Source organism: Delphinus delphis, chromosome 12, assembly GCF_949987515.2.
Source record: "Delphinus delphis chromosome 12, mDelDel1.2, whole genome shotgun sequence".
Taxonomy (NCBI): Eukaryota; Metazoa; Chordata; class Mammalia; order Artiodactyla; family Delphinidae; genus Delphinus; species Delphinus delphis.
The window spans coordinates 30,637,080-30,781,258 of NC_082694.2; the positions used below are offsets into that span (position 1 = coordinate 30,637,080).

The 144,179-nt window shown below is 45.3% G+C and overlaps 1 protein-coding gene across 1 annotated transcript; it reads left to right on the top strand.

The window, feature by feature from the left end:
* The first annotated feature begins 15,877 nt into the window (after positions 1-15,877).
* On the top strand, positions 15,878-119,040 carry TGFA (transforming growth factor alpha). The gene is made up of 6 exons (XM_060027555.1): positions 15,878-15,949; positions 51,946-51,999; positions 100,898-101,018; positions 113,690-113,839; positions 116,654-116,763; positions 118,938-119,040. Exons 1-6 carry the CDS (start codon positions 15,910-15,912, stop codon positions 118,943-118,945), a joined length of 483 nt encoding a protein of 160 aa, XP_059883538.1. The 5' UTR covers positions 15,878-15,909; the 3' UTR covers positions 118,946-119,040.
* The last annotated feature ends 25,139 nt before the right edge of the window (positions 119,041-144,179 follow it).

The window sequence follows — 144,179 nt, forward strand, 5'->3', positions numbered from 1 at the left end:
TTTTTTTCACAAGTTTTAAAAAGAAAGGGGCGAAGCAAGCTCTCTTTTCAGAATCAAAATGCAGAACAAATGAGAAAATGATGGTATTTAACCTTCCCAAGTTTGAGACCCCAGGAATAATGCAGCCAACTTTTATATTTTCAACAGCCCTTCTACATACAATCTGTCTTCTCTGACTTGGCTCCAAGTTCTATCCTCACTTTCAATTATGCCAATTCTATTGTTATTTAAAAGGAAAAAGCCTTCTTGGTTATTGTCAGAAACTGCTGTATAGCTTACCCCCACCAGCACCCAGGAAACTACAGACAGGATGGAGTGGAAGGTGGGCAGGACAGAGTCAGAGGCGATTCACCAGGGTCACTTAGTTCTTCCGTGAATCTGGTTGTTAACATTTCTATTATATTGTAACAATGACTACTGACTGTTATTTTCTGAGAGAAATAGTAGGCGGAATTCCTTTCTTTTGAGGCAGCTAGTACATAAAACAGCGATCTCATCAGCTGAGCTGTCAGGGAGAATCCAAAGAGTCCAAGAGAGCTCTGAGATCTGAATAGTTACCATCACAGCAGGACTGTGTCTTCAGTGCCTCTTTGCCAAGGGTGCTGGTGGTGATAATGTCCTTTCTCGGAGAGATGACCCTGCAAGAGAGAAGCAATGACCTTTGTTTAGCTTGTGGCAGGTATAATGAGGGGGATGAGTGTTTACTGAGCCCACTCTGTGCCAGGCCCTGGATTTGAAGTTCGCAGGCCAGAGTTCAGATTCCTGCTCTGACGTTTCCTGGCTGTGTGACCCCAGAAGAATCATTTAATTTCTCTGAGCCTCAGCTTACACATCTGTAAAATGGGGATACATTGGTAGCTTCATCGCACACGGTTGATATAAGGATCACATGAGATAATTAATCCGTAGCTGTTTGTAAGTTGGAGCCATGAGAAGGAATTGCCGGTTGTCTTACTCAGTGTGATCCAACCACAATATCATAGAACCTGCCCCACCTGGAGGTCCAGTCTGGGGGAATTCCAAGGTCTTGCCCAACTGGAGAAGCGGGTCAACTGGCATATCCCTGTCTGGCATCCGGAGACCCATGAGAACTGGCAGGCCAGATCTCTAGTGATATGTAAGAAAAGGACCAGGCGAGAGATACTGGGGGCAGGCACATCTGCTCTTAGATCTGGGGTGCCACTTCAGGCATAGGCAAAGGCTGGGTTGTGGGCAGCAACCAGATTATGCCGAACTGTTTATTGCTGTATTTGCAAACGTGCACCTGAAGGTTTATACGATTGCTCACAGGGAAAAATAAATTAAAAAATACCAGAGGTCCAGTCATACAAGAGTAAGAAATAAAATGACAACATCAAGTATCTTTCAGACCAGGATAGAAGTCAAAGTTTTTTTGTTGCTGTTGTTAATTTAGAATTATGTGCATACTAAAAGGGAAAAAAATTAAGTGAATCGTGACTCACTGAATAAAGGCCACTAAACTCAGGGTTTTTTAATTAAAAAAAGATAAAAGGTCAACACACTCTTAAAACTAAGGGTAAAATATAAACTCTCACTCATTAAAATTAAATAAAAAATCATTTGATACCATATGATATCACTTACATATTTTTCTAAAATATGACACAAATGAACTTAATGAAACAGAAACAGACTCACAGACATAGAGAACAGACTGGTTGCCAAGGGGGTGGGGAGGTGGGGGAGGGATGGATTGGGAGTTTGGGATTAGCAGATGCCAACTATTATATACAGGATGGATAAACAACAAGGTCCTACTGTATAGCACAGGGAACTATATTCTATACCCTGTGATAAACCATAATGGAAAAGAATATGAAAAAGACTGTATATATATATATATATATATATATGTGTGTGTGTGTAACTGAATCACTTTGTGTACAGCAGAAACGAACACAACATTGTACATCAACTATACTTCCATAAAATAATTTTAAAAAGTCATTTGAATGTTCCGTATCTTATACTGCTGGTAAAGAGAAGGAAAAAATGAGAGATGGGCAGAGTAAGGAAAAGAACAGGAAAAGCTGACCGGAGAGCAAGGCAGGGTAAGTGGTCCCGGGAGGCAGCAAGTAGGGCAAGCTGAAATAGAGCCAAAGAAACTGCTCTTGTCACTTGAAGCACGGACCCCAAAGTAAGTTATTACTGACTGGTTTTCTGATTATTTCTCAGAACCTAGAAATGGCTCATCTACCTGTTTTAGGAAGAAATGCTTGTTGTGAAGGAATGGCTTAAGTTTTAGGAATTTTCTTTGTGTGATCTTAGTTGTAGCTTCAAATCTGTTGGTTTACTTTTTTTTCCTATGTTCCTGCTGGTGGTCAATAAAAGTGAGCAGAGAGAAAGAAGTGGGCGTGCCCTGCCTTACTGGACAGCTATTCCACTGCTTTGTGTCAGATTCCCAGAGATTCGACTTGGAATAGCATCCCTAGAAGATCTGACTGAAGAATCCTTAGGCTCTGAAATGTGCCAAGTACATGTCAGTTCAGGTAGCTGCCCCTGATGATGCTGGTAACAGGTTGGATTTAACAGGCCGGAGGATGATAACATGGCTATAAATTAGTGGTCTCACCTTTCTCCTTTCCATACCATTCATCTGCACACCACACCCCTGCTGGGGACATCTCTCATCACAGGCGGCCATTCTCGATCTCTCACTGCTAGAAGAGCACATCAGACTCTGAGGGCAGGTCAGACATGAAATATAAAAGCCCCTCCCCAAGGTTTCTGTGTCCACCCCCTTCACTAGTACCGATATTATGCTCGAGAACAAGCCAGCATCAGACAGAAAGTCACTGTCGCTACAAACTGTGCTTTGTCAGTCCTGCGGTTGTACCATTTTAGCCTCATCTTCCCAAATTGGGCAGACACTGCACCTGCCTATCCCCATGAGGTGACAACAGTTGCGAGTCACAGCAGTGACATCCACCGTGCACTGAATGGCTTCCATGCATCCGGCTCTGATTACACCCTTAACACGCGTCATCTAATTTAGTCTTCCTTATTGACTCTGTGTGCTGAGTGTTATGACTAGCCCCACTTTATAGGTAAGAAAATTGCCAACTGGAAAGGTTCAGAAAGTTGTCCTTGGGTCATTAGTGCCAGAGCTAGGATTTGAACTCAGAAATTTGAGAGCCCATTCCACATAGTCCCAGGCACGGTCTTTCCCTGTAGAACCACCTTGACTTTTATGATTTAAAGACTCCCTTGTATGGGGCTTCCCTGGTGGCACAGTGGTTGAGAGTCCGCCTGCCGATACAGGGGACAAGAGTTCGTGCCCCGGTCCGGGAAGATCCCACATGCCGCGGAGCGGCTGGGCCCGTGAGCCATGGCCGCTGAGCCTGCGCTTCCGGAGCCTGTGCTCCGCAACGGCAAAAAAAATAAAAAAGACTCCTTTGTATGATAAAACTTCTATCCTTTTATAGGTCTGATTTTCTAACAGGTGGGGGTTTGAATGAGTACCTGAAAGGAAAAGAGTGTTCCAGTGTGTGAGAGGTTGGGTGGAAGGGAGGGAGGACGAGGCACAGCCATGAAGACATGGGTGCTTCCAGCCTAGAATGAGTTTATTGCCAAAGGTCAGAGGTCATTTTTTCCAGCTGACCGAGGCACTGAGTATGCCCCATTTCCTGGGAAATGAATGGACAATTCGGGGCCTAGTCAGTCACTGCTACTTCTCAGCCTTTAAGCCATAAATCTAAAACAAATAATAAACAAGGGAAGCTCTTTAAGACTCCCTCAGCAATCTAGTCTGCTTGATTTTTATTCAGGGAAGATGCCAAAAAATCCCTGACTCACTACAATTTGTTTTTTTGTAAGAAACTGAAAAGAGGGAAAACTCAAATGTTTCTGCTCTCCCTCATTTGAACGTTTCGAATCCAAAGTAAACAGGGGACCTCTGTCCTTTGTGTTGGATGGTGGTAGACACAGGGCCCTTGTTCCAGGAGCAGTGTCTGCCCATCACAGGCCCCAGTGCACACTGAGGCCCTGTGTCTGGGCCAGTGGTACGGGCCCTGATTCCCCCATGCTGTGAAGCAGTGCACACAGTTGGTGTTCAAGCTTCATCTTTCCCCGACCCCCGTGATCATCTCTACCTCAATGAAAAAAGAGAAACCCTCTCATCGCTCACTCTCGGGGACACTGAAACCCATGCAACTGTGCTCACTGCTTTTCTTGCTGAGAGAAAGCAGTTTGTTTCTTATTGCAAAAGTGAAACAAATTCATTGTGGAATATTTAAATCAGAAGACGAAGAGAGAAGAATAGACAAAGAATCACTCAACTTAAATGCCCAGACATAAGTGCTAACCATTTTGGTGTATCTATAGCCTTTATCTGTTTCCTGACGCATGTATAGTAACATATTTATGGGGGGAGGAGCAACATTTGGATCATACTGTACATTGCTTAGGGATGTATTGTAAATCATCACCCAAAAAAATGTCAATTGGAATAAAGAATTAATTGTAAAAGGTGGTGGAATAAACACAGATGAATATTTATTTCAGTTGTTAACCTGGGGCCCATGCATAAGCTTCAGAGAGTCTATAAATGCATGTAATCATATGCACAATTTGGTACACAAATATAGATAAAGATAAGGACATAGATAAAGACTTAGCTATACGGGGGCAGCAGGGAAGATAGTTCATAGTTTTCACCAGATTCTCCAAGATATATGTGACTCCAAAAACCAATGACTTATATTAACTTGGCTTGGGGGAAAATTCCCAATGTAGGAGACCACCTACCACACAGCTGGTAGGAACGTGAATTGGTTAAAACATTTCTGTAGGGCAATTTGGGTAATCCTCTGTGTGTGTGTGTGTGTGTGTGTGTGTGTGTGTGTGTGTGTGTGTATGATTTAAAATATCCATAAGAACATATTATGAAGTTAAAATAGTGCAAAGTAGTGTAAATTGGAGAGCAGAGATAGACAAATTATTAATACAGAATACAAAGCTTGGGGGATGGGCAGGATCAAGAATATAACAGATCTGTGGTATGATAGAGGTATTATTTCAGATCAGTAGGGAAAGAATGGATAAAGTTAATGGGTATCAAAAACCTTAAGATTCTTCACCAAATCAAATTGTATGGAGAATGTTATAGAATAGTGGTTAGATTAGCATCCTTGTTTGGTTCCTGCCTCTAATGTTTTCACATGAAGAATTTTACACATGCTGATTTGATGTAGGTATTTCTAATGTTAATGAGGTAGTCTATAGCTAAGATATTTTTCCTGTAACTATAGGGATAATTACATTTTATCTTTGATGCTAAAATGTAAAAAAAAAGAATTTGTAACTATGTGTAGAATGGATGTTAACTAGATTTATTGAGGTGATAATTCAAAATATATGCAAATATCTGATCATTATGTTGTACACCAGCAACTAATATAATGTCAATTATATGTCAATTGTTAAATGTAATTATTTATTAATAAAATATTACCTGAATTACCAGAACAAACTCTACTTGGTCCTAGTATATTGCTTTTAGTGACATTTTGGATTTGATTTGCTAGCATTTTATTTACTTTTTTTCATCTTTCCTCTTAAGTCAGATTGGTCGTTACAGCTTTTTTTTTCTTTTTTGTTTGTTTTTGCTACTTCTGTTAGTTTGGTATATCAGGGTTGCTTTAGTTTGAAAAACTGAACTGTGACACTTTCCAGCCTCTTTTATGTTCTGGAACACTTACTTAAACAGCAAAGACATTAAATTCCTTGAAGGCTAAAAGAAATATACTTTATAACTCTGTGGAAACAGCATCTTTTATGGAGTAATTTTTTTAACAACTTTTCCATTTCTTTTCTGATTATTAGTTGTTTCTAGTTTCTACTTCTTCTTGAGTTGATATGGCAATTATATTTTTCCTAAAAAATTTATTTATTTTAATGAAATTATTCAAATTCATTAACATTGAGTTATACATTACTATTTTCTTATAATTAAAAAATCTTTTCTACATATGTTCTATTTCACATCTCATTCCCAACACTATAATTTTGTATTTTCTCTTCACTCATGATTAATCTTGCCATGCTTTTATTATTTTGCCTTTTTTTTTTTTTTTTGGCTGTGCCAGGTGGATCATAGTTCCCCGACCAGAGATTGAACCCGGGCAACAGCAGTGAAAGCATCAAGTCCTAACCACTGGACCGCCAAGGAACTCCTTGATTTTTGCCTTTTCTAATTCACTAATTTTTGCTTTAATTGTGACCCCACATTTCGGTTTTCCTTAGATTTATTTTATTTTCTATTTCAGTAAAGTTGTTACTTCATTTAGTTTAATTATTTTTTTATAATAAAAGAAAATCTGTGGCTACAAATTTCAGCTTTAGCCGAATCCCAAATATTTTGACTTTGTTCTCATCACTATTTTGAAGTACAATTTTAATTTTCTCTTAGATCCAATAGTAATTTAGGAAAAAATGTTTTTATTGTATGTTTAAGTTGTCCTTTGTTATTAAATTCTAATCTAATTGAATTATATAGTTAATGACTGTAGCCTAAGAAAGAAGTTTTTTCTTCCTGAAATTTAAGGTTTCATTTGAAGGTCAGCATATGTTCATTTCTTAAAAATCTTTAAGGATTTTTGAAAGGAATGTATGTATATTTGTAGAATACAAAATCTTAATTTGTACATATTAAATTAATTACATTAGATAAATTATCCAAATTCATTGTAAATTTACTAAGTTTCTTTTTCCTTTTGAGGTGCCACAGAGATGCTCCAGTTTCAAAAAGGGTATCCCTTATCTATTGTTGCATAACAAACCACCCCAAAATTTAGTGGTTTAAAACAGCGACATTTTATTATTTCTCAGGATTCTGAGTGGGCTGGGTTCACTCTTACAGCTGAATCCAACTGGTGGATCAGACAGGGGCTGTGTTCAGGACTGGTGGCTTGTCTCTGCTCCACATGGCCTGTCATCCTCCAGTAGACCAGACTGAGCTTCTGCACGTGGTGGTGGAACCATTCTAAGACAGCAAGCTCTAATGCACAGGAGTTTTTCAAGTCTCTGCTTGTATCCTCCCATTAACTGAAGTCCCATTGAACTAAGAAAGACACATGGTCAAACCCAGACTCAGCGTGGGAGGGGGCAATCCAAGAGCATGGGTATCGGGGAAGTATGCGTCATTGGGAACCATCGACGTGAAGTATGCGTCATCGGGGACCATCGATGTGAGAGTCTAGCACACAAAAGGATGAAAATTTGTTCCTGTGGTTCTCCTTGCATTTCTAATAGTTTTGACCAAAATAATCTTGTTTATATATGAATTCATTTTTGTGCTACAAATTTTAGTTTTCTCATGATTATGTTACCCTACCGCATTCCTTCTGGTTTGTATTTACAGTTTTTGATTTTATATCACCGACAGGTGAGTTTTTTTAAAAGCCTCTAGTTGGATTTTGTATTTTAAAAGGGGAATTAAAACGATTCATGTTTAATTGGAATACAGATACATTTGTGCTTACTTCTACCATCTGATCATATGTATAATTTTTTACATTTCTTGGACTTTTTCCTCATTCCCTTTTCCCGCTAACTCAATATATCTCTCTCTGCTCCCTTTTTTCCTCTAGAAATTTGGATGTTAAATGTTGTATTATGTTAAATGTTGTATTATTCTATTACTAGTGACCTTTAAATCTTTGAATGAATTTATATATCTATCAAAGAAAATAATTTTATAGTAGTTATTAATTCTCTTCAGTGAGTGATAACAAAATAAGCACATTTTTATTTTCCCTTCTATGCCACCCTGTCCCTCCAGTTTCTATAACGATAGTCTGGGCCTTTAGATTTAGATTATTACTATGATTGAATCCTGACTACTAATCCATGTATATATGTTTTCTTTCAAGAATTATCTTCAATAGTTTTATTAAATTTCCAACCATACCTTCAGCTTCACCTAACAGTGGCTCAGACATTAAGGACATTTAATTACACCACATAGAAAGGAGAGTGAATGGAAGCAGGTCTGTGGTTGGTTCAGCAGGTCTATGTTTCGTTCAGCAGCTCTAAAATGCCAAGGTGCTCTCAGATTCTCTTGGCCTTTTCCTCATGGTCACAGGATGGATGTCACACTCCAGATACTTCATCCTTAGACAACCATCTTCAAGACAGGAAGAAAGATCAGGCTACCTCATTGCCTGGCTTCAAAAAGAAAATTCCTAATAAACTTAACCAAGGAGGTGAAAGACCTATACTCTGAAAACTATACAACACTGATGAAGGAAATTGAAGCTGATACAAAGAAATGGAAAGATATCCCATGTTCTCGGATTAGAAGAATTAATACTGTTAAAATGGCCATACTACCCAAAGCGATCCACAGATTTAATGCAATCCCTATCAAAACATCCATGACATTTTTCACAGAACTAGAACAAATAATCTTAAAACTCATATGGAACCACAAAAGGCCCCAAATTGCCCAAGAAATCTTGACAAAAAGAGCAAAGTCTGGAGGTTATACCTCCCAGACTTCAGACGCTACTAAGTCTGAAAGCTACAACAAATGACATACAAGGGAACTCTCATAAGGCTATCCTTGTACTCTGTTGGTTGAAATGTAAATTTGTGCAGCCATTATGAAAAACAGTATGGAGGTTCCCAGAAAACTAAAATGATCCAGCAATTTCAGTCCTGGGTATATATCTGCAAAAAAACTAAAACACTAATTTGAAAAGATAATCTGCACCCCAATGTTCAAATTGGGTTAAGAAGATGTGGGGGGTGTGTGTGTATACAAGATGTGGTATACATACACACACACAAAATCTGTAATATTATTCATCTATAAAAAGAACAAAATTCTGTTTGCAGCAACATGGATGGACCTAGAGAATATTATACTTAGTGAAAAAAGTCAGACAGAGAAAGACAAATACTGTGTGATATCACTTATATGTGGAATCTTGAAAAAATACAAATGAATGTATACGCAAAACAGAAATAGATTCACAGATACAGAAACAAACGTGGTTACCAAAGGGGAGAGGGAAGGGGGAGGGACAAATTAGGGGTATGAGATTAACAAATACAAACTACTATGTATAAAATAGACAAGCAACGAGGATATACTGTACAGCACAGGGAATTATAGCCTTTATCTTGTAATAACCTATAGTGGAGTATAATCTGCAAAAATACTGAATCACTATGCTGTACACCTGAAACTAATATAATATTATAAATCAACTATACTTCAATTAAAAGGAAAAAGAAGAAGAAGAAGCAAATTTCTACCCAAGAAGCCTAACAGGAGACTTTCCTGACATTTTATTGGCCAGAACTTAGTCACATGTCCAGCCCTAAGCCAATCATCAACAATGGGCAAGGAATCCTCTTGCTTCGTCCCCTGGGTCAGCGCATGCTGTCAATCACACAAAACTGGGATTCTGTTAGCAGGAAGAAAAGGAAAATGTCCACTCTATTGGCATCCAACAGTGAGTGCCACAATATATTAAAAATCGGGAGTAAGGCTCAACAGTGTTACTGCTTTATCATTCACTGCCATTTCCGTTACACTATTTCTTTTACATTGCTGAGTTTATTTGCTTGGCTGGAATATTTGCGGTGGAGTCTTTTTATTTATTTATTTTTCCATTGGGGTGGTACATGAATGATTTACATTTTTTATAGCTGCTTGTCTGAAATAGCTTGGTTAAGAAACAGAATTTTGTGTTACAATCATTTCCCCCCAAAATGCATTTTCCATACATATTGCTTTGTTGGTTTTGGCATTTATGCAGCAAACATGAAGATGATGTGTTTCCTTCAGAGGTTACCTGATTCTTCTGCCTGTGTGGCTTCACAAAGAAGAGAGCACTTTACTTGTCCATTGTTGAATCCCTAGTGCCTGGAACATAACAGGCTTGTCATGGACATGTGTGGAATGAATGGATGAAAGAAAAAAGAGCCAGGTGTCTGTGGGAGACTCCCGAAAGAGCCCCTGCATTTCACCTGCACGTTGAAGAGTTTCTCTCCCCTGCACGTGTAACCACATAACGCTAGCTGGGAGCCAGTGCGGCTGCCCTCACCACGGCCTCCTCGGCAATGTGCTCTCTGTGCCAGGCATCAAACGTGAGAGCCCCCTCCAAGGGATCCCTGCCCTGTGTGCACCCCAGTACCTGGACACTCCCTGGATTCTTCAAGAGGATGGAGATTTGCCCCTCCTCCCTTTTCTGTGGTTCATTTCTGCCTACAGCCTTTGTTACAACCAACCTCAGGAGCATTGCTGGGTTCTGATGGGGGTGGCTCCCTAGAGATACCTTTCTTTTCTGTGAGGTAAATTGAAGGTTGTCAAAGCCTTCTCTCAAACTGGTCTCATCTGCGTTGTCTTAGAGAAATTCCTTAAAATGTCTGTTATGTGGGTGGAATCCTTTTTCAGTTTTGAACAATGGCAGATTTCCCCCCGTCATTATTTTCCTTTGCCTGTTGCAATGGGAGTTTGAAAGAGAGGCAGGAGGAGAAGTTCAATGTGATGGTTTAAATGTATGTCACAGAATAGAAGTCTGTCCTTGCACTTTTTATTATCTCAAAATCCCCTCCCCCTTATAGATCTGTGGGATGTATATCCCCCTCCCCTTATTGAGGACCCCTCCTGTCTTGGGACACAAGAACAGTTTCTCCTCTATCAGCAATATGCTCCCTTTTTGGCTCTCTGTTAAAAATATTTTGGATATCCTGGCTTTGTCCTTCTCTGTCTCATATATTTAAATTTTATTTATTTATTTATTTGGCTGTGTCCAGTCTTAGCTGCGGCACGTGGTCTTCTCTAGTTGCAGCATGTGGGTTTCTCTCTAGTTGTGGCGCATGGCTCTAGGGCGCACCAGCTCACTAGTTGTGGTGTGCAGGCTTAGTTGCCCCGTGGTATGTGGGATCTTAGTTGCCTGACCAGGGATAGAACCCATGTCCCCTGCATTGGAAGGTGGCTTCTTAACCAGTGGTCCACCAGGGAAGTCCCTCTGTCTCATATCTTATCTCTCATAATTTTTTTCCTTTTCCTCTGAGTTTGGGGAGAATTTTTTGAGCTTATCAGGCAGATTGACGCATCACTAAAAAATATTTAAGTCCATTTTGCAGCTCTCTATCTTTCTTTGATTTTTCCTTCCTCAATTCTTTATATATTTTTTCCTGTCTCTCTTTTGCTTCTCTTGATCATCACTCCTCTTTCCCATCAATACCATTAGTTTCACCTGCGTAAGGATAGCTAGGCATTTGATTTAGGACTTTCCCCCGGCACTCCTGAGAATTTGGAGGGCAATCTTCCCAGTCTCCAGAAAGCTTTGGCTGTACGGCTGAGGCTGCAGGAGGTCGGGGGACAGCAGCAAGGACAGAATTGAATGCATAGCTCTTCTGTCTCCAAGTGTGCTTAATGGAATGGTTTGGCATCAGCTGTGCTGAATCTCTGGGTACCTCTCCTGCATGCTGGTCAACTAGGCAGTTCACGAGCTATATGAGAAGATAAGGATTTTAGTTGTAGCAGCCGCCTGGTAACTCTGAGTCTTAGAGACTCTGACTAATACCTTGACATCTTGGAGCCGCTTGGACCACCTGTGGAACCATCAACCTCCAGACTTCAATACTGGGCTTTAGAGCCATCCTGCAATATCCCTTGCGAAGGAAGGATTCAAGCTGAATACACAACTTGAATGTGCATTCCCAAAGTAGACCTGAGAGCTGGGAGATAGATGGAAGATGTTAGCAGAAGGTCAGACCAGTCTTCCGACAATACTGGCATGAAAACCACCTAGGTAGCTGAGGACAAAGCAAACGCCTCTGATGGCTTCTTACCTCACCCATTATGCTGGTGATGAAAACTGTAAAAGTGGACTCCGCATAAGGTTTCCTACTTTTTCTTTTGGCTAGAGATAAGGAATACACTAATAGCTGAGGCTTTGCAGGGGGCTGATACTCGAACAATACCTTACTTTGGATTAGATTTCTTTTCCTAAATCCCTTAACACATTAAAACCTCACTCTGCCTGAACACAGTTCTCCAGAGTCCTTTATAAAACCTCTCTCTCGGGCTTCCCTGGTGGCGCAGTGGTTGAGAGTCTGCCTGCCGATGCAGGGGACACAGGTTCGTGCCCCGGTCCGGGAAGATCCCACATGCCACGGAGCGGCTGGGCCCGTGAGCCATGGCCGCTGAGCCTGGGCGTCCGGAGCCTGTGCTCTGCAACAGGAGAGGCCACAATAGTGAGAGGCCCGCGTACCTCAAAAAACAAACAAACAAACAACAAAAAAAAAACTCTCTCTCTCTCTCTCTCTCATACACAGATGACATCTGACCTTTGACATCCTACTGAGTCAGGCACCCTTTCCTGTTTTTCCTCTGAGTCCCCCTGTCTACTGCTGCCATCGAGGAAGGTCCTGCAGCCACCAGAAGACTTCTCTGCTCACTGCCCTCCAAGGCTTGTCTGCAGGAATTGTAATTCCTTCAATGCAGTGGCCCATGGCAGTGCTTCCTCCCTAAGAATGTCTGGGCTGTTTACTCACTAATATCTGGGTTAATTGCCGATCTAAACAGCGAATTCTGCTGGCCTGAATCATTCAGGGAAGACTCTGAGGCTAGTGGTCCCACAATCACTTCCACAAATGAATCAGGAAGGAGGGGGCGGCTGATTACAGTGAAGAAGGAGACTCTTTAAACATACACTCTGTGATAAGTATGTGGAAGAAAGGAAAGGGAAAACTGACAGTGGGACTTTGCTGGCCTCTGAGCAGAAGATAGAGCAGTTCTCCTGTTTGCACGGGGAGAAAAGGCTGTGCTTGGCTTTACAGAAGGTATTATCCTTGAGCTCAAGGCCAGCTGAATCAAGCATGTGCAGCAGTAGCCCAGGCATATTCTTAGGAGGAAGGCCACACGCTGGTCAGTCTCCACGCACACAGAAACAGGACTTTCAGTGGCCACGCGAGACAGCTACTGTGTCTGTAGGTAAAGGAATGCAGTGGCGTTCTCTATGCAGCATCCAGGGGCTACAGCTGGAATTTCACTCAGCTTGGGGTGCCATTATTCCATACTGCTAAAATACAAAAACATCACAGCTTCCTCTAGGAAAAATGATTTCTTCCCTCTAAATCGCATTCTGTCATTTTTTTTCTCATACTTCTTATACCACAGGCTGAGAAACAAATTCATAGCTCCTGACTTACCTGTGAAACTATCCCCCGTAGGAAGGTGTACACATGCACAAGCAAAGAACTGATATGGAAATTATAATTTTAAAAAAAAAGACACTGGTAGGAAATTGAGAGTGGGAAATTTATGTCCACTGAGAGAGTTTTTCTTTAAGCAATAGTTATATTTGTTGATATTAAATAATGTGCTAAGCATACAAATAAATTCTTCCATTTAGTCCTCACGTCAACCCAGTGAGTTCAGTATTATCCTTATGAAAACCATGGGAACTGAGGCAGCATGGTATAGAAGCCAATACAGAGGCTTTCGAACCGGCTCATTTTGCTTTCAAAATCGGGCTCTGCCAATTGCAGGCTTTGTTTCTCTGGGTAAGTTACTAAATTCTCTAGGTCTCGATTGTTTTCATATAAAAGGAGGATGGAGTCTACCTCATAGGGTTGTTGTGAGGATTCAATCAGATATACAAGATGCCAGAGTCAGAGTGTTAACATTTTAGGATATTGGGTTTCCTCCTAGTTCTATAAATGTCCAAAAATTATTTTTCAGTTTACAAAAAAATGTTGTAGATGTTTAGAAAAAAACTTCAACGCCTGGCTGTCTCTTTGACTTGAATGATTTGGAAGGTTGATAAAACTACAGATGTGGACTGGCTATTGACAATTTGAGGGAAGAATTAATGATTTCCAAGCATTAGAATGTCCTTTGATGTGAGTACTCTTTAGCCTGCAAGATATCAAATTATATTCTGATTACAAAGATTTTACAACGCTGAAGGGGACAAGCTCGTTGTCTTGATTCTGCTGCTACTTCCCTCCACCCAAGACTTTGTGTGCAGGCAGGGGGCAGAGGAGGGGAAACTGCTGAACCTGACTCTTGCCAGTTTGGACAGTCAGCCCTCAGCCACAGTGAACTTGATGTGTGTGTCCCAGCAGGAAACAAGCTGACAGGTCAATTCTCCACTCTTAGCTGGGGGTCCTGGAGAATAGGAGAAGGGTGTGGAGAACTCCTGATTTCTTTCCTCCTATCCAAAAGGCAGGCTAGTCTAGGAAGGAGACAGAAGAGCCACTGGAACAGGTCAAGACCAGTCTGAAGGATGAAGACACAGATGCTGAAGGGAGTCAGGGACCACTCACTAAAGAGAGTGTGTGTGTGCTCTGTACATGCATACGTGTGGACTTAGGAAAAGATGTACCCAAGGACTTATCATGAAACCCTCACCACCAATCATTAACGGTTGAAAGAGCAGCAAAATATCCTCTGACAAATGTATTGCAAAGAATGGTTTCTCAGAGTAAATTTACACTGTTTTCAAAATCCCTTTCTACACGGTGTTTCCTGCTCAAATGTTGAGGCCAGTGGCCTGGTGCTTCCTTTTTGAAACTCAGCTCCTATGAAATAAACTTAACAAACATCAACTCTGAGAGTCTGAGCATTGCACCAAGGAAACAGAAAGAGATTTTGCTCCCTGCCCCTTCAAGGAGAGTGGGTCTACCCTGAGCAGGTAGGCTAGAGGGACCAGGAGAAGACTTAATCCTTGAGCTCGGGGCATCTGGAGAATACACCAGTCACAGCCTCTCAAGGGCACACTGTCCCCTATGGATGGCCCCTAGGGAACATATAATTCTTCCATTCTCTGTCCAGAATGTCTTCCCTCTGTCCCCTCTACTTCCCCAAATTCCAGCACCAGGGGCCGGCTCAAGGCTACAAATCCTTGAAAGAACCACTCAGGTAGCTCCTGCCCATACACATCCTCTCTCAGGGACATATGGCTGCATGCTACCTTGTTCTCGGCCTCAACGGCCTGTGGCGGGATGGGGTGGAGTGGTCTGGGGGTACTGGTGGTGATAGATAACCAGGTGCCCCACAGCAAAGACCCATCTTCACTGTCAGCATCAGACCAGATGCACGAAAGCCCGCTGATCTTAACAACGTGCCGCCTGAGAACGTGGGGTGGCTGTGCTCCCGCGGCAGGCGTCCCGACAATCCAGCGTTCTCTCGGATGGGGGCGCAGGTGGGAAATCTGGTTGAACAAATTCTTCGCTCGATTCTGGGGAGCACTTTCCTTGGGCCAAGTCTTGACAGGGGCAGGTGAAGCTCGCAGGTCCCGTTCCGGGTCGAGTCTCAGTGCCTTGCCCGGGAGAGCCCCCGGCAGCTGCCGTTGGCGCAAGTGACAGACGCCAGGGCCGCTCCGCTCCCCTGCCTGGCTAGAAGCGGCCACTGCGCCCGGCCGCTCGGGCTCCGCACTGAGCTGCTAGTCTGAGGGTGGTGTCTGAAATCAGGCGCTTCCTGCCTTTCCCTCGGCCTGGGTGCCCGGCCCGCGCCGCGGACTCGGAGATTCCCGGGTCGCGCCGCGCCGCGCCGCCCCGCCCCGCCCGGCCCGGCATGGCACGGTGCGCGCAGTCTCCCCGCCCCTGCTCCAACCCCACCCCCGCTCCACCCCCACCCCCCTGCCCCTAGAGGGGCTCCCCCAACCGGGGCGCGAAGGTGGTCCGCCAGGCCCAGTAGCCGAGTGGCGGAGGTGACGGTAACCGTCTTCCCGTTTCCGCCCGGCCGCCGGCGCGGCGGGGCGAGTGCCAGCAGAGGCGCGCGGTCCTCCCTCCGCCCGCCCGCGCCGGGGGCTGGCCCTGCCTAGCCGGCGCCTTTTTCCCCCGCACCGCGGCGCCGCTTCGCCACTTGGGCACCTCAGGTAGGGCAGGAGGCTGGAGTGCCTGCCGCCCGCCGCCCGTAAAATGGTTACCTCGGCTGGACAGCTCGCCCTCTTCGTGCTGGGTACGTACGCTGCCTACTGCGCGCCCGGTGGCACCTGCCCTCCGCGACACCCCGCTTTCCCCTGTCCCCTCCACTTCTCTCTCCCGGGGGTGTTCTGCGCCCGCCTAAGAGGAGAGGGCGGCGAATTCTTTTCGAGGCTTGAAGGCTGGGAGGCAAGGGGAGCTACTCGGGCTTACTAGGAATTGGGGGACCCTATTCCAAAGAGGGGGACCGTCGAGCGCTCAGGCTTTCCCCGGTAAGTGGCCGCCGGGCGGTGCGTGAGAACACCCGCCGGGGAAGGAGGAGCGGTGGGTGAACGGGCTTGAGCTTTAATCCGCCTTCTCTGTGTGCTCGTACACTTGCCCACACCTACCTGCTTACCTGGCTGCCTCCAAGCCAGTCTTCACCGGCGTCGGTAGCGCGTAGACTCGCGGAGGGTGGCCAGCGTCCGACCCTCCGGCCGGACCTTGGCTGCTTCCCTTTCATACCCGCCGCCTACCCGTGAGCCCCAGCGACCGGCAGATGTTCACCATCAGCAGCGGCGCCTCAGTCTTCTAACTTTGAGAGTTCTCGAGCTTTGGGGGTGGATTTTTGTGCGGATTAATTGTTGTTTTAATTAACTTCCCTTGGAGAAGTGGTTTAAGTGTCAGCCGAGGGCAGGAGTGAAACCCTAGACGAAGCGCTGCTGATTTCCTTTGAGTTTATTCTTGGAAGAGAACGAGGGATGGGGGAAGGGAGGGGAAGTTAAACCCGGCAAACCCGAGTCGGGTCTGGGGAGCCGGTGAGATTTTCGACGGTGAAGGTCACTGCCCGGCCGGCTCTTGCCCCTCGCGGCGCCGGGTCTCGTGTTGAGATAGCAGATTGACAGCCCGGGTGTCCTGGTTACTGCCGTAGCTTCCGTGAAATGAATTGTTCAGTCCCTATCTCCTGTGTTTAACCCTGTAAAGCAAGTTGCTCCCTACAAGATCATTTATTAGAGCGTGAGAAAAGCTATAGAACCCTTGCCTGCAAAATGCCCAGAGCCGCAGCCCCACCCAGTTCCGTGTACAGTTTCAGGGGGTTCACGGACCCGCCCGTAATCCTGCCCATGAAACGCTGATTAAGAACCGCAGCAGAAGTGGAGGCATCATATAAGGGAAATACAGAGCAGCCGTGGAACGGGATTCCACAGCTGCTCCGAGGTGTACCCTCACCTGAAACTCCCCAACAGGTGGCATGACTCTGAGTGGCTTTTTTTTTCTTTTCCCAAGACCATTTTATATTTTTGTATTGATGGTTCTAATTTTAGATTTTTTGTTAAAGCAGTAAAACATTACCAATACAGTAGAAGCCTCCTGTATTTGGGTCCCTATGTAATGTTTTTTGCAAATGCTAATAGTAATAATATTAATAGCTAACACTCTTTGAGCACTTACTCTGTACCAGATACTGTTCTAAGTGCTGTGCATGTATTAACTCATTTAATTTTCACACCAACCTGATGAAGAAAGTATTATTGTCCCCATTTTATGGAGGAGGAAAGTGAAGCACATGGTCCCACAGTTAGTAGGTAGTTGGGCCAGAATTACGAGAGTGTGGAAGGAATGTGGATATTAAAAGTCACCTAACTGTGGTCACTGTAGTTCCATCTCCTAGGTTTGGGACTTTTCCTCGAGTCGAGATGGGTGGAATACCCTGGAGATTGTTTTAATTGGGTTTTCTTTTGGACACTCAGGATCTCAAGGCGGTCTTAGGTTATTCAGTGAAAATCAGAGGCAAGAAACAATGAAGGTAAGCAAATTTGAGGAAGCTTTGTAAAGTTGCCCCTGCCTCCCCCCCCCACCCCCCCGCCATCATACTATACTTGCCCATGAAGACTGCATTCATTCATCATGGAATTTTTCTCTTCTGCCTGAGTTCAACTTGATCTTTGTTTCCTCCCTTAAGAAAAAGATGTATAAATTTGCAGAGGTTGATCAATATGTGAAATCTGGCTCATACAGGTCCAAACTATGAGCAGTTGAAAAAAGTAGAGGAAAAGAAGGCAGGAGGAACTTACACCAGTGAGGATTCCTTTTTATTTATATTGCTTTAAAAAAAAAAGCCATTGAACTTGGCCAAAAGTAGCCAATGTCGTTCTGTACATTGACGACCGCTTCTGCCTCCCACCTCCCTTTCTGCTAGATTACTAAATACCTGTCAGTGCCATGTGCATCTTTATTCTGCACATTTCCTCCAGAGCTGCTTTCCTCGCTAATTTTTCTTAAATTAGTTAAAGGCAGTTCCAGGCAAATCAGCCAGTGTTCCATCAGTAATCAAGATCTAGAAAACTGGGATCTTTTCCCTCCTTCCCCACCTCCATGGGAACAGTCTGAGGAGGAACTGTTAGGAGTCTCAGCTGATTCTTCTGATTACTTGATTGATGTTTTGGTCAAGAGAATGTGGAGACTGTTGCTTAAGTGGCAACATTGGGAACATAATCTAGGTTCCTGTGCTGGCTGCGCTCCCATGTCAGGTTTCCGTCCTTGGCGGAGCAAACCTCACAGGGGCTTGGCTTCTCCGGTCCCAGGTCCTCCCTGTGTCAAGGGAGCAAGATGTGTAATCTTGGGCAAGTTACTTAGCTTCCTTGTGCCTTGTTTTCCTCATCTGTAAAATGGTGATATTAATAGGATCACTGAATATAGTTAATGAACCTAGAATGGTGCCTAGCACGTAGTAAGAGTTTAATCAATCATCGTCATTGTCACTTTGAACCTCATAGAATTCCAGGTATCATTGCAGGTTATGTCCATTCTGTAACTGAGAGTTTGTCTTACTTATCTCATTTTCCATCTCCCCACCCTTCCTAAGACAGAAAATACCACCTAAACTAAAAACCTACTCAGAGATTTTAGCGAATATCGTTTGGCAGATGACAACTTCAAGAAAGTTTGGGAGTTCTTTTGGACCTTGTGAATTCTTTAATTTTTGATGCAGAACATTTGTATTTCCTCCTTACTGTTCAGTGGTCAGTTGTTTATTGAAGTCAGCACTAAGTGCCAGTTTTCTTATCTATAAAGTGAGAATAATAAAACTACCCACTTCACAGGTTGTTATGAGAATAAAATGAGATGGTAAATGTGGAAGCTATTTATAAACTTTAAAAATAAATAAAAATAAATCTTAACACTACACACAAAATGACATTGATTTTATAATGGGTCTTATCATCCAGAAAAAAAGCATTATTATTTTTATGGCAGCTCCCAGAAGTAGGACTAAATGTAGGCTAAAGAAGGATGTCCTAGGACACGAAATGTCATGAAGGATGGGTAGAAAGGAAACAGGTCAGCTTCCCTGTGGATTCGGGGCTGAGGGACCAGCAGGGGGCATGAAGTAAGACAGTTCTCTTCTCCATTACTTGGTAATGTTGTCTTTCAGAGTGAACAGTGGAGGTTTGCCCAGGACACATGTTTTCATTATTGGGCAGCTGAAATTAGGGAAAGTTCACTTTGAACAAGGGCTGTAAAGGTGTATATGGAAGGCTTAGAGCCTGAGTTTCCTGTATTTACTTTTCCAAAATCTGATTTCCTAGGATAAAGTGATCTTTCTGTAAATACTCAGTGTCCCCTGCAAAGGAGACCTTTCTTATAGGAGTAAATGATGCTTCATGTTCCTGTGGTAACATACGAAAAATAGATGGTTTTTCCATTAGACCTATCTCTAAAGGCCTTTTGAAAGTATGTTTTGAACAAGGCCCTGCTCTTTGGGCTGCCCACTAAAAGGGACAGGGGATGGGAAGTGGAGGTTGGGTCAAACAAAATGGAACTGGCCTGGCACACTGAATTGGGCATCTTGTGCCTGGTTTCACACTCACAACCTCTGTAGTGTGTTCCACAGCAGTATCCTCAAATTACAACCACTTGGAGAGCTTGGTAAACCAGATGGCTGGGCAGGAGGTGGGAGAGTTTGCCTGTGTAAAGAGTTCCCCAGTGTGGCTTGTGCTGCTGGTGGGGAGGAGAGTAAAGGGACACTCTGAGACCCATCGCTCTACAGTTGGTGCTGTTAGGGAAGCTTCCAGCTTAATGAGTTGCATTTTGTCTAACGAGTTGCATTTGGCGTTTGATGTTTTAAATGCTGCCGTGGGTTTCTGAGCATTATTAAAGGCACTTCTATGGCCTGTCTTGTTTACCAGAGCAGAGTTAGAAGTCGTGCTGAGAACTCTTACCTGTTCTAAATGTTCTTGTACTCTACCTATGGAAAATGTAATAATCCCATGTTATTAAACTCCAGCTGACCAAAGCTAATCATGTCACGCTTTCTTTTGTGTGGATCACCAAAAATTGACTGCTGTGTTGCTGTCATTTCAAATATTTTTCATCCCCTCGTTTTAAAGTATGAACTTAATTCAATGCTCAAGCTAGTATGTGTTAGATGGCATCTAGATAGAGGATTGGGGCACTTTTATGGTGACTTTTGTTTTGTTTGTTTTTTTTTTCCTGTGAAATGTCAAGTATAAAAGTCTTTTGTAGTATCAGGAAAGCCAGAAATCTAGGCTACCAGAACCATCTCTTAGGAGCTCTTCATTTTAAGCACAAGGCACATTCCCTTTAGACCCTCTCTAAAAATTGGGGTAAATTCTTTTGAGGCATTAGGAATTCGTTGTATTAAATATGACTTGAATAGTTGTTACTTGGGCTTAGAAAAAGTAGGAAGTTTATTGAAATGGAATTTTATGTATTTTGCTAGTATTTTTCTTTCTCTTTTAAGTCAGAGGAAACAAAATTTTCTTTCACTTCCCTAGTCTAGTGTATTATATGCCCAGTAGTTTTGTCCTTAATATTCTGCTGTCCTCTTACCTTGAAAAGCTTTTAGTTTTCCCCACCTTAGAGATTATACTTCTCAAGTACTTGCAGATGGTTAGGGCTTCCTCTAGGAGAGATTTGACAAATAACTCCCTTCTATAACAAGCTTGTATAACTTTGTATAACTCCAGCCTGCTGTTGCCTTTCCTCTTTTGGTTTTAATTTTTGAATGTGTTAACTTTTCTGGCTGGGAACCTCAACAGCGTGTCCTGACCCCTCCAAGTCCTGCCTTCAACTAACATTGGCTGGTACTTGCCCCCTCTTCCCTTCTAGTTTGAGGGCTTCTTGAGGGCAGAGCCCCTTGGTCTTCATCTTTGCCTTTGGCACCCTGAGCACAGGCCGACCTTCAGGGGAGACCAGTGAGCACTTGATGACTCCTTGGGGTGCCCCATACTGAATACTCCAAGTGTGGACTCAGTTGGCAAACACTTGGCTGGGTAGGTAACATTTATGCTGAAAAACTCTTCATTATGATAATCAAGAGTGGTTGCATATAAATTCTTCTATACAACTAGTTTTCAGAGAGTGTTTTATTGTTTTTTAAAAATAGATTATGATTTGTTTTGATTGCAAAAACATATTTTTTTTCTCTAGAACATAGAAAATTCAGGAAAGCATAAGAGAAAAGTTATTTTAGTGGCCTGTAATTCCACCACCCAAAGATAACTATGATTAACATTCCATTGCACAGCCCGATGGATTAATGAATAGGTCAATAGATATTCTTTAAAAACTTGTATGAATTCCAAGAGGCTCACACTGTTTAACTTATTTTTGTAACTTAACCATCTTTCATGATAAACATTTTTATATCATTTAACATTCATCCATAACATCATTCTTAGTGGCTGGGAAATAATCCCTTGATTATGTTTACTATAATTTTGAAGCCCTTTGGACATACAGATTTTTCTTATTTCTCACTGTTATGAATAATCCACACAGTGTTGTTGGGAATATAAATTGATACAACTTCTCTCGGAAGTCAACGTGACAATAGCTATCAATTTTACGTGGGTATAATTTGGGTCATCAGTTTCACTTTTTGATATATATGCTACAAAAATACTTGTCTAAAAGTGTGAAGAAAAATGTAAAGGGTGATGATTGTTGACTTGTTTATAATAGTAAACAAGTTGCCAGTAAACAAGTTGCCAGTACCACACTGTTATAGTTTATTTTTTATTTATTTATTTTTTTTGCGGTATGCGGGCCTCTCACTGTTGTGACCTCTCCCTTTGCGGAGCAGAGGCTCCGGACGCGCAGGCTCAGCGGCCATGGCTCACGGGCCCAGCCGCTCCGCGGCACGTGGGATCTTCCCGGACCGGGGCACGAACCCGTGTTCCCTGCATCGGCAGGCGGACTCTCAACCACTGCGCCACCAGAGAAGCCCTGATTAGTCTTTTATAGTAAGCATATATTAAATTTATAATGCTAAAGTCAAGGAACATAAATGACACAACAGACATTCTTGTATATAAATGTTTGGCTCATCTTTGATTACTTAGGATAAGTTTCTAGAAATTGGCTTTTTCTCCCACCAGCAGTATATGAATGCTTACTTTCTAGATTCTTCTATAACCAAAAGTTAGTTTTAACATTTACCAAGTTGATTGGAGAAAAGAAATCTTAGCCCAATTTCATATTTAATATTTGTTAGGGTGAGTAAGTTTGTGCGTCATTTATCATCTTGTTATTTGCATCTTAACCTTTCAAAATTTCTTCTTACTGACGGATCATCCTTTTCTTAGAACTTTATAACACACTTTATGTAAAAAGGTTGTTAATACTTGGCAAGTGTTCATTTATTGTTTGTCTTTTACTGTTTTGTTTATGATATTTTTGACACGCCTAAGGTTTTTGTTTTTATGTAAGAGAAACTGTAAATCTTTCCCCTTAAGCTTTCTACCTTTGCTTGTATAATTAGGGAAACCTTCCCTGTCCTAAGTTGAGGCAAACATTTACTTATTTTTTTTTTCTAATTCTTTAGTGGTCTCATTATATTGAACTAATCTACCTGTAATTTATTCTAATGTATGGTGTGAGGTATCAATACAACTCACGTTTCATTTTTTTTTAAAACAGCCAACCAGTTAATATTGTCAATTGTCACTTGTGGAATAATCTATCCTTCCTACTGTGGTTTGAAATTCCATTTTTTTATCGTATGCTAAATTCTTCTAAACTTGAATCTGTTCGTGGGATTTCAGTTTGGTTCTTTTATTTTGTATTTTTGCCCTTGTTGTGAACTTGTTCATTCAGGTAGTCTACAAATATTTATTGAGCACCTATTCTGTGCTGCAACTGCTTCTAGGTGCTAGGGAATCAGCCAAGACTGATCCCTGTTCTCATGGATCTTGTATTCTAGTGGGTGAGACCTTTTCCGCTGCTTTGTATTCTAATTGGTTATTGATATCTAAAAGCTTTTTTTAAAAATTATTTATTTGTTTTTAACATCTTTATTGGAGTATAATTGCTTTACAATGGTGTGTTAGTTTCTGCTTTATAACAAAGTGAATCTGCTATACATATATCCCCATATCTCTTCCCTCTTGCGTCTCCCACCCTCCCTATCCCACCCCTCTAGGTGGTCGCAAAGCACCAAGCGGATCTTCCTGTGCTATGCGGCTGCTTCCCACTAGCTATCTATTTTACGTTTGGTAGTGTATATATGTCCATGCCACTCTCTCACTTTGTCCCAGCTTACCCTCCCCCCTCCCCATGTCCTCAAGTCCATTCTCTAGTAGGTCTGCGTCTTTATTCCCATTCTGCCCCTAGGTTCTTCATAACCATTTTTTTTTTTTTTTTTTAGATTCCGTATATATGTGTTAGCATACAGTATTTTTCTCTTTCTGACTTACTTCACTCTGTATGACAGACTCTGGGTCCATCTACCTCACTACAAATAACTCAATTTCGTTTCTTTTTATGGCTGAGTAATATTCCATTGTATATATGTGCCACATCTTCTTTATCCATTCATCTGTCGATGGACCCTTAGGTTGCTTCCATGTCTTGGCTATTGTAAATAGAGCTGCAGTGAACGTTGTGATACGTGACTCTTTTTGAATTATGGTTTTCTCAGGGTATATGCCCAGCAGTGGGATTGCTGGGTCGTATGGTAGTTCTATTTTTAGTTTTTTAAGGAACCTCCATACTGTTCTCCATAGTGGTGTCAGTTTACATTCCCACCAACAGTGCAGGAGGGTTCCCTTTTCTCCACACCCTCTCCAGCATTTATTGTTTGTAGATTTTTTTTTTTTTTTTTTTTTTTTTTGGTGGTACGCGGGCCTCTCACCGTTGTGGCCTCTCGCACTGCGGAGCACAGGCTCCGGACGCGCAGGCTCAGCGGCCATGGCTCACGGGCCCAGCCGCTCCGCGGCATGCGGGATCCTCCCAGACCGGGGCACGAACCCGCGTCCCCTGCATCGGCAGGGGGACTCTCAACCACTGCGCCACGAGGGAAGCCCCTGTTTGTAGATTTTTTGATGATGGCCATTCTGACTCGTGTGAGGTGATACCTCATTGTAGTTTTGATTTGCATTTCTCTATTTAAAAGCTTTTTAAGAATATTTACAGTTGACCCCTGAACAACACAAGGATTAGGGGGCCAACCCTCCAAAAATACACCTTTAATTTATGGTCGGCCCTCACATCACCGGTTTCTCCATTTCCAAGGTTCCCCATGGGCAGACTCAATTACCTGGATCGTGTAGTAGTGTAGTATTTACTATCAAAACAAAACCTCACATATAAATGGACCCACACAGTTCAAACCTCTGTTGTTCAAGGATCAACTGTATTTTGTGATGGGTTTTGTTAATTTTAATAGTCTTTCAGTTGATTCAGGTTTCTTATGTAGATGATCATGTAATTTTGAATAGTGATAACTTTGCCTCTTTCCTTTTATATTTTCATCTCATTACTTTTTCTTATCATGCTGACTAGAACTTTAAGAACAACATTTTTTTAAAGGCAGTAGATATCCTTGTATTTTTCTTGATGTACTGCTAATGTTTGTAACATTTAACTAAGTCACACAAGAGGCTGACTTTTCAGTTATTTATATATAATATACATATATATGTGACTGTATATTTGTGTATTTATATATATGCATATAAACTTTATCATGTTAGTAAAATATACTTCTCTTCATAACTTACTAAAAGATTTGGTGTTTTGCTTTGTTTTTTGAAGCAGGGGAGATAATGTGTTGTTGTTTTTCCAAATGTTTTGAGGATATTTATTGACTCAGTTAAATTAAAGCCATTCTTGGGGCTTCCCTGGTGGCGCAGTGGTTGAGAGTCCGCCTGCCGATGCAGGGGACACGGGTTCGTGCCCCAGTCCGGGAAGATCCCGCATGCTGTGGGGCCGCTGGGCCCGTGAGCCATGGCCGCTGAGCCTGCGCGTCTGGAGCCTGTGCTCCGCGATGGAAGAGGCCACAGCAGTGAGAGGCCCGCGTACCGCAACAAAAAAAAAAAAATTAAAGCCATTCTTAAATTCCTGGAATGAACCTTCTTGGTTGTGTGGTATTATCCTCTGTATCTACTGCTAGATTTGATCTGTTCTGAAGTATTTGGGGCCTTTTTTCTTTTTCTGGTTTTGATATCAGTGTTATGTCAGCTTTCTAAAATAAATATTAAAATGTTCCATCTGCTTTACACTCTGGAGTAGCTGAAATATCATGGAAATCAAATGGTTCTGTGTCAGCTTGAAAGAAATTGCTTATGAAACTTCTGAGCTTGGTCCCTTTTTAGTGATCAGTTCAAGTTTTCTACTTCTTGAGGTGTTTTTGGTAATTATTTATTTTCCTCACAATCTATTCAATTCAGATTTCTAAAGCTTTAGCACAGATTTATAAATGATCTCCTTTTAATTAAAAATTTTTCTTTTGCACCCGCAACCTCAGTTAATATGACTTTACCAAATATGAAGCAAAGCAAACACTTAGGCCCCCCCAAATAAAATATGTTTTTAATTTGTTTTTCTTGATAATGATATTTTGAAGAAAAACCTCTTTTTAATCATCAACCAAATTCAAGTCAAAGCTTCATATTTGATGGTCTGTTTGCATAAATGCATGTGCCAGAGTCATCATAATAATGCCATTTCTGATGTGGATGACGCATGGCACTGTGATTTCTAGCAGAGGCTGCTAAGTAGCTTCCTAATGGTTTCTTAAGCTTTCAAAAGTTTAAAAACCTCCAGATACACTATTGTGTCCATTAGATGTTACTGTAGTGTTTGGAGCAAATGGGGCATTTCTGTTGTTTGTTCATTTGCTTTTTGTTTATTTTTTTCATTTGTTTTTAAGATCAGTACTTCTAGGTAAAAAAATGTTGGGTTCTGACAAAGAGACCATGTCTTCCTCTTGGATTTTAGGCCTCTAATCTGAGTTTGAATGAGGTTAGTAAACAATTCTCCTGGGTGCTTAGAGAATAGATATACCTTGATGGCTCTTCCGTCCTCTCTTTCCAGGGCTGAGGCACTCTCTGGGTAACTACTATACTTCCAAGAGGTACGGGAGATTAACTGGCTAAATGGTACACGTAAAGTGGTGACAGAAAAGCAGCCAAAGCTGATAAACGAGCGGTTTGCAATTACACACTCTGCTCCCCTCCCTCTGCCAGGCCTTGGCAGCAGGGAAAACACAAACTTAGGAGACTTTTCTTGGTTGAAAGAAAGCACGTAAGACTTGTAACTTTCACCGTGGCGGTGGCTTTGAGGAATTGGCATGTGAGCTGCCGAGGGACATAACCTGGTCACTTTATTTGTCACTGAGCTCAGCTGGAAACTCTGGGCTTGGGCACTTCTCACCTTGGACTGGTTTCTGGGTTACCACTTTGGCATTGAAGGAGCACATCAACAGGCTGGTTTGCATGCCGTACACACTCTCTGCTAGCACATTTGAACAATGACAGATGTTTTTGCACATAGCAGACCTTGGGTGTTATAATTAGAGTTTCAGGGGATGAATCATAGGTCCCTGAGCTAGAATGAAAGCAAGCCCGGGGCCTGAGCATTTTTTTAGGGAGGTGAGGTAAACTCATAGATCACATTGATGGGGAATCCTTCTGGATCTGGACTCTCCTTAAACCTCATCAAAGACTCCCAAGGCCCCCCCGACCCCCACAAAACAAACAAACAAACAAACACATCTTTTGTACTGGCCCCAGTGCGGGCCACTTAGTGTTACCAGAACACACACCCTGTGGTCGCCACCTCCCATGTGGGCCACTCGGTACCCTCCTTTTCTGCCAGCCTCGCTAAATCCTAATCATTGTTTTTCCACAGCGAAATAGAAATCAGAATCTACAAACAAAAGTATCTAGAAAACACCCGCACATTCAGCTCATCAGAGACATCTGCTTAATGAGGTTGAACTGTCAGGGATCTCACCAGATCCGTTTCTGTGTGTGGTTACAGATATATTTGTATATTCACTCTTCTTCCTTCAAAAATGGCACTTGGTATTTTTAAATCTGCTTTTCACTTACAGTGTATGGAGAAAATATTTCTGTGGCAAAGATACAAATGTATCTATCAATCTATTCTTAATGACTAACGCATTCCGTTACACAGCTCTGTCATTATTCATTTATCCACCCCTTATTGATAGAGTTGTAGGTTGTTTCAAACTTTTAAATATTCAAACCTGAAATGAAAATGTTTACAGCTAAACGTTACCAGCATCTTTGAATTATCTTCTATGGTCAAATCCCCAGAAATGGATTACTAGGTCAAAAGGTACACACTCTTTCACCCCTCAGTGTGTTTTGACTATCTGCCTTCCAGAAAAGGTAGACAAATTTATACTTCTGTCCTATGTGTGACTGCCTGTTTATCAGCAGCAGACTTACCTAGGATGAATATTATCATTTTCTAGACTTTGCTAATGACGTTGGCCAAATTGTATCTCCTTGTTTTAATTTGTGTTTCTTTGGCTAAAACCAAAGTTTGCTGCAATTGAGTGCTTTTTCATGTTTGTGTATTTGAATTTCTTTTCTTGGGACTTACCCATTTCTGTCCTCAGGTCACGTTTTGGGTGGGTGAATTATCTTCTCATTGATTTGTAAACAGTTTTATAAAAGATATATTAAATATTTTCTTTATTTTGTCATTTAAATTTACGTGTATGTGTATGTTTGGGTTTACAGAAGTATGGTTTTGTTTTTGTTTTTAACTTTTAAGGACTTAAAATCTGTTCATTATTTCTTTGTGATTTCTACTTTTGTTTTGTGGTAGGAAGGGATTTGCTATGACTCTCTGATCGCTCATTTCCCCTTGTATTTTTATGTTGTTACTTTTTTGGACTTAAATTTCACTTTTTGGTGTAAGATGTGAGACAAAACTCTAACTTGCCTTTTTGTCAAAATGATCCAGTTCCTCAAACACCATTTGTTGGATTTATTCTCTACTCACTGATTTCGAATCCCACTTTTGTCACTTGAGACTTTCTTAGGCGTACTCGAGTCTTTTTGGAGTTTCTGTTCTGTTCCATTAATCTGAGGCTCACCCTTTAATGAACCATTCTTTGGGGCTGGTAATGTGTTATTGCCCCAGGAAGCTGGGGCAGAAAAATCTTGAGAAGTAGGCAGGCATTGAGGGGGCATTGAGTCTCACTGTCCTGAAAGGCATGGTGAACCTGCCTCTGCCCTCCTATCTTTTCTGGAACTTTGTGCCTTGCAGGAGTTGGGGGACATGAGGCAGGCCTGCAGTCCTCACTCCATGTGACATTCTGGTTAACTGACACTGTATATTTTCATGTCGCCTTCTCAAGTGGGAGGACGGTGGAGTCTGCCATGGCATACCTGGAGCCACAGACCAAACCTGGCACATCTCCCAGGATATAGTAAAGGAAAGGATATAGTAAAGGAAAGGAACTTCACTGGAAAGTCATAACATTGTTTTATATACTAAAACAAACTCAGATATATTAGCAAATAGAATGCAAGATTGAAATGTCATAATTAATTTTTCGGATACAAGACTCAAATAAATTATGATTTTTTTTTCACTTCGATTGTTTCAGGCTGTGCCCCCAGACTCTAGAGGAGCGGGTATGGGTTCCTTCTCTTTGCCATTTTGGGGGTTTTAATGGAAAAGTTTGAGAAGTACTGTCCCATGTGGATGACTAATTTTCAGATACTTAGAGCAGAATAGTAACTAAAATGAATATCTTCATCATTCTTCTGCTTCCTTTGGATATAATTTGCCTTTTTCTAAGTTTTCCTAAGGCAAAAAGTTAATTATTGATTTTAGATTTTTCTTCTTTTCCAATATATTCATTCAGTGCTATAAATTTCCCTCTAGACACTGCTTTCACTTCATTCCACAAATTCTGATGAGTTGTGTTTCCATTTTTATTTACTTCAAAATACTTTTTGACTTCTCTTGAGATTTCTTCTTTGACCCATGTGTTATTTAGATTAATCTTCAGTATGTGGGGATTTTCTGGCTATATTTCTGTTATCAATTTCTAGTTTAACTCCTTTATTGTCTGAGAGCAGACATTGTATGATTTCTCTTCTTTTAAATGTGTCAAGATGTGTTTTATAGCCCAGAATGTGGTCTGTCTCAGTGGATGTTCATGTGAACTTGAGAAGAATGCATATTCTGCTGTCGTTGGGTGAAGGAGTCTATAGGTATCCATTATATCCAGTTGGTTGATGGTGTCGTTGAGTTCAACTGTGTTCTTGTTTTCTGCCTGCTGGATTTGTCCATTTCTGAAAGAGGGGTGTTGAAATCTTCAGCTGTAATTGTGGTTTCATCTATCTCTCCTTGTAGTTCTATTCATTTTTGCCTCATGTATTGTGATGTTTTATTGTTAGGTGCATACAGGTTAAAAATTGTTATGTAATTTCATCATTCTTTAATGATTCAGGGTCTCCCAGTGCCTGAAGATCATCACTAGTAAATCCTTTATCCACACGTGGTACCTGTGGTTAATGCAAAACTTCCGTTACTACCTGCGAACGAGGAGAGCTTTCTTCCTTAGTTAAGCAGAACTCTATTTTAACTTTCCTTGTGGAGAGAGAAAAATATATAAAAGGCATTACTCCAGGTTCCTGGACTAGTGCTCTGTTAGGATCAAGGTGGTGGGACCTTCATACCTTCATTGACTGAAGCCATCCTTTCAAATCAGTTCTTATTTTGAACCCTCTGTAGGTTGTAGAAGGTTTTGGTGAATGGATTATGCCCCAGTGAATCACTTGAGAGAGATTTACGCTTAGAAAAACATCAACTCACCATGTAGTATTGATTTACTTTCTTGTGAAGTGCCCTTTTCCCCTACTGTGGAACAGAGGGAAAAATAAAAAGTCCTTTCAACTAAATTGGATTTTTTTGGATTTCAGATAAAAGGGAGGACATTTTTCTCTTAACAGTAATAACAGAAGCATTTGGAGTATCTCAGCTGTCATCCCATGTAGAATAGATCCAAGTGATGAAACAGTGGTTGTGATTTTTGTGAACTGGGCCTAACCCTTTATTCTTAATTCACCCAAGCTAGCTACTTTATTCACTTCTAGAGCCCAAGGGATGAATAACAAAACTAAGATCTGTCAGCTCAAAGTGAGGGATGCTGTTTGTTTGTTTGTTTAGGTTATTTTATACATGGATTGTTCACTTCAGCAAACACTTAACTGTGTATCAGACCGTCTGCTGGGTTTGATGACACTAAAGCAAAGAGAGCCATGACCTAGCCCTTGCCCCCAGCCCCTGAACTCTTTGTAGATTGTAGCAGAAGAAAACACACAGTTTTTCGCAGTATGACATGAGGTACACATTGAATACCTTGGGCTCAAGAGGAGGGTCCTTGAGGGAATTCCCTGGTGGTCCAGTGTTTAGGACTCTGCACTCTCACTGCTGAGGACCCGGGCTGGGGAACTAAAATCCCACAAGCTTTGTGGCGCGGCCAAAATGATAAAAGAAAAGATGAGCGTTCTTGGTATGACGGGGCAAGGCACTCTTTGAGGAGATAATGGCCAGTACTTAGAACAGTGCCTGGCACATGGTAATTTCTTTAAGTGCCTTACATATCGCACACATTCCTTTAACCCATCTAGCAATCCTGTGACATACGGTGATGAGCCGCATTTTATAGGTGAGGAAACTGACGCACAAAAATGTCAAGTAACTTGCCGAAGTTCCTACAGCCAGCAAGTGGCAGAACAAGGATTTGAACCCAGGACCCTTTCCTGCTGTCCTAGCCTTGCCACTGTTCTGCTTCTCCAGGTCATCCATGGAAGGCTGTGGATACTGAAGTTCCTGGCATCAGTCATGTGTGAGAGTGCCGTTTTGGAGTAGACATTAAGTGTAATCAGGCTTTCAGACTGCTGCTCCCCTAAATAATATTTACCATATTGAGAGTAATTGCCATGAAGGTAATTGTCATGCTGGCTAAAAAGAAATATTACTACTTCACAATGCCATGAAATGTAAAGAAACAAGAGTGGTAGAGGTTTTATCCCCCCTTCTTCAATCAAAAGTTCAGATGTTCAGAAGACAGATAATCACATGAGGTGTGTGTGACTTAAAACATATTCTGTTGTGACCAGGGAGCCTCTAATAATAAATTTGAGACTTGATAGAATCTCGGGTCAGAACAGAAAGAGCATTTACTGTTTCACTTGTGTGTAGGAACTTCATTCATTCAGCAGGCAGCATTTTTGATGGCCTTTGTACCTCTGAATAGACAGTTGAGTATCGGATGCCCAGGTGTTAGGACAGTGCCGCAGCGTGGACAGTCGACAAAGGTTGATTCAAGGTGATTTTTTTCCCCTGTAGGTAAAGGTAATGGGGTCAGATGCACTGGCAATCAGTGTGTTACTCACACACAAAGCAGCCAGTGGGACAGACCTCTTTTGCAGTGAGTGAGCTTCTGAAAAAAAATGTGGGATTTAAAAAAATCTGTATCTTGTTTAAAGGACCTTATTTGATAATCCTTTTCTAGAACAATCTCTCCTTAATTGGTTTGTAAATCTAGAGCATTCACATCTCTGGTTTGCCTGAAGTAGGTTGCCTCTACTGTGGCGACTCCTCTCAAGAAAAGGTTAACTAGTTGGGAACTGTGGTAGAGCCCATCCAGTTGGCCATGGGGGAGAAGAAGTTGATGTTTTAAGGGAGCCAAGAACCTAAACTCTCCCCCGAGAGTTACCCACACAGATAGTAGCTGCTTATGAAACTCCTGATATTCTCAGAGCAGAGGGCCTGCTTGCGTTTTCCACGGTCTTCTCCACACTGGGCTGCAGGCTTCCTTGATCTTTGTTTGCATCTTCTAATGTCTTAGTGACCCGCTCTCTAACGTTTCTTCCTCTGATTGATGCTCTTTAGTTGTGACACTCAACAGGAGAGAAAAAAAGAAAGGTTTAACATTTTGGAACAGAGTAATCCTCTGGGGACACAATGTCTTCATCTTTTCAGCTTGTGCCTCAGAACCCAAGGAACCCAAATTGCACAGGGCTGGTGTGTGATAATGAGGAAAAGACTAGGGAAATAAGCCTAGCTGTTTTCCAGCAGGAAGAAAATAAACGTGCTTCAGCATTCACTCATGTGTTTTACCTACTAATCAGGGAACAACGCCTTCCGGCCATTTTCTGTGCTCCTGTGGGAAGAACCATGTGAAGCAGGGAGAGGGTTCTGCTCCAGTGGGTGACTGTTCACGGGCCAGGGATGGAGAGGCAGCCCCCACTGCTGAGAGCCTCACAAGCCCGCCCTGCGGATGGAGAGCTTATCTGAGTTCTCAGCCTTGCAAAGTGAACCACAGGGCTATGGGGGGGGGGTATGTTTTTTATCCTAAAGAAATAGGATATGATATGCACCTTCCCTTAAAAATACTTCCTTAAACAAGGCAGGTACCAGCCTGCAAGGTGAGACCCCCTTCTAGGTGTGTGGTCTTCATCCCTGAGCGTGCTGTGACCCCAGAAGCCGGTCCTGGCCCAGCCAAGAATGTTCTCTGGGGACTGTGATGTCGTCTGATTTTACTGTAAGCAGAGCCAAAGTGGGCACATGGCCTCACTGTTTGGCCTTGAAGATAAAGTCATCACCTTTTGTGAATGAGCATGTTTAGGTTCCCAGTAAGTTAATTAGAAAGCATTAAAGAAATCTGCATCGTTCTAACTACCTATCTCTGTGCTGCTCTGGGTCGTTTCCACTTTAGCCTCTTTTATCATCGGTTCAGTCATTGTTTTCACCTGGGCTGTTTATCACCTGAGATATTTTCAGAGGCTACACAGGCAGAAATTTTCTGAAAATCTAGGGCCTTGATGTATATAAAAACCTTTTGCTTTGAGGAGGTGGACAAATTGGTGTGAAGAGTTATTGGTATTCTCTGGTACTGCCTCCCTTATCCTGGCGGAGAAAAGAAGAATCCACTTTCATTTGTAGCCATACCAACAGATGGCATCTTGCTCCATTGACAATAGTTGTGTGCAAGGGTGTGGGAATGTGTGCATGTGTTTCATCTAGAGGTTTCGTTTCCTACTTCATGGGCTTTTTATTTCAGATTTCCTCTTGCCCCCATCCTCAACTTCTGCAGTGCTTCACACAATACCTAACATTTAATGATTGATCCTTATGTTTTTATTGATGACAAATAATTTACCCACAGAGTCTCTCTTCACTTCTCTTTTCTTTCCTTCCTCTCCCCACCTCTAACTTTCAAAACATCACTAACATAGCAGCAGGTATTTTTTGAGCAGAAGTGGGAAATAGTTCCATTTTCTAGGCCAACTTTGATTCCTTGGAAATGGCTGTTTCTAAGGATTTGGAGGCTGCATCTGAGTTCAGTGGGAGATAATGCTGTGATCAATTAGTGATGTCTGTTGTGGACCCAGTGTGGAGGTGGTGTCACATATACTTGCATTCCTGCTTGAGATGGTGGGCCATTTTTCTTAAGAATGAGAAAAAGTCATATGTTTCTCCAAGGAATTATTTGAAGTTGTTCCCACTGGTGTTGCTTACATTTCCTGCCTTTTAAAAAATACAGTACTCTAATTTTTAAAATGTGTTCCATAAACCTAATACCGTAACCATGTATAAGTGCCACTGAGTTCTGCTAGGCAGGGTTAGCATCCAGCAAGGCAGAGAGCCTGTGAGGGTATGGACTGGTACATCCTGTCGCCGTTCAGGACACGGGGGTGTTTGCCTACCTTCAAAGTAAGAAGCAGAAAACCACAGGTAACGCTGGATGACAAAGCTCTGTGTTGATGTTCATGTCTGCCGATCTTGGGCCCTCATTGGGTTATTAGCAGGAGTGTTCTGACTTGCCTGCTAGTCAGAAGGGAACACTGATATCTCACTTTCTTACAGGGAGGGACTCCTTTCCCTAGAGGATATGTAGCGTGTCGTGGCACTCCCGCCCCAGCAGTCATCAACATCCTTACACCCGCATCAGTGGGGGTGACCATCCCTGTTTAATCGTCCCGCACAGGCACTGTGAGGGGATAAGAAAGAAAGTAGAGAGAAGGGCTGTGTCCACATGGGGCATAGAGGTTGCGGCAGAGGCAGGACTTGTAGGGCAGAGAAACCCGGAGCAGAGAATGGTGTCTGGGTCTGTACGTTTGCAGCTGCTTGTGCTCTGGTCACAGGTTGGCTCGGAGCCTGTGCGCTTTGCTCCTCGTGGGCCCTTCACTTCTGAGTCTGGGTTGCTTCAGCACCCCAGGGGTGGTAGCAGAGGGGTGTATGGTGAGCAGGGTTAGATACTGTGTGAGCCTCCAGAAAGCCTTGGGCACAGCCATTGTTGTCTGGACCCTAACGTATCCTGGATGTTGAATGTGAGTCTCACAGGTAAGCCTGGGCTGCCCTTGGACTGAGATTCCTAGCACCTGTCTGGGGATGAGCAGGGCCAGAGCCTTCATTCCAACTTGTAGCATCCTGGAGGATCTTGGGGGTAGTGGACAGACCCTGGCTGGGCCCTGTTAATGAACACTCTTTAGAGAACTGTGAGAACATCAGGACCAAGAAGAGATTGACTTCTGTGGCTTTGGTGCTTGTTGGCACTTGCGAATGGGTTTCTTCAGACCTGTGTCCCTGTTGACTCATTTGCTTGCTATTTTAATTTTTTGAGGGAGAGGGGGTCCTCCATCTGAGGTGGTCAGGAAAGGTTTCTGAAGACATTGATGTTTGAGCTGGTCTTGAAGGCAAGGAAATAGTAGAGGTAGAGATGGGGTGAGGAGAGGAGGTCCCACGCTCAGCCCTCCCGAGTTCCCGCGTCCTGCTGGCTCTGATTCTGTTCTATACCCGACCACTCCTCATGTCCTCCCAGATGCCCCTCTCATCTTCCGCCTGGACTGCCGTAGCCTCATCCGTTCCTCTGGTTTCCAGTCTTGCCTCTATAAGGCCTCTTCTGTTCTCATCCATCTAATCGGATGCTGTGGCTTGTCTTCTCAAAACCTTCCAGTGGCTGCCCAGCTTGGAAAAGTTCGGAGTCCTACTGCTCCCTGTGACAGACACCTGCCTGGCATCCTTCCACCCTCATTTCCCACCACTGTCCTCCAGCTGCACCAGCCTTCCTGCTCTTTCTTGAACATGCTAAGTTCATTCCCACCTCAGGACCTTTGCACCTGCTGTTCCTTCAGTTTTGACTGCTCTTCTTCCACATTTTTGCAGGACTGCTTCCCTCATTTTATTCAGGTCTTTGTTAAATGTCACCTGTTCAGAAAGGACATCTGTGATGACTTTATCTATCTATGCACACACCCGTGATGAAGAAAATGCTCCAGTGTCTGCATTATTTCTTGGAGAACTGTCATCACAGAAAAGTTTTAATGGTGTCTTCTTATTCCAGAAGGAAAGAACCTATATTCCACAAAGTCTGTATAAAAGGCTCCTGCTCAAATAGGAGTTTAAGTGTCACCTTCTTTAGTTCACACTTCCTAGACATCTCTGTGGAACTGTCTCCCAGGTTTGGCTTTAAAAGGAACTGAATTCATTCAGGAGGTATTTGTTCAGAGCTGTCGATGCGTCAGGCGCTGTTCCCTAGAGGGTGTCCCCCACTTGGTGCCAAGGAGACAGAAAATAAACAAATAAACCTACAATAAAATGTCAGGTTTTGACAGTGCTGGGGATGGGGATGAGCCACTAGCTTCATTACCTTGCAAATCGGTCTTCACAGAAGGATACTTTTGGGCAGTTGAAAGCCATCTAGTTCTCTCTCTTCTTTTTTTTAATATTCTTTTTTTAAAAAACTGTTGATTTTATTGATAAAGGTAATTGGTAAAGAATGCAAGTCAAAGGTACACATCTGAAAATATCAACTTTAAATCTGATTTACTCAGTATTAATTTTAGGTGATAGATTAAGTAAAATTAATGATACAAGCCAAATGATGCCTGCATCACATTCAATGTGCGTAATGCTCTTGACAGCATCAAAGGAATTAAATGTTTGAGGAAAACCAGCGATTACGTTTATCAAACATCTGTCACTGATGCTAAACAAATTGCAGAATCTCGTGATTTTGACACCGATTTCTGTTCCTTTCCTACCTGAAGTGTAAGAAAGGACAGGAAGAGGAGGGTGGAAGAGTTCTCTGTAACGGTAGCTGCATTTTGTTATGCCAAAGGCTGTGCTTGTTACCCGCATAGGAGCCCCCCTCTTAGATATAGCAGGAGGGTCCAGAAGCAGGATGAAACCATCCTTCTAGCAACTCTTGAATTCTGCTCCCTCGGTCTCAGAGGTGACAGCTGGCTGGCTACAGATTGAAAATTGTATTGATCACTTGTCCTCAGCTGAGGGAACATCTAGGATACATCATCTGTTTTACGTCAGAAACCACAGAAGCAAGGCCAGTTGCCTGAAACCAGGGCACTGGATTTCCTTGGCTGTTGCAAAAGCTGCTCAGATTCCCGGTGGTGCCTATCAGCCTCTCTACAGGAAGACTTCTCTGGGAGACCCCTCACCCATTGTTCCTCCCTTTCCTCCCCTCCAGGCTCCCGCCTGCCTTATCCGGGGCCCATGTCCAGAGGGTTCTCCTCGGCTTCCTCGCATTCTGACACACTCCCAGTTTGAGAGTGAGGCTCAGGGTCCATGGTGGCTCAGTCCAGTCAGATCAGCCACTGATCAAAGCTTCTCCCTGGCAGCCACCATCAGTATACAGTTGTCTGTAATAGACTGTAGTTTTTTGTTTGTTTTTATTGGGCTATAATTGCTTTACAATGTTGTGTTAGTTTCTGCTGTACAAAAGAGTGAATCAGCTATATGTATACATATATCTCCTCCCTCTTGGACCTCCCTGGCACCCCTTACTCCCATCCCACCCATCTAGATCACCACAGAACACCGAGCTGAGCTCCCCGCGCTATACAGCAAGCTCCCACCAGCTACACATGGCAGTGCACATACGTCAATCTCAATCTCCCAGTTCATCCCCCCGCCCCCGCGTCCACACGTCCGTTCTCTACGTCTGCGTCTTTATTCCTGCCCTGCACATAGGTTCATCTGTACCATTTTTCTAGATTCCACATATATGCGTTAATATACGGTATTTGTTTTTCTCATTCTGATTTACTTCACTCTGTATGACAGACTCTGGGTCCATCCACGTCTCTACAAATGACCCAATTTCGTTCCTTTTTTATGGCTGAGTAATATTCCATTGTATATAGGTACCACATCTTCTTTATCCATCTGTCTGTCAATGGACATTTAGGTTGCTTCCATAACAGTGCCTCCTCTGGCCACGAGGGTCCAGGTGGGCTGAGCACTGCCCTCCTCTAGACTGTAGGTTTTTTTTGTTTTCTTTTTTTGCGGTACACGGGCCTCTCACTGTTGTGGCCTATCCCGTTGCGGAGCACAGGCTCCGGACGCGCAGGCTCAGCGGCCATGGCTCACGGGTCCAGCCGCTCCGCGGCATGTGGGATCTTCCCGGACCGGGGCACGAACCCGTGTCCCCTGCATCGGCAGGTGGACTCTCAACCACTGCGCCACCAGGGAAGCCCTAGACTGTAGTTTTTTTAGAGCAGTTTCAGGCTTATAGAAAAATTGAGCAGAAAGTACAGAGAGTTCCCATATGCTTCCCCTGTTATTAACATCTTGCTTTAGTGTGGTACATTCACTCTAATTGATGAGCCAATATTGGTACATTATTATTAATGAAAGTTAATGATTTTTAACTAAGGTTAAATGTAAACAAAAGTCCCTAGTTTACATTAGGGCTTATTCTTTGTGCATTCCATGAATTTTGACAAACGTGTGATGACATGTGTCCACCATTGTAGTATCACACAGAATAGTTTCACTGCCCTAAAAATGCTCTTTGCTTCCCCTGTTCATCCCTCTCTCCATGGTCCCAACCCCCTGGCAACCAGTGATCTTTTCACTGTCTCCATAGTTTAGCCTTTTCCAGAATGTCATATAGTCGGAATCACATAGTCACAGTACATAGCCTTTTCCAATTGGCTTCTTTCACTTAGGAACATGCATTTAAGTTTCCTTCGTGTCTTTTTGTGGCTTGAGAGCTCGTTTTTTATTGCTGCGTAATATTCCATTGTCTGAACGTCCCACAGCTTATCCGTTCACCTGCTGAAGGATGTCTTGGTTACTTCCGAGTTTGGGTAATTGTGAATAAAGCTGCTCTAAGCATTTGTATGCAGCTTTCTGTGCGTGTGTGTGGACATACGTTTTCAATCATTCGGGTAAATACCAAGATGCTCGATTGCTGGACCCTATGGTAAGACTATGTCTGGTTTTGTAAGAAACCGCCAAACTGTCCTCCAGAGTGGCTGTACCATTTCATCGGCTTGTTCTGGTTCCTGCACCACTTTCTTTTAGAGGAGGCTGATTTTCCTGGGCAGTGCTTCAGAAATACGCCGAATGTTCCAGGGATGCCGCACACATTCTTCTTTCCGTCATCTTCCTCTTGCGCGAGCTAAACCATCCTAGCAGAAAACGTCCTCTTCCCTCCCTCTTTTCTTTTGCTTCGCACCTCTACCCTCCCTGCCAAAAGTCAATGAGGGGAGTAGGGGAAGGGCAGAAGCAGGGTTGGTAGGGGAGAATTACCGTGCTTCCCCAGGGTTTTTGTGTCTTCCTTTAAAATGATTTAAGTTGATACTACTAAAAGGTACGTGTTGCTCTTCACCCAAAACTGTGGGGTCAGGTGTACCTTATTCCTCACTGGTTTGTCTCCAGTCAGTACGTGAGACTCTTCCCATACGACTAAGTGCTTTGGGGGCATTCGCTGAACAGCTTTGCCATCTGTGGCCAGAAGAACATACACTGGCCAAAGGGAAATACGTCAGGGGCCCTAAAATCAGTGCACCAAGAGACAGTTGCCTGCCTCACCCCTCCTGCAGTTCCCTCCCACTCCGGGCTCCCAGGGGTCTGCTTGGAGCCCCATGACTACAAATCCCCGGGAGCAGGTTTGCTGATGGCTTGTCGATCTTGTTACTTTATAGGTAGGCTTCCTATTGTGCAACCCAGATGCTTCAGGTTATTATAGAGAGGCGGACAGATGAACAGAGAATGGAGGGAATCGCTGAATGGGGAAGGGAGCTTCCCAGTTTCCTGAGGGCAGGCTGACCCCACAGTCCTGCTCTCCTGAGCCACCCTGTCCATTCCTGTGACTGCCGGCTTGTTCCATCTCCCCTGAGTTTAGGGTGCTTCTGCCCGCGTGCCTTTGGAGGCTGAATGACCTGTGGCTGAAGGGACTTTCCCTGCTGGGGTCTGGAATTTCTCAACAAGGTGCACTGTTAGCGTCTTAGGCAGGACAAAGCCCTGTGCATCGCAGCAGTTTAGCCTCCCTGCTCTCACCCATTAAATACCAAGAGAGCCCCTCACGTCATTGTGACAATCAAAGCTACCCCACCTGTTACCATATGCCCCCAGGAGGCCCTGCCAGCAATGAGAACCCCTGGGCTAGGGGTGGTTTGGTCAGGGTCTCCTAGTTAAAAGGGGTCACTCTCAGTGCCTCTTGCCCACTCCTCATCCGGGCCCTTCTCAGCAGCTGGTACCTGCTGTTTTCACCCACACCCTTTTTCATCTACTCTCCCCTCTTCCTCCTCCTGCCCTCACTTCCAGGGCCCAAGGAGAAGAACGTAGACATTTTTCCAGCCTGCAGTGTGATGTGGGGTTTCAAGAACTTCAGGGTGTTTTCCCTTAACTCTTGAAAATCTGGGCTTCTGAGGATTTGTTTTCTCCATTTGAACCCTGCTTCTCACTCAGTGGTCCTCACGCAGTCAAGTGAGTTCTCCTAAGGGGTGTTCTGTGGTCAGCCCCGAGAACACAGAACATGATGGAAGCCTGACGGTGGCGATTAGCATTGGCGCGGCGCTGTCCCCTCCGTCCAACCCTCCTCCAGCCCCCAAGGCTGACGCTGCATTGATCTGAAATTCGGCCAAGTCATACTGGTATTTATCTTGGCTCAAACCCCACGCCTCGTCATGCCTTCTACAGAGGGGTCCCAGGGAAGGGATGAGTTTGTCATCACCCAGCTATTCACATGGAGGAAATGGGGCAGAGTTCAAGGATTGCTTATTTTTTTTTACCTCCCCGCTCGTAGCCTACTTCCAAGCCACTAGCGGTGAGTGATGTGTACATAGGGCCTTGACAGAGCTGAGGGATGGGCCTGGCTTTGCTGGGGCTGCCAAGAGGCTAACTCTGCTGGGCTGAGGTCCACACAGGCAGAGCCACTGCTGACCCTGGGCCCGGAGGGTGGTAATTATGGGGACACCACAAGGCCAGGGGGAGCTGGCATGGGGCCAGTGGGCCTCCACGAAGCGGGAGGGGGCTTGGTGTTTGATTTCTGCAATTCCCGGCAGCCGAGGAGCCCGGGCCCTGCAGGTGGTGTCCTTGCATCTACCACTTGATCCCGGCCCGTCTCAGGTCCACTCTCCCGCCCCTCCTTTCCTCTGGGACTCTGGGAAAGTTGAGCGTGGCCCTCGGCGCTGACACCTTTACTCCTCAAGTCAGTGTCAGTCGGCTGCAACGGGGTCGCGAGCACCTCCGCACAGCTTCCTGTGGCCTCGGAGCTCAGCCCTGGTAGAGCCTGTTGGTGATTCAGCAGCCGGGAAACTCCAGGAGGGCTCGGCGATACTCGCCCTGCTGCCCTGCAATGCCTGGCGGGGGCCCTCGGCCAGCCAGCATGGGAGCGGGGCCTGTAGAAGAGGAAGTTTGACTCAGTCGCCAGCCCTGGTCCAGATCTCTGATAAACCCTCAGCTCTGCTTCCTCCTAACGAGAAAGGGCGGGGCACAGATGGGAGCGAGCACAGGGCCCGCCTCGCCCAGAGGAGATGCTTTGTGCATCCTGGTTAACTTACTGTTTGGCAAAGATATTTTGCTCCTGTGTGCTGTTTGCTTTGTAGGAGGGGGTCCGCTCAGACCACCGGATCAGTAGGCAGCACTGTTCTGTAAGGCTTGGACGTGGGTGGGTGCTGGGGAGAGCAGAGAGGAAGATATGTACGTAGCAGTGTGAGGGGTTGCATCACACCTGCCAGGCCTCAGAAACAAAGGTTTCTCAACAGGGCAGCACCCACCCCCTCCTGCAAGGGTCTCTGTGGATTTTTTATTTAGTCATTTCTTTTTTGCATGTTTTCCAGAAGTCAGGATGAGCGTGCCACCTCCTTTTATAGCTGCATTGCTTCTCTGATGCCTGTGCATGTGGTTTAAGTCTTGGGCATTTATTAGGGCCTGGACTCTCAAGAGCCCAAAGCAGTTTGCAAATCTTCTCATTTGGCCTTTGAAGTGTGGAAAGCAAGATAGTCATCTGTTCTCCTAAGTCAGAGATGGTGGGAAAAGAGGTCTGGGCCTGGGGGCTGCAAAGAAGTGAGGTCAGGGCAGCCTGAGGGTTTTCCAGGCAGGAGAGAGCGAGTGAGAATATTTAAGAGGCCTGGGCCAGGTGGACACATTTGGGTGGAGCAAAGGACTTGAATAGCGAGCGTGGGAGAGGCTCCCAGGACACAGGTGAGTGTGTTTGCTTCAACCGTATCTTCTTGCTTTCTCATAAAGATTTCAGGAAAAACTGACAAAATAAGTTAAGGGTGTAAAACATTTCGGGGGTCATCTCATCAGGTGACCAAACGACTCAGGATCATCTTGGCATGATCTTGGTTCAGCAGACTTACTCCAGGCCCAGGAGAAGGGCGATGCCTCCCCATCCTGCGTGGTCTTCTCTATATTCTAGTGAGACTCGTTAACTAGGATTGAAAGAGAAGAGGCACCTTAACTCAGCACCCGACTGAATGATGGTGCAGCCTGACTTCTATAATGGAGTTCGGTGTGATCGTTTCTAAGGGTTGGAAGAATTATTCCTCCCAAGACGAGTACATTGCAGAGGTTGTGAGAGAGGGGCCTTTGAGTCCCTCCCCTATCTCTGCAACCTCTAGAGCAGTCTCTGCCACGTAGTGGGTGCTCAGTAAACACTGTTGAATGAGTGAATGCCAGGTTTCCGTGTTCTCCAACTCCACTGAAATCAGAAAAAGAACCGACACTGAGAGAGGTGTAGCTGGGGGAGAAGTGAGGGGGGAATTCCGGGGGGTCGGTGGGTTTTCCCACTCCCCACCTGTACACGGTCAGTACTCACCCCCCTCCAACTCTGTTTTCAAGCTGGTGACCTCTTAGAGAAATCCAGTTCAACATACATGTATCTAAACCCTAAGTAGGTGCCAGGCATTGCACCAGGTGTGAGGGTAGAGATGAGCAGGACACGGCTGCCGACCTCGCTGGCGGGGAGGGGTGAGACGTGAGAACTTCTTAACTACAAGGTGGGATGTAATAAGGACGGCACTGAGGAAGAAATGATTGGTTCTGACACTTGAGCGAGGCTTTCAGAGGCAAATTTGTTTACAGGTAGAGGAAGGGGCTGGCTGACTCAGAGAGCAGCATCGAAATGGACGCTCTCGGTCATAGCAGCGACCACATGTTGCATGGTTGTGACGGGCCACTCCATGTATTACACGTTTCTCCTGAGTCCCCTCACTCAGTCTTTACGGTAACCCTGTAAAGTGGGAGACCACTACCGTTACCTCTTTTTCATAGCGGAGGAATCCGAGACTCAGGCAACTAAGCAAAGGTCACACAGCTGCAAGGACTCGAGTCAGGACCCTAGTGGCGTGAGCCCCAAGGCACCAAGCTGAGTGAAGACAGGTCGTGTGCAGGGAAGGGGGACAGTGCCAGGAGGCTGGTGCCTAACAGGAGCGGGTGGGAGGAGCCAGATGGAAATGGGGTTGGGGACCGGGTTATGCCCCTGAAATCTCTGCTTGGGACTTCGTGACTGGGGGAGGGGGCTCTGTGAGCGGGGTTTAGAGGGAAGGAGTCTGATGGCCCAGAAGTGCTCTGGAAGCTCACTTCTGGCAGCAGGAGCAAAGGTGAAAAAACTGTTGTCAGGAAAACCAGTCAGGCAACTCTTGTGATAGCCCAGGAGAGATGACGAGGCTGAACTGGGGCAGTGGGGATGCAGGGGGATGGCTGAGGTGGAGGCAGGACGTGTAGGAGACCTTGGCTTGGATACCGGGTAAAGGAGAGGCAGGGCTCGATGACAGCTGTCGGGTCTTCAGCCCCACCTAGAACGAAGGAGGAGGAGTGGAACGGTCAGGAGACAGGTGAGCTTACTTTGGAACACGACATTTGAGGCGCACGCCTCTGGAGAGGGGTCCGGATCGGAGGTGGTGCGTGGGACCAGGAAGTGGGCGGGTGTCTATGGGAACATGGGGTTTCTGTGTTGGCTTCCGCAGCCCATACTCATCTGCCTTCGATGTAGTATGGAAGAGTCCATTTTCCTCCGACTCTGCGTACACCATTTTATTTTATTTAGTCCTTGCAGTAGTCACGTGAGGAAGTGTTATCCTTATTTATGGATGAGGACACAGAGGCTCAGCGAGGTTCGATAACTTAGCCAAGGTCCCACAGCTGAGTGGCAGAGCCGGGATCTGAACAAAGGCCTGACGGCAAGGCTCCTTTCTGCTCTGCCATAATAGACCCTGAGTCAGGAATAGAAAGTGGTACAGGCTTGCAATGCAGGCACCCATCCGCCTGACTCTTTCACCTCCCCATCCTGCAGGTTCATTCTGAATACTTGAGGTTTTCCCATCCACAATACCCATGAGCATTCAGGTAACACTGGCTTATTTTCCACAATGTCATAGTTATGAGGTATTGCCTTAGACGCATCAAGTTGGGCTTTGCTGCTTGTGGCCACCCAGGGGTCATTAGGAAGGGTCCCAAGCTCACTGACCCAAGAACATTCCTCATGGACTATAAACTCGGAATATATTATCAAGCCAGTGTCAAGACTGCACTGAAGGGCTTCCCTGGTGGCGCAGTGGTTAAGAATCCACCTGAATGCTGGAGACACGGGTTCGAGCCCTGGTCCGGGAGGATCCCACATGCCACGGAGCAACTAAGCCCGTGCACCACAACTACTGAGCCTGCGCTCTAGAGCCCGCGAGCCACAACTACTGAAGCCCACATACCTGGAGCCCGTGTTCCGCGACAAGAGAAGCCACCACAATGAGAAGCCTGCACACCGCATCAAGGAGTAGCCCCCGCTCTCTGCAACTAGAGAAAGCCCACGCACAACAACAAAGACCCAACGCAGCCAAAAATAAATAAAAAAAAAAAAAAAGAGAAAAGACTGCATTGAAAATGTAGAAATGAAAAGTGCCCTTTTAGGTTGCGGTTTTCGGATCTCTCCCATCTTCTGATATTTGATGGAAGTGCCAAGCTAAATGGAAAGACAAAATTACTGTAAACCGAGCACATCACTGAGATAAGCACACGCAGCCTGCATCTTGCCTGATCCTTCTTCAAGGCGAGGGATCCACCTACAAAGCATTGGAATGAGGCCAAGTATGTCCCCACCCCCCTTCCCCAGATAGCTGGTTGAAGAAGATGCACAGCCCCATATTGTCCCAGAAGTTAAGGACTGGGCTGATCTTCTGGCCCAGCTCTGTCATTTAAACGTAAGGAGCCCAAGATTGAGAGGTGAAGGGACTTGCTAAAGGTGACACCATTCACGAATGACCCTAGTCCCTGGACCCCTTGGTAGCCTGCATATCCCAGTACATCTGGCTTAGATCCAGAAGAGGAGGAGGTGGACTTTTCTAGCATGTCTGTGTTCTTTGGCTGTACTTCATAGGGTAAGGGGAAGCAAAGGGGGGCCAGCTGGGCCCTGTAACATGAGCCTGCAGTGTCTGTCACTCACAAGCTGGATGACCTTGGGCAGGTGACTTCATCTCGTGTACCTCCACTTTCTCACCTCTGAAATGGGAGCACAAATAGTACCTACTTCCTAGGACTGGCTTTGAGTATTGAATGAGATGATGCAGGGCATGTCATAAGTGCTCAAATGTTGCTGCTATTATTGTTAATAACGCTGTCAGCCACAATAATAATTATGGCTGGACGGTGTGAGGAGGGAGCTCAGAAGACCAATCAGGCGCTGGTGGTCTTCCCTCTACCACCCGCCACTGACATACAAGTGTCTTCTTAGTTCATGTATCCAATGTGGGGCTGTTTGGGCACAGGGTCAGAACCTCACTTGGGTGGGTTTGTAACTGAGAGCTGCCCTCTCCCTGCAGAGTTGGTTTCTTTGCTCTGTGTGTCTGGACTCGCCACCTGAAACACAGCACTAACCATTTCAAATAATTTCTCGATAAGATTCTCCTTGGGTAGCAGAATCCAATCTGTGTTTTGAAAGCAGAGTTCCAGATGCTGGGATGGTGAAAGAAAGAGCCCTCTGTCCCATGAGCCCATTGGCCTAAGGTGATTCATTCCCGTGTCACATATTTCTAAACCCTCCTTGCCTTCCCCTGAGCTGTCCTAATCCCGTCTGGCCAGTTCCTCCACAAATTCCTCTGCTGCTTTGCCTGCCATCCTCTGAAGCCAGTGTAACTGGTGTCTCTGTAAGTAGGAGCACTTGTGAACTGCCAGCTCTTCCTTGGAGAGAAATGCTGCACTGGGGCGATGGGGATGCCTCGTGGCTGCTTTCGACCATGGCATTTATGGATATTCTCGAAGGCAGGGCAGGCCCGGGTGTCCTGGTCCTACCAGCTTCCCTCCTTGTCCCTGCCTGCAGTGTGTTCCCTTTTTCTTTCTTCCAAATCAGTTCTGACCCTGAAGCCAGCATCTTCACTTGGCTATCAAACCTCTTGCATTTACTTTTATTTATTTATTTATTTATTTGCAGTATGTGGGCCTTTCACTGTTGTGGCCTCTCCCGTTGCGGAGCACAGGCTCCAGAGGCGCAGGCTCAGCGGCCATGGCTCACGGGCCCAGCCGCTCCGCCGCATGTGGGATCTTCCCGGACCGGGGCACGAACCCGTGTCCCCTGCATCGGCAGGCGGACTCTCAACCACTGCGCCACCAGGGAAGCCCTAAACCTCTTGCATTTAAAAATACTGATAAAGTCACAAATATTGCAGTTTTTGCTATGCAGTTAAAAATCCTGCCATGTTTGCAGATGAAATTCAGATGTTGGAGTATAATTCATAAGAAAAGATACCTTAGAACCTGGTACCAGAAGATACCAGCAGGCCCTGGGTTCCCCGTGACCCATTTCCATATACTTTTGTGCCCTATATGGCTGTCCATGAGTGTCACCTGAAGACCTCATGCTGAGATGCAGGATTCTCACCTTCTAGGCACCACCCTCACTTCCTGAGCTCCTGTTCTGTCCCTTATGACCCTGCGACCCCAAGCATGGCAGGAGAGGAAGGGGGGATCCTGGCTACCCTCCAAACACCCACACTCCCTTCTGCCTCTCTCACCTGATTCCTGCCCCTCTCGTCTGCATTAGCGCTTTCTCCATAGGCCTTTGCTCACCATCTCTAAATCCAAGGCATCCTTTTTTTTTTTAACATCTTTATTGGAGTATAATTGCTTTACAATGGTGTGTTAGTTTCTGCTTTATAACAAAGTGAATCGGGTATGCATACACATATATCCTCATATCTCTTCCCTCTTGCGTCTCCCTCCCTCCCACTCTCCCTATCCCACCCCTCTAGGTGGTCACAAAGCACTGAGCTGATCTCCCTGTGCTCTGCGGCTGCTTCCCTAGCTATCTGTTTTACGTTTGGTAGTGTATATATGTCCATGCCACTCTCTCACTTCGTCCCAGCTTACCCTTCCCCCTCCCCGTGCCCTCAAGTCCATTCTCTAGTAGGTCTGTGTCTTTATTCCCATTCTGCCCCTAGGTTCTTCATGACCATTTTTTTTTTTAGATTCCATATATATGTGTTAGCATACAGTATTTGTTTTTCACTTTCTGACTTACTTCACTCCGTAAGACAGACTCTAGGTCCATCCACCTCACTACAAATAACTCAATTTCGTTTCTTTTTATGGCTGAGTAATATTCCATTGTATATATGTGCCACATCTTCTTTATCCATTCATCTGTCGATGGACACTTAAGTTGCTTCCATGTCTTGGCTATTGTAAATAGAGCTGCAATGAACATTGGGGTACATGTCTCTTTTTGAATTATGAATTTTTGAATTATGGTTTTGAATTATGAATTTTTGAATTATGGTTTTCTCAGGGTGTGCCCGAATGGAGATTGCAGAGAGAGCCCAGGGCACTGGGTCGTATGGTAGTTCTATTTGTAGTTTTTTAAGGAACCTCCATACTGTCCTCCATAGTGGCTGTATCAGTTTACATTCCCACCAACAGTGCAAGAGCGTTCCCTCTTCTCCACACCCTCTCCAGCATTTATTGTTTGTAGACATTTTCATGATGGCCATTCTGACTGGTATGAGGTGATACCTCATTGTGATTTTGATTTGCATTTCTCTAATGATTAGGATTAAAGACGTAAATGTAAGGCCAGACACTATAAAACTCTTAGAGGAAAACATAGGCAGAATACTTTATGACATAAATCACAGCAAGATCCTTTTTGACCCACCTCCTAGAGAAATGAAAATAAAAACAAAAATAAACAAATGGGACCTAATGAAACTTAAAAGCTTTTGCACAGCAAAGGAAACCATAAACAAGATGAAAAGACAACCCTCAGAATGGGAGGAAATATTTGCAAATGAAGCAACTGACAAAGGATTAATCTCCAAAATTTACAAGCAGCTCATGCAGCTCAATATCAAAAAAACAAACAACCCAATCCAAAAATGGGCAGAAGACCTAAACAGACATTTCTCCAAAGAAGATATACAGATTGCCAACAAACACATGAAAGAATCCTCAGCATCATTAATCATTAGAGAAATGCAAATCAAAACTACAATGAGGTATCACCTCACACCAGTCAGAATGGCTATCACCAGAACAGCTGATTTATACAGTGGAGTAGGTAGGAGCAAATGCTGGCTGTAGCAGAGGCCAGAGCAGGGAGGGCATGGTCAGCTCTGCTGGGGTGACTGGGGCCCTGAGGATGCTTCTTCCAGGCTGGGGCCCTAGAGCTGAATGTCCACAGAGGAGGCGAGGCAGTCAGTAGGCCAACAGGTGATGGGTGGAGGGTGTCCCGTGCTGAAGGTGCAGCCGGGTCCCAGTCCCGTGCCTGAGTGAAGGCGTGCATGGAGGGGGCACCCTGCTCTGTGGCCTGGGGGTGAGGAGTGCCCAGCGTCCATCAGCAGCTGTTCCCATTGGCCCAGAGGTGGGTGGGCTTCACAATGGCCCGGTCCTGTGAGCTTACCAGATAAGTAGGCTAGCCTTTCTCTTGACATTCTTCCTGTTGAAAACGTCTGTCTGCATTCCAAACAGCTGAATTATAAGCACTGCAGCCCTTGTCCTTCCTGGAGGGCAGCCTGGGTTCCCACTCTACCTCAAGGAGCGGGATCCGCCTTTCATAAGGTCTTTATTCCGTTGCATGTGGTTTTCCCCTCACCACCACCCCCTTTCCTTTTTAAAGTTCACGATGCAGGGATTCCCCTCTTTGGAGCTATTTAAACAGAAACAGGGTGCTGGCAGGAGCAGCCCAGAAACGATTCCTGGCCCAGAGGGAGGCTGGCTGGGTGGCCCTGCGGCAGGCGAGGTCCGGCTTTGAACCTCAGGCGAGAGACACCTGTGGCTGCCAAGCCTCCGTCTGGAGTGTGTGTCGTCTCCCCGGAGCTGCTGACTGTGGCGCTGTCCCCGGGCCTGTACTGTCCCCATCCAGGTGCTCCAGGGAAGGATTTCCTGTCCTTCTGATGAGCCTCGGAGCCTGCCAAGTCCACATGTTTCTGGAAGGCCTGTGCACAGCCCGGGGGTGGGGGCTGGCAGTCTGGGCAGCTGGGCTTACGAATACTAGGCTACAGGGAGTCTGGACAGTCACACCCTTGACCCTTCTCGGCAGACCTCACTCGTAGTGGGGGAATTGGAGGCAGTGGGAGTATCCCAAGAGGTAACTGATGTAGCTTCTGGAAAAGATGGATCAACCTGGAGGCTAAGCCTGCTGAATCTGTTGTCTGGACTCATTTGGGGGTTGTCACTGGTAAACACACACCTTCCAGTGTGTCATGACAGACTGTGGTCAGAAGGACTGGTGTTTGGGGTGGTAATTAAACACTGTCTTGGGCACAGGAGTTGAACAGACTTGAATTTGAATTTGGCTGCAGGAGCTTGGGCAAACTTCTCGACCTCTCCAAGCTTCAGTTTCCTCATCTGTAAAACCGGATGTTTCCATGGGCTGGACCAGACGGCAGGGAGGCCAGGAGGTGCCCTGTATCATGGGTTATCGTGAGGACTAAGTAAGATAATGCATGTAAAAGCCGAGTGGTGGGCCTGAGAGTGGCACCTGTCCAATAAGGGGTATCCGCCCACGTGAGAACTGAAAGAGGCCTGACCCTGTCGTTTTGGTCTGGGACCCTCTAGTGAAGGGAAAGCAGAGGCCTCGCCTCCCATCCCAGGGCCTCAACTGCAGTTGTGCCCGAATGGAGACTGCAGAGAGAGCCCAGGGCGCTAAAACGTTTTTCCATGGGAACGTGAGGGTATAGAAAGGAACGATTCTTCTCCTATTGCTCAAATTATGAATAAAAACCCAGTGTCTTTCATCTGTGGGACATGGTGGTTTTGTAAACTCTAATTAGTTCCCAAGACATCTTTGCAAGTTGGCAGCTGCGGACTCCCAGTGAGGAGCAGAGGGGGCAAGGGGACTCACCCCGAGTCTGCGGGAGCCCCCCTCCACACACCCTGCTGACTGGTAAGCATCTCTGTCCCGGCTGGAGTTGGACAGTATTCGCTTTCTTGTTCTGGTTTTGCTGAAGCAGAGGTCACCGTGGAGCCCAGGAACTATACTGACTGACAGGATATAGGGCCGGGGAGGGAGATGGGAAGGTCATTCACTCGTTCAGGGACCGTTTGTGACAGGCCATGGGCACTTTCTGTCGAGAGGTGTGCAAAGCATCCCCGAGTCGTTCCTTTTGGTACCACAGGTCACGGGCCACCTTTGGCCCAGAGTGGTTTGCGGTGGTCAGCAAAATCAGATGGTGACAGGTCCGCAGCTGACAGTGAGAAACCTCTAAGACTTCTTCTGGCTTTGGTAGGAAAGCCTCGTTTTGACGCTTGGTGTGCGGATTACAAACTGGGCTTTTTAGATGTGTCCAGGGGAACCCTAAGACCATGCTTCCAAAGTTAGTGTCTGTTGAGCAGCAAGAAAGAATTGCACGGGGCAGATGTGTGATTTTACTAACTTTCTCTCCTTGTCGCCCACTGTCAACTGGTCTCCCCCAACCCAACTCCAGCACAAACGTCTGGTTCAACACTCTGTAGGAGTATTTGGGAAATCCATGCCAAGCCTGCAGTAAAAGCGGTCTGAAGTTTTTGAGATGTTTCTCATGTCAAAGGCCTCAAGGAAAGTCGTGAGCAGATTGCCATATCTGTTCCAAGCGTGTTTCTCCCTTGAGAGTCAAGGGCTGGTGCGTCGACACTCTGAGGGATAGGAGAAAGGAGCCCTCACAGCCTGCACGGCGGGGGGCGAGCTGGTCCTGAGCATTGGGGTAGGGGTCACAGCGCAGAAGTGTTTGCCTGTTTTCTCTGCCGCCTCTGGGCTAACCTGCAGGCGGCCCAGCCTGTTAGCATGGCCACCACGGCGTCTTTTTGCAGTTTGGTTTTAGGAAGTCATTCTAACTTAATTCATGCTGATTGCACAACTCAGAGAGGTTCCTTTTTCATCAGAATTTTGCTGCTCTGTTTCCTGAAACCTCTGGTACTGTAACATGCTGGCATATAAGGTCATCTGCTGGCAGGGGCAGTTTCACAGGTGGTCACAGGATCTCCTGCTCAGGTGGGCCCTGGGCTTGGGGGGCTAACGCCGCTGCCGCTGTGCAGCTGCAGTCTTGAAATTCTTAACAGTTTTCTCTTTGCATTTGTATCTTGTAAATGAAGTTCAATGGGGCCTTGGGGTGTGCACCGGGGAGGACTTGGGCCTTTTGCCTCCTGTGGTCCCACCTACCGTCACCTCCCTGCCTCCCCTGGGTGGGTTCTCACCCCTGCCACCTGGGGCCTGGACACAAGAAAGGCTGGGGTGAGGTGTGCACACCCCACGGCATCCTGAGCAGGGCATGCTGGTAGCTGCCCCATCCTGGGCTGGCAGCCCCACTGCGTTTCTGTGGATGACTGACTCCCCTCCCCCCATCCAGGTTGCCAGGGTGGATATTGCAACACCTTCGCGGGTCACCTGCCCACCTTGGGTTGGGGCGACTGGTTTCTGGGAAGAAGAAACCCCTGACTAGGCTCCCCTGCCCCCAGCTGGGTTGCACACATCCATCCCGCCGCTGGGGGAGGGGAAACGCGGCAGACCGGGGTCACGTGCGCACCTGTGCACTGTCGCAGGGGCCCAGGGTGCCTCTGAGGAGCTGTGCTCACCCTGCAAGTCTCCAAGACCAGAAAGAGCAAATAAAAAACATCACGACATGCTCAACAGTGTGTCAGTACTTAAAGCCACCGAACTGTACACTTAAAGACGGTTAAGATAGTAACTTCTGTGTATGTTTGACCACAAGAAAAATATTTATAAGGTGTTTTTAAAAAGACAGAAACAAGAAACATCATGACAAGTGTTGACAGAGAGACCAGGAAAGGAAGGGAAAAGCTTGATATTTTAGTAACTTAGAGTGCCCATTAGATAGGCACTTTTTTCCCTGCATTTTGGACAGAGGGTCCCACGTCTTCACTTTGCACTGAGCTCCCCGAAGTATGTCACCAAGCCTGCCGTTGGCCACCTTGTGAAACTACCAACTCTCCCTTGTGAGGGCCCACTCTCGAAGCCTGAGTTCATGGGCCGCTGGCCAGACTCTCACCTGTCCTCTCTTCTTCCCCTCACAGGTCTTCTGTTGGCTGTGTGCCAGGCCCTGGCGAACAGTACGTCCGCTCTGAGTGGTGAGTCCCATCCCCTTGGTGTGGGGTGGTGTGCAGAGCATTGCATGGCGGCAGACCCTGGCTGCCTTGTGTAGCCTGAGCTCTAAGCTTCCTCCCGGGGCTCCTGGCCGCTGAGCTCCTGCACAGCTGTCCCTTGCACCCTCTCTGTCCTCTGTGCCAGGGGCCCAGGGAGTGCCCCTGGGAGGTCTTAACTGCTGGCCTCAGGGCTTGCCCTCTCCCTTCTCTGATCAGACAATCACTGTGGGCAGGGGTGCCGGAAAGCAGAGCCCGCACGACCCATAAGCTGGGAACCGTCACGTTATAAACCATCTAAAGAAGAACCCAGATTCCTAAACCCTTTTGTCTCCTTCTGCCTGGTGATTTTGTTCAGTTTTTTTTCCAGTTTATCTTTTGACATTTGTAGTCATATTTCCCTGGTTTCGTTTGCAAGATCCTCGATCAACAGATTGGAAAGTTGGGAAACGTGGGAGGAAAACCATTCACGGGCAGAGGATCACAGAAAGCATCGGCTTCTAGCATTTGTCCATGTGCGCTAATATTTTTATCCAGTTAGTTGGGAAACGTGGGAGGCAAACCCTCCACGGGCAGAGGATCACAGAAAGCATCGGCCTTTAGCATTTGTCCATGTGCGCTAATATTTTTATACAGTTAGTCATGATGAGGAAACTATTTGGATTCCTGCTTTTTAAATTCAAGATTTGGCGTTGTGCGTTTTTCCATGTTGCTAGAAAGTCTTGAAATTTATCCTTTTAAAATGTCATGATGTTCCATGAAAACGGACCTATGTGGTTTAATTAGGCATTTCCCATGGGATATTTTTGTTGCCTCCAGTTTAAATTATAGTGCTACATCTTGATGCCTAGAAGGTGTTTCCTTCTTTTGGATTCTTTCCTTAGGACGTATCTCCAGGAGCAAGGATAAATATATTTATGAACCTTTTAACAAATTGCCAGATAGCTTTCCAAGTGAATTGAGCTGATCTCTATGCCAGCAATGCATGATTCTGCCAGTTTCACTGTTCCCTCGTTGACATGGAGTATGCTCCCATCTGTTGTTGCAGTGGCCCCTGCTGTGTTTCCCTAGTTATCTCAGGGAGGTGCCTGGGCAGGAAGTGGTCCTATGCATTCATAAATTCTCTAACCAACCACACAGTGTCCCTGGTACTTGGCTGTTCTCTTCTTCCAGACCTTTCCATCCAAACACAGTGGAGGTGATGCTGCCACTCCCACTGAGTACCAGTCTCCTCTTGGAGCTGTTATTCTTGATGCACTTGAACCATTAAGGTGTCCAAGCCACTTGGTGGCCCATGTTGCCACAGATGCCTTTCTTCCTCTGTGGTATTCTTTTCTGGGACTCGGGGTAGAAGGATCTGTCCCTCCCAAAGCGGTGCTTTTAGAGTCCAGGGTCTGCCAGAGTTTCCATGAAGTAGTTCTTTCACTTTTTAATTACTTCCCCCGTCACAAAGGGCTCAGATATGGTATATAGGGAGGGGGAGATAGCTTTGTGACTCCCCCATGCTGTTTTCAGAACTGCCCCACCCCCCCTTCTGGGATGCATGTACCCCCCAGGTGCATCTCCAGCCTCTCCTGGTGCTCACTGTAGGACCTGGCGGGCCAAGAGCCGGGGTCTCCTCTAAGTCACTTGCAGGTGACAGTTTGTGGTGATGGCAAATGTTGATGCTACCTCCATGGGGACGGGTACTCCTGGTTATTTTATCCCCTCCTCCCATTGCATCCATTTGTACAAGAAAGGCCTAGGGGATGTCGTACCTCAGCCAATCCCCTCAGGGGCCTGGCGTGGCTCCTGCTGAGGCCCTTTGTGGTTTCACAGGCTCTTCCGGGTAGCAATGGGAAAACCTGGGACATTTATCCAGAGAATGACTGTCCTTGCTGCAGTAGTGACCAACCTCTCTTCCATCTTTCCTTTCTGGACTTGCTTCTGTGAGATAGTCTCAGGTCCTTGTTGATATCAGAGACATACTCTCCCTCATGATGATGTATGTTCAGAAAACAGTAGTTGTGTCCTGCCCTTTTGCACATGACCCTGTAACTGGCTGAGTGCCCCTCTGTAGCCCAGTGTGGTGGGTGAGAGCAGAGGCGGTGCCACGCCTTCTAGTGTCCAGGGGGCCTTGAGATCTTGGAGTTGGTTGGCGATATGTGGAGAAGGGAGGTGGGCTGCCCATCTGGCCTCTGCATTGCTCTCTGTTTGATGGGTTACTTAGCTATGGGACTTGTGCCCCGGAGAGGTTAATGGACTAGTTCTTTCCATGTTTGCTTACTCTCTACCCTACTCCATTGGACCGAGCCATGAGTCCAGAGAGGGCTGGGCTAGTTAGTAGACAAGTCCAAATGGTGATGGCCGTGTCATAGCCACCCCTCCAAGGGCTAGGACTTTGTGACTAAATCAGCCTTGTCTGCTCAACTTCCTCTTCCTTTAGGGTGACCTTCCTATCTCCTAGAAGACTCCCCAGGCCCTGGTAGGCCTTGACCATCCCATGCCACCCCGACGCTGTCCTCTCCAGACATGGCTAAAATCCTGCTGTGGGTGCAGCTCAAACTGGGGACAACCCCTGCCAGCCATACTCACTACCCCAGCACTGGGGTATGTGTGTATTTAATTCTTGACTAATTCAGGAAGTAAAACTATTTGCTACTGTTTATAATAGAAATCTTCATACATAGAAAAGAAGAAATAATAGTGAAATCAATCCCCATATACCCAGCTTCAGCAATTAGGACACTCTGCAATTTTTTCTTTCATATGTTCTCTCACCTTTTTGAGTTTTATCTTTGTTGGGATAGTTTAAAACAAAGTCCATTTCACTTGTGAACACTGCTTATATCTAACAGGTAGGAACTTTAAAAACAAAACCCTAGTTCAGTTACACCCACAAAAGCAACGAGAATTCCTTTTTTGTTAGATCCTTAAATATGGAGGGTGGATGATGCCGACTTCAAATCCGTGGGCTTCCTTTAATTTGCATTCCCTTTGTCACACGATGAGACGTTTTAGATTTGTTGTTGTTGTTCTAGATTTTTTTTTTTCCTCACGTGTTATGCAGGATCTTAGTTCCGCAATCAGGGATCGAACCCGTGCCCCCCCACAGTGGAACCGAGGAATCTTAACCACTGGAACGCCAGGGAGGTCCCCAATTTTCATTCCCTTTGATGTTTTCATAGTTTTCTTTCTACTTATATTTCCTTTCAGGTCAACAGTGCTTTTGGAAAATGTGCTCGTGTATATACTGGGTGACTGACTTCCACATCTGAGTCCCTCCTACAACCCTCATGCTCTGGTTGTTGGTGGGCTCATTTACTAAATCGTCAAACTGTCCATTTAGGTGTGAAGATGGGTTGTTTTAGGACAGAAGCTATGAGAGCTTCACCCATGGCATAAATATGCAGGTCTCTCCACTCTCAGAGTTGATTGGAATGAGAAGCAGTAATGGACATAAGAAGGTTTCGGTACATCCCTGATCGATGGCGCTGGAGCAAAGGAGTGCAGGCACACTCAGAATTCAGCTCTAACGTTTTGATGGAGAAGCACAGAGAGAACATTGCAAACTCCGTGTGCCAATCAGGAGTAGAATATGAGCTTGAAGGAACAGGGGCTGATCCCACGTGGCTTTCTTGTGCTTTTCCCCCAGAAAAGTTCCATGTTCTCATGACTTCATGGTTGCTCCTGACTTTCTTGTTGAGGTTTCATTGGTTTCTTCCGATCTTCCTTTTTATAAAGCCCCATATGTGGAGGGTAGATGATGCCAGAGGCATGGGAAACTGGCATTATTGTCATCAGTAGATGCTTCTCAGACATCTGCTTTGGGTGGGCCATTGGAGGGATACATGCCTTAGGCTGAAGTTTAGGCATCCTGGGCATTGGGCCCATCTGGTCTGAGTTTTGCCGAGTTCCTGGGCAAGTTATGCATCTGGTTCCTGTTTGGATCGTAGTTTCCTCCTCTGTTGGCCTTGAATCAGAAATCACCTGTGACGTTTTTCACGTGATCACTCTGATGGATAGATAGAGACTACCTGGAAAGCTTTGCTGAGGATTATATGGCTGCCTTCAGACTGTCGGGAAATATGGCAGTGGTCAACTGGCGGTGCCTGCCACAGGCCTCAGATAGGCTGGTGGTAGTGTGACCGCCACGTATCTCATTCTCTTGGGGCTAGGTGCTATTGTACATTCAGGTTCTAACATTATAGTTACTGGACAACTTCTGTGTCCTCGTCCACACTACACAGGTGAACCCGTAATGAGAGCCTCATAGTGACAGAAGGCAACCACAGCTGACTGCTTAGTGTATGATTTAGAAAATAATTGCTACAAAAGTGAAGTCAGTCGTCTGGGAGTCAGGACAGAAAATCTGTCTCCGGTTGGTTGTCAATGTGTAAAGCGTGCAGAGAAACATTAGCTGGAGGCAAGGTGAGGGTGGCAGGCAGCACCTACAGCTTAGAGCTTCGCATCCTTCACAAAGAGTTACAGCCTATCTTCAACGGCACCTTTTCATGCCCCTGACAAGGGACAGAATGCATCCTGGGTAAGTTGTTGGGTGGCTGCTTGCTTAACCCTCGGAAATGTTGCGTAGTTCCCAGGCTGCCCATGAGGTTCTCGTGTTTTCGTGAGACTTGCTGTAGTGACCGAGGGGTGTGGTGAGGGCCTTGCTCGGGCACCTGGCTGTCTTCCTTGCACGATCTGGGTCCTCGGGTGGCTCTTTAAACCTCTGAATTCGGCTCCTTCCTCTAGCCTGTGTGTAGTGACCCCCACCGGGAACCGGGCAGTGTTGGAAGCCTTACCTAATTCAGCATCTGGGAGACTTCAGGGGCGATGATAAAAGACCATGGAAAATCCACAGTGCTGTTATTCATGGGGAAGGTCACTCTTATCGACTAGCTTGGGGAGATGGTGGTCAGATTTTGGTGGGGACTTTGGGCTTAACTCTGTTGAGAAGGGCAAGTTTGGGCTGGGAGTGCAGAGGGAGGGCAAATCTGATTATAGGGAGCAGTCTTTGAAGGCGTTACTTGTTTGGAAAACAGGTAGAACATGGGTCAGCCAGCAAGCAAGGGATCTGTTTATTGCTCATCTCACCTAACAAAAGCTTTTCAGAACTGCAAACCACTTCCCCGTTCCATTGTCTGGAGTTTTCCCACGTGGAGCTGAAGTCATTCTAAAATTAGAAAGCTCACGTGTTCTACCCAGGTACGTGGTTCACTGTTCCAAATATGTGTCTGGAGCACAAGAGACTTGGTATGACTTTGTTAGGGGCTAAAGGCACAGACAGCCATAGGTGCTGGGACTAGCTCACTTCAGAGGACACTTAGTGGACCGTGGAGCCTCAGGAGAGAGAGAGGGACTCTTTCTCCTTTCCTCATTTTACCTTTGACTTTCTGCAGAGGAAACTGTGCTGGATCAGAGGGATGTTTGCTTGGGGTAGTAGACAGGCCACAGGATGTGGAATCCAGGATTGTAATTCTGACTCACTAGCTGTGTGACATCTGTAGTGCTCTTAAATCTCCCTGAACCCCAGCTGCCCCTCATAAAATTAAGGAGTTGGATGAAGGCAGTCTTTTCAAACTGTGAGTCACAAAATCACTTTAGTGGGTCACAACCAACATGTTTTAAAAGGAGATCGAATAGTTTAGACTAGAGAATTTCAGACGGCATTACATGAAGGAAAGTCAGGTAATGTTTCATGATACTGTTGTTGGGGTTATCCATGGATTTATATATTGGCATTCTGCATTCGTTTACTTGTGTAAGCTGCACCCTTACTGCATCCTCTGTAATTTCCATATTTGATTTCTTCCGCGTAAGAACTTAGACGCTTGCAAAGTAAGGGCTGTAAATCTTTGTAGATTTACGTATACTTTTCCCCCCGTACACCTAGTCCTTTTTAGTTGTCTTGTTCACCCCTAATTTGACAGCAGTTCTTTTTTTTTTTAACATCTTTATTGGAGTAAAATTGCTTTACAATTGTGTGTGAGTTTCTGCTTTATAACAAAGTGAATCAGCTATACATACACGTATATCCCCATATCTCCTCCCTCTTGCGTCTCCCTCCCACCCTCCCTACCCACCCCTCTAGGTGGTCACAAAGCACCGAGCTGATCTCCCTGTGCTATGCGGCTGCTTCCCACTAGCTATCTATTTTACATTTGGTAGTGTGTATATGACAGCAGTTCTTTTTATCTACTCACCTTTATCAAGTCTTTCCAGAACACTCCACTTACGATAGAAACAACAGCTCTTTCCTTATGCATAGATATGTCATTAGTTTATGTAATATGTAATTAAATTATGTAAATACAATAAAGAGTGCAACTGACATAAATAGGTTTGGGAACAAACACACATGTCCTCTTGGTAAATATATAGCTTCACTGGTAAAAACAGAAACGGGCTGGTAAGCTAGAGTAGCCAACTAATTGAGCTTTTGCACTCTGAGGACATTGGTCTAGTTGTTTTAACAAAGGAGTGGAGAGGATGGATTGGGAAATCAAGGCCCTGGTTTAAGTTGAGCTCAGATAAGAGAGCATCTACCAGCTTTGAAAAAAGCAAAGCAAGTGACACAACTCCTGGATTTCTAAAAATCAAGGCCTATAGAAGCCTACTGTTCTCCCACTTTTTAGTTTTCAACTTTTACTTAGCACACACTTATTAGGTACTACCTTATGCCAGGCGTTGTGCTAGGCCCTGGAGATACACATGAGAAGTCACTATGAGCCCTGGCATCAGAGAGCATAGGGTCAGGCAGATGATGATGATGATTTTTACATCTCAAAGTAAATCATAAACATAGACCATGTGATCTACCATATGGATTTCTTTGAAGAAAACACCTGCTTCCACTATATGCAGACTTCCCTTTTTTTTTTTTTTTTTTTAATGCAGTACGCAGGCCTCTCACTGCTGTGGCCTCTCCCGTTGCGGAGCACAGCCTCCGGACGCGCAGGCCCAGCGGCCATGGCTCACGGGCCCAGCCGCTCCGCGGCACGTGGGATCCTCCCGGACCGGGGCACAAACCCGTGCCCTCTGCATCGGCAGGCGGACTCTCAACCACTGCGCCACCAGGGAAGCCCCCCGTTTTTAATCCAAGTGCCAAACTGTATACTTTTTATTTTCTTTGATAAATTGCTTCGTGCTCAGTTTGGCCCGTGGTGCCGAGCTGGTTTTCCATCTGATTGATCACCCGTCTGGGCTGTGGTTGGCATCTGTGGAGCCGGCAAAATCCCAGAATTGCTGAGCAGTGAGGCCCCACAGATTGTGGCCTTTTACTCTGTACCTACCGTGAAGATCATTCTAATACCAGTTCATTCCATCTCTGCGCCACTTAGCTCAGAGTCTCAAGAGAGAGAATTGGATCGGTTTGCCCCCTTTGGTCAAGTGGTAACCCAACAGCTGTGGCAGGACTGGGAAGGGGAAGCTGCAGGTAACAAGGTGCCAAAGATCAACAAAGATTTATTGAGCACTTATTATGTACCAGGCCCTGATCAAAATAAAGTCTATGTTTTTAAGAACCTTATACTCTGCTGGGAAAGATAGACATACTATTAAATTTTTATCTATCAAATCGGCGCATTTTTGAGAATGGCAACACTGAGTGCTGGTGTGTGTGAGGTGAGACAGCTACAGATATTGCTTATGGATGTGCATATTGACTTTCTAGGAAAGAGCTTAGTATTAATGGGGAACTTGCTTCCTTAGTATTAGTAAGAACCTTAAAATTGTCCATGCCCTGTGACTGAACAGTTACACTTTTAGCCATCTATGTTACAAAAATAACCAGCGATGTTGGGTTATTCTCCATTATAGTAAAATATAGCCAAGTTAAATGTCAGCAAGAGGGAAATAGTGATGGGTGGATAGATTTTAAATGAAAGCCCTTTAAAATCATGCTGAAGAATATTTAACAATATGGGAGAATGCACGTGTAAATAAACAGAAAAAGTAGTATATAAAATTGAATATAATATATCAAAATTGTACAGAGAGATGCAAAAATAAAGGGCAAACATCATACGGTATTAACATTAATTATCTCTGGCTAATGGGAATGTAGGTGATTTTCATTTCCTTTGTACTTTCCTGTCTTTCTACCCTGTCTACAGCAAGCATGTTTTAATACTATAGTCAGAAATAAAAGGAGCTACATTTTTTGAAATAAATTTACTTATTTATTTGGCTGCGTTGGGTCTTCGTTGCTGCACGCGGGCTTTCTCTAGTTGTGGCAGCGGGGGCTACTCTTCGTTGTGGTGCGTGGGCTTCTCACTGCGGTGGCTTCTCTTGTTGCAGAGCCCGGGCTCTAGGTGCGCGGGCTTCAGTAGTTGTGGCTCACGGGCTCTAGAGCGCAGGCTCAGTAGCTGTGGCACACGGGCTTAGCTGCTCCGTGGCATATGGGATCTTCCCAGACCAGGGCTGCCGATCTCCTGCATTGGCAGGCAGATTCTTAACCACTGCGCCACCAGGGAAGCCCCTGATCCAGTTTTATCTCTGGTTTTCAACAGAGAGGCTGGGCTTTTCCAGGCCCCCAGCCCTAGAGTCAGTCTCTAGAATGTGAAAACTCTGGAACTGGACAGAGTTCAGATTCTCCCTCTGCCTCTTACTAGCTGTGGGACCTTAAGCAAATCACCTAACCTCTCTGTACCTCAGCTTCCTTATCTACGAAATAGGAGTAATAGGACCTGCTCTTAGGGTTGTTGTGAGGGTGCAAAGATTACACGTGAAACACTTGGAGCTGTGTGCACACACACGTAGGTACTCTGCTGCTACGCCTCTTACTGTATTATTGGTGATGCACAGTCATGACGCCAGACCTGTATCTTTATGGGTGCTTTTATCCCCTGCAGTTCAGTTCTAAGGCAGTGGTTCTCGTGTTTCAATGTGCAGAATAGTCATCCCGCTGACTGTGTTAAAATGCAGATTTCTGGGCCCCCGTCATCATGTGGCCCAGATCAGCACTTCTGGTCCTCAACCACATTTCGCTAAGGCCCGATGGGAAGAAGTTGAGTGGTACACACCCTTGTAGGCTGAGGGGTTTTCTCCGTAAGACAACAGCCCCTCCCCGTCCCTGGAGTTCTTGCTTCTTCGCTGGACAGAGCCGGTTTCTGGGAGTCTGTGAAATTGTTGGTGTTCCAGGACTGACTTTCTAGCATTCACCTGGAAGCTTGGTAAAGACAACCCAAAACCTCAGAACTTGGGCCATCACCTCAAAACATCCTCTTTCTTGTTAGCCTTGCTATGACGAAATGATGAACACGGAAGCTTTTGGGTAAGGCATCAGCTTTGTTTTCTGAGAGCCTGACCCAAACCTCCTGCCTCTGAGTTTGGGGAACAGCCTGGGTGTCTGGTTATTTACTAATGAAGGGACCTTTAGCTGTTTTGACGGGGCCGGGTTCAGATGTCCTCCTAGCAGCCTCAGTAACTTTGACTTACAGTTTCATTCTGAATCTCTCTTCTTCGTTTCCTGTCTAGAAAGTTATTGTGCAACTTTCTTATCAGAATGTGTAACAGAAGGTGATTTCATATGTTTGACCATTTAATCACTAGGCTGCACTGGCTAAAATGTTTCTGAAATACCAAAACATGCTAGCACTAAACAAGGGGGAAAATGGGTAAGATGAAATAGAAGGGAGGGCTCAGTTTGACTCGTGCCATGGAGCTAGGTTCAGAAGAAGGCTGCTTTTCTTCTCAGTGGTCGTTTAGCAGCCTGCCTAGGAAGCTCTCTTTCTGGCCCTTTTTGCCCTGACTGTTGGGGGCTTGGGATATAATAAACATCTCTCCCTGCCTTACACAGTAGGTCTAGGAAGGCATTTTTTGAATCTTGAAAGTGAAAAATGTTAGCTCTTACTAGGAAATCTGGCACTAATGAATCTTCCTGGTGCTCTGGGGCCTGACAAATGGAAATACAATCATGAATCATGTAGCCACCCACAGGAGCCTCTATAAAAGTCTGGGTCTAGCAGGCTTTCCACCTGATATCCTGTTAAATAACCACAGCCCAGCACAGCGAAAGGTTCTAGAAACCTAGATGCACATCTAACCAGATGATAACCACATCGTAGTTGTCGTTGTAGGCAATTTCCTAAGGATTTAACCCTAGGTCGGTGCTTCCCAACCTTTTTCAGAATAAAAACCTAATTTGAACGTCAAAAGTATGTGACACTTCATAGTTAGTAGTTGTGCCTTTTTTTTTTTGCGGTACGCGGGCCTTTCACTGTTGTGGCCTCTCCCGTTGCGGAGCACAGGCTCCGGACGCGCAGGCTCAGCGGCCATGGCTCACGGGCCCAGCCGCTCCGTGGCATGTGGGATCTTCCCGGACCAAGGCATGAACCCGTGTCCCCTGCATCGGCAGGCGGACTCTCAACCGCTGCGCCACCAGGGAAGCCCAGTTGTGCCTTTAATATTAAATTAATTAATATATGAAAGTTGCAGTGAGAACTCAGGAACACTTCGAAGTAAATTTGTATTTTATCGGTCACAACAGAGTTCACGTAGTAATGTGACCTAACACTTATAGAACTCTCACTGTATGCTGGATACTTTTCTATATATCCGCATTTAATTCCTAGAACTCTAGGAAGAAGGTACTATTATTAGCCCCATTTTACAGTTGGCAAAACTGAGGCACAGAGAAGTTAAGTAACTTGCCCAAGATCACATAGAAAGCGGCAGAACTGGGCTTTGAACCCAGGTAACAGCATTGTTGGAAGCACTTCATCACTAGGCTTGAGAAATACACACACACAGATACACGTGTATCTCATTCAAACCACAGATATTACTTGAGGGAAGATTTACCAACACCTAGCATTAAATAACTCTAATTCTCTTTTTTTCTACCTTCCACAAGACAAATTAGGACCAACTTTCTTGGGTTTTTAATCCTCTTTTCCACTAAAAATTAGACCTACATCTTAAAGCAAAGCATGGGCATGTATATGTATATAAATGCATGTGCACATGTGAGTGCTCATGTGTAAGCATGTATGTATACGTATATAAGCTTCTGTTTAATTTTATATTCTTCTTAACACAAAACTGTGGAATCTTCCTTTGTACACTTATTCTTCCATTCAGCGAAGACTGACTCAATCCTAGGATATGCTGAGTCCCAGGGGAACAACTAAGACATCGTTCCTGCCCTTGAGAATCTCAGCATCTCAGGGCAGAACTGTCTGGCTAACAGATAATCACACCCGCGGGTGGCACACGTGCTGTTGGGTGGCTGCACAAGGTGCCGAGGGAGAGAGGGAACCTGAAGTTGTTCTTTGGGAGGCATCAGGGAAGGCGTCTCACAGGAAGTGACTTTTGAACTGAGTTTTGGAGGCTGAGATGGAGTTAGGCAGGCAGACTTTTGGGGAGAGGACGTGCTTGCAGGTGTATGGAGGTGAGGCTGGCAGAAAGCGGTAGCCAGCTGAGGAAGACCGTGCGTGGACTTTGTTCTGAGGTGTACAGATTATTATCATTGTGAATGTTTGCATAGATCTAGTCACAGAAAGGTGCTTCCTGAGGGAACCTTTTCCTAGATTTACCTAAGGTGGTTGTAACTCGGCTTTTGAAACACAAGGGGTTAAATCTAGAGAACTCCAAGGTCACAAAGTCCATGTGGGTGATAACACAGCCCTCCCACTCTTTAGCTTTGTCATGTGTGATGGCCCCATTTGCTAGCTGCCTTGGGTGTATATCCAGTGGAAGTAGTTAGAAATTCTCAGTTATTCTTAGAGCTTCAGTTTCACTTGATTTCAGCTTCTCATTAGCAGGTGAGGGAATTATGCCTTTTCACCTACTTAAGTGTGGCTTGATGAAAAGGTGCCTAAAAATAAAAATCATAAGGCTGATAGCACAGTAGTTACAGTAGAATCTAGAGTCAGCCTGGATTCAGGTCTTAACTGTGCCCTTTGGGGACTGTGATCCCGGGCAAGTTAACTTTTCTGTGCCTCAGTTTCCCCATCTGTAAAGTAGAGGTAACAACAGAGTGTCCTTCATAGGGTCATTGTGAGGTTTAAAGAGATGACCTTGTAAAGTGCTCAAACAGGGCAAGGTGCAGAGTAAGATCTGTGTATTGGTCACATAAATCTTTTCAAAGATAGTGAAAGTAGTGATATACATGTGAGAAATGGTATTCGAAATACGGAGATGGCCTGAAGCAGTTGGTAGCCAGGACACGAGTTGAGTTTAAAGTTGTAAAGGACTGAGCCGGGGTAAGCCATATAACTCCACGCTCAGGGGCTTGCCCTTGAAACTTAAAGGAAAGGTCAGAGGAAGCCCCACTCAGCCTGTTGGGAAGTGGTGTTATAGAACCTGCCACTTAGAAGATCCCAAAATTAAGCTCTCCTTTTAGAACTGTGGTACCCAACGTAGAGGAAACACAGCCTGGCCCTTCGGTGGCAGTGATGGGAGACGTGGGATGTTGTGCTCTATTCTGAGTAGTGAGATTTAGGAGGGACGTAGAGAAGCTGGAGAAACTGAACCACCATGAGAAGCCAAGGCACCGGAGGGCAGACGAGCAAGGCGAAGGTCTCAGCTCCCTGTACGGGGTACTTGGCACAGGCCGCACAGTCACATGCTTGAGGGATTCACAGTCCCGCTACATGGAAGGCCTTTGACACCGTTGTTTAAAATAAAGTGCAAATGGGTTGCTCTCCCTCCTGTGAAGGCTTCAGGGAGAGGCTGGTGATCCTGTGTGAGGACTATTTATAGCTATTAGAAGAGAAGAGTTCAGTCCTAATTCCCCTTTTGATTCTAATGATTTCAGAATCTAAGTGGAAGCACAGGTTAGAAATGTATAAAGATGGAGAAATAATTAGCTAGTGAAACTGAGAACATACCTTATTGAGGATTGTGAGCTATTGGGATTAAATAGCTTTTAGCTTGAGAAAGAGGATATTATACTGAAGGGATCTTTGGCCGAATTTGACTTGACTTTCTTTTTTAAACATTTAAAAAAAATATTCATATGACTGTGAGGGCTTACTACAGACAGCTGTGCTGGGCATCAGAGATGGGATGGGACAAGTCCCCACGCTCAGGGCCCTTTAACTGGGAAAAGTGAGGAGTAAAACTTCGAACCTTACTTGAGTTAAATGCCCACCAAACTCTGTAATAACCTAAATGGGAAAAGAATTTGAAAAAGAATAGATACATGTATATGTATAGCTAAATCACTTTGCTGTACACTGAAACTAACACAACACTGTTAATCAACTCTACTCCAATATAAAATTTTTCAAAAATTTGTAAATGACTGCCCACCGGAATTATAAATAAATCCTTGTCAGGAAGGGCCAGGTGCAGGCCGTCCTCTGCCCGAGGGCCTGAAGAAGGCTCCTTAGAGAAGTGAATTCTGTGAATAATCTGTGTTCTGCTCCAGGGACAGTCTTCTCAGCTTGAAATCAGCTTCAGCAACAATAGGAGGCTTGAAAACGGGTGTTTGGAGGATCCTGAGTGGTTCAGGGTCCAGGATCTCTCATCTGTGAACCACGGAAAAGGATACGGCCTCCGGAGCATTTTCAACAAATGAAATGTCATATTTGTTGAGGATTCTGAAACAAGGGGAAGTCTAGGCCCCCCGTTCCCCGTGTACACCTTGGTGTGCCTTGTGCCACTCATGCCCTCAGTTGGCTCCTCTAGAAGGACAAGGGGCACCTGTGATTAGGGCACAGCGGGGGAGGCACAGACAGCCCGTTTTCACTGTGCTTGAGGGAAGGAGGTCCACTGAGCGGGCCTTGCTTCCTACTGGTCACATTTCAAGTGAAAATGATCAACCTTGGTAGAGTGTTGGTATTACAGAGCTATGCAAATAGTCATTCTTGTAAAAACTCCTGTTGGCTAATTAAGTCAAAGTAATTCTTCAGAGGTATGTTTTTGCCCATTAATGCTGCAGGCTGACTTTTTTTTTTTAACTTGGCTTAAATAGTATAGCTTTATGAGTAAATAGAATCCCCTGAACCAGGATGTTGTTTGGGGAGAGGCTTTGACAATGTCAATATTTTTAAATATCAGTATATTTGTATTGGTCTCCAAAGGCTTATATAATTAAAAATCTGGAGCATGCTCAGTTCATGGTTTGCCTTTAAGAGGATGAGCGCTCAATGCTCAGTGTATCCTCCTTGAAGAGAGGATGTCTTTAGAAACCTCTGGCAGCTGTCTAGAACTGCGCTGTCCGATACAGCAGCCGCCAGTGGCTACGGAGCCAGTTGACATACGTTAAAATATACAATAAACACCAGGTTTTGAAGACTTCTTATTCTTTTTATGTACTATCTTATTAATATCTGTTAATACTTGTCATCTGTTGAAATGACACCAAATTGACCATATTGGGTTAAATAAAATATTCAAATCCATTTCACTTTTTTTCCCGAAAGGTGACCTTCAGAAAATGCCAAGTCACCCAAGCAGCTGAGGTTAATTGCTACTAGACAACACAGCCCCAGGGCCTTGCAGCACATCTGTTCCCATTCACATCACTTCCCTCCATCCTGGGTCTTCCCCTAAAAGCCAGCCCCTTGGTTCCTCTCTCATCAGCCTTATCCCAGTATCTTGCTCCAACGCATGTGTCTAGTGCTTTCTCGTGTACCTGTACCTGTAACAACGTTCTGCTTAGGGAATGTGGACTTGGCCTTTAAGATCTAAAGTCATACATCTATTCCTTTAGAAAGCTTCTCTGACCATCTTTGGGCAAGATTAATTCGTCCCTCCTCTGTCGCATCCTCTTGTTTTGAAATATTGGAAATATTTGGTTTTTCCCCCCTGCTGCCTTCTCTCCTGTGGTAATGCTTGAGGACGAGGGAGTGTCTTGTTCTTCTCTATATAAGGTGAATGCTTAACTCCACGCCTGACACAGCGGGCGCACAGTAAAAGTTGAATGAGTAAATGAACACTAGCTCTCTGTAACACCAAGTTCTGTATAAAGACATGAAATACAGCAAGTTAACATAGCATCGGGTTTACTTCTAAAAGTGGAGGCCACAGGCTGCTAGCATAACAATCAGCTGGAAGCTTATAAAAATTACTATTCCCAGGCTTCACTCTAGACTAACAGGTTCAGTCAGGAGAAGTTAAGTCATGCTGTAGTGACAAAATTTCATTGCCTTAACAGCAGAATTTTCTCACCCATTTAAAGTCTTGTGGGAGACTTCCCTGGTGGTCCAGTGGTTGCAGTGCAGGGGACACCGGTTCGATCCCTGGTCGGGGAACTAAGATCCCACGTGCCACGGGGCAACTAATCCCGTGCACCACAACTAGAGAGCGCACGTGCCACAACTACAGAGCCCACGTGCTATGGAGCCTGCACGCCACAACTAGAGAGAAGCCTGTGCACCGAAACAAAGAGCCCGCGCACTGCAACTAAGACCTGACACAGCCAAATAAATAAATAAAAAGTTCACCGTGGGCCCTGGGTGACTCTGCAGGGAAACGGATGGTTCAGGTTAAACCTCCTGTGGGATGTAAGGTCAAGTGTCCACGGCTGAACGTTCTACCAAGTTATGGGTCACTTTTCAGTGCTCACATTTCGTTGCCTGAAGTAACGCCTATGGCCGTACCTATACAATGGCCTGAGGAGACCAAGCCTGTGTGCCTAGAAGTCGAGGGATGCATGTATTGATACACAAGCCAAACGCGAATCTTTGAGGTGGAGCTGGGGAATCCACATTTTTAACTCCTTGCTGGTCCATATTCACACTAACATTTGGGGCCCATTGGCTGCACATTAGAATTACCTGGGGAGTTTTAATGACACTGATGTCCTGGCCCTATCCCCCATAGACCCTAATTCACAGAGGCTGAGGGTGAGGTCCAAGCATTAGTATTTGTTCAGTCTTCCCAGGAGATTCTAGTATAAGGCCAGAGTAGAAAACCACAGGTGCCGGAAAAAGAGCGAGGGCCTTTGAATCCTGACTCCAATACAGACTAAACCTTGGTTTGCATACCTGTCGGTAGCAGTGAAGATCAAACACATGTGAAAGTATTTGTCAGCTACAATATTGAACAAATATTGGCTATAATTATACACTGGCAGGTGTGGACTTTTTATAAACTGGACTCATGTACATTCTTATATGCACACATGCCAGTCCTCTCCCTCCCCCACCCAAAGCCAGGAGGGGAAGCAAAGCATCCTCCCCACCTTTGCGTCTGCCTCCTTTTTACAGTCAGTTAATTGGGGGTGGTGGGGTCCCTCCTCCCTCCCCTCTGCTTATCTTCATGATAAAAGGAAGCGAAAGAGGGGGAAAAAAACCCTTCCCCACTTCTATTTTCCTCTCCCTCATCTGTTCCAGAACCCTTAGCCTAGGGCTCTCATTGTGCCGTCTCCTTTCCCAGGCCCCTCCCTTCACTCTGAGACCTGTGCCTTATAGCTCTAAGCCCCTACAACCATGTTGCCAACCTCTCCCTAAAGCTCATTTCCCACTGACACCCCAGTCCCATGCCAGGGCAGACAGCAAGCACCCTGGCCCTGGAGGAGGCCCCTTCCTGCTTTCTGATGGGTTTGAGCAGCATAGGAAATCCATATTCTCAGAAAATTGGAATCCAAGGCGTTGTCCCATAGCAGTATCATTAGGACTGGCAGACTCCGCAGAACTGGAGAGATGAGTTGTGCAATAGGTAAGGCCAGCTGGTTTAGCACTCTTACCCACTCTTTATAATATCTTGTTTCCTGTGGTTTAATATTTTATTTCAGGTTAGATCCTGAGATCTAACCAACTGATTTGCAACAACTTCTTGAAATGCTGCCGTTCTATAACCTGGGAACGGCCTCCGAAGTCAGTTGTCTTCAGTTTTAACAATACCACATTGGCTTTCTTCCATTGACAGAGCTGAGAGTTTATGCTGGAATAAGCTGTTTTTAATTATTTTTCCTCTCATGTCTAACAATTTCCAAGGCAGAACAATGCAAGGGTACCTCTCAGGAAATAAATGCAGTACCACTTATGAAAATAACCCATTTTGTGCATTTGATGCGAACTGTTGACTTTGTAGAAGGATCAAAAGCATCCAGCAGCCTAGACAGCTGTGATACAGATCCTCTGAAATGCTTCTTACCGGTCCAGCTAATACGGCTGAGGACCTTGTCAGTGGAGGTTGTATGTCAAGCATCAGATTACAGGCCACACTGACCTTTCCAAAGCTGGAGCCCACTTCCTTCCTGCCCATCAGCCAGAACGTCCTCTCCACCTGAGCTCTTTCTCAGAAGTCAGCAGGGCTGAAGTGCCATGTGCCCAAAGGAAAAGAGCTCCAGGGCTCAGCTCCTTGTCTGCAGGGACGGCAGGTGCAGCTTTTCCTTATTTCCAGTGCCTCCCACATGGCAGGTGCAATTGATGTTTTTCCTTTATTTGTGCATGGTGTCAGGTCTCGTACAGACATCAGAGATTCGTTGAATTAAACAGAAATGCTTAGCAATCTGAAAATGAGCCTGCTTAGGCCAGATCTCCTTGGTATGCTTTCTTGCAAATGAAGATAGTTGAATACGTATTTGAGCTCTGGTTTGAACCTCAGCCCAATGCAGCATCTCCCACGTCACCATCGGCTATAAGAACTGGCCACCGCAGTAGCAGCAGCCAGAGACCCAAGGCGCTCCTGCCCCACGAGGCCCCGCCGCGTGCAGCTCCAACCTCCCTCTTCAGCAAACGCCTCTTTCCTCTTTCCTCTCCGTGCTCCAAGTCTCTGGCCTCCTTTGTTTTCCTCAGAGGTGTGAGACCCTTCTCCATCTCGGGGCTTTTGCACTTGCTCTCCCTTCTGCCTGGGATGCTCTCTCAGCAGTTTTTCCATAACTGACTTGTCTGTGTCCTGAGGGTCTCAGATCTGCTTCCCCTTCTCAGAGCGCTCTTCCCTGGATGGTGACCTCCGACGGCAGCTCTCCATCACACCTCTCTTCCTTTCCTTCGTAGCACTCTCTGCTGTCTGTAATGATTTCATGTGTTTATTGACTTATCATCTGCCTGCCTTCCCCAGTCGCCCTAAGTTCCTTGAGTGCAGGGATGTTGTCTGGCTAGTTCAGTAACGGCTCCCTGTGCCCAGCGCAATGCTGGCCACGTAGAAGGCACTTGATATTTGTGTGAGCGAATGGAGAAATGAATGAATTTGTGCTTTACGTTACCCCTGCATCTTTACAACACTCACTATGGACACATGGGGAAACTGAGGCCCAGAGGGTTTCAGGGACTCGCCCAAGTTCAGAATTAGCAACAAAGGGCTAAGATTTGATCTCAGTCTGCCCGTCTGCAAACATTTGTACCAGAGTCAGGTCTGAGGTTAGGGTTCAGATTTTTGCCTTATTCTGTACCTTCATGGATTTGTTAATAGCAAGTATTTGGTTTATTCCTGTGACTCAAAAATTCTTGTCCGTGGCCCTTGCAACAGGTCATTTCCCACAGTTTTGTGCAAAAGAACCTGGTGGAAACAAGGAAATGTTCCAGCAGAAGCATATTTTGGAGGGAGCTATAGACGTTTGCTTGAGCCTGAGGGTTATGGATGATTCGAGAAGTAATGCATGTCTTAAAGTCTAGGTTTTGGAAAATAAAAATAATTATGGCAGCAAATGGAAAGCAGGGCTAAGCTCCAGGCAACACTGATGATGCTTGGTAACAACACTTCCCCAGCAGCGGGAGCTTCTGAGGTTCCTGTGTGGTGTAGCAGCAGCACTGAGATCTGTCAGAGCCAGGCCTCTTAGACTAGAAGACTGACAGAGGGTGCCCAGTAAACTGGTTGGAAAGGAGATAAATTGCTGTCTTTAAAAACTATATTGTCATATACCTGGAAAACACACAAATCACCAGAATGCCTGTTAGAAATATTAAGAGTATCTAGTAGGGTGCAAGTAAGAAAATAATCAGTGGTTTCCTAAAAATCAATTAAAAGTGTGCTGGGGAAGGTCACCTTCAAAATAGTTATGAAACATAGACTATAGACTCCGTAGGGATAAACTTTAAAAGATGTGCTCAGCATCTGTTTGAAGGATACCATAAAGTTTTCCTTTTGAGGTAACTGATTTGACTAAATAAAGAGAGCCATGCCTCCGGAGCAAAGCACGATGATATGAACTGTTAGTCCTGCCTATTATTCCTTTATAAACCCAAGGCAGTCCTAGATAGTCTTTACACAGGATCAGAATGGGGAAGGGGCAACTTGACTAAATGATTCTAAAGTTTACCTTTAAGAATAAGGCACAAGAAAATGTTGATTTAAAAGGTGGAGGGATTTGTGCCATCAAGTATTAACAATTAATATAAAGCTGCACTAATTAAAACATTATGACACTGACACAAGAATAGATACATTCGGGACTTCCCTGGTGGTCCAGTGGTAAAGAATCCACCTTCCAGTGCAGAGGATGCAGGTTCAATCCCTTGTCAGGGAACTAAGATCCCACATGCCGTGGGGCAACTAAGCCCGTGCGCCACAACTGCTGAGCTCCCACGCCTCAACTAGAGAGCCTGCATGCCTCAAACTACAGAGCCCATGTGCTCTGGAACGCACATGCCACAACTACAGAGCCCACGTGCCCTGGAGCCTGCGCACCACAGCTAGAGAAGAGAAACCCCGCATGCCACAACTAGAGAGAAGCTCATGCACCCCCACAAAAGATCTTGCATGCCTCAACGAAGATCCCACGGACCACAATAAGACCCGACGCAGCCAAAAATAAAAATAAAATAAACAAATAATTTTTTAAAGGCATTAGATTTTTTTTTTTTAAAAAAAGAATAGATATATTCATGAGCCAGTGTGGAAGGTTCCAGAAGAGAGCCAATTACATGTAACAGGTTGACATAATACAAAGTGGCATTTCACATCCCTAGGGAAAGAGGGGATGATGTCATAAATGATTCTGGGGTCACAGGCTAAACATTGAAAAAGAGACAAAGATAGGAAAACCTAATGACATTCTAAAATAAGTTCTAGCTGACTAGAGTAATTGTTTAAATGGAAGCAAAAAGTTTATCTAAGAAAATATAGGTGAATATTATATGACTTACACAAAAGGAGAACTAATCAGAACACTGAAGACAGAAACCATAAAGGAAAATAGATATATAGAAATCGTAATTTTCTGAATATCACAGAAAGAACACTATAAAGAAAAGTCATAGATAATATTTGCCAATCGTTAAAACATAAAGTACCCTTACAAACCAATAACAAAAATTTTAATATACCAGTAAGAGAACAAGCAAATTATTTGGATAAGTCACAAGATAGTAAGTACCTGTGGGCAATAAACATAGAAAAGATACCCAGCCTTGCTAGTCATCAAAGAAATGCAGATTAACTCAAGATATCATTTTCATTGATCAAATTAGCTAAGGTAAAAATTGGTGTACAAAATAGGTAAGGTTGGAGACTCATACCGTTGAGTGTGTAAGTTGTAAGTCTCACGTGTATGAGAGCAATTTCATAATGCTCATCGTAAGTCTTTAAAATGCCCTGCTTACCCAATGACCCAGAAATAACACTTCTAAGAATTTATCCTAAGGAAATAAGCGTGGGTAGATTTGTATGACTTAGCTACGATGATGTTCATGGCAGCAAGATATTTTTCAGGAAAGCTCCAAGTATTGAGATGGTAAGAGGTGCTGGGGAAGGTTTAGGATTGCTCTGGTGGGCAGAGCCTGTGTCCATATTACTGGACCACACAGAACCTTTAGCGCTCAGGTCACCATCTGAGGGGCCAAAGAAGTGTACAAGTAAATGGCATGATGCATTTGATGGCCTGTTTTTAGGGCTTTGTTTTTTCATTTTGATGGAAGTTTTTCAGGTTTGTGTCTTTCAGGTTACTATGAATTGGGGTCCACATTTCTCATTTATAGTTTTGAACTATTGAACACTTGCTTAGGTTTGTATAGTACCTGTGGACATAGTCATTTGATTGAACTTATAACTGTGTTGGCCCTCGGATTATAATTGTACAAGCAAAAAAGGTAGGTTTGGACTTCCCTGGTGGCGCAGTGGTTAAGAATCTGCCTGCCAATGCAGGGGACACGGGTTCGAGCCCTTGTCTGGGAAGACCCCACATGCTGCGGAGCAACTAAGCGTGTGCACCACAACTACTGAGCCTGCCCTCTGGAGCCCACGAGCCACAACTGCTGAGCCCGCGTGCCACAACTGCTGAAGCCCATGCGCCTAGAACCCATGCTCTGCAACAAGAGAAGCCATCTCAATGAGAAGCCTGCACACGGCAATGAAGAGTAGCCCCTGCTCTCTGCAACTAGAGAAAGCCCGCATGCAGCAACGAAGACCCAACGCAGCCATAAATAAATTTTTAAAAATTTATTAAGAAAAAATATATATATGTATAGGTTTCCTTTTCCTCCCACTCTACCAATTTTTGCATTTTAGAAGGGCCATCAAACTTGCAAATATTTTTCTGCAGACAACAGATTACTGGACAAATAGAATTATTTTTGTTAGGTATGGTAGCTAAATAATGGTCCCCCAAGGATGTCCACATCCTGAGCCCCAGAACTTGTGCATATGTGACCTTGCATGGAAAAAGGAACTTTGCAGGTTGATTAAATTAAGGGCCTTGAAATGGGGAGCTTGTCTTGGATTATCTGGGCAGACCCAATGTAATCAAAAGGGCCCTTATAAGAGGAAGGCATGAGGCCCAAAGTCAGAACAGGAGAAGAGATGCGGGAAGCAGAGATTGAAGTGATGCTGCGTCTAGTCAAAGACTAGTTCTGGCTGATTCTAGAGGCTGGGAAAGGCAAGGAAACGATTCCCCCCAGAGTCTTTAGAAGGAACCAGCCCTGATGACACCTTGATTTTAGCCCCATAAGACTCATTTCAGACTTCGGACCTCCAGAACAATAAAATGATAAATTTGTGTTTTTTAAAAGTCACTAGGTTTGTGGTAATTTGGCATAGCGCAATAGAAAACAAATACATTTGGAAAAGGAGGAAAAATCAAACTTATACTTGAGCCGTAGTTATACATTAGTTGGTCCCGGATGAGAAGTTCAGAGACCTAGATTCTGGTCATGACTTTGGGAAGTCACCTCTCTAGATCTCATTGTCTTCATCCTTAAGGTTCACTTCTTGCTATAAAGCTCTGGTCTTCCTCAGCATTTGTTTACCGTCGTTAAATACATCATTATGGTGACACTGATAAGTGTGTGAGGCTGGTGAATGAATTTTAGTTGATTTGTTTTGGAAGCTGACTACAGTATTGTTAGCATTATCCTTTTTGGGGTGTGTGGTGTGTCCTCATACGGAGGATCTTGGAATATCACAGTGAGTGCTGTGGAGTCAAGTGAAGGCACACACAGAGGTCAGAAGCCGTTAGAACTACAACAAATGGATTACAAAGTGACCTGAGATTGGGCATGCAAGCCTAACAGACTCTCCCATGGTGATCCGAGATCTTTCTAGGAGGATTTTCTAGATCTCGCCTACTCAGACCCCTACTCCAAATCACTGCAGAGTTTTGCAGATGCAGAGTGAGAACTTTGAGACTATAATGTCACACCACGGCCCTGCCGTGGAGCAGCTCAGGTGTCCATAGTCACTTGCCCAGCAGACCCACAGGACCTGCCCAGGAGAGAGAGTGGGCCTTATTCATCTTCTCTCCTCACATGTGGTCTGCTCTCTGGCTCACAGAAGGAGCACAGAAGGAGCACAGTAAACATTGCTGAAGAAAACTGTTCAGAACATTAGCAGTGAGAGTTGTCACTTGATACTAGAGTGTATGCATGTTTAATTGGTACACGGGCATTTCGTGGTTTTATCACGTACATTCTTTCCTCTGCATATAAGCACAAGAACCACAATCAGTATCCATTACTGTTTGAGTTTGACTATATTAAAGATAAATACATACACGTAGTTTTCAAACTGAAGTTTGTTCCTATGAGGGATCCAAGCTACATTTTAAAATGAGAATGAATTCGTCTTCTCACCATTGGGAATGAACTACTGTAGAATTTAGCATGCACGCCAAAAGTAAAGCTGTGTTTATCAGGGAATAACTTGATAGACATCTTTGTTTTTCAGAGCAATTGGAAGCACAGTTGGTGATTGAGAACCATGCCGGGGGGGGTGCCGTTCTAACTTGTTATCCCAACACGTGGAAACGTTGTGAAATGGAACTGGGGTTTTAAAGTTAAACATGGGATATCATTTCAGTCATCAAAAGGGATATCAAGGAACATGAAGGTGACCAAAACAGGCTAGCACAGTAAAAAAAAAAAGGGGGAAAAAATCCCAGGCTTGATTAACCAGTCATGGCTGTGCTGCCAACCAGCAGAGCGACCTTGAGCAAATCACTTAACCTCTTGAGTCTGTTTCGTTGTCTATTAAGTGGGAAAAAAATACCTTCTTGTCTGGTGGTGGTGAGAAATACGGGTGATGGCTGACACCTGCAGCCCCTCATCTTGTCCATGATGACTGACCTCAACAGATGCACAGCCCAGCTGACAAGATGCCAGCTCAGTGCTCAACTGACCACGATCCTAGATGGAGCTCATTCATTACTGCTCTAGAATCCTCTCCCCTCTCCCCACCTTGGCCAGGTGTGGAGAAGGAAGTGCCACATTCCAGTACCTGTCATGGCCCATGGTGGCTGTGGAAGGCTCCCATCAGTAGGAGACAAGCTCTGTTGCCCTTCTTCCCCTTCTCTATCCCTTATTGTGTTGAGACCCAGGTTTTGTCTGTAGTCTTGCCTCCTTTCCTCTCATCCCTCTAGATACCTTTGTTTTTCTCTCCTTTGTATCACCACAAACTGGAGTGTGAGTAGTAACCTCACCCGAATATAAGATCCTTGAAGGTAGGGCGTGACTTGCTTGTGGTTTTTCTCTTCCGTACTAAGTTTTCCTGTACAGGTAAAGAGCTCAGTTAATATTTGCTTTTAAAAAATTGTAGAATCGAAGATCTCACCTCCGAGACACTGGAGATGTACCTTGTGCAACTCATTTCCTGGGCTGTGTGAACTCGTAGTCCGTGCTGTGCGGACTGGCGCCCTGGGAGTTCCCAAGGGATGAGGGTAGGAAACTGACAGAGTCGTGGTCTCTTCCACATGGCGCAGAAGATGTATACGAGCCTTTTCTTAGGGGGTCAGAGGAGAGCAAAGAAACCCTTTCACTCATCAGAGCGGAGCGCTTCTGAGAAGAAAAGTGGTACCAACAGTAATGGGCATAAGACCTTGTTAGGCCACTGTCTTCAGGAAGGGGGCCTGGCTGGCTTGGGGCAGGGTGAGAGGGAGACCTCTCACAGTATACACTTGTGTTCCTTGTGAATTCTCAAGAAGATGAAGGGAATGAATGTCTTTAAAAACCAGCTTTCATAAAGGCCATTTCGCAGGCCGAGGAAACTCCCAGAAGCACAGGCGGGCTTTGGCGGGGCCCTCTAGGCTGGAGCAGTTCTCCTCTGCACATGCGTGGTGGAGTGACTTCTAGATCGTGCCACACTGGAAAGTTTGGTCTGGTCTGGAAGGTTGTGGGTCCCCTGAACACTGTAAGCTGCTGGTCCTGGCCAACCTCCTGACACCTAATTGTCACCTTCCTCAACATGGGTTTGTCCTGGGGGACCCTGTTCCAGCACCGTTGCTGACACTGCACACCTGGGGCTGAATAGCCTGAGGGAAGCACCAGCCAGCAGCTCAGGTCCTGGTCCTCAGCCCGGCTCTCAGAGAACGTGCTGGGTTTCTGGTGGGGCATGGGAGCTAACAGTGCCTTCTTTAGGAGTTAAAAGTGGGTGGGTGGGGCTTCCCTGGTGGCGCAGTGGTTGGAAGTCCGCCTGTTGTTGCAGGGGACGCGGGTTCGTGCCCCGGTCCAGGAGGATCCCACATGCCGCGGAGCGGCTGGGCCCGTGAGCCATGGCCGCTGAGCCTGCGTGTCCGGAGCCTGTGCTCCACAACGGGAGAGGCCACAACAGTGAGAGGCCCGCGTACTGCAAAAAAAATTTTAAAAAGTGCGTGGGTAGGTGGGTGAACTCTGTGCTGCCCCTGGGCTTGAAATACTGACCGTTTTTTCCACTGTCAGTTCCCACTGAATATGGTCATGTTGTATGTCAAACCTGATGTGATTTGGGAAACCCAAGCCAGGAGTCGCTTTATATTTTCCTGAGTCACTTTTATGAATGGCTTGAATTGAAAGGAAAGACGCTGAGTGGTCCACAGATATGTCTACACCTTGTTGTGCTGGCTCCAGGGCCAGATAAATGTGCAAAGTGCAGGAAGCCCTGTAAGCCGAGACTTGGCTTTGGGGCTGATGTCCTTCCTGCCTAGGTGGCTGGAACACGAGGGCAGATGTCTTTTCATAGCTCACCTATGAGTTTAAAGCAAAATAAGGCAGGAAGTCAGAGAGAGACCAATTCATACCCCCTTGATTATTTACCCAACATGATGCTGAAAGACATTTGTGTTTTTTGGAAGTTCTGTTCCCTGGCAATGAAATAAAACCTCCTTTCTAGGCTAGAAAGATTGATGTCCAACTACATTAAAGGAGTATGTGAGTAAAAGGATACTCTGTATTCTGCCAGTGAACACAAGAACTTCCACTGTGCTTATGGGACCGTAGTGCAGAGTGCGTTATCAGACCCGAAATTTGCAACGCAGAAGTAAAAATGTTCTAATAAGACAGGAGCATAAAAATATTCCCACTTGCCATGGTTTGGAAATTGTTGTATGAGGAGGGTTTTCTTTTATTAGTCAGAAGATGGGAGAGAGGAAGTGTTACCTTTTAACCTCACCAAAGAATATGATTCAACCTTGTTTTTATTTTTCTCTTTCTTAAGGACATCGTTTATTGACACCATATAGCAAAGGCCCATCACATCAGTGGTTATATGTCCAGTTTCTTCTCAGTGAGTTTTGCTTAGCTGTTTGCAAAGTTTTCTGTGGTTCTGTTTATAGTCCAGGAATTCCAGAAGGAATTTCTTAGTTTTCTTCTTTTAATATATTTATGTATACTAGACCAGTGGTTCCCAAAGTTTACTGCATATTAGAATCACTTGGGGAATCTTAAAAAAAATCCCATTGTCCCAGCTGCACCCTAGAACAATTAAGTTGTCATCTCTGGGGCTGGACCCAGGCTTAGGTACTTTTGCAAGGTGGTTCCAATGTGTGGCCAAGATTGAGAAGTGCTGGACCAAAGCAGCACTTAGCAAACTGCAGTGTGTACACAGCCCTCTGTGGGGGACGGGGAGGTCGGGTTAAAATGCAGATTCTGATTCGGCAGCTCCGGGGTGGGGCCTGACACTCTGCATTCTGACAAGCCCCTGGGTGGTGTCGGTGCTGCTGGTCTGTGGACCAACCACACTGAGCAGTGAGATCCTAGACTACAGAAGAGAACTTACAGCTAGATGCCACATGGCAGACACAGTGATGATAATATGCTGCTCAGGTTCCCGCGTGTCCCCTGACTGCTGTCCCCTGCTGTGTAAACAGACAGCAAAGCCACCAGAGTTCATCTTCCTTTTCCTATGAGGTTTTTAAAATTATTATTTGCAAACCCCAAAGGAAAAACCCCTCCTTCTCAGACCTCACTTGACGGTGTGTCCTTGAGAACATGAGTCACCCCCGAGGTGGAGATTGGGGTCTGTCACCCGTGAGTGGGTGGCTGGGTATTGCAGTCGATAGGGTGGCGACCTGTGCTCTGTGCTCTGGCGGCTCGCCTGGTTGAGGGAACGTGCCCCGGGAACGCTGGTCTCGTGCTTCGTCTGGTGGGGATGAGAGACCTCGGTAAACACTGCGTGGGAAAAGGAGTGAAATGGGCTGAGAATGAGGTTAAGGAATGGGTGTGTGAAACACCAGGTTGAGCGATGCCAGGGTGCCTGGAAGCAGCATTCCAACGCCCGCCTCTCCAGCAGCTCACCTGTCCAGAGAGGCCGGCGGTGCCGAGCACAGGACGCAGGTGCCCTGGCAGAGCTCTGGGGCACGGCCTGTCTGAGCCTCGCTCTGGGGCCTGGGTGTGGACTGGAGGGGCAGCTCCTGCCCACGCCTCCCCGTCTGGGGACCCCACAAACGATCTCCAGGCCCCGTCCTGTCCCCCAAGCTGGGAAAGATCATCTCGCTCTGTGTTCCCCACGCCCTCTCAATGCCTGGAAAGGTCTGATTCAAGGCCAAGACCCCTAACTTAATTTACCTGGATTCTTTGACCATCTTTGGACCAAGGAAGTCTTAGGACCGGGCTGGACTTTCTGGACTAGGCCCCTCTATGTAGAGAGTGGGTGAATTCTGTAGAACGGCCACCCAAGACTGAGCTAAAAGAAACAGACGTATGAAACCTTGCTCAAATTCTGGCCACTGTGGTTTCGCTCCCCAGACCCACCCGAGCAGATTGAATGTGCCTCCCCCACCCGCTCGCCTGCCTCTCGCCTCTGCGCCTCTGCACATGTGTTCTGCATCAGGGGACTGATTGCACATATTTGCTCTGCCCTTCTGAAGATCCCACGTTCAAGCTCACTTTCTCCAGCAAGCTTCCTCAGACCAAACTAGCTGCATTTAAATAATCACCTTTTCTTCCTTACTCTTTCAGCATCTAAGCATACCATTATTAACAGACATTACCTTTTCATTTCTGTGAGACTCCATCCTCCTCAAAGGGCTCTCTCATCCACCATCTCACTTTTGATAGAATCAGAATTTTAACATGAAGGGAACCTTGGGAACCGATTTTACAGAGGAATAAACTGAGACCCAGGGAAGGGAGTGACTTGGCCAAAGTCATGAAGAGTGGGTGTCCAAGCCACCACTAGGACCCAGGCTGCCACCTCAGTGTTTCATGATGCCATCCTTCCAGCCTTGGCGCACCCTTGCATCTTCCTGCGCACAGGGCTACAGCAGGCCAGCGAGGCTGGAGGCCTTTGCAGATCCTATCAGGGACGGTTCACACCAAGCCAAGGGCATTACACAGCAGCGGTGGTTGTTGTGTGCAGAGTTCCATAGAACTAGACTGCAAGACACACAAAGGAGATTTGAATAAATGGAAAAGCATAGTATGTTTGTGACTAGGAAAACGTCATATTATCCAGTTATCTCTAAGTTAATTTCTAATGTCAGTCTCCAAAATATTTGGGTATCAGGGAGGGAACTTGACAATGATTCTAAAGTTCAACTGGAAAAAATAATCAGATGAGAATATCTAACAGTTTTCTTTTTTAATAATGTGTCATGGGGGCAAGGGAGAACAACAAATTTGTACTGCCAGGTATGAAACCATGTTACGGGGTTACAGTAAATAAGGTGGTTTGGTACTGATATAGAAATAGAATCTCAGTGGAACTAAACAGAAAGACCAAAAAATAAGTATAGTTATGATAGAGATAACATTTCAAATCAATAGGGAAATGATGAGCTATTCAATAAATGGTGTTGGGAAAATTGGTTGGCTGTTTAGAAAACAATAAAGTACACACTATAAATAAATGTAAAATAAATGATGGATTGTTTGGGGTTAAATGTAGACGATGAAATAGTAGAAGGAAATATAGGTAAATATTTGCATAATCTTAAGGAAGGGAAGGCCTCTAATCATAACACTGAGGTGATTTCTGCACAAGCAAAATGAAGACGCAAACCACAGATTATTGTCTATACATATATATATATATATATATATATATATATGTATATAACAGGATACCAAGTTATCATTCCTATCATTTTAAGGAGCTCTTACAAACAAACAGGAAAGAACATATCAGTACAAAAATGGACAAAAGATATAAGCAGCTAATTCACCAAAGCTGAAACACAAATGCTAATAATAATATGAAAAAAACATTCAACATCATATGTAATCAAGGAAATGCAAATTTATATGAGAGGTTTCCATAAGCCTCCATGAAATTGGCAAGGAGGGAAAGGGAAGGTAATATCCAGTGTTGGGAAGGTTAGGAGCGTTCATCTCCTCACTGGAGCATAAATTGTTACAAATGTCCTGGAATGCAGATTGACAATATGCCTCAGAAGTCTTAGAAATGAGCATTCCTTTGTCACACCAATTCTGCTCCCAGGAAAATAATCATAAATGTGCTTGAACAAAGGTCTGTGTAGAAGAGTCTTCAGTTCTGTATTATTTACAGTAGTGAGTTACTGGGAAGCTATCAGTGTCCAACAAGAGGAGGTTGGTTAAAGAAAATGTGTATCAGTGGAAAACTTCAGCCATTGAAGATTACCTTGTACTATAATGTTACCGAGTTGGGGAAGTGTTCATGATAGCATCATTTATTCCTGTTGGGGACAGAGTGGGGGCCCAGAATAAAGACAAAGGTTATACTCCGAAGTGCTTATACTGGTGATCCCTGAGTGATGGGCCAGCAGTGGTTATCTATAAGTGGTGGGCTTGCAAGTGACTTAGTTTTTTTTTTCTTTCTTTGTGCTTTTCTATTCTCTCAAGTTTTCTGCCTTGAACATATGTTGCTTTTGGAAATTTCAAAAGTTATTAAAACAAGGAAGACAAAAGAAAGGCAGGAGGTGTAGTTGTAAGAATCTGGGTGGGATTTGCTCAGCTGTCTTTGAGAGACTATATAAGTGGCTTGTGGTCGGGGCCTGGTACCACTAGGAGGAGTGCACCCTAGAGGTGCCCAAACCAGGATCAAAGGAGGTAAAACACCCTGCCCTGTTCCCCAGGCCCTCCTTCCCATAAGGAGCAATAGATCAGAGTGTTCGTGGTTTCACTGTCTAGGTCTACAGAGGACATTTCTGCTGCGTTGCCCAGAGGCAAATATAGACCTTCCCCATTCACAAAAAGCATCTCACAAGTGGGTACATGCAGGACGGCTACACTCCAGTGGGTAGTAGAAAGCAATGACTTCTGACTTGGAAGGCTAGGAAAAATATATTCAGGACAGGTTAATTAAGAGACTAGTTATGTGAGCTTTTGCCTTTCAAATAGCATCACCGTGATACCACCTGAAGAGTAGAAGACCCTAAGAGTCCTCAGTTCCAGGAGGAAGCAACACAGTTGTGAACTGTTACATCCTGTTGAAGGGTACAGTGTTGATCCTGGTGTAGCTAATTAGCAGGTGTCTGGTCTTTCTCATATATACTTGTGTGTGTGTGTGTGTGTGTGTGTGTGTGTGTGTGTGTGTGTGTGTGTGTGTGTATATGTGTATATATATATATATGACCATCGCCTATAAAGATTTCATCAAGAGATGGACTATAGCACGTGTAAACAGGGGAGTAAGCACGTGTTTGGCAAAAGAGCCCCCCAGCTAATCAGTATGTCCTTAAACAGAAATTTGGGGGTGAGAAAGATAAAGATTCCAGTAAAAATATAAAGCCAGATGCTGCGGAGAGGGTGGCAAGTGTAGTTTGAAAATTAAGCAGCACTAAGCCCCTTTGAGCTGATTTTTAATTCTCAGTTACAATATTGAATTTATTTTTAAATTTCTCAAAACCTTAAAGGAGGCCATGAAGTTATAACAATTTAGGAAGGGAGAGCTTAGCAAAGAACAAGAATAATGCAGAATACAGCATTACTATCAACAATACTTAAAACTTCTGGTAACTGTAGTCTCAGAGCTCTCTTTGGGGGCAACGAATAAATTCAACTTGAAATTTTAATCTGGTTTATGCCATGTGGGCTTGTTAGGGAACTGTTTCTGAAAAACAAATAAATGGATGAGTCTGGTGAATTGAATGGGTGATTCCATGATGCTGTGGGCATTGGAGACTTGGTGGGAAGAACGTCATTGGAATAAGTGATTGGAGAATATGCCTTGTCCTGGAGTATATCAGCTAGGCTTTTGGGGTTGCAGCAATCAATTCTGGCTACCTTAAACAAAAGCAGCCTTGTTGGAAGGCTGTTGACAGCCCACAAAATCTGCAAGAAAGCTAGAGAATCATGCTTGGAAAGGTGCCTCCAGGGAGCCAGGCATCTCAGGACAGAACTGTGTTCAACACACTGCCATTGTAATGCATGAACTCCACCCTCATTATCTCTGTGTCTTCTCAAGGTTCAAATTCTGTGAGGGACGGTAGGTGTCTGACTGTGGCCATAAACCAGTATAAACCCATGGTGGAAAAAGTAATTCCCCAAAATAAAATCTGGGTGCTGTTTGGAAGTGGAGAAATATTTGCCACGCAGCCCTAAATTGTTGAGCATGAGCTCAACAGAGACATGGATGTTTAATTCAAGGTTAAAAAAAAAGGGAATACCAGGCTTCCCTGGTGGTACAGTGATTGAGAGTCCGCCTGCCGATGCAGGGGACACGGGTTCGTGCCCCGGTCCGGGAAGATCCCACATGCCGTGGAGCGGCTGGGCCCGTGTGCCATGGCCGCTGAGCCTGCGCGTCCCGAGCCTGTGCTCCGCAACGGGAGAGGCCAAAACAGTGAGAGGCCCGCGTACCGCAAAAAAAAAAAAGGGAATACCAAAAGTAATATCATCATGGGTCAATTCTATGGGTAGATGGTTTATCCAAGTAATTAACACTGCATGGATCCTGATTCCAAAGTAGTCATAAGGATAGAATGTGGTTTAACAGCAAATGTCAGATTGGTACATTTTCTGGAAGTCTCAATGTGCCACAGATTGGACAGCTGAAAATTTCTTTACACACCTGTTGGCTGTCATATCACTCAGAAAGTAGAGAAGACAGGGACACCTGCTTCTTTGAATGCAGCCTTGACCAGAAAGGATAACAGGCTGGTGTGTCTCTGTGTCATTTTAAAGTTTCTAACATGAAAGAAGGAAACACTAGGCATAGTTCAACTTCAGAAAAGCAGAGTCTCCAAAAATTCAGAGGAAAACCAAATGTGACCCCATGAGTAGGATTCTAAAAAGGAATATGGCCTGGGGAAGTTGGAAGGCTCATAATGGTTCCGAGTTTATAGTCAGAGGGTGCATGATAAAGACGAAGAGTAAACATTTGAAGAAGACCCGAGTGCATCTGCAGAGGGAGGTCTCTGCAGTACCATTTAATAAGTGGTGCAGAGAAGATCAAAAGAGAGACATGCCCCAAGAGATGCAAAGAACAGTACTGAATGACACTTTGTTAAGTGAACAAGCACGTTGGTGCCTTCTGGGTGCCAGGTGTTACTCTGGGCACTGGCAGGTGTTCACGAGAATGTCAGGAAAACTGAAGGACATGAGAAACAGAGGCTTGCCCACATGGCTATTGGCCACACAAGAAAATGACTTTTTAACCCTATACTTGGGAACAGACAGGTAAAGAAGGAAGAAATATGTCCGTTCCTTGGGGCAGCTGGAATGAGGTTAGTGCAGAACCAAGAAAAGACTACTGCTGGCTAAAATTTTAACTGTAGAAGATAAAACATAGCAAATAAGAAATAGAAAGGCAAATGAGGATCCTAGTAAGACCACCTAAGGCCATAAATGAATTTATTTTCAGGGGTACAGATGAATTACACTTCTCTATACTGAGGACTCTTGTAGCAAAAATCTTTCCATCCCTGTTGGGAATTTTTAAGAAGTAGTAGGAAATGTAAAAATTGCTCAGTGAAAGAAAAAAGACAAAGATGTTTCTGACTTTAAATAAGTAAACACCTTAAGATTCTTTAGACTATAGATGGGAAAACTTGATGATACTCTCAGAAAAACTCCAGATCTAACTATTACAGGGGATAGAGAATGAATTCTTGGGCCTCTCAATGAATCCATCAAAAATGAGTTATAGCAGACTAACTTTATTTCCTTTTTAGTGTTATAGATTGATGAGGAAAATGCAGCTAGGACAATGTTATCAAGGTAACGCAGTTTCATTTCAGCAAGGCACAGGACCAGATCAAAGTATTCAGTAGTACAAAATGGAGAAACGGGAGTTAAAAAGGTGGCTGATCGGGCTTCCCTGGTGGCGCAGTGGTTGAGAGTCCGCCTGCCGATGCAGGGGACATGGGTTCATGCCCCGGTCCAGGAGGATCCCACATGCCACGGAGCGGCTTGGCCCGTGAGCCATGACCACTGGGCCTGCGCGTCCGGAGCCTGTGCTCCACAACGGGGGAGCCCACAGCAGTGAGAGGCCCGCGTACCGCAAAAAAAAAAAAAAAAAAAAGGTGGCTGATCAATAAGATGGAACAATGGTAGAGACCCCCTTAAATGAGTGAATCCCCAGGCATACCCTACACAGATTCACCAGTGAACTTTTGGGAAGGACAGGAAGTTTGTAATCAGAACATCCCCCAAAAGTGGTCGCTGATGTATTCATATGACCTGGGAGGGGGCCTCAAGGGTTTGCCAGCAAGATTTGTCCACCTTTTCTGTTGAGATTTTTATGAGCAACTTGAAAAAAGACATATAAGTCAAATTTATCAACTTTAGAGGTGACAAAAGCCCAGAAGGATAGCTGAAGCGTTGGATGATAGAATAAAGACTCAAAAGGGGGAAAAAAAGAAGTATTGAGCTAGAACAATGGATCAAAGCCAACCAACCAGGTTAAATTGAACAGTGACACATTTAACAGTATCTAGGTTAAGAATAACTATTTAATTAGGAAGGATATGAGGCCAATTCTGACAATCATATATGTGGAGAAAAGCTAGAGGCTTTAGTTGACCACAAGCTTATATAAGCTCTAGAACTGCTAGCAAATGGATGGAGAATTGAGTTATATTATTGTAGAAATCAGATCATAGGAGATTGATTCCTGCTGTCCTCTGTCCCCATAGCCCAGAGCTTTAGGGTGTGGGCTCTGGGGTCACACCACCTGTTTTTGGATTTCCCCTCTGCCCATTCCTAGTTCTGTGCCTTTGGGCAAGGCCCTAACCCTTTCTAAACCTGTATTCCTCATCTGTAAAATGGTTAGAGTCACAGAGCTATGTCACAGAGCTTTTATAAGAATTAACTTAGATGATGCATGTAAACCTAAAGCATTTGGTAAATGTCTTTGCAATAGTTGTTGTTGTCAGTGTTACCCTGTAGTGGACAATTATAAGAATGGCACTAAAAAAAATGTCAGACAAAAAGTCAACAGACTTTCTCACTTAAAGAACATTTATAGGAATTGGAGTGTATATTAGTTATCTCTTGCTGTGTAACAACTTACCCCAAAATTTAGCAGCTTAAAGCAGTAAACATTTTTTTTTTTTTTAAAGCAGTAAACATTTATCTCACACAGGTTCTGAGAGTCAGGAATTCCAAAGCAGCTTAGCTGGGAGGTTTTGGTTCAGGGTCTCTTATAGAGGTTGCTGTCAGGATATCAACTAAGGCTGCACTGTCATCTGAAGGCTTGACTGGGGGCTGGATAAGGGCTCACTCACATAATTCTTGTCTGGAGACCTCAAGTTTCTTGCCACATGGACCTCTCCTGATGACCTGGCAACTAGCTTCCCCCCCAGGGTAAATGATGAGAGTAGAAGAAAGCAGAAGTTACAGTGCCTTTTGTGACCTAGCCTCTGAAGTCTCATACCACCTACATTCCGTCAGTCACACAGGCCAATCCTGAGACAGTGGGAGGCGAATTCACAAGGCCATGGGTACCAGGAGCTGGGGATCGTTACGAGCCATCTTGGAGGAGCCATCTTTGGGTTTATCACCACAAAGTCTCAGAGATTTGGAAACCGACTGCAGATACATGAAAGGACTGTTGTCTAGAAGAGGGAGACTTATTCTGTGTGGCTTCCAACAGTCAAGCCAATAAACAGAGGGGTTTCAGGCAGGCATATGTCAACTTGGTTTAAGGAGGGACCTCCTTGCAATAAACTGCTCCAAAGAGAGCTGGCCGTGTGGAGTTGCCTTAGGTAGTAGTGAGCCCTGTGTATAAGAAAAGTCAAGGGCTTCCCTGGTGGCGCAGTGGTTGAGAGTCCGCCTGCCGATGCGGGGAACACGGGTTTGTGCCCCGGTCCGGGAAGATCCCACGTGCCGCGGAGCGGCTGGGCCCGTGAGCCATGGCCGCTGAGCCTGCACGTCCGGAGCCTGTGCTCCGCAACGGGAGAGGCCACAACAGTGAGAGGCCCGCGTACCGCAAAAAAAAAAAGAAAAGTCAAGCACAGGTGGGGTGCCCCCCTCAGGGACACCATATGGAAGGATGGTCTCTGGGCTAGCTAGAAAGTTAGATTTGAGCACCTCCATCTCTGTAATATTTCATTCCTTGGTTAGGGAGGAATCTGGGGAGATGGGACCCTATAGGGCTTTTTTCTCTTTTTTATTTTACTTTCGATAGAAAAGAAATGTTTCATCAAAATATAAGATCTTTGTTTCTGAACCAGTGTGGCTTGGAGAAGCTATTAAGAGGTAAAATGACCGTGGTGTTTCTGGAATCCCCTTACATTTCTCCTTTTAAGAACAGAGTTCTGATGTCGTTGGTTTACATCTAGCCTGTGGAGTTAAAACCAGGAATTCCCAACTTTTTATGAGACAAAGCCTTTAAAATCATGGAAGGGACAGGAACACTGGCACTGAGTTTTCTCTTTGGGAATCCCAGCAGACCTTGGAGAGAGGGTTGAGTATGCAGTTCTGGGGCATACTGGCTAGGTAAGGCTCAGACATCTACCGGGGGAAACCAGTCCACTCTGAGCATGCAAAGGTACTTGCTGACACTTCACTGGGGATTCCATAGGGAGAACTGAGAATGCAGTTCCTGGAGAAACTTAAGGGCGTTGGTGGGGGGTGGTGAGGGAGTGTTACACAGGTCACCCGTAATGTAGAAAATGTCAATAGGAAAATGAAGGGAGACGTGCGCATACCACTTTCACTCCTCCTTTCTCCCATCTGCCCGTGGTTGCTCATTGAGATGAGTGATCAGTGGAACATGAAACTATTTCTAAACTTGTATCAGTACTAGAGGCTCTGAAGAATTTCTGCCAGTGAATGTTCAGATGGGACCCATCCCCCCAGAACAGCATCCACCCCTCCAGGAGGTGAGGGGATTGTCAGCAGCAGAATCACACCTTGGAAGGCCAGGGTATGTAGGTGAGAGCTGGCCATGTGGCAGTAGGGTTAGGGAAGGTCCATCAGGATCCTGTCCACACCTCAAGAAAGGACACCAGTCAGGGCCACACTGAATGATGAACTCCGTCAGCTCTTACTCCTGGCATGGCATGGGTGCCTCGCAAACAAGGGAAGAAAAGAAAAAGCTTCTGTCCCAGAGATAAAACCCTTTGCTGTACTTGCTCTGTCTCCGGCTTCTACCGAACAGATTCCTCAGATATTTAAAGCCAATATTTAAACTTTACCCTTTCTATCTTTATCTGGGCCAAAAATATTGAACAGGGCCACACGGTCTCTGACGGAGCCTATCTTAACTCTCCATCATACTCTACAAAGTAGATCTTCATCTGTAAAGATGATGATGCAAGAAATTACTGGCCACATGAAAGATCTATTGGGTTGGCCAAAAAGTTAGTTCGGGGTTTTCTGTAAGATGTTACAGAAAAACCGGAATGAACTTTTTGGCCAACCCAATATCATATGAGAAGAATATTTGTGAGGAATTTCAATGACTGTCTCTACTTCTAAGAAATGGGAGAAGATGTAGAATTATCTCTAATTCGTGTCTTTGAGACTGAAGCTGACATTGCATCTGTGAAACCACATCAGGGCATCAGGGAGCTATTAGTAAAAAAACAACTGCAAGGACATGAAAAATATGGCGCCTAATTTTGAATTCGTAATGGACCAATGAGTAACAGATTAGATGTAACAGTAAGTCAAATCAGTGATTTTTTTTTTTAATGACCTGGGAAATATCTCGTAGAGCTCAAAAGGACGCAAAGATAAAAATACAGAGGAGAAAAATCTGAAAAACAGAATTAAGTGGTCCAATACACAGATAATAATAATTGCAAAAGAAGAAAGCAGACTAAGGTTGACGCAGTCATCGATGAAGTAATTCAAGAGAACTTTCTGAAGCTGAAAAAATATGTGTCCTTAAGATTGAAAGCATTAACTTCCAACGTGACTTGACAAGTTTTCATTGCAAAGAAAAAAACCTCATAAGCATCCAGGTGAAAACAAAAAACAGGTTTCTTACAAAAGAATACAAAGCTAACCTTGGGCTTCTCATCAACTACAAGCCACAAGTCAGTGGTAGGAGGCCTTACGGGGTCTACAGATTATGACCCAAGTTGTCATTCACATGCAAAGCCATGAATGTGGACGAGAACATAGAAAGATATTCTCAGACACGTAATAGTTCATGATGTAGACATACCCCTCGCATGCCCTTCCTGGAAAAATGTCCAAAGATCCTACACAGCTAGATAGCAGCTGTATTAAGGTCAAAAGCCCCAAAAATGGGAAAGATATGGTGTAGAAAAAACAGTGATGATGTGTGTCCAAGTAACTGTTGTTGATTTAGTTATATTTAGTACAAGTGTCAAAATTAATTAGTAAAATAAAAGTTACATATAGAAATAATGCAAAAGGGATATGAAATCAGGCTGTAGTAACTGGTAACTGGGGACAAGAGGAAGGAGGAAGTAAAAGTACACTGAATTCCATATCGAATGGAACATCCAATTTCATTCTTTTTTTTTGGTGTGTGTTTGGTACATGGGCCTCTCACTGTTGTGGCCTCTCCCATTGCGGAGCACAGGCTCCAGACGCGCAGGCTCAGCGGCCATGGCTCACGGGCCCAGCTGCTCCACGGCATGTGGGATCTTCCCGGACCAGGGCACGAACCCACGTCCCCTGCATCGGCAGGCGGACTCTCAACCACTGCGCCACCAGGGAAGCCCTTTCATTCTTAATATTGATAATTAGAGAAAATAAGTTAAATATTTTTAATTTAAAGATAACCATAAATAGATATATCTAAATCATTACAAGGGGAAAGAAGTCAAAGAAACATAGTCCCTTATGCAAAGGACAACAACAAAAAAGGGAAAACAACTAGAAATCATAAGCACTTATAAAATGTTCTGTGAAAGCAGTGGTTATTTCTCAGCAATGGCAAGTAATTTTCTTAGGATTTTTCTATTTTCTAAAATTTCTACAATGAAAATGTATTATGTTTTAAATAACAAATTATAAAACTCTTTCTGGGGCTGTTATAAAAAGTTGTTTTATATGTAACACACCACCAGTAAAAACTAAAGCCTGGATGGAAAGCCCCCAGTGATATTGATGAGATATTATCAAGATACTCTGAGGCAGATGATTTAAGATTTTGTAACTGGTGAGATACAAGTTGTGGCAATTTGGAGAAATTATAGGGCACCACCTTCTGTATCAGGAAGACTGAAGATGTGGTAGACACGTTGCTATCCTGCCTTGGTGAATTTTTTGTCTAGAGAGTTTTGATAATCTAGTAAACTCACATCAGCTGTGTCATTTCAAACAAGACAGCTGGACCCTGCCTGCTCTCAGTTGTGGCCACAGTGCTTTATATTTTGTTGTGTTCTCAGACTTACACTTGAAGAGGTAGCCTTTGCTCAGTTACAAATGCTGGTCGCATAAACATTGAGCAAGGACAAGTCACTCCTGGCCCGCAAAAGATTATTACCAACCCTGTAGAGGTAGGTGAGGGTTGACCTGACCAGAGAGTGGACAGGACATACCATAAGCTGAGGAGCAAGGGTTTCAAACTGGAGGCTTCCAGTAAGGGTCAAATGGACTTGAGATTCTAAGTGTAAGACATGTTGGTATTTTGGGTGAGTTTCCCAGAAGGGACTATGGGAGAAGAGGAGAAAAGGAAATGATTTATTAAGAGGATTTCTCCCTCATCAGAAATTCACTAACCCCCAAACACTGTCCAGACTTAGCACTTGAGTAACACTCCCTGCTGTAATAGACAAGCCCTGAATGCTGTTTATTTCCTGCATATTTCAAAGTCAGTGCAGGTGTTCCTGGCCTTACAGACTTCTTTCCTTGCAGTTATCCAAGGACCCAGGCTCCTTCCATCTTGTGTCTCCTCCCTCCTCCATGCCTTTGGAGGAGTTCTCTCCATTTAGCCAGCAGCTAGGGAAAGAAAAAGGGAGATCTCACTGGAGAGGTTTATATGGACCAAAGTCGTGCATATAACTTATGCTCACATCCATTGGCCATAACCTGGTCACATGGTCACACTTACCTGCAAGGGAGTCTGGGAAATGTAGTCTGTGTGTCCAGGAGGGAAAATATCAGAGGTTTAGAGGAACTCATGGGAGTTTCTGCCCCAGACTTTTTCCTTCTTCTCATTCCCTGCCTCCTTCACAGAATGGTTTCCCAAATGTCCTCTTTCAGTTAAAAAACAAAACAAAACAAACAAACAAACAAAGACATGAGTATAGGAGTTGGAAGTAGAGTGGATCACACAGGCCATGTTCTTTCTGGGGTTCATTGTTGTTTATAGTGGGAGCATGTGAGGTTTCTGCACCTAGAGGCCAAGCCTGAGGGCAGCTTTTACTAAACATCTTTCATCTTAGCATCCTCTATCTTCTCTAAACATTTATTTTGTGTATCCCTCCTCCTCATGGCCCCTTTAATGATAAAACACAAGGCAGTAACATGATTTATGTTATGCAGATTCAAATCTAGATTCATAAAGGCCAGTTTCTATAAAACTACAGTTTCATCTGTGAGTAAAACAATGAAAAATAAAAATGGTTTAAACTTTATCTTTTTAACGTTGTACAGTTTTAATTTTAAATAATGTTTATTTTCAAACTCTAAATGTTCATTTTATAAAATTGGGAAAATTATGAAAGGGAAAATGATTGCCCATAATCCCACCACCCTCTCAACGTCTCGGTGTTTTCCTTTTGGAATATAATCTTAATTAAAGGGCTTTTATCTAAGGTCAACCAAAAATCATCAGTATAACTGCCAGGTTGAAAAGGAAGAGGCCACGTATTTGTCAGGGGACAAAGTCCCAGCTGCAAAAATCACATCTATGATTTTAAGGCTGTTGAGCTTTGCCTAAAATTTACCTCCGGATGCCTCCATTTCCTCACTTTAAAATGAGGAGTGTCCTTCATCTACCCAGACCGCATCTGCAGACTGTAAATGAACAAGGCATCTGTCAAAAAGTTCTGAGGGCATAGAGTGTTCTAGAGAAACAGTTGTCCTAGTAGTATTTACATGTACTCAGTGTGGAGGGTTTGAAGGGATTATGGTTCAAAGACTCAACAGGAGGAAGCATTTTTTTCCTAAGGGTGGATTGAGGGTTTCCTGCCAACCACTTTACCTAACAATTTTGATATTAACAAAGAGGAGAACAGAGACACACAGCGACTGCAAACCTAGGTGGCCCCAGGCTCCAGCGGGGCTGTTCTTCCAACAAAGCCAAAAGAGAATTCCCTGTCCAGCAGGACTCAGCTCCAGTTCCCAGAGCCGTTCACATTTTGATTCAAAGCTGGCTGATGAGAGCCAAACGAAGATATCCTTGTTTACTTTGTAAGTGGAAATTTGAAATGAAGTATTTTCAAAATGCTGGTTGACACCCAAGAGGATGTAATTAGAATAAGGGGCTTTCTGGTTTGATGATGTGAAAGAAAGAGATGATCTGTCTCTTTGAAATCAAATTATTAAATTGTAAGAGAGAGGGGAGGTTTGACTTGCAGTCTTCAAAGCAAAATCACGACTGGCAATTTTCTTAATTGGTTTTTTGCTTTAAATCACTAAGGCCAAGGTAGAGAGAGAAGGGGCAGCCAGGGGGCTGGAGAGCAGGGTGGTGAGGAGAAGAAGGAAGAGCTGTGGGGGGGCGGGTAATCTTCCATGTGTGGTGCATTTCCCTTCTATTTCCATCTCATTTTAATCCTTCACGGACTTAAAATGCAGTTTGGGGGCTACTCGGGGCATCTCAGGCATGCCTCTCCCTTCCTCATGCGCTTTGGGGGAGGAGGTGGTGTTACTGGTGAAAGCTGGACGCAGGTAAGAGGCCAAGTTGAAATCTGTATTCTGAGCATCTTTAGATGAGTACGCCCAGAGTCTGGTTTTAGCCCATACTTCACATGATGTCACTGAGATTTTATTTTCGATTCCTAAAGCCTCTTTGCTAATTAAAACCATTTTGCCTTGGGACTTTTAGCTGGTTTAATTCTAAAAACAGCCCTGAGAATTTCACGGTAATTCCTGATTTGTTTACTCTTCAAATGAAAGAGTTGTCTTAACTGCCTAAAGGTGCCCATAAGGATTTAACCCTCAACTCATTCTTTCTCTCTTTCACCCTCTCCCCACTCTCTTTCGCCCTCTCCCCACTCTCTTTCTCTCCACGCGGCCCCCCCCCCCCCACACACACCCTGAAGCGACAGTGGGGCATATTAGGAAGAGCAGGAACTTTAGAGACTGCCAGCCATGAGTTCTGGTTTCAGCTCTGCCATTTGCAAACTTAGCAACATTGAACATCCTTAACCTCCCCCGGCTTTACTTTCCTCATCTGTAGTCTGGGGTAGTAATGAGTACCTCTCAGGACTTTTGTGAGGATTAAACAGAATTCTCTGTATAAAATGCTGGGCATAGTGTTTGCACTTAGTAGACAATGTATTAATGGGAGCTACTATTCATAATAATGGTCGTCATCATCATCGTTCGCATCATCGTAGTCCAACCGCAGAAAATCCACACTGGGTTAAAAACTCTAAGCCCAGTTAAAATCTCTAAGCCCACTTTAGGTGGGATATGAACCTAGCAAATTGTTTTTATGTTCATGCTATGTGATTCTGTTCTTCTCTTGGATTAGAAAAGGATACCAAAAGTGATGCAAATTCTGCCTTTGCCTTAGAAATAAGCACAAGCAGGATGAACCCCATTGGAGTCAAATACCACTGGTGACTTTCTCTCTGAATGTGTGTCTGTTTTCCTCTCTCTCTCTCTCCGCCCACCCCACCACACACACACACACACACACACACACACATACATGAGCGCGCGCACACACACACACACACAGGTGTTGTGTTATTAAAAACAGTATCTTTGTAGGAAAATAGGAAGTATGTTGTCTATGGTGTCTGCTTCTTCACCGATACCTTTCTTTGAATTTGGTTCCATCACGTCTGATTCCCCTTGGGTTTTACCCAAAGAGAGAAATGCTCAGAGGGAATTAAATTAGCTCAGATGCTCCCTTAGGTTCCCCCAGCATCTTGTTTAAAGCTGTAAAAGCAATTCAGAGTCCATTTTAGCTGTGCTCTAAGCCAGAAGCTCCCGATTTCTAGGGCATGAGCACCATGTAGCCCAGAGATTGGGGCTCTGGGGAGAGCATGCTTTGTGAGACCACTTAGTACCATCCTATGGACCAGCCCCCCGCCCTACTTCCAGCTACTCCTCAGTTAAGCATCATCTGTGGACAGATAGAAATCTCTTTTGCATCTTTGTTTTTCAGCTACTACTCCCTTGTGGGAATAATAAGTCCCATATGTATAGTTCCCCACTCCTCCCCCAGATAAAGTAATACTTCCCGTTGCTTCTCCTAAAAGTGTGCCTTTCTGATTACTAGAAAGTAATCTAGTTTCCTAACTACCTAACAAGCTGAGAATTCCCCTTCCTCATTGCCACCTGATTTGTAGATTTTGATTATGTGCCTTCCCAGCATTTGTCTTCTTGGACTTGAATAGTGTCCTAATTTTCTACAGCTCTTTACTCTCTTAGAATCAGAGAGACCCGAGATAAAATCCCAACTCTAGTACTTTCTAGCTACGTGTCCACTGGCAAGTTTATCTAATCTTTAGTCTCCTGTTCTCATCTGAAAAACAGAGAATAGTAATGCTTACCCCACAGGGTGGTTTGAGGTTTTAGGAGATAAAATGGTATCCGTGTTCTTAAGTGGGGATGAAGGTATGGGTAGGGTCTAAAGTCAGTTTAAGATCAGGGAAAATGTGAAGATCAAATAGGGTCAAAAGTAGCCGGTGTTGGAAAAGATTGCTTAAAAAGTAGTAAATCTGTAGTCAGAGATCATGTAATAGGAAAAATATATATATTTGAAGTATAAGATTTACTCTCAGGAAATTGAGCATCTTGCGGTGGGGGATGGTAGTAAAAACAATAGTGCTACACTCCCCCATCCATGGAATGGCAAGAGGAATTGCAGGGCTACTTATTTTTCTCTCATCACTTAACTGAAACAAATGACCGCTCCCTCTTAAATGATGGTACTGTGGGGCTTCCCTGGTGGCGCAGTGGTTGGGAGTCCGCCTGCCAATGCAGGGGACACAGGTTCAGCCCCGATCCAGGAAGATCCCACATGCCGCGGAGCGCCTGGGTCCGTGAGCCATGGCCGCTGAGCCTGCGCGTCCGGAGCCTGTGCTCCGCAATGGGAGAGGCCACAAGAGTGAGAGGCCCGTGTACTGCAAAAAAAAAAAAAAAAATGATGGTACTGTGAAGCCAAACTGCTTTCAAATCGCTTTATATCTATTATTTTTAAAGTATCCACTGTCCTTACTTTTAATAGTGAATGAGTTGAGTGATTGTATTTATGTCATACCACCGCCACACACATCCCAAATACAGCAAAATCGAATTCCCCTTGATTGGCCAGTAGGCCTTAAGAATAACATGTGTTTTCCTACTTCTGTGAATGTAGCTGGGCTTACTCTTCCGTACTCTGCTGACTTCCACTGCTCGCTTGAAATTGCCCCCTTGTTCATCTGCCCCCCTCACACAGCCTCAGGAAATGCCCTTATTAATTGTCTTCCTTTGTGGGATGTTCCTCTCTGCGGTAAAGGTCAGCAGTGTTGCCATGCTTGATCCTGACAATGCTCTTCCTCCTTGGGATCATTTATAAAACTTCTAATAGTTCTTTTTCTCACTCCCCAAATGCCCAGAGAGACCAGGGTCCCTGCCTACCAGTCCCTGCCTGTGCTCTGTACCATCCATTTCTCTAAGCCCTGGCTTAGCACTTCCGCCACCCAGGTGTGAAGGCTCTGTACTAGCCTTTCCTTCACACGCTGGCTAATTTTGCAGGTTCATGCATTGCCTCATGTAAGCCTAGAATTCCATCCCTGTAAACTGGGCCCACTGACAGCCTAAAGCGAGCCTTCTCCATCCCAGAACTGAGCCCAGACGACTTTGTGACTCTAGCCTGGCCCTGGGGGCATCAGCGTGTGGGTCTCAGATGCACTCAGGTCCATATGCTCCCCTAGCCTCACCGGGGCTGCTGACCAGTTCCCATCTTCCTTAAATTCATCTACTGCCTTTTCTCTTAGACATTCCAGAAGCATTAGCTGGCTTTCCCACTATAGCATCTGAAGAGAAAATACTTCATCCCAGGTCAAAAACGTGGCTGAAAGTTCCTGCTAAAAAGCCAGGTGTCACTCTTAAATTGTCAGAAAGTTAGCGATGACATTTGAGGAAGTAATGAAACGGCTATAAATGATGTAAGCTTTTCAACAGGCAAACGTGTTTGCAACTTCTAACACCTGGAGAAGAGAGTGAGGTATCCGCTCCCAGCGACCAGCCCAGCAGAAAGTCCAATTAGGGCCGCTTTTAAAGGGGGTGATCACCTCAGCGGTGTGGGCGCCGCTCCCAGGGGAGCAGGGCTGTCAGAAGGCGCTGTCCAGATGGCTGCCTCCCAGCCCTTCTGAACTGGAGAGACCCCTGCTGTGAATCGAATCTGTGGCTTCCGTGCCCCTCGATTGCTATTCCAGACCCTCTTCCTGTGAGTGGGGCCGGGGCTCCAGGCCCTATGAGTGGGTCTGTGGTCTCTGGGCAAAGCTTTCACAGCTTCTCGGGAGAACAGGGGTGTCTGCGAGACATGCGTTTAGTTAACAAGCCCGAGAGGCCTCTCGTAAATTTCAGAGCAACAGGAACTGAGCGGCTTTGAAACTCCCGCGGCAGATGGGCTTGGTATGTCTGTTCCTCAAACCAGAGCATTTGATTTTCCAGTCAGCCTGCGTGCTAATCAGACCTGGTGCCTGGAGGAGAGGAGGGCAGGGTCCTGGGCCCGGGGGAAGGGGCAGCCCTATCCTCCCTTGCCTGGACTTCCGCCCCGCCCCCCCTTGGAGTTTCCCTGTTGGCCTTTACTGCCTTCCTTTTCTAAGTGAGGTGGGTTTTTTCCATTTTAAGTGTCTAGGCCTCTCCTTCCTTCACTTTGATATTTCCTTGAGTTTTCAGAAAGGAGAGAAAGAAAAATTAGAAGGGGAAGAAAGTAGAGGAGGGTAAAGGAAGAATAGGGAGAGGGAGAGGGAGAGGAAAGGAGAGAGACAGAGAGAGGCTTCGAGACTCATTCTCTGGGAAGATGCTGGAAGTTCTGGATGTGGCCCACCTGCGGACTGTATTTGGTTCCCTCCTCCCCGTCCACTTCCCCAGTGCAAACCACATCCCCCCAAAGCCGCTGAATGTGCTGTTGGAAACAGGACCCCCCCTCACTATGCACGATGAACCGCTCGGGGTTACGGATCACGATGGCTCCCAATGCAGTCTTGAACTAAATGCTCACTTTTAAGATGTTTGGGATTATATTAGGAGGACAAGCTTGTGTAACGGAATAGAAACAGGAAGTTTACGTGAGTGCGTATGTGCGTGCGTGCGTGCGTGCAGGGACACAGGCAGCGTGTAGTTACGTAGTTCTCCCTAAATGGTGGATTGAAGATGGGTTTTATTCCCTAAGATTTTTTTTTATTCTACATTGGCATTTATAAAAGGTTTCCACAGTGATGTATCACTTTTGTAATCAGGAAAAAGGTGTTTAAAATAAATAGCCTTTTAGTCATCATGATCATTGACTAGCATCAAGCTCCCTTGGTCCCCTCAGCACCTGGGCTTGAGTGGGAACGGTGGGATTGTGGAGGAGTGGGACCCCAAGCTCTAAGCATCAGACTCCCCTCCTTACCCTGGTCTCTGACCGGAGGGAGCAAATCCAGCAGGCATTTACTGCCTTCACTGTGACCAGGGCAGGGAGTTTCCTCATTGCCTGGGCTCTTCGGCTCTTAGTGAGCTGTTGAACGACAGACGGTTTACGTTGGCAGATGCCTCTCTGTTGTCTTCGTGGAGGATGTCGTCCACCATAACACGTGAAGTCCCTTTCAAAAGCAGCTGCAGAAGAGAAGTTGCTCTCTGACCTTACACTTGGGCAAAGCCGAGTCTGTCCTGCAAATGCAAAATAGGTGCATTTCTACTTAATGGACTGTGAACACCCTCGCTTAGGTGGCAAGGAGACATGGCGCTTCAGCACATGCGCGGGACTGTCTGACGCGTGTCTTCATATGTAACCTGATACCTGAGCTCTTTGCTCTTTTCAACCCCTGCCCTTATAGTCCTTTGCTCTGCTCTGTCCTTCCCTTTCTCACTGCCTCTCTGTTTCTTCCTCTCTGCCCCACTCCCCTTCTCTGGCCCTTTCTCTCCATCTCTGTCTCTCCCTCCTTCCCTCTTTCCCTTCCTGTCTGTGTGTCTCCTCTGCCTCCTCCCCCCACCTAATTCTCCCTCCGTCCCTTCCTCTCTGTTCTCTCTCTCTCTCTCTCTCTCTCTCTCTCTCTCTCTCTCTCTCTCTCTCACACACACACACACACACACACACACACGTCTTTCCCATTTGTGTCTCCTTTTTATGGTACCTATTTTTATAAAGCCTCCTCAAGTCGTTTATGAGATGAGGCCAAATAGCCGTAAATACAGGTTAAACGAGATCGCGGCATTGAGTCTGCCCCTCCCCTGTCAGTTCCCAAAGACAGATCCTGAGTTTTCCTTTTAATGTATTTCTATTGACCTGACGCTTGACCACGGAGAACCTCAGCAGATTCCAGGCTTCAGTATCACACAGGAGTTTGAAGAGCTGGAAGGTGATCAGTTCCAACAAGGATCCCTTTCAGGATCCCTGTCATTTTACTTCTCTGAGAGGCCTTTTGTCTCTATCCTTTGTTTCCTCTGATACAAGCCTGTCTCTCAAACATTCGTGCACGTCAGAATCCCCTGCAGGGCAAATGGTACTGTATATCAATTCTACCTCAGTAAACCCAACTTCTAAAAAAACCACCTGGAGAGTTTGTCACACGGATTACTGGGCCCCACCCCACGGACCCTAATTCCATAGTGTGAGGTGGGGTCCATGAACTTGGCCTTCTGACAGGTTCTCGGGGGTGTGAAGCTGCTGGTCCCTAGACCACATGTTAAGAAGCCCGGCTCTAAGCCCTGACAGGGGACTCCCACTAGCCCCTTGGAGGTGGTTGTCTAAATGGCCTTTTGTAGAGCTTATCAAAAGCCTTTTTTAATGTCTGAATCAAATTAGATCCGAATTAGATCCAAATTAATCTCCAGCCACTTCATCTCTCCATATTTGCCCCTTGATGAGTTTAGTCAGCACAGAGACACCAGTTATATGATCTTACCGCAGACCCTTCCAGCTTCAACTTACCATCCCAGTGTCCGCTGTCAGCAAGTGGCCAAGTCACTCATCGGCCACCTGGGCCTGGGACTCACAGGTGGCTGTTACCAGCCAAGGCAGTCGGAACCCGTGTCCCAGAGGCCCCTGTTGGACAGGGATGTGCTGCCGTCAAGAGCAGGGCCGTCCAACAGCCCTGCGTCGCCATCTGCACCTGGCTCTGGGCTTCCCAGCTTGTCCTCACATGTGAAAGTCACTGTCTTAGTAGCTGAAGGGCCCACCTTGACTTTTAGTTATGCTGCACTGAACTTATGGAGGGAGGGGGAGATTATATACTAGAGTGGTCTTGTCACGTGTGGGGACTCATTAGCATAGTGGGATTGTCAGCTATGATAACAGAAGAGCTAACGGCTGAGCGATACGTACCAGACAATTTGCTGAGCACAGTATTTAACCCGCTTGGCCTCGCTCAGCCTCAGAGCCACGTTGAGGCAGTGGACTCCCCATCTCACAGGGGCGGAAGCTCAGCACCACATCCAGGCAGCAGAGGCAGGACCCAGACCCGTGTCTCTCTGCCTCCTAAGCCCACACTCATAACCTCTGAGTGCCCTCTCGCCTTCTGCATCACGGACTCTGCTATATTTTTAGCCTCTGCTTTTTCCACTGGAATTATGAGGTTTCCAAAATTATGATTCTTCTGGAAGTAATAGACAGCAACATGAGTTTACTATTTCGTGGTGGTCAAAAATCCCACAGTATGAAATTGGGGCTTAATTCACTCAAAGAGCAAGAACTCCAAGCACATATTTTTTTCCCCAAAAAATACTTGAGAAAGACCCACTCCCCGAATGCCTGAAACACAAAATATAAGAGGGCCCCCTGAAAGACGCAACAGAAACATGTATCATGCCATCTTGAAATTGCTATCTACTATGTCTCAAGGGTTATTTGGACAAAACAAGGCTATTGGAGTCTAACAAAATAAATCCAAAGTGACACCCTTTGGGCTGGCCATTAGGTCATGTGTGGTTCCTTACCGTGCTTCCAGCTGGCCTGAGAGGTTTGGTGATGCCCCAAACCCTTGAGAGTTACAGGTGCCAGGGCTCCGAGTGGACCCAACTCTGCTGCCTCTCCCTCCGCATCAAGCCTTTCCCAGTACTGCCTGTGCCGCTCCTGGGTGGACTTCTATGCATTAAGTCATCTTCATGGCACGATCACGCCTAATCCTACCACCCCAGAAAGGCCCTACCACCATGTTCATGTAAATCCTTCCCAGACTTCCTCACATCTAAATTTCTGTTTGTTTGTTTGTTTAAATAGAATCATACTATACAGACCACATTGGAAATGCACTAGTTCACTTACAGTCATATGTCATGAACATCTTTTTGCATCATTATTCTTCCTCAGCATCAATTTAATGGCTTTCGAGTACTCTTTTGTGCCTTTCTTCGGTTTCCTACCTTTAAAACAGATTTTTATGAAGGCTCTCTTTTAAAAAATCATCACTATCACCTTGCAAAAGTAAAATTAGGTCATTCTTGGGGAACAGGCTTTAAAAGTAAAATTGCTCTGGTGTCTCTGAATTACACTGAGTCTTTTGGAAAGATTGTTTTGTTTTCTACAAAGTTAAGTAAATAAGTAAAGCCCCACTGGAAGGCTCACACTGCAGGCATCTCTGGTCCTGTACTGGCTGTTAGAAAGTTAGAGCTGAAGAGGAGGTACTGGTAGAGACCAGAAAACCCAGCCATCCAGGCTCCCTCTCCGGTGGGGTGGACCCATGGGATGTCTGGCTATGCCTTGGATCTGAGCCGAATGTCTTTTCTCTCCCCAGCAGACCCACCCGTGGCCGCAGCTGTGGTGTCCCATTTTAATGACTGCCCTGCTTCCCACAGTCAGTTCTGCTTCCATGGAACCTGCAGGTTTTTGGTGCAGGAGGACAAGCCAGCATGTGTGTAAGTGTCCCCTGGGGTTCTGGGGTGCTGGGGCTGCCCACGCGCCAGCAACCCACTAAAAGAGCACTTCTCTCCAGAAGCCATGCCTGAGGCCCCTGAGAGCCTTGCAGCCGACGTGTTAGAGAATCAGAACAGCGGGCTGAGGGACACCTGCTTCAAACCCAGTTGGTGAAAAATCCAGGTTCCAGAGCCCTGGCCCAGAGCCACTGAGGCAGAACTCCTAGAGTTTAGAGCCCGGGGATCTGCATTTTTAACAAGCACCTTGGGTGACTCCTGGGTTCAACAAAGTCTGAAAATATCTGGATTCACTTTTTTTTCTTTTTTTTTTAATTGAAGTATAGCTGATTTACAATGTTGTGCTAGTTTCACGTGTACAGCAAAGCGATTCAGTTATTCCTATATATTTTTTTATATAAAGAATATATTCTTTTTCAGATCCTTTTACATTATAGGTTATGACCAGATAGTGAATATAGTTCCCTGTGCTCTACAGTAGGACCTTGTTGTTTATTTTTTATATAGTAGTGCATATCTGTTAATCCCAAACTCCTAATTTTGGTTCAAGTTGAATTCACTACTTAGAATTTCTGGAGGGCAAGGCACTTGTTTGGATCCCTTTGAACAGCTGGAGTCTCTTAAGATGAGGTCTCTGCCCTCATCCAGCTAATAAAATAAGCCAGAAGTGCACACAGAGGGTTGGTGTGCATGAGTGGTAACAGAGCAAAGCAATTTGGAAATAAAGATGCAGGCCAGGGCGTGGCATTTGCCACTGCAGGCTGAGCATGGGCCCCCGGGGGCTGCTTCTGAAAACATAGCTGAGCCCCACCCCAGTCCCCGGAATCAGAATCTCCAGGAATGGGACCCAGGAGTCACTTTAGTTAGGAGCCACCAGTGATTGCCATGGTCAGCCCGACTGGGCAAGGAAGGCCCATAAGGAAAGCTTCCCGGAGCAGGTGTCGGGGATTGGCTGGTGTGGAGAGCAGAGAGGTTGCTCCAGGCCTGGAGTGTTGGGTGACCTGCCGTTACAGTCAGTGAGGCCACAGTAGGGAGGAGACAAGATTGGAGATGAATTGGAAGCCAGAGCCTGTTGGAAGTGAGCCTTTATTCTCTAGGCAGTGGGAGCCGTGCCACTCGTGGCAAGGGGTGTTTTAGGGAAGTAAATCTGTGCGTGGTGGAGTACGGTTAGGTGGCCCTATAGTCAGCCTTGGCACTGTTGACTTTTGGGGCTGGGTAACCCCTTGCTGTGAGAGCTCGCCTGTGCACTGAAGGGTGTTAGCAACCCTGGCCTCTACCCACTACGTGCCAGTAGCACCACCTCCCCCCAACAGTCGTGACAACCAAAAATGTCTCCAGACATTGCCAGATGTCCCCCAGGATGGGGGTGGGGGGGTTGGGGGCAGAGGAAGAATTGCCCTCTACCCCCATTAAGAACCACCCATGTCTATGAAGTTGCCATTTTTGTAGGTCAAAAACGGTTAAAAGTCAGCAATTTCATATGATCCAAACTAATAATACCAGTAAATAATTCTAGATGTTAATAAAAGCCAGCATTTATTGGGCTTTGCTTCATGCCAGACATCGTTCTAAGCATGATCCATGTGTTAATTCATGTAACCGTCAGAATGATCCCGCGAGGTGGGCCCAGAGAAGCTGTGCCCAGATCGCATAGCAGAGCTCACATCCAGACCCAGCCTGTCTGGCTCCTAAAACTGCATTCTTAACCGTGATGCTTAAGGGTATCGGATGAGTAGCCCAGGAGAGACTGGGGACCGGGAAAGCCTGCCACAGTAAGTGGTGGTGGGTAGGGCTTTCCTCTTCCTGACGTGCAGCTGTGTGAGCCTGGGCGGGCCCCTCGGGGTGCCTCTGAAGCCTGGAGAGGCACGCTGGCCACCTTCCTCCTGGGAAGCCTGGGTGAGGTCCCCAGGCCACGTCTGCAGAGCCAAGAGCCCTCCCCACCCCTAAATACAAAGCACGATGATGACAATAGTCTTCGTCACTCATGATGATCATTCTTATTAAAATACACATAGGAGCCTCTGGGAGGCGATGGGATTATTTTTGATCGTAGGCTGGTCATTATGGAAAAACACTGGCCCTGAAGGAAGGGTGGCTCCTTGGCCTAGATCTCAGGAAGCCTACCAGTGCAGCAGGCGGAAGGCCCTCTCCCCTCCAGCGGTGCCCGGTGCCGGGACCTCAGGCTGCCCCGGGCTGTATGATGGGAGAGAGAGAGGGGAGTTCTGATCAAAAGTGTGTCAGAAGTGCAGTTTTTCCACCAGATCAGGGACTGTTGTAAACTCTGAGAGCTGGCAGCCTTGAGCCTGGGTCGGCAGGTAACCTTGCCTGTGGCCAAGCCCCCTTCGGCTGGCGGAAGCCTTCTGAGAGCAGGGGGTGGTGGCTCCCTTGTTCTGTTCGGTCCAGATCCCAAGCCCCGCTCGTGGCTCAGGGAGATCACTGTCCCTCACATTTACACACCATTACGTGCTGGTGGTCAGGAAGACCGGCTGTCTCTCTCCCCACTCACTCTGTAACTATGACTGTTAATAATAATAGTAAGCTCTCTGTGAAAGCTGTAACTGTGTGCCGGGCCGGCTCCCAGCACTCCACATACAGTGACTCATGGAGTCCTCCCATTCTCCCAGCTTCCCTCTCAAGCAGAGATTCTTGCCCTTATTGTATAAATGAGAAAACAGAGGCTCAGAGAAGTTAGGCAACTTGCCCGGAGACCCAGAGCCCATAAATGGTGGAGCTGGGGTTCAGTCCCATCAATTCCAACCCCGAAACCCATGTTCTCAGCTGTTGCCCCTGAGAGCACTCTGTCTCAGCCTCACAGAGTTCCCCTCAAATAGCTCTTATTTCCAGGAAAGGTGTTGGCACCTTCCCCCTGCAGGTAAACCTTCCTCCAGAGGAAGGTCAGGGTCATTCCTACACTCGTTACCCTCAGCACAGACTCTCAATGAATCCTTCCTGTGGGCCGAGGGCAGGGTCTACAGAATCAGCGGAGCCCCTGCTGCAGTGTGGGAAAGCTGACCGTCTGTGGGGAGGCGTGGCCACGTGAACCTTTACCGCCTCTTTACCTCAGTTTCCCCGCTGGATCTTGGCGGCCCAGGGGTGGTATTCAGCCCACAGACGTGTTTCATACCACGGTAGATGAGTCTGCCTCGTGCTTTGGTGGTTGTAATTAGCTGTCCACATTTTGGAAGTCAGTTTTACATCTCCAGGCAGACGCCCAGCTTCTCTGGAACACAGCCTGCCTCCCCCCACAAGTTCCCCAGTTTCCACCTCTTCCTGCTGGTCCCCAACACTGAAGCCAAAGTCGGTCCCCAGTCATTCCTGTTGCCCGCTCTGTTCCGCTCACGCCAGCCTGCTTTGCTCACTTCTGCCGCCACATGAGCTTGTAAGCTCAGTGAGGGCAGGACCACGCCTTATACCTTTTTGTATTTACAGTACGTAGAAGAATGTTCTAATTCATTAATTCCCACCAGACCAAAAACTGTGAGTCCACGCAGAGAAAGCAAAACCTGCTGTCCCCGCTCTTAGAACTACCCCAGCTTTAGGGAGCTGACACACTCGTCCTTGTCAATAAAACTGACATACCTTGAAGTTAAGGCCGTGTCAGTCATGGCCTTACAGGAAAACCCACAGGGGCCCAAGATTATAGTCCGAAAAGAGGGAGCTCTTTCTAAACTACTGTCATTCTTAAGCTTTGTTTTCCATAAGAACAATAGTCCTTAGGTTTCCAGAGAACTAAAATGACATCTCACACTAAAATATGAGATAAGGAAAAAAAGTTACAACAAATAACTAGTCAGAAATCACCCAAGGTAGTGAACATTATCCTGAAACATTTATGCTTCAGATGAACCCTAGATTGTATCTTTGGTCTCCCTTTAATAAATCCCTTCTGGGAGCCAACCACTTCAGAAAACAAATAGGGAAAGAATTTCCAAAGATAGTAAGTAAAACCGTAGAAATGCAAGGTTAGGACTCAAACACGGTTTTTTTCCCTGAGGCAGATTCTGCAAACCGTTGGTCTGCTGCCTGCAGAAACCTTCAAACAAAGGAAAACAGTTGAAGGAAGCCACCCGGGTGACAGGTTTTCAGGGTTCCAGTGTTGGCAGCCAGTGACAACTCATCGAAGTGTCTCACCTATCCAAAAAATGCCCCTCGGTGACTAAACACCCTGACTTTCCCACAGCAAAGTGTGAAAGCACATTACTGTCAGCCAAGGAAAACATTCCACCTGGCTCTGGCCACAGCACATTCCAGTGGGATCTGAACAGAGTCAAACACCTAGAGCGGGGTGACCACCTTCAGTGCGCAAGCAGACTGCCTGTGTGACCAAGATCACGCCATCAGGATTGGGAGTGGTTTTCTTGTTGGTGCGTGAGCCACTTTATGTAGATCTACTGTCATCTCAATAACCAGCAGGTGGTGGGGTGTAGGGCTAAGACGTTAAGACATCACCCACCCACAGGTCTGGAGAAAGTGCACGCCCTCTCTCTACCCCCAGCGGAAGCAGGTACTGAGGGTCACGCACCAGGCAGGATAACGCAGCAGTTAAAGGCATGGATTTGGACATCAGACAGATCTGAGTGACTTAGCCCCGTTAAGCCTCAGTTTCTTTGTGTATAAAATGGAGAGATTAGTACTTCTCAGGATGGTAATGAGGACCCAGGGACCATAATGCAAGCAGAGCTTTTGCTGTCCAAGATAGGAGCCACTAGCCACGTGTGGCTATTTAATTTATTTAATTAATTAAAATTTAGTTTTTCACAGAAATAGAGCCACGGATGTAGGAAACACACTTATGGTTACCAGGGGATACGGGGAAGAGGGATACATTGGTAGCTTGGGATTGACATATACGCACTACTCGATATATAAGATAGATAACTGATAAGAACCTGCTGTATAGCACAGGGAACTCTACTCAATACTCTGTAATGGCCTATATGGGAAAAGAACCTAAAAAAAGAGTGGATATGTGTATATGTGTAACTGATTCACTTTGCTGTACACCTGAAACGAACACATCATTGTAAATCAACGATACTCCAATAAAATTTGTTTTTCAGTCTCACCAGCCACATTTCAAGTACTCAGTACCTCTAGGCAGCTAGCGGCTACGGTATTAGACAGCACACATACAGACACTCTTTCCATCATCACAGAAGGTCCTTCTTAAATGTATTTTTTTATCGAAGTGTAGTTGGTTTACAATGTTGTGTTCATTTCTGCTGTACAGCAAGGTGACTCAGTTCTACATATATATACATTCTTTTTTATATTCTTTCCCATTATGGTTTATCCCCAGATACTGACTATAGTTCCCTGTGCTATACAGTAGGACTTTGTTGTTTATTCTCTGTGTGATAGTTTGCATCTACTAACCCCAAACTCCCAATCCATCTGTCCCCCACTCCCCCTCCCCCTTGGCAATAGACAAATCTGTTCTCTATGTCTGTGAGTCTGTTTCTGTTTCATAGCTAGGTTCATTCGTGCCATATTTTAGATTCCACATATAAGTGATATCATATGATATTGCCTTCTCTTTCTAACTTACTTCACTTGGTGTGATAATCTCTAGTTGCATCCACGTTGCTGCAAATGGCTTCTTTCGTTCTTTTTTATGGCTGAGTAGTATCCCATTGTATATATGTACCACATCTTTATCCATTCATCTGTCGAATCATCATGGAAAGTTCTATTAGCACATTAGAGAATATTGAAGCCCAGTTCCTAGCAGAGCATAAGAACAGCCGTCATCAGCACGATCACCATCGTGAACAGCACATTGTTGCCATCACCACAGCTGAAGGATCCAAGTCCTGCTGAAGAAGCAGTGAAAGTTGGGTAGACCATGGAACCCAGGGCTGTACAATGAGGAAGCCCCTACTCCCTCCAGCCCACTCCTCCCGAGCGCCCCAAGCAGAGAGGTTCTAGGACTTGGTAAATCCAGTTCTTGAAGCCAAAAATGGGCAAACCCAGTACAGGTGTCCTGCGACTCATGTCCCCACTCCCACCACGGCCCTATGGATTTTCTCCATGTTAAAGGCAAGTTGGTATAAACGTTTTTCTAAAACCATGGTCCCTGGCCCTTGGTCACCTTGGTTCTTGGCCCCCATGTTAAAAACTTTATCTCGGAGCCTGTGCCAAAAGGCGTGGCTACAAATCAGAGCACTCGCCTCCTGCCAGAGGGTACGCCATTGTTTATGAAGACAGTGTCTCTCAAGAGCCTGGAAAATGCTCCCATTCTTTTATTTACATTTTTGGCACTCGTACAGCCCTTCCTTTGTGTCAGGCACTTCACAAGATGTTAACTCATTTAATGCTCATAACTCTATGAGGTAAGTTTTATTACTATCATGTTTTAAGGACGCAGAATGAGTGCCACAGAGAGGTGGAGTAACTGGCTCAAGATCACACAGGCATTACGCGGGGAATGGGATTCAAACGAATGACAGTTTGGCTCCAAAGTCTGTACCACGTTGTGCCCACTTGCGGGATCCTGTCCCGAGGAAGTAATCTCAAATGCAAACAAAATGTGTACACAGAGATAATCCCCTGGCATTGTTTATGATATCAAAATTGGATACAGCCTAAACGGTAAGGGTTCAGTGAAGCAAATCGTGTATAATTTACTTTACAACCATTTTAAACAACTTCTGCAGTTTCCTAATGACATAGTAAAATGGTGAAGAGATGTTAACTGAGAAATTGATGCAAAATCGTATTTTTTAAAAATCTTAACTATGTTAAAAACTACATAGAAGTAGTCCAGAAGAACTCCTTGTCAATCAGACTGCCATTTAAGGTGGTAGGGTGGATTTTTCTTTGTCTTTCTGTTCTATTATATTGTGATGTATGTTCTTTCCAATTTGCTTAGAAACATTCTTTCTCTAGTTGGAGAACATTTTCCTTAAGGAAAAAAAACAAACAAACACACTTATAAGAGCACAGCTCTACATGCATTATCCTATTTCTTTAAAATTTTAAAAGGCACTGTGAACCAGGTACAAAAGGGACTTAGGGGAAACACTGAGCAACTGGACAGGACTAGAAGGTCTGAAAACCCTCAGCAGAGGAGAAAGAAAGGCATATCATTGATCATGTAATTCTTATTAAAATGAGGAGGCCTAAGCCACAAAGTCTGCTCCTAAGAAAAGCACCAAAGCAACCTCCAAACTGAATCAGTAACAAAAATGAGAAGGTCTCAGGGACTCGCCTGGCTGGAGCCCGTTGCCTTTCGTCTTCAGCCACGGTGGCCCCTGCAGCTCAGACAAGCTCCTTGCCCCTCCTGTGCTACACTCTTTCCTTTCTTTCTTATGTACTTCTTTTTTATTCTTATCTGGGGGAAACAGCCTACATGTGATTCCAGAGCCTCATTTTCAGAATTATGAAGACAGAATCAGCATTCCAGAGTCTTGTGTTTGACGACATCCACTCTCGACAGATAAAATTGAATGGTCAAATGTTATAAGAAAATGTTCAGCCTTACACATGTGCCATTCCCCTTCGTGACAGAAAAATTCCTATTTTGCTCAGATTCCTTTCTCTTTTTTTTTTTGCGGTACGCGAGCCTCTCACTGTTGTGGCCTCTCCCGTTGCGGAGCACAGGCTCCGGACGTGCAGGCTCAGCGGCCATGGCTCACGGGCCCAGCAGCTACGCGGCATGTGGGATCTTCCCGGACCGGGACACGAACCTGTGTCCCCTGCATCGGCAGGCGGACTCTCAACCACTGTGCCACCAGGGAAGCCCTCAGATTCCTTTCTTAAACAGAGGTGCTGCATCTCCCATTTCTCCTGCACCTGAATGAGAGGGCCCACTGTACAGCTCCCAACCTGGGGAAATGCCCAGGGAGAGACGGGGGAAGAGAGGAAGGAGAAGGGAGAGGGGCAGATTTTGAATTGTTGGGTCTTGATTCTGTGTCCTTAAATGACCTTCTACCTCAGTGGTTCTCAGGCCTCAACATTAGAGTCACTTGGGTGCCCAGACCAATTGGATGGGCATCTCCAAGGGTATGACCATGGCTCTGGCATTCTCCAGAGCTTCCAAGGTGATTCCAATGTACAGCCAGGTGGGAAGCAGTGCCTACCTGAGGTAGAGACAGCAGCGTGATTCATTTGTGACCAGGTGAGGTGACTTTTCCCCTCATTGTGTGACTTATGCTAAAATAATTGCGTAATTAAGTCTAATATTAGTAGAAGCTTGGGAAACTTTTTTTTAAATGTATGTCACCAAACCTTTTCTTGCTCCCCCGCTAGTAAAGAGCAACTGAGAAGCATCCGTGTATTACAGTCGACTGGGGAGAAGAAAGGACCTCCCTCCACCCCAAGGCCAGAAAGTCTAAATTGTGTTCTCAACTTTGGCTGCCCATTGGAATCATCTGGGAGCTCTAAAAATGCTGATGCCCAGGCCTTACTCCCAGGGATTCTGATTTAGTTGGTCTGGGCTGTGGCCTGGACCTCAGGATTTTTTCAAGCTCCCCAGGCCATTCCAATGGCCAGCCAGAGTTGATTTCACTGGTAAACCTTCACGGTGGCTTTCAACTCAGGCTTCATCAGAATACCCTCGGCCTTTTCTTTAAGACACCCGGGCCCCATTTTCAGAGAGATTTTGACCTGGGAGGTCCTGGGAGAAGCTCAAGTATCTGGACCACTGGCTGTTCTGCCTCCCAGCTGCAGCTGGGCTGCTTGGTGCTAAGACTTGCTCTTCTTGGAGCTCACCTGGGCCATGACCTGGAGTCTCATGTATTAGGCAGCAACTCAGGTGCTCCCCATGCCTCACTGGGGAAGTTTTCATTCAGAAGCAAGCTGAGCTCCCTAACTCAATGAGACTGGGGTTTGAATGTTTACTGCTGTGACACTAAGTGGACAGAGGCATTCTTTTTGGCATGAAGACTTTCCTAATGGGAAAGACCTCTGCCCGGGGCAGTACTGAGGCCAGGTTGGTTGGAAAGGGCCCAGCACACACATGGCAGGAAGAGGATGGAAAGTCAGCAAAATGTGACCCAGCCTAGAGGGTTATCTTCCCTAGTGAGTTAAGACGGCACTGTTTGGGGGCATCTTTGCAACTTGCTACACCCACAGCAGGAAGACCTCTTTATGGGGCAATCAGCCACCCCTCTTCCTTTTTGCTGTGCAGTTTGTGAGTTTGCCATTGAATCACTATCCCAGAGTAGTATCTTCTGGATTAATTTGCATTACCCCAGAAAGGTCTCCTTCACAGTTGAGATCCTTAGGTTTTTAACTCCCGAATCTGCCCGCCCCATCTGTAAAACAAGGTAAACAGCAGCCCAGACCTCCCATGCAGTAGTCATTGTTGGGATTAACAGAGATAGTTCATGTAGGAGTTTAGCGTAGCCTTCGTTGATAAGATAATGTAATTAGCACTAAGCTCCCACTATTTTATTTAAACGGGATTTCTTAGAGTCCCCAGCATTGATTTGTTAATTCATAGGGTTTCCAGAACCAAGCAGTTGAGGAGGTGTTAGAATCCTCCTCTCCCAGGGCCTGCAGGTTAGAGTAGGAACGTCTCTAGCTGGGTGAAATTGCCTCCTGAGGTGCTCTTCCTATAGCCTGGACCTTTCACGAATAGCTGTGCAAACCCTCATCACACTACCCTTCCCTCGGAGGACGCAGACTGACACCCAGCTACAGAGAAGTCTCACTGGCTTGACTGCAACTCCTGGTTAGACATCTAACTATCCATCCCAAAGCCCAGGCTCCCCAACCCTCTTCTGCTCTGTGGTTCACCAGAGTTTTTGTAGAGCTAGGTCTTGCCTGCGGGAGCCTGGAGGCTGGCCTAAAGTGAGGCTGGTGGGAGAGGCAGCCAGAGAGGTGGGCATAGTCCTAAGGGCCTTCAGAGAAGGAGAGGCTATAGGGAGATCCATAGAAAGAGCTATGGAAAATGGATGGATGGATGACTGGGCGAATGAATGAGTGAGTCTTTAAATTATATCTTCTTGGCGAATGTGGTCTTTGAGATGGAGTTTGAGGAAGAAAGTGAGGAATAATATTCCAGGCAGAGAAGGTGGCAGGAGCTGAGATGGGCAAGGGGAAGGTAGTCATTCATTCATTCATTCATTCATTCATTCACAGGCCGACGTGTCCTGAGTGCCTATGTGCTGGGCACTAGTTTAGTTGACATTAGGGGTGGGGGGACTTCTTGGGTTGGCTGAAACCTAGGTGACTGGAGATAAAGTAGAGGGGGTGGGTTAGGGTCCTGCAGATAAGGGGTGTTGGATACCAAATGGAGGAAGCCCACAACCCAGGTGGGAGCCATCTGGGTGCAGGGTGAATATTCAGGATGGGTTGGAGGAGGGACCCTTTGCAGGATTCGCTATAGACACCCACAGCTTCAATTTGTGCATCACCTGTGCCTGTTGCATATCGCCTCTCAGTCTCAAGTTCAGTCCACCGTCAGCTTTCCCCTACGGGGAAGGGGCCAGCGCCTTGTTTTCTCCCCAGCCTACAGGGTGAGCTGTTTCTGAATTTGCCCTCAAAATGATTTTGTTATTAAGACCAAACAAAAGCAAACTTGCCCCTGTTTCCTAGCCCCCAGTCTTCGCCGTCCTAGCCAAAGTCTGTGAGAGTCTGTGTTCTTATTCACACTTCTGTGGTCCAGATCCTTTTTCAGACAAGGTCTTCTTGCCAGAGCTCCTGCATCTTCTTCCTCTCTGGAGCCTCTCTCTCCTCCTCGGGTCTGTAGATGGCATTTTCCATCCCGGTTGGCCCTCCCCAGCTTCCTTACTAACTGAAGACTGCAAACCCTTTGCACCCTTGTTGAACCTAAAAGCTCAAATCTCCTTTACACTTTCAAGATTGGAGGCTAAACCAAAAGCCAGATTTAATCAAGAGCTGAATCTGCGGCATTCTCATCGCAATCCCCAGATAGCGTGCAGGGGCAGCAGCCCTGCTGAGTGGGCGAGAACCCAGACCCTGTGGTCAGCAGACCTGGAAATGGATTTCTCTCTCTTCCCTGGCAGGGTGGGCACAGGCAAGTGACTTGACTTTTCTGTGCAAAGACTAAGTGAGAAAACGTGTCAAATGTAAACTAACCTCTAACAGAAAAGCAAGTTCAGACAAAAGAATTCAAACTAAAGAATACCTTTAAAGGAGGTACATAATAGTTGGGCTTTGGGATAAACAGCACCAGTGAGAGACTTTTCCATTAAGCAGCGTTAAAGACAGAAGCTACATGTTCTGGTATCCCAGGTTGTAGCCTTAAGCAGCCATTTTTGCAGTATCTCCTGTTTGCCATAACCTTAAACCCATACAGTATCTGAAAATGATTCAATTTGTGCTAGCATTGAGCAAAACCTGTACTCCAGGAAAATGCACTATATTTGTCCTGTGACTCCTTCTGGCATGTGGGGTCTGGCAGCCCGGGAGCCCAGGTTTAAGGGAATCACACATGCAACGCCCCTGGGGCTGGTCCTGCACAAGAGCAGGCGTACCAGGATCCTTAATCCCCCTTCATTTTCCTTGCCCTTCCAAAGCCTTTTAATCTAAAAGTGAAGGTGACAGTCTGGCTATTTCATCAAAAGGTAGACTCTTAAAAAAAAAAAAAATTTAACTATCATTGTCGTGTCCGAAGGGCGGTGGGGAGGGACAAAAACCTTTAAATCCAGTGTGATGTTTGGTGCAAGACTGCCCCTCAAGGAAGTCCCCTGTGGGAAGGAAGCTATCCCACCTGAGAAGGCAGTGGTGATCAAACATTTTCATTACCATAAAAAAGTCACCCCAGACAAAGGGACCTGTGTGTAAGCTAAGTATCTTCTACTGAGAAGAATCATATGCTTGGTAGAAAAAAAAAGGGCTTGCATCAGAAAATGACCATCGCTTCCTTATGCCTAGAACATGACCTGAGGAATCACCATGCACGCACGAACCCCTTGTGGCCCCAGCCAGAATCTGGGTGGGGGGAGTTTAGCATAGGTGAGGGCTACGTGGAAGAAGCAGCTTCAGCCCTCAGCTCTTAGGAGGAGGCTGCTACTGAAATGATTGATGCCAAAGAGTCTCTGAATAGTAGCAATACAAGCAATACTATCACCTTGCATTGGTATTGCCCTTTACAGGCTACATGCATGGTCATCAACATGCAGCGTTTTGTGCCGTTACTAATCCTCTAGCGGAGAGAGCCCAGCTGTTATTACCAGATAGTGGTGCTGGCCTCTAGTCCAGTACACGCCCCACCTGGTAGATGTCTGCAGAACTAATTAAACTTGATGAAGAAGATAAAAAAGCAAACCACAGTCTTTGTCTTCTGCTGGTTTAGCATATTGTCTTTCTCTCATCACTAGGAATTCTGAATACACACACTTAGTTTAAAAATAACCTGGATTTTTATGAACTGCCAAAATGAGCTCCGTGTCTTGGACACACTTGCCGCCCTCCTCACTCCCCCGGGACCTGGCACGGTTACCGTAATAACGAAGTGCCTCAGCAGCACCTTCCCCTCAGATGATAAGCTGGTGAGTTATCCCTTGTTCTCCAAACAAGAGGAGCCTGTGCAGGGGAGTAGGAGAAATTTTGCTGATGCCTTTGCCTCCAATAGCAAAGGCTGGAGGGGCCCTTTTGGGCTTTTCCCCTCCGGCCCAGCCTTCCTGGGGAGTGGGGAGAATGAGACTTCTGCCTGGAGAGCACACTGATGTTCCTGTCTTCCTCAGCTGCCACTCTGGGTACGTCGGTGCACGCTGTGAGCACGCGGACCTCCTGGCCGTGGTGGCCGCCAGCCAGAAGAAGCAGGCCATTACTGCCTTGGTGGTGGTCTCCATCGTGGCCCTGACTATCCTCATCATCACGTGTGTGCTGATACAGTGAGTCTTTGCTACCCCCGAGGCCGGGACCCCCACCTGCAGGCCCTCCCGGGGCCATAACAGGGCCACCACGACAGCTTACTGCTGTGATGTCTGATGAGTGTTAGCAAAGCAAAGAGGAACTTTGGTGACAGCCACGTTGTGTGAAAGGCACGCATCCTGGCGGGTCTGCAGCACACATCCTGGGAGGGGCCCCATTGGAAGCAGAGCCAAAGGTGCTCTCTCTCTGCCGTGGGCTTGGAGCCCTCACCATTGTCATGGGGATGTGCAGGGGTTCCAGAGGGAACTAGACACGGCTCCCAGCCTCCCGTGGGCAGTAGCGGCCTCGCTTCCTCTCCACAGAAGGCACTTGGCGAATCCTAAAGCCGCTGTCGCTGTTATGACAGGCCTCCCTCTTTCTCTACTTCTCTGCCCTATTCCTCCTCCTCCAGAACCCAGCCTCTGCCTGACATCTTCCAGGAAACCTTCCTGAGCCCTAGACCAACTGAGCCCTTTTCCCGGTGTTTCTTAGCCTCTTTCGCTTGCCCATATCTCCCGATTGGACTGCTCTGCAAAGGGAGAGGCCCTAGGGCTGTATTTCCAGCATCTGGCCAGATTTATTCCCTGGAAGTATCTGGAGACCTCTAAGTCACAGAGCAAGCCCTCAGGGTATGCTACCTAATTGGACACGCACAAGAAATGGACATACCGGCCAAAGGCTGCGGTTAGCTCAGCGTAGAGTAGCTCGTGGTGGAAACAGTAAGTAGACAGGTCCCTCTAGCCAGGCCTGGAGGAAGCAGTGCGTGTTCCCGCAGGAAGCCAGACTTGAGCCCTCTGGGGTTGCCTGGGTTTGGGACAGATAAATAAGAGTCTCCGTCCCGTTTGTTTATTGACTGTTGCTGTTGGAGCGTCTAAAGCACACGCTCCTGGTTCTGGGAATGAACGGGGTGCCCCTAGAGCCCCGGCTTGTTGACAGTAGCCGCAGTGCACTCACATCCTCCTCCTGGATCCAGCCAGTGTTAAGGGTGAGGGATGAGGTCTCAGCTGGGCTGTTCTACTCCCATGTGTCTTGGGAAAACATGTTTGCAGGCTGGGGCATAGTTCAGGTTCTGCTACTCGTGAAGACCCCCTGGGGAAGCAGGAGCAACGTATTGACCACTAGCCTTGATTCTCATGGCCGGCTGGCTATGTGGGGGCGCCCGTCACTCCCACAGTCCTGTTTCTGTGGCCAGGAGGGTCCCAGAGCCGTAGGAACAAGACTCGGTGCCCATGTGCGCCCCCCCAGGAGGAGTGAAAAGCTCATTTTTCCATGTTCTCTAAAGACAGAAACAACCCAGGGTACCTGGGCGGCCTCTCTGATTCCCAGGGAGGAGTCCCCAGGGAGGCAGCCATTCCATCTCTCCTCTGTCGTTTCCAAGCCCGTCCTTGCCAGAAATCAAGTTCAGAGTCCCTGAGAGACCAAGCCCCCGCCAGACTGCTGGTTGCCAGGGCACGGGGTCCCTCCTGAGTGGCAGAGTTGGTTGGGACCAGCTCATCCCATGCCAGAGGGACCTAGAGGCCTTGATCTCACTTCCCTGGGCCATTCCTGTCTGGGTAGTGACGGGGCAAGCCCTCCTGGCTAGGTGACAGCAAGACAGCAGTCACTGATAGATCTGGAGTCAAGGCCTAGGTCCCTCCCGCATGGGCCGAGCTGGTCCCAACCCGGACTCTGTGGCTCAGGAAGGACCCGGGCCCGGGAGACTGCTCTGGCCACCCCTGGCAGAAGCAGCTTGGGCAGAAATGTCCCAGGGTCCCTTCTCAGCTCTGCTGCCCAGAGATTCAGGGGCTCTAGTAACCTTCCTGGGGCAATGCCGAGAGAGAGGGGCTGGGGTGGGGATCGTGAAATGTCACCAGGCTCCAACAGGGAAGCACAGCAACAGGCTTGTTTCCTCATCTGTTTCCAGGCTCATGTCAGCCACGAGACCCCTCCCAGCCCCAGACACTGGATGTATAGGTTACATATATCTTAGGGTTAGAATGAGTGGAAACAGTCCTCCATGCTATCCCGAGGGAAACAACCATCAGTGTCTGTAGGTACTTAACGTCTTAGTGCTTCCTTTTCTGCCCTTCTCTTGGGTTCTCTGGTTCCTTTTTTGTGCTAACTCTGCAGACCGTTCATTCCTGCCCACAGAGGGAGGCCGGAGCGTTCATGGTCCTGATGCTTTAGGACTCCGGGTTTTGGGTTCACTGAGAGGATGAGTTTGCCACGACTAGAGAATGTTAGTCCTCAGAAAAAGATTCGAAGCCACGGAGGTGCATGATTTATTCTTCCATTCCTTCCGTGAGACCATTGCAGCCCATGCACAGTCCCAGCTTTTCGGCTGGCAATTCCTCATGGATGACCCCGTCCCTAGCCCTCCCAGCCCTGGCTAGCCTGAAGTGGTGGCTCTGGCCCAGTCCTGACAGCGGTTCTGAGGCTGCTCCCGCATTTCTGGAGTTACCCAACTGCTGCTTTATGGAGCAAGCAGCCGGTGGGGGACCGGTCCCCTCTCTCAGCTGGAGCCAGGTACCTGCAGGTAGCCAGGTACCTCTCTCAGCTGGAGCCAGGCAGAGCAGCCGAATGGAGCTGGTCCTCTGGGGTGGCCAGCAGGCCCTCTCACAGGTGGCCAGCTCCTTCCCCAAAGGCCACCACCCTGCAAAGCCCTCAGCCCCCTGCTGTGTCTCTCCCTCCGGAGGCCCCATGGGAAGGCTGGGCTAGAGCCCAGAGCTGCCCAGCAGGCCCCTCGGGCAGACGCTGCACCAGCTGGGCACCCCTGCCAGGCTCCTGCCAAGACCGTGTTCTCTGCACCTTTGCAGCTGCTGCCAGGTCCGAAAACACTGTGAATGGTGCCGGGCCCTCATCTGCCGGCACGAGAAGCCCAGTGCCCTCCTGAAGGGAAGGACTGCTTGCTGCCACTCAGAAACAGGTAAGAGGGCTGCCGCAAGGAAAGGCCTTTTTCCCTCGGGAGGCACTATTGGGTAGAGAAAAGGACCACCTTCTCCAGGTCAGGGCAGAAGTTCTTGGAGGATGAAGCAGAAAGAAAGGAGAAAAAGAAGAGAATATTCATCCTACCAAGTCAGGTTTAGTTTATTCTAATGTGTGTTTTACTCAGAAGGGAGCTCTTTTATCCTTACTGGTGACTGTGTGACCTTTAACAAGTAACTTAACCTCTCTGAGCCTTAGTTTTCTTGTTAAAAAGATGTTGTGCAAATTGAATAAGTACTGATATAAAGTACCTAGTGTGTCACAGACTGTAGACATTCAACAGATGTTCATTCTCTTTCCCTTGAGAAATCATCTCCCCTTTCCCATCTGTGAAATGAGAGATTTGGCCTATAGAAGGTCTTGAAGGACTCTAAACTCTTAGAATCCTGTGATCTTCCTTCAGTTTACCCTTGTTGCTTGAATATTTTCTCCAACATCCACGAAAAAGATTGGACATCTGGATATGAGGCCAAACTCACATCTCAGGAACCCTCATCCGCGCATCCCTTGCTCAGGGCTCCTTGAGTCAAATAGCAAATATATCCAGACAGGCTCTCAAAAGTCTCACATGAACAAGTTTCTGGAACACTGGGTTGACCCGCAAAGGCTGTCAGAAACTTAGAGTTCCTTTTTAGGAAGCAGTGGATCAGGAGACAATCACCCCATACTCGTCCACCTGGGGGTGTCCTTCTCTAGTAAACAGGCAGCATTCCAGACGAGATCGGGCGCGTTCAGAGTGGTATGACCATAGCACAGTCAGCATTCCAGAAGCTCACGGTTGCATGGAGAAGACAGGAAGAAAAGCGCCTGGGAAGCTGGAACGCTGCGGTGTTCATGAGACTTCCTGGTGATCTGACCTGGAGGGAACTGAAGGCCCTGGAGCGCCCTTCACTTGGTCTTCATTTCAAGCGCCATCGTAATTGTGCATGAGCAGCCCTTCTGATTTAGGAAGGTGCTGATTCATTAATCCTCACCATAGCCTTAAGGAGGAGGGTGTGGGTAAACTGAGTCTGCTAAAGGCCTGCGTGGGTGCCTCCCTGAGTCCCTAGGGGAGCTAGGATGAGACCCACGTCCTCTGAAGGCCCCACTCACATCTCCTCCACTACCTCAGGGGACCATCCATTGAGCTAATGAAGATAAATATTTTTGTTTTGTCTTTTAGCACCAATAGGAAAACTGCATATGCCTTTTTAAGAAAATTTATACTAGGTTTTGTGCCATCGGTCTGCACCTTGGCAGAGTCATTTAGGATAGAGTAAATTTCTTGTTAATGTCACTTCTTCCCTACCCACATTTGAGAGAATGTTAGCTTTGAACCTGGGGATGGATCTGACCTTCCAGAGATGGCCACCAAGGCTGACGCCCCTCTCCTTGAGTTGACAGGTACCTTCCCACCTCCAGAGGAACCATGGGAGGGACCAGAGCAGGAAGATGTCCAGGCTGGGCTGGACTCAGGAGCTGCTGGGGAATGGGTACACACTGCCTCCCCGTAACAGGCACAGATGACACCATCAGGGCCCACCCATTGAGCAACAAGGGGGTCCATTCTTTTTTTTTTGCGGTACACGGGCCTCTCACTGCTGTGGCCTCTCTCGGTGCGGAGCACAGCCTCCGGACACGCAGGCTCAGCGGCCGTGGCTCACGGGCCCGGCCGCTCCGCGGCATGTGGGATCTTCCCGGACCGGGGCACGAACCCGTGTCCCCTGCATCGACAGGCGGACTCTCAACCACTGCGCCACCAGGGAAGCCCAGGGGTTCCATTCTTAAATAGCCTCGGGGGAAGCCATTCTGCTGCCAGAGCCCTGACCAGCTCATGAGCTGCCCACTAAGCCACCCCTGATGAGGGAACTGGCCGCAGACGGGGTTGAATCACCTCCAGTTGAATGAAGGCCCTCATGACAGCGCGCATCCCCATCCTCTTGTTTCCTTTGGCGCTGAAAGCACAGTTTCAGGAGCTTTTGCCCCTGCGGTTTAACCAGCAGAAGGTGGACTTGTCCGCCCAAAAGAGCCTGGTGACTTTGGCTGGTGCATCCCCAAGTTTCTGTCCCAAGCCAGTTTTCCCAGCCTGGCTGGGGTCTGGCCCGCAGAGCTTAACCTGTTTTTCCTTCCTTCCAGTGGTCTGAAGAGCCCAGAGGAGGAGTTCTTCCAAATGGCCTGCGGCAGCCTGAGAAAGAAAGGACTTCTTGAGGACCGCACGGTGAGGGCTGCCTGGGACGGGCCAGCAGACCTTTCCTACTCTGCCTGCCCTCGCCTGTGTGGGCTTTTTGTCTTTTGTGGGCCTTCATTCAAAACTCTGTCCACAACTCTGTCTGCTTGGGGTTATCCAGTGTGACCTGGAGAAGAAATAAGTGGACCACAGTCTAAAGACTGGTCAGAAATGAACGGCACGGGGTGGACCTCCTGTTTACCTAATGAGCTGTGCGCGTTGGCATCTGTGTCCAGGTGTGTGTAGGTGTGTTCTGCCAGTTGCGGATGCCAGGCTGTGCTTTTTTTAATGGGCCCATCTCCCCACAACAGTCTCCATCCTGCCTGACACTGGAGATGCCTTTAGTTGTTACAGTTTTTTTCTTACCGCTTATGGGGGAAGAAGGTGGAAAAAGGCATAACTGCTTTTTGCTACGTGAAGACACCAGTGTAAGAGGAGCCATGTCTGTCCTCTGTCCACAAAACCCGCAACCAGCCCGATATCTTCCACAGACACATGATGTTGAAGACCTTCCCGAGCTGTTGCCACCCTCAGAGATAACTTCTTATTTATTAGATGGATGATGGTGTTATTTTTAATCTCTTAAGTCAGTGTAAAAAGCACAAAACCCTTTCAGACGTCTGCATTAATGATGTATGTGTTGCTGGCCAGAAAGTTAGACTGATTAGAAATGTCCGGTCTCTTTGGAACAGCTAAAGCTTGGGAAAAACCACCAGGATAGATGGAGATGGAAGCAGAGGATGAGTTGCTGATGGGAGCAAAGATTGGGGTTCAGAGGTCATGCCGTTTAATACACAAAACTAATAAACGCCCCAGGATACAGTCCTGTTGAAAAGTTAGCAAATCTAGCAGTGGAGATCTGGCATCTTGTCAAGGCAGAGGAAGAATGCCTGTGTGTGCCTCCACATGGGGGAAACACAGACTACCCCGCTCTGTTATTAAACACGCTAACCGTCTAGTGGGCCCTCTGAGAATCTGTTTAGAAATAGAGCATTAACGGAGGGCCGCGGGCATTTGGGGCTGCATCCGTGAAGGGGGACCAGTCACTTATTTTCCATGTTGCTACTCAGTTGATGTTCTATTTTGAAAGGGAGAAATTGAACTTTCCTATTTATTTTTAAGCATTAGGAGAAATATTCCAGTGACGTTTTTTTTCTTTTCCATCCAGGATGCCTTTTTTTTTTTTTTTTTTTAACAAAAACTCTAACAAGCCATCTCCACCGTGTGGGTCTCACTTTTCCCTCAGGGAAGGAGAAATTGTTCTCCTGGGTGCTTTCCAACCCAGTGGGTCTGCCTGTGGGAAATTCCAGTTCCCTCCAACTGCACGGTGGGAGCTCATCCCTAGGAATTGTCACTAAAATTTGGAAACGGGAAACAATGAAATAATATGTAGACTCCATATGTGAGGGAACTCTTATTCCCTAATATTTGAAAAATGGAAGATTTCTACCTATTAACCCTTCAGTGCCTATAGCGCCTCACATCGTGAAAGGGACCTTTAAAATATGTCAAGTTGGCTTGAAATTCCTACCAGGTCATTTTGTCCTCCTCGAATTCTTCTACCCCAGTATGTCTACTTCAGTGAATTTTCTCTGTATTTCTTACAGTTGAGACAATTATATGACACGTGTCTTAACTCTGGTACTTTTATTGAATGATGCAGCACCCAAAGCGCCCGTAGCAGAAATGGGGTCCGTTCGCCAGCAGTGTAACTGACCACAGCTCCCGGGTTTTAGTCATAAAAGAAAATACGCCTAAGTTCGCATTCCTTAGGCTGATCCTACAGCAGCAGATCTGTGGGCTGAGGCTTGACCATAGGAGACCAATGCAGTTGACACTAGTTTGTGGACCCCAGTGTGCACTCACTTTTCTCATCAGGCTCTACTGAAAGTCTGATCCCGGTTCGGAGAGACTAATGAAAGTGGAGTAGCATCACTTGTGTTTAACTTGAGATCACATTTTTACTTTAGGACAATCTTGACTCAGTCTTTTAGAGGCTATTTGAGGTCTGGTTGCCTTTAAAGTGTATGAACTGATGTTGAGAATGTCTCGTGGGGCTATGTTCACCTACTGAGTGGAAGGATCAGTGTCCAGTCTTCAGGTGTCCAAGAGCCTTCGCAGAGGTGAGAATATAAGGATGGAAGCGGAGGGAACCTTCTTTGTTCCCTGTGGGGACCTCATATTTAGGGTCTGTGAATGCCCCAGTCCAGCAAGTCACAGCTGCCGGTGCCCCATTCCTTGTGCCTGTACAACCATGCAGAGAATGGGCTCAAATGTGTGCCATCCTAGAAGTGCCTCTCAAAACAGTCCTCTGTAAACCAGCAGGTCTGAAGGGAGTTGGAAGCAGAGGTGGGGTCAAGGCAGGCCTGGTTGGACCTCTGTCCATGCTCCAGGCTAGGAGAACCTTGCTTCTTTAGTGATTTCTCTCTTAGAAATCAGATGGCCAGCAAGCATTGGATTCCTATGCCATTAATGGCATTGGTACTTCTTTGGCATTGGTTAGCTGTAAAAACGCCCCCTTTTCGGGTTAAAAATCATCTCCTAATCCATCTCCATAGGTTCCCCATGTTTCCTTGCTTTTTAGAAAGCCAAGTTCATTACCATCAGGGAATCATTCCCAAGATCTGACATGGTAAGCGGCCACACACACCTGGGGGCGGGGAACACAGCCGTTTCCAATGTCTGGCTCAGGAGAAATGTAAAGCCCCCATTTAAAAAAAGGGAGGGGGTGCTTCCAAATCTTTTGTGGGGCCTGGATTTTCCCACTGCTCTACAGGCTGTGACTTCTTTAAGCATACTGGCGGGAAACGTCTTCAGCTAATGAAAGGAGAGACAGCGGCCAATCCTGATCTGGAAGACACATCTGGATACACATGTAACCAAGCAAGATATGAGTTTGCTATTGTGTGCCAGCAGAGAAGGGGGGCAGAATGTCCCCAGAGTCTATCTGCCATGAAAGGAGGCGGCGGGATTGACGTTCCCCCATCCATATTGACGAGGGAGGAGGTGTGCTTCCAGAGCTTCTTGGGAGCCTGGTCTGTGCAGGTGGAGAAAGTGTCTGGCATCTTCAGGTTTCCTGGGTCTGGGCTGCCTCGGGGCACAAGAACCGCTGGCTATGGCTACTCTTCCAGGCAGGTTTGGCAGGAACAGTGCTCAGGAGACCCCAGCCCCTTAGTAGGATCTGGGCTTTGATTCCTGCCAACCTGCTCAGCTGAGGAAGGGGCAGGGGATGATTCAAAAGCCCAGGACCAAGGGGGACATCACAGAAACAAGATGAACACATATGTTTGTTCTTAATGTTCTAACATAAGACCTGTTCTCTGGAGCTACTGATCTTACCAGGCTTTCTAAAAGATCTCACGGCAAACACACACATAGTACTGAACACAACCCCTCTTCCTAGTGTAATAATTTACTGAAGTGTTCAACTTCTCATTATCTTATTATAACAAACCTGATGCTTTTTTTTTTAGAACTTGTTACTCTGACTTCTGTATATGTTGCACTGAAAAGGTTAATATTTAATGTTTTAATTTATTTTGTGTGGTAAGTTAATTTTGATTTCTGTAATGCGTTAATGAGATTAGCAGTTCTTTTCCTTAATGTCTGAATTGTACTTATTTAAAGAGTAGTGAGCAATGTAAAATGCAGTTGTGTTTTTCAGTAATGTGTATTGTTGTTCAGTTGTACTGTACCTTGTTTGGAAGGATGAAGGAATGAACTCTTTGTTTTCCTAAATCAAGACTAGAGCTTTTCTTTCATGAGATTGGGAGATGGCCGAAGCACATTTAAGATTTTTCTCTGCGAATGTGAATGATGAGAAAAAACTAGATGCTCTTTTGCAAATGTGGGAATCCTAAAATTAACTTTAGTTGATCCCTGTCTGCTTGGAAAAACCAAATTCCCTGAAGTTCTTCTCAATATATGAGTATTTCATTTACTATGTGTCCAACAATACACTAACTAGTGTGAAAGAAAAGATGAAACATACAGTCCCTGCCCCAAAGGAATCAAAATCTGGCTGAGACTGACTGACATGCAGAAAATAATTCCAGACTAATTCCAGCCAAAATACAAATAACGCCCGAAATTCTAAGGTAGAGAGGATGTGTTAACAGCTATGATTCTCCAAGTGTGGTCCCCAGACCAGCAGTATCAGCATCACCTGGGAACTTCTTAGGAACGCAAATTTTCAGGCCCCACCCCGAACCTGTTAAACTCTCGAGATGCCCCGTGCCCCCTCCACCTTCCAGATGATTCTGATACATGCTCAAGTTCGAGAACCACTGTGCTATAGGACTCAGAGGACCCATCCAGGAAAAAGCCCCCGTGAACTTGGAATCAGCCAGACCTTCCCTCATTTATCCAGGTGACTTGCAGCTGCCAGCTTGAATCCATGGTCTGGATCGTTCGCGCCCAGCCTTTGGGGATGCTGTCGGCCCACACTTCAGACCCCTGTTTTGCCTGGCTGCTGTATGCCCTGACTCCTGCCTGGCCCGGCCTTGGGGTGTGACCTAGCCTTGCCTCCCCTCTAGCTCGGAGCTCCTTGCCCAGCAGCAGCCTGGAATTCTAGTCCCAGCGCTCTTTCCCCGTCTCCTGAAACTCCCTCTTCCACACTGGCCATCCACAGGACTTGCTCTGCAGGCCCTGAGCTTTCTGCCTCTGCCTTTCACCTCCAGAAACAGGAAGTGCCCGTGGTCACACACCCCTGGGTCGAGCCATGCCTTTTCCACTAAGCTAGTGTCTCTCACCCCAGATTAATTGAATTCTAGAATCTGTAGGGGTGGAGCTTGAACATCTTTTAAAAATCTCTCCCCGTGATTCTAATCCAATCCCTACTGCCCTCTGGAATATGCCAAGCCCCAGGGAGCACGTGGCACAGGAGAGGTTTCATGCCTGGAGCTGAGATACCCATCCAAGGCGTCCCACCCTAGTCCATGCTTAAGTATCCCTTAATATCCAGCAGATGTTAGCCCTGGGGAAACAGGGAGGCTTGGACCTCCTTTCAAGTGGGATCATCTAAAGCAAAGAAGTGAGATAACACCTGTGGGAACAGGGCCCCCCGAGGAGTACCATGATGCTTGAGGGTATGCACAACTGGGCAATGGCTTTTCAGGAGCCAAATTTTGCAATTGGGAATGAAAATGTGATATTGATAGTGAAAAGTAAACAGGAGAGGAAAAAAATCCTCTCTCCAGGGGCATTTACCTCAATGGAAGCTTCAGGCCCTGATGTGCAGCTGAACAGGTGCCCTAGGACGGGAGGAGCCCCTGCTGCCATGAAGTCCTCCAGGGCAAGTCCAAGTCTGGCAGGGGAGCCCCTCTCAGGGGGGTCAGGGGAGTGGAGTTGAGAACTGGGCAAGGGAACAGCTCCACTTCCTGGGCTGGTCTGCCCTGCCTGTTCCAGGGAAGGATTCCTCGGGTCTAGAAATGTGACATCCCAGAAGGACTGTGCTGTAAAGAGCTGGCATCATTTAAACCTTGTCCCACCAGGGCAGAGCACGCAGCGGCACCCTCCCCTGCAGCATGGCGCTCCCACCTGCCTTTGTAAAAGAAGCCCCCAAAACAGAGCACAGGGGCTCCGGGTCCCCGTGGTGGAAGGAAGCCTGGAGGTGAAGACCTGGGCTGGCTGCAGCCCTGCTTTTGGCTGTGTCACCCTAGGGCGGTACTAATTCTTTCTGAACCTCCAGTCCCTGCCTATTTAGCTCCTGCCCGTTTAGCTCACGGAGCTGCTAAGTTAAAACATATAAACTCCCACTTGCTCAGCCTGATTCTTGCAATAAAAAAATCTAGTGCTGGGGGCTTCCCTGGTGGCACAGTGGTTGAGAGTCCGCCTGCCGATGCAGGGGACACGGGTTCGTGCCCTGGTCCAGGAGGATCCCACGTGCCGCGGAGCGGCTGGGCCCATGAGCCATGGCCGCTGAGCCTGCGCGTCCGGAGCCTGTGCTCCGCAACGGGAGAGGCCACAAGAGTGAGAGGCCCGCGTACCACAAAAAAAAAAAAAAAAAAAATCTAGTGCTGTCCTAAATGCCGTTGACACGTTGCCCACCTCAAGGGAGGCCTCACTCCTCCATCCTCCAGTGACATTCAATCCAAGGTGAAAAAAGGCATGAGGAGGGGAGATTGTAAGAGAACTATTTCCAGAGAGCCAGAGGCAAAACGGACCACATCCAGAGGGTCATGGTCCCAGGACACCACCTTTACAAGTGCTTAAGGACCTAGAAGGGTGAGGAAAACTCTCCTTAGACGTAGGAAGGTGTTCACTGTGGCCTCAAGTTGCAGGGCCAGAGACAAAGAGGTTGACCTCAGCTCATCAGAGGGTCTTTCTCATCATTAGAGCCACCTCCTGTTCCAGAGCCACCTACTGTTCTCCCTAACACCAAAGTGATCAAGCAGAGACTGGGTGGCCACCAGGGACACAGTGGGTGCCTGGTGAACTAGAACAGGAGCCGGAAGACCTTGGGGCCAGTCTTCCTCTAAGTATCCTGACCACCATCTCCTGCCCATGAGTCCACGGGCTACCCCAGCCCTCCAAACCTCCACCTACCACAGCACCCTTCCGCAATAGTCTTTCTGAGCCCAGACTTCAGCCTCTGTCCTCCCCTTGTCCTGCTGTGGGTCTTGTGGTCTCCCAGAGCTTCTCGGTGATGGAGGGGCATCTCAGGCCCTGCCCAGCCCCCTTCCCTCCCACCTGCTGTCTTTAGAGCCCCTGTGGCTTAACCATACTCAGGAGGGTCCCTATACAGGGGCCACAGGTCCAGTAACTCTCACGAGAGGGCCTTCTCTGGCTCCCTCCATCCCCACGTGCCGAGATGTACTAGTGCCCTCCCAGATCCACTCTCCACCGTCCTCTGCCCAGTGCCCCACTATGGACAGCTTCTGTAGGGCTCTCTTGCCCAATGGCTTCTGGTTCAGCTAGTGGGAGGCCCTGGAGGAGAGCGGGGTCGTTTGTTTGTTTGTTTTTATGGTGCAATTCTTTTCTGTTTTTTTTTTTTTTTTTCCGGTGTGTGGACCTCTCACTGTTGTGGCCTCTCCCGTTGCGGAGCACAGGCTCCGGACGCGCAGGCCCAGCGGCCATGGCTCACGGGCCCAGCCGCTCCGCGGCACGTGGGATCTTACTGGACCGGGGCACGAACCCGTGTCCCCTGCATCGGCAGGCAGACTCTCAACCACTGCACCACCAGGGAAGCCCTCTTTTCTGTTTTTTAAATTTACCTATATTTGATTTACAATGTTATATTAGTGACAGGTGTACAGCATAGTGACTCAATATTTTCATAGATTATATATAGATTATATGAAATATATAGATTATATGAAATTTTATAAAGTCATTATACTCATTATACTCCGTTTAAAATGACTGCAAGATAATGGCTATATTTCCCTGTGCTGTACAATAAATTCTTGTTACTTCTCTGAGACGGAGGTATTTTAACCCCCCTCCCTTCCTGCTCCAGTGCTGTGTCTCCAATAATTACACCCCAGCACTAGGCTCTCAGGGCCCCTCCTCCTTCCAGCTCTCACCACACTTCATTTACGCCACTCCCTCCCCTTGTCCCTTCTGCTCTGGGGTGGTAATGGCTCCCCACAGTTGCCAGTTTTAAGTCTGCCAATCTTGCCCCCCCAACCTCCACCTTGCCCTTTAATTTCCAGGGATACTTAACCGGAGACTAAAAATTCAAATGCTATCAGGAGTGAAGCTGTTAATGGGAATTAGTGCAACTGCTGGATGGGAGCGTAAATGCCCACGAGTAGATTGCATCTGGCATGGGAGGTGGACATTGGGATAAACTGGGGTGCACAGACCTCTTCTGAAGGGGGCGATCATGTCTCAGTTCCAGCCCATAATTGATATCCAGCAAGGTGGCCCGATTTTCCATTTTTCCAAGAGAAGCAGAAAATCTGGACTTTTTCATGATATCTCCGTTTCTAAATGTGACTAAAATTCATCAACCGCTCTGTGGCCACACCGAAATCTGTCTGCAGGTCACCATCCGTTGGCAGCCTTCACTCTCAAGCTGTTCACTTGTCTCCACCTCTGCCAGGCCCTTTCACGCCTCTCTGCCTTCACAGTTCTCTTTACTAGGAATGGCTTTTGCTGCTTCTTGGCCTGAGCAAACTTCTGGTCCTTCAAGAAGGGACTCACACCTCACTTTCTCTCTGGAGCCTTCTTGGAGCCCCCAGGCAGAGCCTTCCCAACGCACCCAGAGCACTTTGTACATCCTTATGTTAAGACACTCATCTCATTGGCTGACACGGTTGACAAACTCCTCCACAAGTTGCCCTGTGCCCAGGATCATCTTGTGCCCCAGGTCATGAGCTTCTCAAGGTCAAAAACCTCTGTCCTATGCATCTTTGTAGCCCAGCATTTGATGGCTGAAGGATGCAAGGTGATACAATAACTTTTTGTTGAACAAAATCCTCAGATATACGGGGCTTTGATTGGACCAATGTCTGTCTCTGGAGGCAGGAGAGCAACGTCATGTGGGATCACTGGGTCCTGTGGAGCTGCGTTATCTGGACTTGGTGTTGGATGCTACGGTTGGACACCTCACAGGTCAAATAGGAAACCAGGGAGAGTCCCAAAGACCTATCATGAGAGCTTTGCTTCTAGGCAAAAACACATTACATGTTCTGACCAGTATCTTACCAAGAACTTCGTCACAGCCTAGGTGAATTTAACAGGAATATTTTTCCCCCCAGATTTATTGAGAAAGAAATGACATATAACATTGTGTAAGTTTAAGGTATACAGTGCAATGAATTGATGCATGTATCTATTGCAAAATAACTACCACAGTAGGGAAATTAACACTTCCACTCCCTCACATAGTTACCATTTTTGTGTGTGTAGTGAGGACACTCAATATCTAATCTCTTAGCAACTTTCAAGCGTATAATACATATTTTTAACATATAATACATATTTATAACATATTTTAACATATATTTAACATAATACATATTTATAACATATTTTAACATATAATACATATTTTTCTTTCTCGTGGCTGGGCAACATTCCATTGTGTATATATGGCACACCTTTATCCATTCATTCACTGGTGGACACTTAGTTTGTCTCCGTATCTCAACTATTGTGACTAATGCTGCAATGCACAAGGAGGTGCAGATATCTCTTTGAGAACCAGATTCCATTTTCTTTGGTCACATACCAAGAAGTGGGATCGCTGAACCATATTGTGTTCTGTTTTTAATTTTTTTTAGAAACCTCCATACTGTTTTCCATAATGGCTGCACCAATTTACATTCACTGCAGCAGTGCACAGGAGTTCCCTTTACTTCACGTCCTCGCCAGCACCTGGTTTTGGCTCTAGCCCTTCCATGTCCAGCCCCACCTCCTACCAAGGTAATAGCTCCCAGCACACTCTGAGGAAAGATGACTGGTGTTCATGTCAGATCCAGCTCTCCCACCAAAGCCACTGGGCACACGCAGACTGTATAAGGATGCTCCCACACAAGGACACCCCTTTAAGACCACAATAGGTAACCATTTCACCTAATTTCATAGGGATAGAGAAAGTTAAGCAAAATGAGAAGACAGAGGAATTTGTTTCAGTTGAAAGGACAAGAGAAAAACCCTGAAAAAAACAACTAATGAAACAGAATTCTTAATACAGCAAGAGAAAAACAAAAAACTATATACAAGGGAACCCCAAAAGGCTGATTTTTCTGCAGAAACTTTTTCCTTTTCTGCAAAAGGAAGTGGCGTGCCCTAAGAATTCTCTCTTTAACTTGTATCATTTTAATTATGTCATGTTTTCGTGTGGGCCTGTTTGGGTTCATTTCGTTTGGGACCTTTTGTGCCTCCTGTACCTGGATATCTGTTTCCTTCTTCAGGTTTGGAAAGTTTTCAGCCATAATTTTATCAAATATCAATATCAGTGTCTAGGTTGCTGGTCTTTTCTTTTCAGCACCCAATACAAGAGCACCTAAATATACTGGGTGGGCCAAAAAGTGCCGGTTTTCTAAGTAAAAATAAAAGACAGATTTTTCATTTTTACCAAGAACTTTATTCAACAACGTTTTCACCCTCTTGTTCCACTACCTTCTGCCATTTTTTGAGGCAACTTCCTAATTCCATCTTCCCAAAACTTTTTATCTTTTTGAGCAAAGAACTGTTCCAGGTGTCTTTTACAGTCTTCCATTAAGAGAATTTTGTAAAGACTGAAATAAATGGAAATCTGAAGGTGCAATGTCTGGTGAATACAGCAGATGAATCAGAACTTCCCAGCCAAGCTGTAACAGTTTTTGCCTGGTCATCAAACAAACACATGGTCTTGCGTTATCCTGATGGAAGCCTATGCGTTTTCTATTGACTAATTCCGGACACTTTTCGTCGAACGCTGCTTTCAGTTGGTCTAATTGGGAGCAGTACTTGTTGGAATTAATCGTTTGGTTTTCTGGAAGGAGCTCATAATAGAGGACTCCTTTCCAATGCCACCATATACACAACATCACCTTTGGATGAAGACCGGCCTTTGGTGTGGTTGGTGGTGGTTCATTTCACTTGCCCCACGATCTCTTCTGTTCCACATTGTGGTACAGTATCCACTTTTCATCGCCCATCATAATTTGTTTTAAAAACAGAACATTTTCATTATGTTTCAGCAGAGAATTGCATGCGGAAATACGGTCAAGAAGGTTTCTTTCACTTAACTTATGTGGAACCCAAACATCAAAGCGATGGACATAACCAAGCTGGTGCAAATGATTTTCAACGCTTGATTTGGATATTTTGAGTATGTCGGCTATCTCCCACGTGGTAGAACGTTGATTTGTTCTCAATTATTGTTTCGCTTTGATCACTATCAACTTCAGCTGGTCTACCTGACCGTGGAGCATCATCCAGAGAGAAGCCTCCAGCATGAAACTTCGCAAACCACTTTTGACATGTTCGATCCATCACAACTCCTTCTCCATATACTGCACAAAACTTTTTGTGCATTTCAGTTGCATTTTTACCTTTCTTGAAATAATAAAGCATAATATGTGAAAAATGTTGCTTTTTTCTTCCATCTTCAATATTAAAGTGGCTACACAAAAATTCACCAATTTTGATGTCTTTTTTTAAATGCATGCTGATATAACAGCTGTCACATACAATCTAACAAAAAAAGACAACTAAGTGCTACTAGAGCCATCTTATGGAAAAAACCAAACGAAATTTTGGCCCACCCAATACAGCTTCCAAGACTGTATCAGGAAGATATTGACAGTCTAAACAGGCTGATCACAAGTAATGAAATTAAATTTGTAATTTAAAAAAGACTCCCAGCAAACAAAAGTCCATGACCATACTGCTTCAAAGGGGAATTCTACCAAACATACCAAGAATTGTTAGTACCTGTCCTTCTCAAACTATTCCACAAAACTGAAGAGGATGGAACACTCCCAAATTCATTCTAAGAGGCCACCATTACCCTGATACCAAAACCAGACAAGGACACTACAAAAAAGGAAAATTACAGGACATTATGTCTGATGAATATAGATGCAAAAATCCTCAACAAAATATTAGCAAATCAAATTCAGCACTATATAAAAAGGATCATATACCATGATCAAGTGGAATTTATTCCAGGGATGCAAAGATGTTTCAATATTTGCAAATCAATCACTGTGATACACCCCTTTAACAAAAGGAAGGATAAAAATCACATGATTATCCTAACAGATGCAGAAAAAGCATTTGACAAAACTCAACATCCATTCACAATAAACACTCTCCTTAAAGTTGGTATAGAGGGAATATATTTCAACATAATAAATGCCATTTATGACAAGTCCACAGCTAACATCATACTCAATGGTGAAAAACTGAAAGCCTTCCCTTTAAAATCATGGACAAGGGTGCCCACTCTAGCCACTTATATTTAACATAGTATTAGAGGTTCTAGCCACAGCAATCAGATAAGAAAAAGAAATAAAAGGCATACAAATTGGAAGGGATGAAGTAAAAATGCCACTAATTGCAGACGACTTGATACTATACATAGTAAACTCTAAAATCTCCAAACCAAAAAAAAAAAATCTATTAGAACTTATAAATGAATTCATTAAAGTTGCAGGATACAAGATTAATATACAGAAATCTGTTGCTTTTCTATACACTAATAATGAACTATCAGAAAGAGAAAGCAAGAAAACAATCCCATTTAAAATAGCATCAAAAAGAATAAAATATCTAAGAATAAACTTAACTAAGGAGGTGAAAGATCTATACTCTGAAAACTACAAAAACTGACAAAGGAAATTGAAGATGGTACAAAGAAATGGAAAGATATCCCATGTTCTTGGAGTGGAAGAATTAATATTGTTAAAATGGTCACACTACCCAAAGCAATCTACAGATTTAATGCAATCCCTATCAAAATGCCCAGGACATTTTTCACAGAACCAGAGCAAATTATCCTAAAATTTATATGGAATCACAAAAGACCTCTAATTGCCAAAGCAATCTTGAGAAAAAGAACAAAGACTGGAGGTTATACCTCCCAAACTTCACACTATACTGCAAAGCTACAGTAATCAAGAGAGCATGGTACTAGCACAAAAACACATATATAGATCAATGAAACAGAATAGAGAGTTCAGAAATAAACCAATGCCCTTATGGTCAATTAATCTACAACAAAGGAGGCAAGAATATACTGTACAGAAAAGACAGTCTCTTCAATACGTGGTGCTGGGAATACTGGACAGCTACATGTAAAGAATGAAATTAGAACATTTTCTCACAACATACACAAAAAAATAAACTCAAAATGGATTAAGGACCTAAATGTAAGATCTGAAACCATAAAACCCCTAAAAGAGAACGTAGGTGGAACACTCTGACATAAATCGCAGCAATATTTTTTTGAACCTGCCTCCTAAGGCAAAAGAAACAAAAGCAAAAATAAATGAAAGGGACATAATTAAACTTCAAAGCTTTTGCATAACAAAGAAAACCATTGACAAAATGAAATGACAACCTACTAAATGGGAGAAAATACTTGCAAATGATATGACTGATAAGGGGTTAATACCCAAAATACATAAATAGCTCATACAGCACAATACTTAAAAAAACAAACAACCTGATTAAAAAATGGGCAGTGGATCTGAATACTTTTTTTTTTTTTTTTTTTTTTTTTTTTGCGGTGTGTGGACCTCTCACTGTTGTGGCCTCTCCAGTTGCAGAGCACAGGCTCCAGACGCGCAGGCTCAGCGGCCATGGCTCACGGGCCCAGCCGCTCCACGGCACATGGGATCTTCCCGGATCCGGGCGCGAACCCGTGTCCCCTGCATCGGCAGGCAGACTCTCAACCACTGCGCCACCAGGGAAACCCTCTGAATATTTTTCTAAAGAAGATATACAGATGACTAACAGGCAAATGAAAACATGCTCAACATCACTAATCATCTGAGAAATGCAATTCAAAGCCACAATATCACCTCACACTTGTCAAAATGGTTACATCAAAAAACCTACAAATGGGCTTCCCTGGTGGCACAGTGATTGAGAGTCCGCCTGCCGATGCAGGGGACACGGGTTCGTGCCCCGGTCCGGGAAGATCCCACATGCGGCGGAGCGGCTGGGCCCGTGAGCCATGGCTGCTGAGCCTGCGCGTCCAGAGCCTGTGCTCTGCAACGGAATAAGCCGCAACAGTGAGAGGCCCGCGTACCGCAAAAAAACAACCTGCAAATAACAAATGTTGTCAAGGATGTGGAGAAAATGGAACCCTAGTACATTGTTGGTGGAGTTGTAAATTGGTGCGGTCATTATGGAAAACAGTATGGAGAATTTTCAAAAAACTAAAAACTAAATATGATCCAGCAATGCCACTGCTGGGTGTATGTCCAAAGAAAATAAAAACACTAATTCAAAAAGATACATGCACCCCAACGTTCATAGCAACATTATTTACAATAACCAAGATATGGAAGCAACCTATGTGTCCATCAACATATGAATGGATAAAAAAGATGTGATATATATATATAATGGAATACTACCCAGCCATAAAACAGAATGAAATTCTGCCATTTGCAACAACATGGGTGGACCTAGAGAGTATCATGCTTAGTGAAGAAAGTCAGACAGAGAAAGACAAATTCTCCATGTTATCACTTATATGTGGAATCTAAAATATAAAACAAATATATATGAGAAAACAGAAACACACTCACAAATATAGAGAACAAACTAGTGGTTACAAGTGGGGAGGGGCAAGATAGGAGTAGGGGATTAAGAGATACAAACTACTATGTATAAAATAAATAAGCAACAAGGATATTTTGTGCAGCACAGGAAATACAGCTATTATTTTATTTTGTAATGGCTATAATCTATAAAAATATAATATGTAAAAATATCGTGTCACTATTATGTATACCTGAAACTAATATCATATTGTAAACCAACTATACTTCAATCTTTAAAAAAACCTACAACAAGGACCTACTGTATAGCACAAGGAATTACATTCAATACCTTGTAATAACCTATAGTGGAAAAGAATCTGAAAAAGAATATATATATATATATCTGAATCACTTTGCTGTACACCTGAATCTAACACAACATTGTAAATCAACTATACTTCAATTTTTAAAAAACCTAACTGTATACTGCTTATAAGAAATGTATCTTAAAAATAAGGGTACAGAAAAATTGAATATAAAAGAGTAGAAAAATATAGACTATAAAAATGCCAAGTAAAAGAAAGCTGGTGTGGCTATACTCACATAAGATAAAGTGTACCACAAGGCATTTCACAATGCTAAAAGTTACATTTACCAGGAAGATATAAAAACTTAAAATGTGCCATGTGTGTGCCAAATGGCATTGTTTCAAAAATACATAAGGCAAAAATGAACACAGAGTATATACTGCTCCTAACAGGTAAGGCACTTTCTAGAAAGAAACATTTATACCCATGGACATTTATTTAATTTAAAATTGGGAGGAAGATGAGAAGAACCAACTTCTTGGGCACACCCTGAAGCGTAAACACAAGTGTGTTATACTCAGAAAAAATGTATACAGTATGTATACAGACTGAGCTACCATGGTTTTTTTCCCAATCTTTGAAGCAAAAGAAGAAAAGTTAAAGACTCTATGACCACTCTAACCCAGATATTCTCCCCTGTCCTCCTTCCATACCCAATCTGAAAACCTTCCTATTTCCCTCTAGATTATGTGGGGGAGAAAGTAGGGATGCAGGAAAAGACACCAAAACTCTCTGTGGATCTCCCAAAGCCAAGTAGTCTTCTGACCACTCTTCTGCTGCTGATCTTTGCTACAGTGTAGCTTAATGTTATGAGCACAGCTTGAAAGTCATTTTGCCTAAGTTCAAATCCCAGATCTGTCGCTTATTAGCTGTGTGAACTTGGGTAATTTATTTAATATCTGTGCACCTCAGTTTCCTTCACCATAAAATGGGGATACCCTCAGAAGTGACTGCAGAGATTAAATATGTAAACTTTATAAAGCTTAGAACTGTATCTGGCACACAGTATAGGCTGTCGTTTTCATCTGCTTCATCCTCTACACTTTGATGGACTGCAATCTTCAACTGGATCAGAAATACATTCCAAACATTCTGTGACCTTCTGCCCACTTAAGGATCTGTGGACATAAATATCTCTCAATTGAATATGATTGGTTGATCCATATAGGGTTTAATTATGGCCATATCCAAGCCTTACTCTCTGAATATATACATACAGGTGAACACTAGGTTATTTCCATTCTGGAAAAGAAAGTACAGATGATGTAACTCTAGTAAAGGCATATTGAGAACCCAATTCCAATGCTATGCTCTTTGAGTTGAACTCTGAGCGGTCATAAACACTCTCAAAAGCATTCAACCTGTGACTGGGATGTTTCCTTGCATGAATATTTGAAATACTGACATGGAATAAAGGGCATATATCAAACACCGGAAGCAATCTTTTTCTCACAAAGCCATTCACTTTTTTCTTTCATTTATTACTTATTTATTTATTTATTTATTTATTTATTTATTTATTTTTGGCTGCATTGGGTCTTCGTTGCTGCGCACGTGCTTTCTCTAGTTGCGGCGAGCGGGGGCTACTATGCGTTACAGTGCACTGGCTTCTCATTACAGTGGCTTCCCTTGTTGCAGAGCACGGGCTCTAGGCGCACGGGCTTCAGTAGTTGTGGCTCGTGGGCTCTAGAGCGCAGACTCAGTAGTTGTGGCGCAGGGGCTTAGTTACTCCACAGCATGTGGGATCTTCCCCAACCAGGGATAGAACCCATGTCCCCTGCATTGGCAGGAGGATTCTTAACCACTGCGCCACAAGGGAAGCCCAGGCCATCTACCTTGAAACAACAAACTTTAAGGTTGACCAGAAAGTGTACAATTCACACTTTCTAAAGACAATATACTAAAGCTATAAATAAATCATATGAATTTAAACAGCTACAACAATAACAACAACTTAATGTTTTCATTAAGAAAAGACTCAAATAATTTTGGCCAGGAGACAGATAGATAAATATAAAACTGAAAACTGACTACAAAATAACAAAAACAAATTACATATCAAAATTTATAATCTGTAGCCAGTTGATTCAGAAGTAAAATCACCTTTATTATTTAATTAAATTAACCAAAGAACAAACAAAATAACTAGATGTTCAATTCAATAATTTACAAAAGAACCAACAAAATGCCTAAAGAAAGTAGAAGAAAGAAAACCATAAAAGTCATCCCATTGGGCTGCATCTCACCAGCACAATACTTTGGGCTGCAAGCAACTGAAGACCCAAGTAAAAGAGACTTAAATAATAAGTTTGTTATGGGAGTTTGCGGGTGGGTAGTTTCCAGAGTTGCTTAATTCGCAGGCCTGTGACCCAAATTCATACAGCCACTATGGAGAACAGTATGGAGGTTTCTTAAAAAACTAAAAATAGAACTACCATATGACCCAGCAATCCCACTACTGGGCATATACCCTGAGAAAACCATAATTCAAAAAGAGTCATGTAGGGCTTCCCTGGTGGCGTGGTGATTGAGGGTCCGCCTGCCGATGCAGGGGACACGGGTTCGTGCCCCGGTCCGGGAAGATCCCACATGCCGCGGGGGGGCTGGGCCTGTGAGCCGTGGCCGCTGAGCCTGCGCGTCCGGAGCCTGTGCTCCGCAATGGGAGAGGCCACAACAGTTAGAGGCCCGCGTACCACAAAAAAAAAAAAAAAAAAAAAGAGTCATGTACTACAATGTTCATTGCAACACTATTTACAATAGACAGGACATGGAAGCAACCTAAGTGTCCGTCGACAGATGAATGGATAAAGAAGATGTGGCACAAATATACAATGGAATATTACTCAGCCATAAAAAGAAGTGAAATTGAACTATTTGTAGTGAGGTGGATGGAGCTAGAGTCTGTCATACAGAGTGAAGTTAAGTCAGAAAGAGAAAAACAAATACCGTATGCTAACACATACATATGGAATCTAAAAAAAAAAGAGCTTCTGATGAACCTAGGGGCAGGACAGGAATAAAGATGCAGACATAGAGAATGGACTTGAGGACATGGGGAGGGGGAAGGGTAAGCTGGAACGAAGTGAGAGAGTAGCATTGACATATACACATACCAAATGTAAAATCGATAGCTAGTGGGAAGCAGCCACATCGCACAGGGAGATCAGCTCAGTGCTTTTTGACCACGTAGAGGGGTGGGATGGGGAGTGTGGGAGGGAGACACAGAGGGAGGAGATATGGGAATGTATGTATATGTATAGCTGATTCACTTTGTTATACAGCAGAAACTAACACAACATTGTAAAGCAATTATACTCCAATAAGGATGTTAAAAAAAATTAGAAAAAATGTTCCCAAAGCAAACAGTATCTCATAGGCCCTCATTAAATGGTAGCTATTATAATTACTTCAGTTACACAGGGTGATACTTTAAGCCAAACATACTTGCCTCCCTGTGACCACCAGTGGGATTAAAAATCACAGGGAGGAGGAGACAGTTTTGTAGGGTTGAAACCCAGTTGCAAAGACACTGGCTTCTCCTTTTGGCAGGCAGCTTTGTGACCCAACCCCACACAGCAAGTGCCTGTACCTATGCAATTATCTTATTTTTCAATTATTTTCTCAAGCTCTTTCCCCCTGACCTGAACCCTTCCGCGCTGGTAAAACCTTTGCTGCTGCAGCCTCAGCTGAGAATTGCAAATGCAAACCCAAATCTCCCCTCTTCTTCCTATTTTCCTTTGGGGATTCAAAAGAAGGGAAGATTTTGATCACAATTGAAAAATCTTGCTCTTATATCTGAAGAAGGCAGCATTGTCTTAGTTATTGTCTTATTTGTAATTGTTGCAATAAAATATGAGCCAAAAGATTGTTAAAAATGTTTCTTCTATTTTTCTGATTATAAAAGTAATACACGTTCCTTGGAGAAAAAAATCAAGAAGATCTGGAAAATTATAAAGAAAATCAAAACCAATTTCAATCTCATTATCTAAATTACATTTCAGTGGGTTTCTCTTTTTTCCCCCTATATAGGCAATAGGTATAAATTTTTCTACTTTTTTACAAACAAAATCGGGATCACACATATAATTGTAATTCTTATTTTTTCATTTATTATATGATGAACATTTTACCACATTTTTTAAAATGAACTTTGGATATTATCTTAATTGTTTTACACTATTTTATATACGAATGTACCATCATTTACTTTATTACTTTCCTCTTGCTGAATAGTCAGATTTCAGATTTTCACTATTACAAATAGTACTACAATGATATGTTTGTTCTCATATCTGCTTATTACATTAGAAATTAGAACAGACTCTTAATTAATGGAATTAATGGGTCAAACAAATGATATGGATATTTTAAGGCTTTTGAAACATATTGCCAAGCTGCTTTCCAGAAATGCTACATTAATTTATGTGCTCATCAATTGTGAATGAAAGTGCTATTCTCATCCAATTTGACCACTGCAACAGTATGCAGACATCACAAATGGATGAAAAGCATTTTCACTATTGTGAGAAATACTTAAGCTATAATGGTAGGTGGAGGAAAAGACAGAATACAATTTATAGATAGAGTATATTCCCAAATGTATAAAGGTAAATATAATGGTATACTATACAGGTATTTTAAAAATCTACACATATTGATGGTAAATGATTTTCAAAATATGTGAAGAAAGCAAAGTGCATACCAGTGTGAGCACTGTGCTGCCGTTTGTATAACAAAGGGGACAGCTATACATGCATGTATATGTACAGAATATCTCTGGAATTATGTAAAAGAAATTGATAACAATAGTTGCCTCTGGGGAAGGGAAACAGGAGAGAGATGGGAGGGCGGCTTATGTTTCACTTTATACCTTTTTGTGTTTGTGTTTAAATTCTTTTCTGTGTATTTTTTCAAGTTTTTTTTCATTAGTAGATGCCTTGAAAGTCATTTTACATGATGGTGGTGTAAAAATTTTAAATAAATCAATAAAAGAAAAAAGAATGTATAGGTACTTCCCTGTGGTCCAGGGGTTGAGACTCCACCCACACTCCCAATGCGGGGCGCCTGGGTTCAATCCATGATCAGGGAACTAGAGCCCACAGGCCACAAATAAAAGATCCCACGTGCCGCAACTAAGACCTGGTGCAGCCAAATAATTGAATAAATATTTTTTTTTAAAAAAGAACGCATATATATATATATATATATATATATATATATACATATATATAACTGAATCACTTTGCTGTACAGCAGAAATTAACACAACGTTGTAAATCACCTATACTTCAATTTAAGAAAAGAACAGAGAAACACACACAAAAAAGGAAAGAAACTAAAGCCTTATAATTACTAATTTGTACACAGTTCACTCACTGGCCATCTCTTTATGCTTTTGGAAAGCATATCACGATGTTCCTGTATTACATCAGTCTACATGGTCACCTCTGTAGTGGATGCACCTCCTTGAACCCAGAAATTGTGCCTTTTTCTTTGGTCACTACAGCACCTAGAATAGTGCCAGACACGTAGTAAGTGCTTAAGAATATTTGCTGAATAAATAACAATGCTTGAGTACAAAAAAAAAAAAAAAGACAGGCTCTCTGACCCATCTTCTAGCCCCTGATCCTCCGCTTCTCCATCAGGCCAGGCTGCAGAGTTGGTATTCAATAATACACCCTGTAGCATGCAAACCTGACCTTGGGAAAGTCAGAAAGAGAACAGTGCCACTGTGACCCCAGGACAGCAAGCCAGGAAATAGTCATCCCATTGGGCTGCATCTCACCTGCACAGTACTTTGGGCTGCAAGCAACTGAAGACCCAACTAAAAGAGACTTAAATAATAAGTTTGTTATGGGAGTTTGCGGGTGGGTAGTTCCAGAGTTGCTTAATTCGCAGGTTTGTGACCTTAAAGAACCCAAATGCTTTCCACCTTTCCGCCAGCCTCAACATGTTGGCAATATCTCTCCTCACAGTTGCAAGTAGGTGGCTGTGATTTCAGGAATCACATGCGTATATGGTAACATCTGTGAAGAAGAGCTTTTCTTCCCATACATTTGTTTTCGTGAGGGAAGAAAACCTTTACCAGAAGCATTCCCCTCAGCCTCCCAGAAGCCTTCCCCTAAGGTCCTATTGGCCTAAGCTAATCACTGAAAGGGGAACCACCGTGATTTGTTTGAACCAATCAAGATCCCCCATCTATGGCTGGAGTCAAAAGCAGCTTCCCTGAGCATATGAGAATGTGAACCACTGCAGCAAGGAAGAATGGGGAATGACTGCTGGATGGACAACTCATGGTATTTTCTACCTATGCACACTTCAAGGCTCACCTCAAGTTCATCTGCCTCTGGAACCCCACCCAAGAAAGCCCCCCCCCAGCCCTTTGAACCAAGAGGGCTGATTGCCTGGAGGTCTTCTTTGTAATTGATAACTCAGTCTTACAGCATTTATTGGATGTGTTTGGCACAAAGACGAGCCAATTCTCACAGAATGGCAGACGAGTGAATGAATGAATGAATAGTTATATGATTAAGTGGTCTGGAGGGTGATGTGACTAGAGGAAGCCAGCAGGCCAAAGCATTCATTCAGGAAAGGGAGAAAGGATTTAGACTAAACCAGGGATAATAAGGATGCAAAAATAGATCACATTTTAGAGAAATTTGATAAGATCCAGTCACTAGTGGAATGGGGGAGCGGAGGGTTTGGGAGGAGTTGGTGATGCCTCAGTTTTCTAGTTTGGACTCTCTAATTCTATTTATAGAAGAGGGAAGTCAGGGGGTCCCGGGTCCTTGACTGTACCTTCCTCTTACTGCAGTGCTCACTAATGCTTTTGGTTCAAGAGGGTACCTTCTGGAGAACAGGGAAAAGAGCCCAGTAATGAGATTGGAGTCAAGATCGTCACAGAGGGGCAGTGACAGAGAGAGAGCACAGGTGAGGGCTGCCACCTGAATTGTACCCATCACTGAAAACTCCCTGAACGCAAAACACTTGCTCAGGTCCTGTGGAAAGAGGGGACCTCTCAGCTGCTGAGCTAGGTTGCTGCCATATTAACCCTGGCACCCCAGTCAGCATCCAGGCAGAGGACATAACTTGTAAATGAGCTGCCGTAAGTGCTAAAGGCACATGCTGCTGGGAAGGAGGAAGGGACAGTTCCAAACACTGCGGCAGAAGGTGGGTAGGAAAGAGCCCCATATTTTTAATTAAATGAAGTCAGATTGACCTGACCACTGTATCTTAAATTTCTCTAAGTTAAAAAAGAAAGGAACACAGAGCTATTTGGAAGATTATGTGCCATGATTTGAAGTGTATCTCCGGCTGAGTTGAAATGTCTCTAAGAGTAGAAACATAGACTAGAACCAGCACGTATCATCAGAAAGGCCTTCCTCACACTGAATAAAGCCCTCTATGGGAACTGAAGCTGGTTCCTGGTAGAAGGAGTACATATCAGTCACCCTTCTTAAAACGCCTACCATTCAGAAGTGGTGAGTCCTTCCTATTGCCCCTTCCCTTTTCTATTCTCTGGCCTAAACAATCTTTATTCATTCTGCTTTTCTAAACTCATTCCTTTAATAATTTTTGCTCATTTCTGTGGCTTGTTTCCTGTTCCTCTTCTGTGGCACCTCCAAATTGCTTCAACAGGGTATCAGGAGCCCAAGCCACGCCCAATACAGGGAGGAAACTGCCATGCATTTTTCTGCCATTCTGAATTTCTTTCCCCTGAAAACAGGTAAAGGACATAAGCACGCACACCACAAGAGAGGAAATATAAGTGGTCAATAACATATGCCCAACTTCACTAATAAAAGACATGCAAATCAAAATAACAAGAGAGCATTTTTCACCTATCTGATAAGCAAAGATAAAAATGATTCTTAACCTTCAGTGTTGAGGGATTTTTCAAATTCTACTGTTAGGAATATAATTTGGAATAAACTTTATGAGGGTAGGGCATAACTTGGCAGTATGTAATTTAAGACATAATCACTGTCCCCCATCTGAATTCTACTTCTGTAAATTTATCCTTCAGAAATGTTAGCACTAATGTATAAAGATATATGAAAAGAGCAGTAGTATTGTTCATAGTAGGAACAGAATAGAAACAATCTAAACATCCAGTAATAGAGACTGGTTAAATAAATAACAGTACAGACATACAATGGATTCCTATGTAGCCATTAAAAAGAATGATGCTGGGTTGGATTGGGAGTTTGAGATTAGCACATGCAAACTATTATATATAGAATGCATAAACAATAGGTCCTACTGTGTAGCACAGGAAACTATTTTCAGTATCCTGTGATAAACCATAAAGGAAAAGAATATGAAAAAGAGTGCATATATATGTATAACTGAATCACTTTGCTGTACAGCAGAAATTAGCACAACACTGTAAATCAACTTCAATAAGATAATTTTTTTAAAGAAGGAATGATGCAGGTTCTAATCTACAGAGTTGGAATGATGTCTTATTTTGTTAAATGAAAACAAACAAAATTTTTAATTATAAGTAAAGCAGGGGTCCAATTTTAATAATCTCTGTGTGTATATATGCAGAGCTATAGAGATATACACTTGTGTACACATAGAAAAGAACACTATAAAACAGTGGTTTTTAAAATGGGTTCCACACAACAGCAGCCTCAGCATCACTAGGGAATTTACAAGACATGCAAGTTCTCAGGCCCAACCCCAAACCAGCTGAATCAGACTGTCTAGGGCTGAGGCCCTCAATCTGGCTTATAAGCCCTCTAGGTCATTCTGCTGCTCACTACAATTTGAGAATCACTGTTCTAGAAAGAGCATTTATCTGGAGGTGGAAAGAGAAGAGACCTAGCTTAGGGGGAAATTTCTGCTTGTTTATTCATTTCTGGACTGTTGAGAAAATTTAATTTTGTTAGTGAGGAACGCTTCTCAAAGTCACGTACACATCTTACTAGGCTGTGCTAACTTATCAGTTGAATCGACTTCTGTGCTCTACGTGAAGAAAATAAAACGCGTAAAAATTCAGATTCATCTGTACAGCAGAAATAAACACAACATTGTGAATCGACTATACTTCAATAAAATTTTTTATTAAATTCAGATTCATGACGCCAATAACATAGGGAAATACTTATATTACTGAATGGTTTCCGACATCACCAGAGTAAAGCAAAATGAACACACACATCAGGAACTGAACTTGGCTCTGCTGTGTGAGCTGAGGAAAGGGAACTCAGTCTCCGAGCCTTGGTTTCTCCTCTGTGACTAAGGATGACAATGGCCACCTTGTCTCCTCACAGGTCACAGGGAGGAGCAGGTGACACATGGAAAGCCCGCTGCTTATTGTCATATATTAGTATCAAGGTTTCTTAAACGTCAAAATGCCCTCAACGACTTGATCGACTCACTTGGTTTTACAGAAACATCAACGTTGCATAAAATCATCCCAGAATAGTCCTCCTAGTAGAAAGCGTTCTGCCAGACAGCCTTGACACATACCTGCCCAGATCACTTTTACTACTGAAACCTGTGAAACTTGCATGAGCCAGTGAATGCGTGCAAATGCTTTCTTTCTGCCATTCTCAAGCCCTCCCGCCCACCCGCCCCAAGCCTGCTTTGTGTTGTGTGTCTCTTTTATGGTCCGTGAAAGGCCTTCTTCTTGTCTCTCTCACTTCCCTGTCCTCAGACAACAAAGCCGGCTTTTCTGTTTGCACAAAGTGCTTGTTGCTGTCTTGAGCCATGAGAAAGCAGGGAGCAGAAGAAAAATAATGTGCTGCTTCTTTCTGCTCCAATAGAAGGAGTTATGAAACAGAAGCCTGGGGCCAAAACAGACTCACTGTTGTGTGTTTTGACAAAGAAATCATTTCCGTAAGCACAGTCCGCAGTAAGTGGTGGTAAACTAGTCTGTGCGGCACAGATCAGGTAACTGGGAGGCTCCTGCCCTGTCCATGGGACCCTGGTCTCTGGACCCAGGTAGGTACCAGAGTAGCAGGCAGGACTCTGGTCTTCCGTTCAGAAGCCCCTCCCCCCTCCCCAGGGAGGAGGGGTGCAGGGGGCTGCCCACAGCTGCATGAGATGGGAGGTCCCTGAGACTGGCCCCAACTCCCAGCCCTTCAAGGGTCTCCATCTGGCCACAAGGAAGCTGTTGGGACAAATACAGGTATATTCTCAGTTGTCCCCACTGAGATACTGAATTGATAGGTCTGGGGAAGAGTCCAGGAATCAGCCTTTTTTTTAACTTCTCTGGTTGTTTCTGATGGACAGCCAAATTTAGGAAGCTGTTTTAGTGCCTTCTAAAATGTTTTCCCCGTCTGTGAAACCCTGACTCTCCAGGCAGAACTGGTCTCACCACCCACCCTGGCCTTCTCCCCATTCTTCACACAGGCAGCCTAAGGGAGCCCAGGCCAACGTGAGACCGAATATTCCCTTGACACGTCTCTCTCACCCTCCAAAGGTGAGTAGGGATCTGGTCAACTGGGTCCCACTCCAAGCTTTGCCACTTACCAGCCCATGTCCCTGGGAAACTGACTTAAGCATTTGAAACTGTTTCCTCAGCTGTAAAATGAAAAGCATAATGACGGCAAAGAGTAACTGGGTTGAAAGGGACCAGGTACGGGAAAGCGATGGGCACTTCCGTAAAGAATCAGCT

Coding starts and splice junctions, on each gene's coding strand:
- TGFA (XM_060027555.1), top strand. CDS start 15,910: ATGGTTACCTCGGCTGGACAGCTCGCCCTCTTCGTGCTGG. Junction 101,019..113,689: donor GAGGACAAGCCAGCATGTGT/GTAAGTGTCCCC, acceptor TGTCTTCCTCAG/CTGCCACTCTGGGTACGTCG. Junction 113,840..116,653: donor ATCACGTGTGTGCTGATACA/GTGAGTCTTTGC, acceptor GCACCTTTGCAG/CTGCTGCCAGGTCCGAAAAC.